Source organism: Pteronotus mesoamericanus, unplaced genomic scaffold (assembly GCF_021234165.1).
Source record: "Pteronotus mesoamericanus isolate MK-2021 breed Mesoamerican mustached bat unplaced genomic scaffold, CSHL_Meso_final contig_192, whole genome shotgun sequence".
NCBI lineage: Eukaryota > Metazoa > Chordata > Mammalia > Chiroptera > Mormoopidae > Pteronotus > Pteronotus mesoamericanus.
Genome location: NW_026555082.1, coordinates 2,052,913 through 2,196,436, shown reverse-complemented (window position 1 = coordinate 2,196,436; position 143,524 = coordinate 2,052,913). Strand labels below are relative to the sequence as shown.

At 51.7% G+C, this 143,524-nt stretch overlaps 1 protein-coding gene and 1 non-coding gene across 2 annotated transcripts; one reads left to right on the top strand and one right to left on the bottom strand.

The window, feature by feature from the left end:
• Positions 1-40,161: 40,161 nt before the first annotated feature.
• On the bottom strand, positions 40,162-132,471 carry RCOR1 (REST corepressor 1). Its single transcript, XM_054567745.1, has 12 exons — positions 132,059-132,471; positions 131,920-131,979; positions 81,103-81,186; positions 60,156-60,208; positions 58,632-58,793; positions 57,801-57,919; positions 55,589-55,667; positions 51,596-51,790; positions 45,773-45,850; positions 45,496-45,553; positions 44,636-44,865; positions 40,162-41,522 (listed from the first exon to the last, which is right to left on the bottom strand). The coding sequence occupies exons 1-12, from the start codon at positions 132,372-132,374 to the stop codon at positions 41,481-41,483; spliced, it is 1,476 nt and encodes a 491-aa protein (XP_054423720.1). The 5' UTR covers positions 132,375-132,471; the 3' UTR covers positions 40,162-41,480.
• On the top strand, positions 118,991-119,120 carry LOC129066255 (small nucleolar RNA SNORA4). The gene has a single exon (XR_008528684.1). It is a non-coding gene; the product is annotated as a small nucleolar RNA SNORA4 (small nucleolar RNA).
• Positions 132,472-143,524: the final 11,053 nt, after the last annotated feature.

Genomic DNA, 143,524 nt, shown 5'->3' with positions numbered 1-143,524 from the left:
GTGCCGCAGACCACGGGCGCGTCAGGCACTCTGACCGCGGACCGCCTGGCAGCTGTGCCTCCGCGGCCCCGCAATCCCTCAGGCAGGACCAGAGCCGGGCGCGGTTCCGAGCTCAGTGCTCTTTGGGTTTTAGAAAGGAAACAGCGTGTGCAGCATCTATCACACGACACCCCCCGGGAGGCCGGGGGCAGCGTGTGCGAGGAGGCAGATGCCCTCACGGGGCACCCCGCAGCGAGGCCAGGGACGGTCACGCCAAGCGGGACAGGGACTGCACACAGCATCGCCTCAGGCCAGCTCTGTGAAAAACCATCGGTTTTCAGAGGCTCCAGGGCTTCCGAATCATGTGAGGAGCTGGGCGCCCGCAGCAGCGTCCCCCGGTTATATGCCCGAAGGTCAAACGACTTGGTCAAGGTCACACAAGCTGAGGAGGAAGAGAGGCCCAAGGCCAGCAAGGGCTCCTCCCGCCTGAGCGCCCCCAAGCCCGACCACCCGCCGAGGGGCACACTGGGAGGCGGGGGCAGGTGGGAGGAGGGCCTGGGGTCCCGCCCCTCGGGCTCCTGGCCCGGGGATGCTGGAGGCGGAGGACACGGGCTCCCCCCGCCGCTGCTCAGGACAACCGGCGCCAGCCTCCCCTCAGGCCTGTCCTGAAGGAGCCAGTGCACCTGACCGGGGGGCCCTCGACTCGCTGCAGGGGCCCCGCTCCTGTGGTTCTTTCTACTAATTCCAACGTGCGGCCAGGACTCAGAATCACTGACGTGAAGCTGTTAAAAGTAAACCGCTAATAAAGCAAAATACTCGGCGAAGGCAGCCTGCGAGCCCCGCCAGGAGCTCCACGTGCACCTCTACGTCCATCGCCAGACTCCGGGAGGCCTCCGGGGATGGCCAGAAGCGTCGTGAGATCCCTTAGGGGTGGACGCCGCAGCCGCCCGGCTCTGTGAGTCGTAAGCACTTCCCCCTCCCTCCTCTGAAGCCTGTGAAATCCTAAAGGCGCCACACGAAAGGCCACGTCCTATCGGACAGTCACCCACAGCCACGAAATCAAGCAGCACCGCGGCTGCGCGCTGACGAAGCGCATGTGGAGCGCGAGCCCGTGAGGAAAGGTGCTCCCACACGCGGGCGGCCGCCACGCTGTGGGTAGGAATTCACGCACTGAGCGGAGTCCGCACTCAGCAGTCAGACTGTGGTTTTGCGTTTCGCTCGCGAATCCTAAGGCTGAAACGGGCGCTGGCGGCCCCTCGGCCAGCTTCACAGGCTGCACAGGGGGCCCTGAGCTGGCCCTGCACACGCCAGCCGGCCCCTGGGGCCACCCGAGCTCTGATTCTGCTTCCAGAACTGCAAGCTGGCCTGCGTCTACCAGCCCCCATGATCTCGCTCTCGGAAAGGCTCGCTTGGTAAAGCCCCCTGTGACCAAGTCCCATGCCGACCAGGCCTGCTAACTTACGCGTCCCGCAATCTGCCCTCGTTTATTTTTGCTGTTGCTCTTCAGGTCACAGAGAGATCGCCAGCTGCCTCTCGGTTACAAGGTGGGGGGCGGGGCAGGGGCGGCCATCACCGAGGCTTCAGCAGGCCAGCGAGCAGCTGCTCAGAGCCCCAGGGAAGGACCAGGGCGTGCCCGCCCTCCGCACGTCCGCAGGTGCCCCCGCAAGGCCCAGGGCGCTCTCCTCCAGCCTCAACCCCCGACAGGATGGGCCTCGCTGAGCGGTGGGCTCGCTCGGGCCACCCCCGCCCCTCCTGCCTCCCTGTGGGGTGGGGCTGACGCCCTGTGCCTACCCCGGCAGCGTGTTTTGGAAGCACAGAACTTGCTGGTTTCCCGGGTTCACGCCTGGAGGAACCGTGTGTCAAGACGAATCAGACCTCGAGTGTCACCAACTTAAGTGACATCAGGCCTTAGAGGTGATCCTGGAGGTGAGGCTTTGGGGCTGCCAGGATGGAGGGGATGTGTTTTGCCGCGAGAAGGACATGAACTTGGGGGGCCCGGGACAGAAGGCTGCCAACTGAATTGCACCTCCTCACAACCCACATATTAACATTCTAACTCCCAATGAGGGGTATTTAGAGAGCGGGGCGTTGGGACGAACAGAGGCCCTGGTGAGACAGGACACCACAGACTTCCTGTCTGTCCCCCACCGTGTGCCTGGGAACCCAGCCGGCCGGCGCCTTCACCTGGGGTTCCCAGCCCCCAGGTCTACGGGGGATAAATCTCTGTTGCCTAAGTCCCAAGTCTGCACTGTTGCCATGGCAACCAAGGGGCTGACACGTGCCTCTCTCAGAGAGCGTAGCATCCCAGGCTGAACTTCCTGAGGAGGGCAGCGCCTCCCTTGGGAACATAAACATACGTGTATAAACACACGTGTGCAAGTAGCAGGACCGGCACCCACGGAGAGCTTCATAAAAGTTTGCTGAGCTTGGCTGAACGGGGTTCACCGACGTGTGGCTTACACTTAGCACAAGCACCACGCGCGACAGCGAGCACCGAAACTCGGCTGACCTGCAGTGAGCGGGCAAACTGTGCTGACGTGGGGGTGTTTGGTGGACAGACGCTCCACCTTCTCTTTTCTAAGCTAAACTATGCAAGGTTCTTCCACCTTAAGTACCACTCTTTGTCTTTCTGATGAATTCGGTGTTTTAAAGTTCATGGTTTTATTTTCGCAACGACTGTGACAGCATTATCTCAATTACCATGGAAGGAGGCGGGGCTTTCAAAAGCTACAGAGTGTGCCGGGGGGCTGCCCTTGGCAGGCCGCCCGCCCACCGCCCCTCCCGCCAGCCGACGGGCGCCCGGGGCTTCCGCCGCGCCGGGGCACGGGGCGGCCACGCTGCGGGCGTACACTGGGAGGCAGGGCGCCGAAGGGTTAAGAGCCCTTGTCTGGGGCGCGCAGAGCCGCGACCTCCGTGAAGATGCCTCACAGACGGTTTTTTCAGGTGAACGACACACACCTCGCTTATTTCGCTCAAGGCACGCGTGACTGACAGCTGACGACGCGGCTCCCAAGAACCCCAAGGCAAAATTAAAAAGCCAGGGTACCTATCTTAATTCGTTTTAACACAAGGAAATACCTCTCTTATGTGAGTCAGAGCACAGGGAGGAGACAGGCAAAAGGCACGTCACCCACGGTGGGAAACGTGCTGCCCGCCCGCCAGCCCCACTGCCCTGCCCCACCCCCGCCAGTCCCCGCATTCCGCGCAGAGGCTCCTGAAGGAAGCAGAGATGGAAAAGGTAAGTAGCATCAGAAGGAGCAGCACCAGCCCCGGCCGGGCAGCTCAGCTGGTCGAGCTTCGTCCCTCTGTGACAAGGCTGCGGCTCGGCCCCCAGGGTCGGGACACGCCCAAGAACCGACCAGTGGATGCGTGGATAAGTGGAACGACAAATCGATGTCCCCCCCCCACCCCTTCCTCACTCTCTCTAAAAACCAGTAATTTTTTTAAAATTGTAAATAAGAGAGGCACTCCCAAAGACGTGCAGAAAGTATTTCCTCCCTGGTGGTATGTCAAAAACCAGCACACTTTTGGAACTCATGACAAAGACAAAATGAGAAACCGGCACCCCTCCTCTGGACCAAAGATGCGCACTGAGCATGGACCACACACAGGTCACTGCCATCCGGGGCCTCCGGCCATCTCGCCGCGGGCCCCTGACCTCAGGCACGACCGGAGGAGTCCAGGACTCCCTGGGACTCCACGGTCAGTCACGCCGACACATCAACCGCTTCACGCGGCCGACTCTTTCTGGACAGGAGGTCAGCCGCGCGGGAGCGGCGGGCATTCAGGAACAAAGGCGGGGTCTGCTTGGGGCACCGGGCGTGGGGCAGCGGGCGCTGTGTCCGGGCAGGTGCGAGCGGGTCGCACGCAGACCAGGTGGCCACAGGGCCCCCTCCACCCTCACCAACCTCCACACCTGACGCCAAAGACACAGGCTTCCTGTTTCCTTATTTACATCCACGGCCTGCTCCCTGCGGCCACGTCCCACTGCTCAGCCTCAGACGGCGTCGCAACCACGCGGAGGAAGGGCTGGGCAGGCAGCGCTCACACAGCACGCGACGTCGCGTCAGAGCTAACGCGTCCACGCGTCCGCATGTGCTGTCAGATCACCTCACGCTCTTCATAATCGACAGCCCTCACTGCGTTCTACCGGGTCTCTACGGTTTCCTAGGACACCCTACGGCCAAGAGAGGAAAACTCAGGATGTGTAGCTTCCTAGTATTTTCTCAATGAAGCTTTGCTGAAAAACAGAGAGAGATACAAGCTGAAACTCTGTATACTCTTCTTTAAAAAAGATTTTAATTATTTTTAGATGGGGGAAGGGAAGGAGAAAGAGAGGGAGAGAAACAGCGATTGGCACACCCAACAGGCACCACACCCGTTAACTCAGGGATGTGCCCTGACTGGGAGTTGAACCTGTGACCTTTTGGTGTGTGGGACGACGCCCAACCCTCTGAGCCACACCAGCCAGGGCTGAAGCAGCCTGTTCTTAACATAGGGTTTTTGGGCTGTTTTATCTGGAATTCTGTGACTTGCATCTTGCTACACAATGCGTGTTTTAATATTGCAAATCTCTCAAAGTCTTTCGGAGCTATGCCGGTCAGGGCTAAACTCCACAACGCACTCTTCAAAATAAAAGTAAAGTTTTCAAATAATTTTTAAAATAAGCTACAGGAAGGGAACTTTTATGGACCCAGAGTCATACTTGAAGGACTCCTGACAAGACGATCAAGGGCATCTGCTAATTAGGTCAATAAAACGCACCTTTGCCCAGGCACTCACCCTTTTATGAGTGGGCGCGTTCCAAGAGCGCACTCGCTCGGGCTCGGCCCCTCACACGGACTGCGCCTCCTCACACACCAGGCAACACACATCAGCCCGTGGCGGCAAGGGCCTCCAGCGTGGGCTGCAGACAGCGCCGTGGCGTCCAGGCCTGCTGGCAGCAGAGGAGTACGCGCCCCTGATCCGCTCTCCCGCAGGCTCTGCGTTCCCTCGGACCCAGGACACTGGGACCCTGGGACCCTGGGACCCTGGGCGGGGCCTCCCCCCACAGCGGGAGCCGCTGGTCAGCCTCCGCCTCCTCCCCCGAGCGGCCGCCCTGGTGCGGCCGCCTTCCCCCGTGCGCCTCAAGAACTTCTAAGGACACACTAATCGGGGCACTGACCTCTTCTCCCTTAGCCTGTCAAATAAGAAAGTGACAGCAGCCAAGACAACAATAGCCGCCCAGTACGAATGATCAAAATCACACCTATTTTATTGTCAGATCACCAAAAATGGAACAGGTTTCTCAGAGCGCCACAGAGTCTCCACAATCGGCCACTGCGCGCCGCGAGATGGGGACGCTTGAACACCGCCGCTCGAGTGGCCGAGCGGCCACGTAAGGGCTCCGCCGGCCCCAACACACGGCCATCCACAGGGACGGGCACTGCGCAGAGGGCGGGCCTCACCACCCGGGCCTGAGCACGGCCGTCTTGGACCCTCCGCCCAGACCCGAGGCTGGAGGAGCACCAGCGAGTGACCCCCGTCTGGCCCGTGGAGGAGAGGAGGGCCGCCCGTGGGCCCCGCCGGCCCCAGAGCTCGCGGCGGACGCCGGGCTCGGGTGCCTAGTGTGGCTCGTGGCCAGCAGCCAGGGCCTGAACCGTCTGCAGCTCCTTCGGGAAGTGGCGGGGGCCCCTCTCTCCTGTCCTGGCATCAGGAACGCGGCGCTGTGCCCCCCGCGGACACTGAACTCAGTGAGGGTATCAGCCAGGGCCTTCCCAGCCGAGCCACTCCCGGGGCGCCTGGCGGTGGGAAGCGGGGAGGTAAGTGGCACAACGACCACCAGGGGGCGCCTTGGAGCCTGCCCGGAGGGGCTGCACGCCCGGGCCTACGGGAGGCAGGGCTCCGACCGCGAGGTGCTGTCCAAACGCAGCTGGCACCCTCATGGCGAGGCCCGACTGCGGCCCCACAGGGAGAGAGAACTAAAGGCCAACGTCCCTTATGAACAGACGCAAAAGTTCTCAAAAACATAAGAGCAAACCAAGTCCAGCAACACATGAAAAGGGTTAAATACCACAGCAAAGTGAGATGTATCCCAGGAAAGCAAGGGCGGTTCAACCTATGAAAATTCCTAAGTGCAACACACAGCATTAGCAGAATGGGGGGGGCAGACAATCTAATGAACAACCAACAAAGTGTCTGACAAACTTCAGCAACCTTTCCTGGTAAAACACAGCAACGCAGGGACGGAAGGGGACTTCCCTACCGTGATAAAGGGCGTTTATTTTTAAAAACCCACACCGGACTTCACAGTCAGCGGAGCGCGTCTGAGACCTTCCCCACGAGCAGGCACAGGCCGAGGCCCCGGCCCCCACGGGCGCAGGCCGGCTGCAGCAGCCCGCAGCACCGAGGCGGGGACAGACGTGGGGGCCCCCGAGCTGGGGGGAGGGCAGGGGTGGCCTCTATTTACAATCAACACGATTCTGTACACAGACAAGCCCACAGAGCCCACAAAAAACTACCACAGGCGATAACTCAGCAAAGTCGCAGTGTATGTGATCAACACACAAAAATCAGCTGTGGCCTTGTAAGCAGGCAATGACCAATCCGAAAACAAAATTAAGGAAATGATTCCACTGCAACAGCATCCAGAAGAATACAATACCCAGGAATAAACTTAACCAACGAGGTGAAGATTTAGTCACTGAAACAACAAAATCTTGCTGGAAGAAGTTAAAGATGTAAATAAATGGAAAGGCATCGCATTCATGGACTGAAAGGCTGAATATTGTTTTTCTTTTTAAAGATTTTATTTATTTTTTTAGAGAGAGGGGAAGGGAGGGGAAAAAGAAAGGAAGAGAAACAATTGGTGGCCTCTCACACATGTGCCAACTGGGGACCAGGCCCGCAACCCACGCCTGTGCCCTGACTGGGAATCAAACCAGCGACGCCGCCCAACACACTGACGCACACCAATCAGGGCGGAGACTGAATATTGTTAAGATGCCAACTCCCCAAAACAGAGTCAAGGCAAATCCTATCAAAATTCCAAACTGTTTTTGCAGAAAGAAAAACTGAATCTCAAATTAGTATGGAGCTGCACGGGGTCCCAAATAGTCAAAGTGTATTAAAAAAAAGAAGCTGGAAGACTCACACTTCTCAAGCTTAATTCAAAATTTTCTAGCCCTGACCGGCGTGGCTCAGTGGATTGGGTGTTGACTCACGAAGTGGAAGGCCACCAGTTTGATTCCCTGTCAGGGCACAGGCCTGGGTTGCAGGTTCGATCCCCAGTCACGGTGTGTGCGACAAGCAACCCATTGATGCTTCTCTCTCACACTGATGTTTCTCTCCTTCCCTTTCTGCCTCCCTCCCCTCTCACAATAAATAAAATCTTTTTAAAAAAACCTCGTATAAGTCTACAATAATAAGAAAAAAACAGTATGCTACTGGCATAAAGACAGACATATAAACCAAGGGAATTAGAGATCCCAGAAAAAAATTCAAACATATATTGTCAGTTGATTTCCACCAAGGATGCCAAGGCCATCGAGTGGGGAAAGAACTGTCTCTTCAGCGTGCAGTGCTGGGACCACCGACCGCACAAGCGCAGGACAGCGTGGAGCCCCTGCCTCACTCCATAGGTGAAAACGAACTCTAAAGGGGTCAAAGAGCTAAGTGTTAAAAGCTGAAACTATAAAACATAACAACAAATCTTCATGACCTCACATTTGGCAATAGATTCTCAGACTGGATACCAAAAACAGTGACAAAAGGAAGAGATAGATAAATTGGACATCATCACAATTAAAAACTTTTAAACATCGAAGGGCATTATCAGGGCTGTGAAAAAACAACCCACAGAAAGAGAGAAAAATATTTGTAAGTCACATATCTAATAAGGGTTTAACATCCGAAATATATAAGGAACTCTTACAACTCAACAACAAAAAGACAAACACAACTAAAACATGGGCAAAGGGCTTGCTTGAATAGACATTGTTCCATGAAAGATATACAATGAAAAGATAAAACACGTTCAATACCACTCACTCTCTGGTCAGTAAGGAAGTACAAAGTCACAATGAGATACCACGTTACATCCCCTAAAATAACTTTAATCAGAAAGACAAACGTTGCCGAAGAAGTGCAGAAATGAGAAGCCCAGCACACTGCCGGCGGCAGGAAGTTAAATGCAGAATTACCAGATGACCCAGCAGTTCCCAAGAGAAATGAAAACACACCTCCACAGAATCGTGTACACGTTATCCGTCACAGCCAAAAGGTGAAACCCACCCCAAGGTCCATCAGTGAGTGAACGGAGAAACAAAATGGTGGTAGAGACGCACAGCAGGCTACCACTGAGCCCCAAGTAAGAACAAAATACTGAGGGAGGCTACAGCTTGGATGCACCCCGACAACTTCATGTTAAATGAAAGAAGGTAGACCAAAAGCTCATCATGGGGCGTGACTCCTTTTGCAAATGAGATGCCCAGCAACAGGCAAAGCCGTGCAGACAGAAAGCAGGTGAGAGAAGGGGGAATAGGCAATGGTTACGTCATGCATGGGCGGGGGCGTTATGGGGTAACGAAAAAGTTTTGGAACTAGAAAGAACTAGAGTTTGCACAACATTGTGAACACACTAAATATCACCAAACCATAAGTTAAAAATAGTTAATTGCATAATAGTTATGTGACTTTTGCCTCAATAAAAGAAAATGCAGTTAGACTATAGTTTATTGATTCACTCACACAAACTCTCAAGTCCCTGGTACGTGGGGGTTAAGGGGATGAACAAAAACTTTCTGCCATGAATTTAAAAAGCAAGGCACGAGACTGGTGAGGGACCACACGGGCTGCTTTGTGCGCACCCAAAACTGTATCCTCGGTACGAGGTTCAGTTCTCTCAGCGTTTCTTTTCTCCTCACCTGAGGACACACTTATTGATTTTTAGAGAGAGGGGAAGGGAGGGAGAGAGAGGGAGAGAAACCGCACTGGTTGCCTCTCGCCGGCCACCGGACCGGGGACCGCACCCACAACCCAAGCACGTGTCCTGACCAGAATCAAAGCAGACGCTCTGGCCCGGTCCCACCGGCCAGGGCCACGTGGGCGGTCTTAACTGGGGTGTCCAGGGAAGGTCTCCAGGAGGAAGGAATCTGTGAACAGACACCCGAACGAACTGAGGAATTCCTTTCTACTAAATAACGAAATAAAATAATGCACTAAAAATATATGTTTATGTTTATCACAAACCAGTATATGCCAACATTGCTTCTCTACAAAGACAGAAGGCTATCTAAATGCCGACGTTCCTTTCGGGCAAATAGACAGTAATGTTCATTCTATTCTTTCCCTCTTTGTTAAATAACATTTCTTCACAGTCTGAGAATGTGCTCTTCCACCCCCACCAGCAGGACCGTCTCGGGCCGGGCTGCACTCCCAAGCGCGCCTGTCGCGCGCCTCCACGAGGCCGGCAGGCAAGGGGAGAGGGAGCGGAATCTGCCCTTGTGAGATGCTAACTCTCATGGCCTCACGTTCAATGCCCACAGCGACCTTTTCACAAAAGCGCGCTCTGACGTCCAGCGCAGGAGCGACCTACTGTCGGTCAGCCAAAGGAAGGTCGGGATTCCAACCGCGCCTGGCTTCGAACCCACGCTCCGCCACACGGGAACGAGCCTCCTCCTTCCTGAGCACACCTCGGGCCTAACTGTGAAAATATGACGAGGTGACCCTGTCCTTAGGAAGCGTGGCAGCACGCCACCCCCCAGGACACCCTGGACACCCCTCCCCCTGGCGGGGGGCAGGCGGGCTCCGACACAGGTCCCTGCTGGCCCACGTCACTGCCTCCACCCAAAAGGGCCACCTTGTGAAGGCACAAAGGACAGTTCGCGGCCCCTGTGGCCTCGGTGTCCAGCTGTGCCCATTCCTTGCAGCCCCTCCGGCAGCGGGCACAGGTGGCTGCGAAACACGTCCCTCCCCGTCGCTACCCCTCCCAGCTCCGTGGGCAGGACGGCACAGTGGGACGTCTTCTCCCAAAGAGCCGACGACACTGTTCCCCCGCTCACTGTGGAGAAGGCTTCTTTGCCTTTAACTTCTATTCCCATAAGCAATCTGCAGTTCTAATTAAATTCCAGATGGATGGGTGGGGATTTCACTGTGCTGGGCTGTGACCAGTATGCTCCCTACAGAGTGACCGGGCCTTGGGGACTTGTTCACCACAAACATGCTGATGTTTATGAAACCCTGTCAAGACACAATCTCTAAACACTGTCATTATCACCAGACTAACAGTTACAATGAAAATTAAGAGACAGAAAGGGGAAAGCCAGCATGTTAGTAAATCAGGTTTGGGACTGCTACCCAGCAAGATGTGAGCAGCGTCTGAAGAATGCTTTAACTGGATTTTTGTTTTAATTGTGTATTTATTGATTTCAGAGAGAGGAAGGCGGGGGAGAGAGAGAAACACTGATTTGTTCTTCCACTCACTGATGCATCATCGGTTGATGCCCGTATGTGCCCTGACCGGGGATCGAACCCGCAACCCCGGCGCATCGGGATGACACTCCAACCGGCTGCACGCCTGGCCAGGGTCTGCCCTGAATGTAAAGGCTAATGACCGAAACGCTGCTGCCGTAGGGAGATGACTCGGAGCAGAGAGGAGGCGCTGGCTGGGGCCTGAAGTCAGGCCTCGCAGACAGACGGGGAAAGGAAAGGCTGCAGGCAAACACATGCTGGGAAAAGACACAATGTCTCTGAAGAGCACCGTACAGCGGCAAAGCTGGAGGCAAAATCTGAAAGTCTGGAGTATGAACAAAACTCCAAAGTCGACCGCAATTCAGCTCGAGCTGACCGCGGAGCCCGGCGCCAAGAGTGCACGCTGAGAGCCCCGCAGGCCCGCTGCTCTGAGCCCTCCCGCCCGTGAGAGAGGTGGGCTCGCCCCCACAGTCAGGCTGGCGCAGAGGCGGCCCCGGCGCCAGCTCCCGCTCCTCAAACGATGGTGGGCCCTGGGAGCCGGGGCGGACGCCCGCCTGCCCGCCCGCCCCACGGCCACAGCCGTGGCTGCGGCGCCTCTGCTCGCCGTCCGGGCGACCACCGTGGCACGCAACCCAAGGGGTCTCCGGCTCGCCCACCTCCCAGCAGCACCCGGGACGGTGCATCGCAGAGCCTCTCACCTGACTCTGTAGCTTTGGCAACCAGCCCTGCTCCTCAGTCTGTTCTCAAACGCGTGTGTTGATTAAATAATTCTCAGCTCCCACAAGTTGCAGCTGGAGGCCAAACGGCTTCCCCGGGGCCAATCCTGGGGCACTGAAGAATGCAGAGGGAAGCTCTGCTCTGGGTGCCTGTCCCTGCTTTGCTGCGATGCGACCCGGGGGAGCTCCTGACCCAAACCCGTGGCCCTGGCCGCCTCCCACATGAAGGCAGGGACTCGCCCACAAGTCTCGATGGGCCCTCCTGAGCCATGACACGTTACGTTCACATCTCAGCACCTCCGTCCTCAGTCCCGACCCTCGGTCCTGTGGAGGCGGGCGTCAGTGGGAGGCACCGCGGCTGGCTCCGCTCCTCATAAGCCTGTGCCGCGTGTGGCGTGTGCCGCGTGCGGCGCTATCAGCCCCACTCTGGGAAGGGACGCTGGCTTCTAGGGGCCCCCAGGCCTGCCCTCGGGTCTGCTGCTGCCACCGCTGCCACCCGGAGACAGCAGTGCGGTTCCCATGTCTACGGGCGCCACAGCGCTCGGGCTGGACCACCCTGGGACACGCGCTGGGGCGCCAGGGGACCCTTGGGGACCCCAGAGAAGCCAAGGATAAACACAGTGCATCTTCTGGAGGATCAAATACACTCAAAATCGGGAAAACAGTGTGTCTGTGGTAGAAAAATCAGACATGTTACTGAGCACAACACAAAATTTGTATTAAATTTTAAGATAAAACTTAAAGGGTCTGAGACAGACTGCGCTAAAGACACACTGTGCCCTTTCTCACACAGGAAAGCCTCCTGAAACCAGAACGTTTCATTTACCCCATAATAACATTTCAAGCATCAGGCTATTATTAATCCACAAGGACAGAATTTAATTTCTGGAATAAAGTTGTGACTTCTGGGCATTGCTGAGCAAGGAAAGACTAAAGAGAGCTGGTTTCCCTGTTCCTTTGTAAGTCGTTAAAAGCACCCAAGAGCCCTGGCTGGTGCGGCTCAGTGGACTGAACGCCGACCTGCAAACCAAAGCGTCGCTGGTCTGATTCCCAGTCGGGGCACGTGCCTGGGTTGCAGGCCAGGTCCCCAGTGGGGGGCACATGAGAGGCCACCACACGCTGATGTTTCTCTCCTGCTCTTTCTCCCTCCCTTCCCCTCTCTCTAAAAATAGATAAAATCTTTTTTTTTTTAAAGCACCCTAGAAAGCCGCAACATCGAATGAAGTCTCCAATCACACAAGCCCCTAATGCAGCCAGCCAGGGTGCCCCCCACTGTCAGAAGGGGGCGGGGGGTGCCGTCCAGGGCGGCAGCCCCCAGGCTCACGGTTCGCCCCACTGCCTGTGCTGAACTCCATGGGGCCACTGAGGGGCAGCTGTCCCGTCCCTCCCCACCCCCGACCTGCAGGGGCTGGACGCCAACACGGGAGGGAGGCTCCACCCCGAGCCGGGCCCAGGGGAGGGCAGGGGCCTGACAGGCACCCCACTCCCGCTCGGGCGCCAGGCCTCCCGCTGGGAGACCTCCCGGCCCCCAAGTGCGCGCGCAGCCTCTGAAAACCGTCCACAGTCGCAGTGACAGGAGGTGCTCCGGGTTTACCGCGCCGGCGCTGCTGCTGCCTGGAAGCAGGTGCACGCGCGCGGCCCGCAGCCCACGTGGCCGCGAGTGAATGAGGCCCATCTCAAAATCACCGATTGGCTTAAAACACTGAGATTTTGTGTGTGATTGTATTGAATGTGCGGCCCAAGGCAACTCTTCTTCCAGTGTGGCCCCCAGATGCCAAAAGGTTGGGCATCCCCATTACAGAATTTATTATGCCACTAGGTTAACCAATTCTGCTTTTCTCTCCACTTACGGAAACCAAGTTTCCAATAAACAAGCGTTTAGGTTTTGCCATAGAATCAGGTGTTTACATTGGAAAGGAAATCAGGATATCAAAACGGTACGCGTGCTTTCCTGACAAAATGGCATCGTGAGAAGTTACTGAAAACCTGCATTAAATACATGTGTGGCGTCAAAAGCAACACAGAGCAAATCCTCCAACAAAGTCGACCGTGGAATGAAAGTACAGGGCCCCTTTTTTATTTCTTGAGAACTGAAGAGGTTTGGGCAATCTCAGCAGGGGACACCTTGGGCAGGGGGCTTTTTACCATTTACCCCCCACACACACACCCCCTTTTGTGAAACAGGGCGCACCCACGTGAAGAAACAGTAGGGCCAGCAATGAGCCCCACCCAGGCCGGGGCCCGCTGCTCCGGTCCCCACCGAAGACCCCCCGCCCCCAGGGGCAGCCGCCTGGCCCACGGGAGCTCCTGGTCCCCAAGGGCCTAGGAAGAGCCAGAGGACCCAAGAGACGGTGGCGCCTGGGAAGACGCTGCGCAGCGGTATCGCCGACCCTGCGCCCCTGGCCGCCAGCAGCAGCAGCAGCAGCAGCAGCAGGGCAGCACGTGTCAGATCCCACCGTAAGGAGCGGAGGGGCCCCGGCAAGGCCAGCCGTTCTCCGGCGCCCTCCCTATGCTGCTTCCTGGAAGCGCCCCAACGGCCCAGGCCAGCGCTCCCCACCCCGAAGGGCCCCCAGCCACCCGTCTCCTACACAATCCGCTGATGAGACCTCCTGACGGCCCGCTCTCCTCCTGGGGGTCTCCCATCTTGCTGAGGGCAGGCTGGTGAACGCTCCCTCTCCCTCGCTCCTCCCACCTCCCCACCGGGTTCTGCACCCCCCGCCCCGGGCACAGGGGCCCCAATTCCCAGACTCGCGCAGACCATGCCTTTCAAGGCCGGCGGCGTCTCTCACTCACGCTGGCACCGCAGCCAGAACATTAGGGGAACTCAAGGCACATTAATTGAACATTAAATTAAATGAGAGAAAGACTCCCAAGTCCCAGCTAACGATCCACTTATCTCGAGGAATGAGACTGCAGGAAGGGATTCCAACCTGGTCCTTGCAGTTGACAGAAGCCAGGAGTCACCTGCAGCTGTGCCATCTTACCACCCGCCAGCCCCGGCCCCAGGTGTCTTCTGCACGAAGGGCCGCAACCATCCGGCCAAGGAAAGGCGCCCACACTGACCCGCGCAAGCTCACCCTCCTCCCAGACCGCCAGCTCCCCACCTCCCACCACGTCCAGGGCGGCGCCGTGAGGAACACAGCCTGTAGCGACTCCCTAACTGGAGAAGGTCGTTTTGTATTTTCTCAGTTAATTATGAATATTAGACGTTACACAAGCACGCATGATGTTTTCTTACATTTCATCCTTTTCTAGTCTAACATGGCATTTCCTTCTGTCTCCATCAGCTCCTCTGCACCCACAGCCTGCGGACTGGCAGGCCGCACCGTCCGCGGCCCCTGTCCGCGGCCCCCCTGCCCGCAGGCGGCGGGCCCTCTGGCGCCCACGCCGGGTCCGGGCACCCTCTCCACCCCCAGGCCTCAGCTGCCGCGCTCCCCTCGCCGTCTAGATCCGCTGGGCTCACCCCTCTCCCATCTCCCCTCCATAGGTCTCTTCCCAGTTTCTGTCTGTATCTCAAGTCAATATTATTACTCTCCTAACCCCCACCCCCCAGATAATTTTTCTCCCTCTGTGAACACTCATAAAGAAGCACCCCAGAGATCCTGATCCCAAGAAACCAATGGCGAGGACCTTGGTCATAAGATGTCTCCTCCACTAAGTTACAGTTCTGAAACTGACCACTGCAAGGAAACTCAGCTATTGCGTAACGTTTGATAGGTTAGATCGCTCGCTGCTGCGAGAGTCTTGCTATAAGAGGAGAACACAGAGATGGACAAATTTAACGCAATTTCCTTTGTTTGCTTGAGCCAGCCCAGACTTGCAACACACGATGACAGTTTTATCTTTCTTGAAGTACAGCTTCAACATCATTTAAAAAAGGACTTCAAAAGAACAAACCATTTTCACCCTTCCGCTCATTAGCATATCTGTCCTGACAACCCCCAGAAAGGTCCCTCTCCACTTGCAGAGTGAAAAATTAAAGGGATTCTGGCAGAGATGTTTACGGAATGAGAATCTCAAACACAGGAAAACAGCCAGAAGCAACTGAGATGCTTCCATTAAACGCAGGACCTTGTTCAAGGCATGAACAGCAGCAGGAACGTTTGGTAGGAATGTTTTTTTAACAGAGGCAGCGGGCCGCTGCTGCCGCCTGCTTCCCGGGGACTGTCTCTACACCCTGCCCATTGAGTGAGACCATCTTATCAATTCCAAAAGGAATGGACAGCGTCCAAGGAAAATAACTGCTCTTCTTTCCCTTCACAGAAAAATTTACATGAGCATCTTAAAAATAAAAGAAAGAAAAGAAAAGAAGTCTGGAATTCTCCCCGACCGGGCCCTCTGCGTGCCTGGCCCCTGCACTGTGACAGCTGGGACAGATGGCGGCTGGGAGAGACACCCCAGGTCGCCGCAGACCCCTCGGGCGGCAGAGGTCTGATGGCAGCGAGGGGAGCGGGTGAGGGACTCCCAGGGCAGCCCGGCCCCTGCCTGTGCCCCTGTCCTGTGGGGCCAGCTCCCGGGAGGGCCCCCTGTCCTGTGGGGCATCTCCAGGCTCCACACTGGGAAGGTTTATTTTGTTTTGGCCAGAGAATTTGTCGCCCCCCCTCCCCCGCCCCCCCACTGATTGTTAACAAGCACCTCATCACAGGCAGGGACCAGGCAGACCCTTGCTCCGCTGGAAGGGCCAGACTCCGGCCCAGGGTGCAGTCTTGTCCCCGGGCCATTTCCAAAGACGTGAGAGGCGTGAGGAGGCTTCAGCACCAACTGCTGGCCCCCGGGCCATTTCCTCACCGGAGGATTTTATAGACACACGGGGAGCAGACAGCACACAGCACGTCCCAACGCTTCGCCCCTGTGTGCTCGCAGCAAATGCTAGAGAAAAAAAATGATGGCTCCTCCTCAGCGGTGTGCTGTGACTGTAAATCAAGAAGCGGCGACAACGCTGCTCAATACGGCCCTTATGACTCCACAGAAATACAGGAGCAGGGCGCACACTCACACACACACAGCCCCGTATCATTCGGAAATCGGATTCACAGCTTCACGCAAAAAACGTGACACAGGGCTGTCTCCTCCAGCGGCCCGGGATCCGAAGGCTTCTTACATTTCAGAGCACGTCCACAGCACCTCCTCCGTTTCCATTTCATGCTACGCGCCCCAGCTCAAGGTAAGGACTCTCCCGCACCCGAGCCTCCCCCAAGGTCTGAACATCAGCGCGCGGTCCCCGTGGGGCGACGGTGGGCAGGCGGCCGGGCGCGCGAGCGGCAGCCCGGCGCCTGCGGGCGGCATTCGCCCCCGGCCGGCGGCGCGGCGCTCGGCCCAGGGCGCCCGTCCTGACCTTCCGCGTCAGCGAAGGTGGAATGCGCGCTTTCTGCCCCAAACGGGGGCCCGGGCCCGCCCGCCGCCAGGCCACTGCAGCTCTGACTATGAATCAGTCGGAGGCTCATCTGCAGAGGAATGACTCAGTATAAACTTTTAAATAATGGCTTAAAAAAAGACCCGCCGCCGGCCCGGGGCGAGCACGCCCGTCCGTGCAGACACCGAGCCAGCCGGCTTCTCCCGGGACGGCCGCCCGCCGCGCAGCAGATGCTGCTTTCTCGCCGCCCCGAGGGGGGTCACGCTCGCGGGAGGCCTGCGCGCCCCGTTTCCTGAAAAGCTGCGGCGCCCCGGCCCCAGGCCCGGCCCCGGGCACAAAGTTTCCCGAAGTTGAGGCGTCCGGACGGCGGGCGGGCCGGCGGGGACCGGGCGAGGCAGCGCCGCACCGGGCACTGGCGGCCGGGCTCCGGGCCTGCGCCGCTCCGGCCCCGCGCCGCCGCCGAGGGCGCGGGATGGAGCCCCGAGATGGACCCGCCGGGCCCGCCCGCCCGCCGCTACCGCCCCTTACCCCGCGGTCCGCCGCCGCTCGCCGGCTCAGGGGCTCCGGGCGCGTCCTCCGCCGCGGTCCGCAGCGTCCTGCTCCCCGGGCAGCCCCATGTCGGGGGGCGGGGAAGGGCCGGCGGCCGCCGCCGCCGCCGCCGGCTGGAAAGTCCCTGCTGGGCTGCAACCCGGCTCGCGCACGCGGCGCCCGGCCGCGCCGCGCTCCCTCGCGCCCTCACGCTCCCTCTCGCAGCACTTCCTCTCGCGCGCTGGAAATCCCCGCCGGCCGCCGGAGCGCGCCCGGAGCGCGCCCGCCCCGCCCCCGCGCCCGCCCCCGTCCCGCCCCGCCCCGCCCGCGCGCGTGGGAGCCGCAGGAGCCGCCGGCGCGGCCGGGCCCACGCGCCCGCGCGCCCGCGCGCGCCCGCGACCCGTTGCTAAGGCCCTCCGCGCCGCGCCCGCCGGCCGGCCTTAGCAACGACGCCGCGGCGGGGGCGGGGGCGCCCGAGGCCGCCCCCCGCCCCCCCCCCGCGGCCCTGCCCGCCACCGCCGCGCGCCCCGCCCCCTAGCTCGGCGCGGCCCCCGCCGCGGTCCTCGCCCGCGGTCCCCGCCCCCGGCTGCCTTGCACCCCGGCGTCCCCCTTTCCGGGTCAAAAAGCCACGCAGGCCGCGTGGGGCCCGAGAGGTGCAGGTTTCCTCACGGTCGGGAGCGATGGCGTCACCCGGTTCACCAGGACAGCCACCCTCCCTCACACTTACACAGCCACACTGGCACACTCAGTCACTCACACACTCACGGACGCGGCCTTCACACGCATTCTCAGGTTCACACTCATGCGCGCGCGCACACACACTCAGACATTCTTACACACTTGTTCACAGACACGGGCACTTGCGCTCACTATCAGGTACACTTGGTTAGACATGCTCATGTGCTCTCATTCATACACCCATTCACATGCTCGCCAGCACGCGCGCACACACTCATAGGTGTACACACTTGGCTCCTGCACACGTGCTCGCTCGCTCTCTCTCACACACACAGGAGGAGGGTGGGGCTGAAGGTGACCTGGGCCTTCTGGGCCACTGCTCTTTTCTCCTGGGAAGGGAAGGGGTCTGTGGGCTCAGCCCCGGTTTGGCTGGAATACCTCTTCTTCTGCCGGGCCCCTCCCACACCCGGGGAGCTGGGCCTCAGTCAACTGTGAACAGGGCACCCAGCGCACCCTGAGCTCCCAAGTTCTCAGCTGGCCTGGGTGCGGCTCTCCTCCAGTGACCCCAGGCCTTCCGGGGTGTGTGCAACCTCCTGGGCCAGGCGTCGCGTTTTTCCAGAAGCCTCAGCCGTCTAGCGCCCCTAACCATCAAGGGTTCCCCAATGTCCGCGAAGTGCACCCAGCTTGGCTGGGCCCCGCCAGACGTGAGCCACGGAAGGCCTGGCTCCGGGAGGCTCTGGGGGACAGCGTGTGAAGCCACCTCCATGCCAATTGGCAGGTCAACACTGAGGAGACAGCGCCGACTTTTCTTTCTCCTCTTCTCAAGACTGATAAAGATTCCCGGATCAAACACACAATGCAGTGTACAGGTGAGGTGTTACAGAGCTGTGCACCTGAAACCTGCTAAGTCTTATTAACCCGTATCTCCCCAGTGGATTCAATAAAAACTTTTTAAAAATAAAAGACTCCTGGAGTATGACAAACTCAAGCCAGTCTTTCTACTTCTCCAGTGACTCTTGTGACCAGGGGTAGGAAGTCCAGGATCTCCTCCTGTGGCTTCCCCACAGAATGTTCCAGAACGATGGACGGTCTGAACAGGCTGATGGAGCTTCCTCAGTCAACCCCGAAGGTGCTCACGTTCCAGCCACAGCCGTGGGCCTTGCTAATCCGACCCGGCCAGGTCCAGCCGCACCCTGTCCTGGGCCGCTAGAAGGGCACAGCGCTTTGGACTCACACTGAAGAGTGCGAGGTGGCTGCCATTCACAAAGCAGCCACGTCGGGGGCAGGCCAGCCCTCTGGCGCCAGGCGGCTCTGAGCTGAACCCGAGTCACCAGACGGGCTCCCCCTTCCTCGCGGCGGGACCCCTTCGAGAGCCTTGGGTGTCCCTTCCCGCCTGTGGGAAGTTGGAGTGACGCTGACCTCCGAGGGTCACGGGCCTGCCTGTGTCCCCTGCCCCAGGGCGCGCGGCCTCTGCGTGTTTGCCCACCTCCTCCCAGGCCCCGGGCCTGGCACGCTGTTGTCCCGGTGCCCTGGCCACCTCACAGGATATCCCAAGGGGCCTGTGTAAGACTTTGCCAAAAATTCCCTAGGCTGAAGTCTTTTTTCTTATTTCACACTAAGCAAATAGGTAGGCCTTTCTCAAAGACTCGCCAGAGGGGCTTTCTGGGGACTCCTGTCCTCCACCGAAGCCATTACCAAGCAACATTCAGTGGGAGCCCGTTCGGATACACAGGTGGCTGGCTGGTGGCCGGGGGCGAACCCTCTGCTGGCGAGGCCCGCGCCTTCCCACCTCTCCCCCTTCCTCCTCCTCCTTGGTCTTCCCCAACTGTCCCAGCAGTTACAGACCCCCTGCGACGGGAGACTGGAGATCCCCAAAGCAAAGTTTGCCCCAAATGGGGCAACCGCTTTGGGGGCGGGCAGTGTGTCCTCTGCACTTACATGCAGCGCCCAAGCAGCAGTGATGGGCAACAAAGAGGACCAATCACGGCTCTCTTCTCCGCATTTCAAAGGCAGAGCTCTCTGTTCCCTATGGCAACGTGGAAAAACATGCTGGCACCGTATCTGGACAAAGAAGTGTCTCGCAGGAATTTATGCAGCATTGCACGTTCTGTTTGCTGCCTTTCTGGGAGAAGCGCACACAGGTACTAGCGCAACTCATTCAAGCGCGAGGGCTCGGAAAGCCAAGCCGGTTCGCTTCCCAGAGGAGAGGAAGGAGCGTTCGCTGCGCGTTCTGCTCGGGGCTGCAGGCCGGCGCAGGGGCTTCCTCAGGCCTCTCCGGGAGTGGAATTGTTTTTGATTCTGTGATCCGGCCCTAAGTGACACCGCCCCACGCAAAGACCAACGCCCCGGGGGTCTAAAGTGGGCTGAGACCTGCTGGCAACCTCTCCCACTGAACCACAGTAAATGCTGCATCAGGAAGGAGCGCGACACATGACAAAATCAAAAAGCTGTACTAACTGCTCAGACAAGCGGATTCCAAACTTCGCCGGGATACCCGGCTCTGCCTCGGTGCTCTCGGCCCAGGCTGGGTCGCGGCACCCAGTGGACTGTGGCCCCGGCAGGCACTTGCAGCGCGTGGACTCCACTCGGATGAAGAAAGTCAGCTGCAGCCGGAATCCCCAAGTCTGGGCATCTTAAGGCCTTTGGAGAAAGCTGAGGCCACTGGTGGGCAAGGGGAGGCAGGAGCCCAGCGCAGCCGCTCCTCCTCCGAGGAGCGGGGTCTATAACGCAGCTCCGGGGCAGCCGCAGGCCTGGGCGTTTCCAATCTGCAGGCGGGGCGGCGTCTGTGAGGCCGGGACTCCCAGGCCGCCTCCTCTCCGGCCTGGGCAGCAAGGAGGGGCAACCAGCAGAGTCAGGAGTTCAGGCGGTCCTCGCGCCTCCAGCTGAGCCGCTGTTCTGAGATGCCATCTCTGAGGGATGTGCAGCGTAGGTGATTTTCCTCAATTAACCAAGTTTGAACTTCCCTCTACTATTTCCCAACATGGGAGCAAACGGTAAGCTCACGTCACTGGGGGCCCTACGGTGCTATGTGCTGATATGAATGGGACAGTTTTGGGGCTTCTTTAAGTACATAGTTACTTTCTTTGTAATTATTATGCTACCTAAGTAACCCTCCGTCAGTCTCATGAGAATTTGTTTATTCAACACAAGTTGTATTGTACTGAAGCTGGGACAAAGGAGCCTTGGGGACATGGCCAAAGGGACTGAGGACCAGAGTGGACGTCCTCCTGGGTGCTCCACGGATCCTGCAGCCCAGGGCCCGGGGTCTCGGGCGCGGTCCTGGGCCTCTCAGGGGCCATGCCGCCCCTGCGCTGGGGAGGAATCACAGGTGCGAGTCGGGCCTGGAGCCAGTCCAGCGGGGCTCCTGTGAGGCCCCGTGGGGCGGGGGGGGGGCGCCAGGGGGGGCGCCCAGGCACAGGGAGCAGGGGCGACTGCCCCCGTGGCTCCAACACAGGAAATGGTCTTTCCTCCCTTGCTGTTTCTTTTTGAGTGTGAGGCAAACTAAAAAATTTCCCCACAGATGGTGAAGGAACCAAAATCGGGCACTCTAAGTTGGGTTTGGGGCTTTTGCTCTTCTGGCGGGGCACTTCATCCTGCAACTCCAAATGCAGGAACTGCCTGCCAGGCCCCCAACAGAGGCTCCTCTGAGTGGCCACTTCCAGGTCCCGGCCCAGAAAGAACATCAGGTCCCCTGGGCCGCCCTCTGGGAAAACAATTGGAACAGGGTCCGGTCTGTCGGTCTGTCCATCTGTCTGAAGTTGCCTGGGAAACCGGGAGATGGGACTTGGATGCTCCTTCCTGCTTTGAGGCAGGTGGAGGGCACATCTCTTGTTTCCCAAAAGAAAATAAAAGGTAAAAGAGGATGAAGAAGTTCCCCATTTTGCCCAGGGCTTTGATTCCATTGTTTTCCTCATTTTTAAGGGTACATAAGATTAATTTTGCCCCAGGATCAGTCAAAAATAACACCCACTTAGGGATCTTTGAAATATTCATCCACCCATTTGTACACCCACAATGTCCACTAAACAGCTGAGGAACCAGGCCTGCTCCAAGCCTGTTCTGCTTGTGAATCCCCCAAAACTGCTTGGGGGGGGTCGCGGCTTACAGCTGCCCTTCCTGTGGACCCTGCTCGTGACTCTTTGAAGGTGACTTCCCGCTCCGCCCTCTCAGCCTCACGGGCCTGAGCTGCAGGACCCCCAGGTGGGCTGTGAAGGCAGGCGGCCACGCGTTCAGCGAGGCTGCCGTCGGAACTGTGTGTTGCAAGGGCCCAGCGGCCACTGGATCCAGGGACCTGAAACCCAGATAGCGCCATGGAAGCTCCAACATTCGCCCATAAAAACAAGACGGCCTAACGTACACCTCCCAATACTTTTTGTAATTAGGCAAAATCCAGTAGCATCATTTAGCGGTATGCGTCCAAGTTAGGATACTTTCAGAAATGCTGGAATTTCTCCCACGCCCCTCCTTGCTACCCTCCACTCCCACCCCTTAGCCCCTGCCCTCCCCCTTCTCTCCCCTTGACACCCGCTCTCTTTCTGCCGTGCCTCACCCTCTCCCTACCACCCCCTGTCCTCCCCACGGCCCCGCGCTGTCCCCACGTGCCGGCCATTCTCTGCCACTCGCCATTCCTCCCGCATCATTCCTCTGCCACCCCGCCCCCTGCACGCACTGTCCTCAGCCTTCTGGGTGACAAAGTGTGTCACTCTCCGACTGTCCACCCCCAGCCCCGGCTGTCATGCAAAGGCTACAGAGCAGGCCGGGCCTGGGACCCGGCACCACCGACCTGCTTCTGGCCCCAGAGCTCCGGCCGTTCCGCACACGCCCAGCCCCGGACAGCCCGGCGCCCCTTGCAGCTGCACGCCCAGGACAGTGACCCGCTCCGGCAGACGGCAGCCTCAGGGGAAGCCCGTGCAAACTTCAGGCACGTGTCCAGAGTTTCCAACAAGGACAGACTGGTAACCGACCCCACCATCCTGTCCTGTGGGAGCCACAGAGGCACCTACCGTCTGGGAAGCTTCTCTCCCGGCTCCTCTAGTGGAAGGGGCTTGGAGGGGCGGACGGGTTTGCTGGACAACCGGGGCCGTCGGTCAGGCTGCAGCCACAGGCGCCTGATGCGCAGGAACTCTCGCTCACATTTGCCAACACTGCTGTGGCCGGGTGCGCTGAGAGGCTCCGGGGGCGGAAAGAGAAATGAAACCAACAGGGCCAGCGGGCAGGCAGACACATAGAGAGAACCTGTGCGTGCAGCGACACCGGAGGACCGGCAGCCCGGACAGTCCCCAGGAAGCCCCTCCGTGTCTGTTCCCCATGGTAACAGGGAGACAGGCGTTGCCTAAAATCAGTTTGCAGTCTATCGCCGCACAACAAACTAGACCAAAGCTGCGTGGCCAGCGTAGACAGTGACATCACTTTGTTATGACCTCTTGAGGCCTCGGTCGGTCAGGGACTGGGGACACGCTAACCAGGCCGGGGCCCCCTAGTGCAGTGGGGCAGTGGTGGAATTGGACCGGCACCGCGGGGCCGGCTGGGGCCGCTCCACGTGGGCAGGCTGGGCTTCCTCACCACGTGGCAGCCTCCCTCAGGGCACGCAGGCAGGTGGCGACTTCAGGAGCAGCCTTCCAGGCACAAGCTGCACCGGCTTTGGTGACCTGCCACTGGAAGTCACACAGGGTCACTTCGGCCCTGTTGGTCCCAAGCAAATCATCGGCCTGCCCAGAGCTGAGAGGAGGGGACAGACCCCACCTCTCAACAGGAGTGTCCAGGGCACACTGGAGAGAGGCATGTGGCCCAGGACACAGCAGTGGGCCATCCTGGGAAAATGCAGCCTCCGAGGCCGGGTCCCTCGGAAGCAGAGCCTGAGGAGAGAGGGTCTGGGGGCATGCCACCTGCTGAGGGTACACTTCCAGTGCAAGCCTGTGAGGTGGGAGGGAGGCTGCCAAGGAAGGGTAGAGCTGAGCCCGCGTGTGGGGACTGGTCAAGTTGGGCCCTGATGGGGCCAGGGGGCTCGGGAGCGCAAGCCCCGCCAGAGTTACCCCTGCCTGGAATAAAGGGGGCCAGCCTTGTGCACCCTCGAGTCAGCCAGCCACTGGCTCCAAGCCACCCCGCGTGCACACGCCGGCAGAGGAAGAGCCCAGGCCCGGGTGCGCGGCTCCCTCACCGGAGAAGGAGGCAGCTGCGAGCCCGCTGCAGCCCACGCTCAGAGCAGCTGGGGAGCGGGCTCCCAGCTCCGCACAGGTGGCCCGGCCGGGGCCAGGGTGGGGGAGGGGGTGCAGAGTGGCCATCAGGTCCTCCGGTCCCTGTGCCCGGGCCCCTCTTCCTCCATCGAGAGGAGCTTAGAGGACTTCGCTTCTATGTGGAGCCTGAAAAACAAAACAAATGAGCAAACAAAACAAAAGCAGACTTATAGATCAGAGAACAAACTGATGGTTGCCGGGGGGGAGCGGTGCTGGAGGACTGGGTGGCAGTTATAAAACCGGTCACGGGACGCACAGTACAGCCCAGGGAACAAGTCGGTAACAGCGTAGTAACTATGTGCGGTGCCAAGGGGTACGAGGGTTATTGGGAGACCACTTCCTACGTTACATCTAATCACTATGGGGTACACCAGAAACTAATATAATATTATATGCCAAATATATTTTAATAAACATTGTATTTTAAAAAGAGAGTGTACTCCCCACTCCTTAAGCCTGGGCTTGGTGGCGTGCCTCGCTTTGGCCAACGGGACATTAGCAAGCATGACGCATGCAGAGGCTTGAGAAATGTGCACCGGAGGGCACACTCTCTTGTGGCACTTGGAACCCCGGGGCCATGGGAGCACGCTCAAGTCAGCCCCTGGAGGGACTGCGTGGAAAACAACCAGGACGTTTCGGCCAAGAGGCTGCATCTGCCAGCAATGTGCATCGGGTGGTCCCAAATTGTCCCGCCGCTGCTGAGCCACGTGAGCGAGCCCACGCAAGGCCAGAAGCAGCACGGGCCAACAAACATGGCTACTTCAAGTCACTACGTTTCTGGGTTGTTTGTTACGCAGCAGAGCGAACTAATACAGGCACCAACAGCGCCCTCTATGGAAACCTAGTGGCCTTACAGGCCTGCTGACCCTCTACAATTGCGTGGAGGGAGAAGGAGAGGAAGCTCCTCCTGCGCCTCGTCCGGGGCCCTCTGACCCTCTGAGCCTGTGGCATGCTGCTCACACTGACCTGCAGAGCCATCCGCTGAGACTGTCCCTTGAACAGCCGGAATCCCCAGGCCACGCATGAGACCTGGGGCTCCGCTGGAAGTTCTGGGGCTCTGTGGGTCCGGAAGGGGCGCCCAGAGTAGCAGCCCACCGCACCTGAGCTCATGCATTCTGCCCTTGGGGCTCTGACCTCTGAGCAACCACCTTTGGGTTTGGATAAAAGTCAGGGTCACCAGGTCATCTCTGCAGTTGCCACATCCTCAAATTAGAGCTAAACAGCTAGGTCAGCAGGTTTGGAAATGCCAAGTTACCCCTTGCAAAGCACTCTTGGGGTCTCTTGGACAATGATTTCAGTATTAAACATTGGGATTTTGCTACAATCAAACTCTTGCTGGTCATGAGGAAAGAGCTGTAACTACATTTCGGTGTAGCATTTGAAGGGATTTAGTGATTTTCCATTAATTTTTTTTTTAAATGTCAAGGGTATATATCTTTGTTCGAGGACTCAGCCTATGGCAAATTTCAGGCTGAAAAAGATCCAGCAATGGGCTTGTGAGACCAAGGAAGGGAGGTGAAAATCTATCATTCAAAAATTATTAAAACTGCTAAGTTTTCAATTGATTAAAAATCATCTCTGGAAAATTTTGTACGCTTTCCATGCATAATCAACAAAGTCTGGGTTGGAATCACAGCAGAAATGAAGCCTGGTAAGAGCTTGCTTTCTGAATAAAATGATCAAGCTCAGATCAAAGGCCCTGTAAGTGATCGGCTCTCATTACAGAAAACCCGAACGAAGGCCCAAGGTCACACTGTAATGAGAAGACAGGCGGTGTCCCTCCTTCCTTCCCTGCCTGCCTGTCTGTCTGTCTCCCCTGCGACCCCCGCCCTGCCTCCCAGCCAAGAAAGCTTGCCGAAGGTGCAGTCTTCAATTTTATGGAGGAACGAGTTCGTTGTAAATATTTATTAGCTATTTAGTAAATACAATTAAATTTCTGACTGAGCTTTGCATGGCTATTTTACTAGAACTAGCTAAGGCCTACTTTCAAGTCTAAGTAGATACCACAGAGAAAAGCGGTGTAGACATTAAAGTGCACATGAAGAATCGGTGCTGATTACAGCGGGCGGGCGGGCCGCCCTGTGTCTGAGGCGGATGGGCCTGGCCGGGGGACCAGCGCCCGCACAGGCCCGTGTCCGCGCCTCTGTGTGTGGGCCCCCCCCACCGCTCCCAGCCCAGCATCAAGAAGCCTTGGGCTCCTCTTCCTGGGGTTGAGACCCCCCCGGGGAGACCTCCGCCAAGGCCCTGTTGTCACCACACAGCACAGCCGCCGCAGTGCTGGGGACACTAGCTCCAGCCGCTGGCCGCCGATGCAGGCGCCTGCTTCCACCTGGTGAGGAGGACCCTCCTCGGGAGATGCCGCTCCTGGGTACCTGCTTCAGAGGTGGGAACACACCTCTGCACACGACGCGGTGTACACGCGCGTTCATAGCAGCCTGCGTCGTCACAGCCCAGAGGTGGAAGCCAGCCGACTCTCCTCTGTCTATCTGACCAATGGAGAAACACGAGGAGGTGCGGCCGACCGGTGCTGGTCATCTGGCAGCGCACGAACCAAGTCCTGACGGGGCTGCGGTGGGACGGACCCGCAGTGGCCTTGCGTGGCAGCAGCCAGGCACGCAGGACTCCGTGGGAAATGTCCGGAACAGGCCAACCCTGAGGCCAGGACGTGGGTTAGTGGCTGCTGGGGCTGGAGGCGGGAAGCAGGGGGTCACCACTAAGGGGTGTGTGGTTTCTCTCCGGGGTGATGAACTTGTTCTAAAATGGGCTGTGGTGACGATTGCACAACTTGGTGAATATACCAACCACCGCTAGATTGTGCGCTTCAAAACGGTGGATCTGTGGTACGTGGTGATACTCAATTTTAAAAAGGCCTTACACCGGCTGGCGCAGGTGACTTCTAAGGCCTGGCCCTGGAGCCCCGCACCGCCCCCCGCCCCCCACCGCCCCACCGGCTGTGGGACCCACGTCGGCCTCCCGGCCCGGCCGGGCTGCGCTGGCTGCGAGCGCGCTGTGGGCCTCGGGCTGCAGGCGAGGCCCGAGGTCCTCCCGCAAGCGCGCCGGCGCGGCCCCATCGTAGGCAGCGCAGGCCGCAGGCCCGCCCCGCCTGCTTGCTCCGGCTCCGGCCTCCCTGGGCCACCACCCGGGACACTCGGCAGCATGAGGTGGCCTTGGGCGACACTCAGAGCATGTCTTTGGTGCAGACGCCTTCTTCCAGTTCCTAGAAAGTTCTAGAAAGTAGCCTTCTCCTCCCACAGGAACCTCAGACCTTGGCAGGGCACTGCGACCCCTGCCGGTTTTGCCACCGGTTAGAAGTGGCGTTTTTTGCCTTCCGCGACCCAGGTGACAAACAGGTGGGGCCCTCCGCCCCTTGCCGGGGCCCTGCCGCCGGAGCCCAGCCCCGGGCCCCCGCCCAGCTTCGCACCGTGCGCTGCACGGGAGGCTGATTGGTGAGGCATGGTCCTCCTAGCCCGTGATTGGCTTAGCTTGGGGCATGTGACCGAGCCGCCGCTGATAAAAGGACAGAGGCAGCCTTCCATCCCTTAAGTGTGCTGATGGGTGGCTGGGCTGCCACACCTGGAATCTTCGCAGGCACCTCACAGCCACACCTGCTGGGGTGAGAGGGTAGAGGTGGTGCCACCGCCGGCGAACTGGTCGCCTGCTTTCCTTACCTTTAGGCCGGTGGTTCAGGGCTCCTAGACGGGGACCCGAACGCATCCGGGACGGCAGTGGGCCGGCTGTGTGGCGTCAGCCGCGGGGGCTGCTGGGCCCGTTTTCCGAGTGGATTTCTAGTCCAGCCGAGGGGTCGCATGTCCCTGGAAACGCCTTCCCCTCCCAGCACCCCCGGCACAGAGCGCGTCTCCCTGTCTGTGAGCCGTGCGCGCGGCTTCCAAGCGGCGCCGCCAGAGGAGAACCAGGCCTCTCCCTCGTGGCAAAGCTTATCCTGACGCCAGCCAGCGAGGAGGCCAGGGTCACCCACAGTGACCGGTCGTGCGGGCTCGGGCCTGTCCTAAGGCCAGGGGGCTGGGCTGGTTCCACCTCGGCCTCAGTTTCTCCAGCGCCGGCGGAGAGGCCCACGGTGGAGAGGACTCCACAGCCCTCGCATCGCAGACACGCCAGCACTCCCCGATGAGGGTGGCAGGAGGGCCACTTCCCTGTCGTCTGGGGAACTCATTCGTTCACTCCTTCCTTCCTTCCTTGAGTCCCTACGGCTCCGCAAAGCGGGCAGCAGCTCAGCTGCGCTCAAGGCCACCGGGGCAGGGGGCAAGAGGGGCGTTTAGGCAGCGCCCCGAGCGGGGTTGGGGCAAAAAAACACCAAGGTGTCACGCACTCAGAGCACGGACGGGCAGCGGGAGCCCTCAGCGGCCGCCGCGGGCCACGGCGGGAAAGCAGAAGCAGGCCTGACCCGCAGGCAGGGGTCGCCGAGGGAGGTGCGGCCGAGCGAGGCCAACCGCACACGGCGAAGGCGAGGCCTGGCAGGGGCCAGAGCTCCAGCCGGCGGGTGAAAGGCTGGGATTGATCCGCCACGGCGCAGGCTCTGTCACCGCAGGACTTAATGACTGACTGGACGTGGAGGAGGGAGGAGGCACAAATGGACGCTGGGGCTCCGAGGGCTCCCGCTTCGGGAGGGCCGTGGGCTGGGAGAGGGGTCTGGGGAGGGCTGCGATGAGCTTGGACATGGGCGGTTTGAGGCCCCTGTGGCGCGTCCTGGGAGGCCCAGGAGCACAGGGGCGGTGACGGTGAAGGGGACGTGAGGACAGGGACGAAGAGGAGGTGAACCCGCGAGGCCCTGGGCCAGGCATCCCTTCCCAGCAGAAAGCAGCGCTGTGGCCAGAGGCTGCTGAGTCCTCGGCCCTCGGCTCCCCTCCATGTCCAGGAGCCTGAGCGCCTCAGAGGAGGAACGAGAGAGTCAGGGGAGCGGAAACAGGGCCCCGGTGATGTGTACACCCAGGACATGCATCGCTTCCTTCGGGGTAATAAAAATAACTCAAACTCAACCTCTCCCCTGAGGGGCTGAAATTCCCCAATTTTCCAGCAGGGTTAACTTTAGCAAGCGCTCAGACAGCTTGGTGGGAGACAGTTTCCAAGTCTCCTCGGGGGGGCCTCATCGATTCTGGCAGCTGGGCCCACCCTGCCTCAGTGTCCCCACATCAGTTGTCACGGTCAGAACTGCTCTCTCCCCCAGTCCTACCTGGGAAGTGGCTGTAGCCCTTGAACTTGAGGCCCCCGCTGGGCAAGTGTGGCCTGGACCGCACTGGGCCGCGCGCTCTGCTCACTCGGGCCCCAAGCGCGCGGTCCTCCGAGCCCAGCCTCCTTGCCAAAGCTTCCCCGGGGGTTTAGAAAGACTTAATAGCTGGGGGCTGTGATGAGAGCGCAGGTTACTAAGGTCTCGTTTCACTTTGAAGACATTGCACAAAGTATTCTCTTCAATAATTAAAACCGAATTCCACCTATCAAAATAAATGGAAAGGTGTGTTTGGCCCTGCGGTGTCCTCAAGTGACCTCTCGGGGCCACCCATTCTTTTCTGTGTTGTCACCAGAGGAACTGGCCTCCAAGTCCTGAGCTTTCAGACTCTGCGTTCTTCTGCCCTCAGGCCCCTGAGGTCCGTAGCAAGCTGGCCAAGTTACAGGCCTTCCCGATTTACTTCCATCCTGAGGATACACAGGCAAAAAAAACCCCGCTGATGTCAGATGTTGACACCAATATGCCAATCCCAAAATAAGGATTGATATGCATTCCGAGAACGCAGTCTTATCTATACTTAGGGTGTGGGATTCGGCCCTCGCCGGGTGGCGGTGAGGTCATCACCTTCAAAAGCCTGAGCTGGGGGCTGGGCTCAGCCGCCGTGTGTCTGCGGGCCGTCCGCCAGCCGCTCGGGATGGGGGGCCCTCCGGGTGGTCCCCGCCTGGCCACTGCTCTTTCGTGACCAGCGTGGAGCTGTCCCGTGGGGTGAGGCTGCTGTGAGGAACAGCAGGAGGGAGGGCAGGCCGAGCGCTGGACTGGCCCCCTGCTCCTGCCACTGACATTCCTGGGCCAGCGGTGTGCTCCCGTCATCCACTCTCGCGGCTCCAAACGTGCCTCACAAGAGCCTCGTTTGCACCCTGCACGGGACGGGGCTCGGCCTGGGTGCCGCTCAGCCGTGTGGACTGATGTCCTACCGCGTGGCAGGCAGGGCATTCTGTGGGCCCCGTGCTGGGTGGTTGGCGAATCTCACTGCCCCAGCATCCGAGCACCCACAGCCGGCAGTTCTGGGCCGAGTCACTCCAGCACCCGTGGCTGTGGGCCGGGCCCTGCCGGCATCTCCACGGCCACACTCTCAGCCCTTCAGAAACCGCCGCTGACACCACTGTGCTCCCGAACACACAGTGGCTCCCGTGGTCAACCACAGCGGGTCCGGTGGCTGGCAGAGCCGAGCAGAGGAGCGGCGCGCTGACCGTGGCCAGGGCTGCGTCTGCCGCCAGGCAGGAGCAGCACGCGGGTGAGTGAGGCGTGGCCCCCCCAAAGGGCTTCTTCACCGGGGCCACAGTGGGGAAACCGCTCGCTTCCACACTGCTGCGCGTGTGCGACCAGCACCCAAGGGCGGTGGGGCCCCATAGGCTGGGCTGGCAGGCTGGGGCTGGGGACAAAGGACGGGGAGCTGGTGATGCTCAGACCAGCGCTGGAGTGGCCAGCTGGCTGGTGGTGCCACCCGCCGAGACGGGGACTCAGGAGGGGAAGCCGAGGACTACGGAAGGGCCAGGCACAAGCAGGTGACGGGAAACAGCCAAGAATCGAGGTCCCAGAAGGAGAGAGCCGTTATTCACTCAGTGATTTCCCTCCCCGGGCCTCCTGGGCACAGGTCCTTGTGGCACATCCAGGCGGGAAACCTCAACTGAACCGTCTCTCAGGCAGGAGACTATGAAACCGCAAACGGGACAGGAGGGCCCAGGGTCCGGCGAGCCGTGAGCAGGGCCGTCCAGGGAAAGCCCGGAGGGAGGCCGGGCCCAGGGCTGTGGCAGGGGATCGGAGGCTGTTTAAGGGGGGACCCAGAGGGCTCCCACCGGGGCGCTGGCGTGGTCCCTATTGCGCTGTTAGCAGGGCAACTGTGCTCTATGCATCTGCGGGAGAGGAGGCTGAGGACGTGGTGTCCCTGCAGGGTGGCCCTCAGCCAGCTGGGGGAACGCCCAGCTGCCCCGCATCCGACCAGCCATCCCGAGGTTCAGGCTGGCCGATTCCCGGTCCCCTGCTTAGGACTGAACCCACAGAGGCGACCGGCTCCCTCACGCCGCCTGCCACGGTCCTGATCCCCCGATCAAGGGCCTGCACCCAGCTTCCTGTGCCCCCTGCGTTCTGGGCACTCGGATGGGCCGTGACCTCTCTGAGCTCCAGCTGCACCTGGAAAGGGGAACAAAAAGCCAGCCGCGGAACGTCCTCAGGAGGCTGAGGACCGACTCGGCAGAGCCCTGGGCCCAGCACACGGGGCGGCTTGGGGAGGGGCGCGTGCGGGCTGACAAACACCCAAACGCTGGGTCGCGCTCCTTTTACTTGTGGCTTCCCTGCGTATGATTACTTGTTGACTTGTGATGTCATTTTTGTTGATTTGCTGATTATTATCTGTTGATTCTAGGCTTGCACAGCCACAGATATTCACGTAGCTCAAACCTCACTCCCTGCTGTTTCCTGGCTAATTCAAGCAAAACCCAGAATGTTCTGCGGGCACGCTCAGTGCCTCGCTGTCGCCGCCACGGGATGATGGACAGGGAGAGGGCCCTGCCCCCACCCGCTCTGGGAAAACAAACAGCGGGAACGCTTCCCGAGGCAGGCGGCACGCAGTGCAGTGCGCAGTGCGGGGAGATGGCAGCTCCAGCCAGGCTGGACGCTCGGAAAACAGAAGCACAGTGACGGGGCGGGGGGTGGCCCTTCACACACGCGCCCGCCGAGGCTTCTGGGACGGGCACGATGGGCAGCCACACACTGAGGTGGCCCTCCTCCCCTGGGATTAGGGCTTGCAAGATGTTCCCGGAGTTGTCTCAATAAACGGTGAAGTGCTAAGGCACCGACTCATTAAGGAACGTACGCAAAGTAGGTGACACCTAGAACTGTCCCCACGCAGGCTCCTCGTGTTCGACTGTAGCTGGGCACCGCGTGGAGCCGTTGCTGGTGGCATTGGTGGCGGCATGGGGACGCACGCGCTGGCTTGCGCACAGGGCCCTTTTTATGGCACTGATTCCGGAGCTAGGGCTCGGCGGCGGGGCAGCCCCTGGGAGTGGCCTGGGACGGACGTGGGCTGGGCCCGGACTTGGACTCGCAGCTCCCGGGAGAAACCCCTGGCTCAGGGAGCTGGGCCGCCGCTGCTGCAGGTGGCGGTTCAGCAGGGGATTTCAGACCCTCCTCCGGGCCTCGCAGGGATGCACGGCAGCCGCGGGCGGTCCCGATGCCGCTAGGCAGGGGAGGTCTCTGGGGCCGAGAGGCTGGCCCACGGCGTTTACGGGAGGCTTGGAGCCGAAGGTGCTGAAAATAGCTCGGGCCTTGGCTCCTGCACCCACTCCACCTGGCCTCCGGCAGGTGGCGCGACAGGAATAGGCCAGCCGACCCCAGCACAGGGGGCTCCACCTCGCGGGGGGTGGGCTGGGGGGGCAAGCTAACCTGAGATCCTAGAGCGGAGCTGCAGGGGGCGTGAGAAAGGGTTGGATCTGGCCATCCGCTGGGACCCCCTGTCCCACTGGGGGGTTGGGAAGCAGGCCCAGCATAACAGGAGACGGGCCCTGCCAGCGTGAGAGCCACCCGCTGTCCCTGCGGTGCCCCGGCCCCCTGCACAGGAGCGGGGGCCCCAGGCTCAGCCCTGGCTGTGACCCCGCAGGGTGCAGCCTCCTCGCTGCTGGGCCTGGCACCCAGTTCATGGGGTCAGCAGAGGGCCTGGTCCCCTGTGGCTGGTGTTTCCACGGTGGAGGCGCGGGGAAGGTGGGCGTGACCCGGGCCACACACTTGGGCGAGTGCGGGTGTGAGCATTTGGAAGGGACGTGTTCTGCAGGCTAAAAAGGTCGGTCACCAAAATACAGCAGCCGGGGCGCCAGGCGTCTGGAGGACTGGGCCTGCACTCTGACATCGAGCTCATGTGTCCGAAATATCACACCTCGTGAGATGTGGCGGCGTGGCCAGGTGGCGCAAGCGTTTTGCGCGTGACTCCTTTCCACACATCGCGGGAGCAGCTGGCTCCCGGGGCCAGCTCCGAGCACCGCGGCACCCGCACCAGGGACCGGGCGCAGCCAGGCGGCCGCGCTGCGGCCGAGGGTGTGGGTTTCGGGGTGGAGAACCCCATGTCCCTGCAGGAGCCGATGAGTCAAGGGCTGGTGTGCGGTGTGGAGGGTGGCCTCAGCCCAGCCCTGTCCCCGAGACTGCTGTTTGCTCTCCCGTGTCAGACGCCTCCGGGCACCCACTGTGGGGGCCGCACGCACCGGGCGCACAGCTGGCCGGCAGGAGGGCCTTGCACCCAACGGCCCACAGCGGCTGTCCCCACACTCAGCCAGCATGTGCAGACACTCCGTGTGCGCTGGAGCCTGGCTGGGTGTGGGGACAGACACGGGTTGGCGGAGGGTGGGGGGGCGGGGGGGAGAGGGAGACGTGGAGAGCGCGGCGCCCGCCCCGGGCCCTCCCCGAACGCCCTGCCCCCCTCGCTCCGGCATCCTGACAGCCCGGCGCGGCCCCTGGCAGCAGGCACGGCTTGGTTCGGGGGCCTGTCGCCCCCATCGCCCCACGGGCCTCTGCGCGGGCCCCGCAGCACTGCCGCGCCCCTTCGCGCGCGGCCGCCTGGCCCAGACCTTCTGAGGGGACCCCGGCCACCCCTGCCCTGCGTGCGGCTTTGGTGCTGTCCTGAAGCGCCTGATGCCTCCTTGCCCAGCGCGAGCAACCGCGGGAGGAAGTCAGCAGCCGGCCCCGCCGTGCGGCCCAGCCAGCCTCCGGGGATCCTTCTCCCTCTGTCTTGCCCAGATTCGCCCTCGGCCACCCCTGCGGCCCGAGGCCACGGGCAGGCACATCGCGGGCTGGCCCCGGGCAGTCTCCAGGGCTTCTACCACCGCAGAACCTTCTGAAGAGCCGCCAGCGACCCATCCTCAGGACATCCTTCAGCGGGATGAGTCCTGAGGCAGGTCCCCAGCTCCACTCCACCTGCCGGCTTCCCAGGAGGGAGCCAGGGGAGGGGGGCACCTGAAGCAGCCCCCAGGCAGCTTCAACCTGCCAGGGCTGGGCGCATGCCCTCTCTACACAGGACACAGGGGACACAGGGCAGAGGGGCAGCTGCAGTGTCACCGGCGGTCCTTCTCACTGTCTGGGATCTGCCAGCACAGCTGACCCCTCGGGAGTGGACGGAGACCCGGGGCAGGGATCTGCTCTCAGACGCGTCCGGGGCCGAGCTGGAGGGCACAGGGATCCCCTCCCTGTGCCTGCCCCTGCGGTGCCCAAGAAGGCTCCTTGGGGACTGTGCTCCCCAGCTTCCAGGAGGCCTGGACACAGTGATGGCCCAGAGGTCACTGGGCTCCTCTCCCCCCTCCCCTATGTGCAGGTGGGCCCTTGATACCTCCGTCACTTCTGGAAGTTTCTGGAGCACAGAGTCTCTGTGGTTTACTTCAGCCAGGGCCCCCCGGAGGGCCGTCCTCATGGTGCTCATGGCGTTCATGGTGCTCACGGCGAGGGCCTTCCGTCACCTCCCCTGAGGCACACCTGAGAGCCATCCCTGGGGTGGGGTGGGCACAGGCGTCTCTTGCCCGCACCCTGATTGGCACCGGGGCCCCCCAGAGCCACCCCCGCCCCGACATGTGGGGGGAAGCTCGACGTCACTCATCATCCCAGAGATGCAAAGAAAACCACAATGAGGCGTCACCTCGCACCTGCCAGAATGGCTGTCATCAAGAAGTCAACCAAGTGCCGGTGAGGATGCGGAGAAACCTCGTGCACTGCGGGCGAGAATGCAGACCGGCGCAGCCGCTGTGGGAAGCAGTGTGGAGGGTCCTCAGAAATTAAAAATGGAACTGCCTTATGATCCCACTGCTGGGTATTTATCCAAAGAAACCCAAAACAGTGATTTGGAAAGGGACACGCACCCCACGTTCATCGCAGCATTGTCTACCATCGCGAAGACGTGGAAGCGACCCAGGCGTCCGTCCGCGGGTGAGTGGGTAAGGGAGATGTGGGACACGTATGCAATGGAGTGTCACTCGGCCATAAAGACAAGTGGAATCTTACCGTCTGTGACAGGACGCGTGGCCCCAGAGGGTGTTATGCTAGTGGAGTCGGAGAGAGACAAGCACCGTACGACTTAAATGCAGAGCCTACTTTAAAGATTTTATTTATTTTTAGAGAGGGAGAATGGAAGGCGGAAAAGAGGGAGAGAAACAGCCATGTGTGGCTGCCTCTCACGTGCCCCGCACCGAGGACCCGGCCCGCAGCCCAGGCCTGCGCCCCGACTGGGATGGGACTGGCGACCTTTTGGTTCGCAGGCCTGCGCTCCACCCACGGAGCCACACCAGCCCGGGCAGTGAAATCTTCTTTTAAATAACAAAATAAACAAACAGAACAGACTCATAAATAGAAACAGGAACCTGAGGGTTGGTGGCCCTGGCCAGACGGCTCCGTCGGTGGGAGCACTGTGGGTTCGACTCCCAGTCAGGGCGCAGGAGTCGGTTGTGGGTTTGGTCCCCAGGCGGGGTGCACGTGGAGGCCGCTGATTAACATCTCTCTCTCTCAAATCAATCCTCAGGTCAGGCTCGAACTGCGGAGGGCCGGACAGGAGGGGCGCTGGGGGCTGCGTAAAAGGCGACTGGACTGACAGGTGCGAATTGGCGGGCACGGAACAGCCGCATAGCCACAGGGTGTAGAGCCAAGCCCGGGGAATGCACAGTCCCGGTGTTGTAACAACTATGGGGGTCCGGTGGGTGCTGGACGCAGCGGAGGGGTTGCTTTGTAAACCACTACGCTGTGCAGCTGAAACTTACATATGATACTATCGAACGTCAAAAATTAAAAACGAACACGCTTTCTCCACGCCACCACCAGCGGTGCCTGCCCTCAGGCTGGGCCTCGGAGACACCGCGCGTCTGGGACTCACTGGCTCACCGCCAGCACAGCCACTGTTCCCGCCCGTGCGCGCCCAGGCGCCACCCGGCCGCCCCTTCACACACTCTCCTGAGCATTTCTCAGAGTGAAGGGCTGTTTGGGACACAGTCTCTCAATTTTTGTTTATAGAGAAAAGTCCGTATTTTGCCTCCATTTTGAAGACTTGCTGGATACAGGGTTCTTGTTGGGAGGTTTTCAACCCAGCACCTTGAGCGGCGTCCAGGTTTCTGTCTTCGGTTGAGCGCGGCTCGGTGGGTCACGCAGGGTCCCCTCTGTGCAGCCGGCTTTGCTCCCTTTGCCCTCAGGGTCCTGTCCTCCCCATTCGCATTCCACAACTGGGCTGTGATATTCCTCTCCTTCTGCTTGAAGCTGGACCATGTGCAAGGTGGCACTAGAGGTGACCTGGACACCCCTGTACACAGGTGTCCCTCCGCCCAGTCTGCAGGACAGGGGGCCTGACCCGCACTCTCCGTGTGCCCTTGACTCGTTCCCCCCCCCCCCCCACTCCCTAACCCTAACCCTAACCCTAACCCTTCCAGTCCAGGCCCTGCGGCCACCTCTTCGGCTGGGCCTTGCCCCTCCCTGCGCTGCTGCGCACCCTCTTGGCTTCCCTCTCCCTCCGTCCATCCCCCCAGCAGGAAAGCACAGGGCTCTGGTCTGGCCACTTCTTCCTTCTTGTCTCCCTCAGTCACATGAAGGAGTCTGAGCTGTTGATGTCAGGCCCTTTCTTCCTCGCAGGCCCTCTGGTGGCACCAGGGACACTTGGCGACGTCGGCGCACCCGTCCAGCCCCCTCTACCAGGCCAGGGACGCTGATAGCGTCACGTTGCCACTGCACACCACGCGGTCACATGCAGAGAGGGACCCCGCCCACACACTTGAAGTGCTGTCAGGTTTTACGGCAGTCACCGAACCAAGCCCACATCCCAGCCGAAAATGGGAGATGCAGAGACAGGCCAGAAGTGAGTGGCACTGTGAGGAGAGCTGTGTCCACTCTCGGCCGACCGAGGCACAGAGGTGGCAGGCTGGCCTCTCTTCACCGCCACGGTCCAAGGCCGACACCCGGGCCTCAGAGCCGAGAGGAGAAAACAGCCCCAGCGGGCCAGCCTTCCTGCCCGGAACACCGTGAGCTGCCGGTCACCACAGACGTGACCAACTCACGCATGCCAACTCGATCCCCACCACGAGATTACCGTGGACCAAAGGGGCACAGCTCAGGGAGCGCGGAAGGCGTCTGCTGTCAAACACAGGTGTCCCTAGTCAGGGGACTGGGGAATTTATGTACCCATGGCCCCAGGGCCCCGCAAAGGCAAGAAAGCAGCCGCCCTGTGCTGGGTAGGGGCGCGCTCTGACAGAGAGGGGGCGCAGAACATTGTTTTGTTTTGTATTTTATTACATCAATGGCTTGAAAATTTTTATTTAACTTCAGCAAATATTGGAAATAGAAAAATGAATTCTGCAGAATTTCACAAATAAATTTTCCAATCTCCACTAACAAATGTTATTATCCAATGGCTAAGCAATTATAATGCTATGAACATTCACCATAATGAATGTACTGAAAATAGAAAACAAGCAAAAAGAGACATTAAAATATTACTTACACAGCATTATTACAACATCTTTTCTTTAAAATCCCAACATGGATTTTATCACTTCAAAAGATATACAGCATTTCCATTATATTTGCAAACTTAACCTTATACATCTTTTAAAATCTTGAAAAATTTTGAAGCAATCTAAAAAGCACTTAGCAAAGTTGATAAGTCTACATAATGGAATACTATCCACTCCAGGATACACCTCAGGTTTAGAAGGCGACTGTAAACACTCGTTATCATACAACATGCATAGACTAGACCGACCGTCCTCCTCTGAGCTGTCACGCTGCTGCAGTTGTGCTTGACTCGACGAGGAAAAGCTGCGGAGACCCGGGGGGCGGGGGGCAGAGGGCGCTTGTTTCCGAGCATTGCACGAGGTCACTCACGTGAGCTGCCTGCCTTGAGGCGACGGAGGCAAAGTCTCACTCGATAGTAAAAGCCTGAGCCCTGGTCAGCGGGTTTGGAAACAGGCGAGAGAGAGACAGCAAGGCGCCCGACGGGCGGGCGCCGCCTTCCCTGCGCGCGCGTGAGCAGGGGTCCAGTTAGTGTGATGCGCTGTTTGGCTTGTTTTTGGCGTGCGGTTAGACCAATAGTACATCTGATACTCAGAAAGACAAAAATAGGGACAGCTGAAATTTAAAGTGACAATGAGCACACTTATGATGGTGTGTGATATCTGAAGAAACTTTATATACACAGAAAACAACTGCTTAATTAGTCCACCATAGTCAAGTTGCAGAACAACTGTTTTTTCATACTCATTTTTTGATTAGAGGTTTGTGACCATCAAAGGGTCTTGGAGGTTAAAAACTATCAAAAACCATTTCACGTCACTGGTGTCTTGGTCACACAAACACACCAAGACGGCACAGCGGGTGTGTCACACTGACCTCTGGCCCCTGGGCCGCTCACCTATTAGCGCAGCGCAGGCCACTTCCTGGTTAGCGGAGCTACGTTACGGAATTGATCACTGTTTCAAACCAGCCAACACAATATTCAAGTAACAAGGTATTTCCATGGATAAGTGAAAAAAAAATTTACCTAACACTTTACACAGCTACATAAAATTAAATAAAACAAACTTTTAATGCATATGCAATACAATTTATATCTTTTAGGATTTCTAAACTAAAACTATCATTTGTTTCAATGGTACTATTATTCTGCACAATAACTTATACTTAGGAGAAATTTCCCACAAAAATATATATATAATTATGACATTCACATTGATAATTTTTAAGAAGACAAAGCTTAAGTGAGCGTTGCATCCGAAGCAGTTGTCACTGTGGACCCTGACGCATCCAAACACGACCTGCTGATGCACCCAAGTCTTGATATGTTTCAAAGGGTCTTCACATAAATAAGACCAGGTCACTTCACTTTTAAAGCAAAGTGATTTCTTGCATTTACAACATCATTGCAAAGACAGTGTAAAGAAACAGTGGAAAACACAGTGCTATCTTATGCGTGAAACCACAGCGAAGGCAGTCAGGCAAAGACGACCATCTTTTCTCCTCCTGGCAAATGCGAACACCACGACGGCCCTTTTCCTTGGAGAGTACGCCTGAACTAGCCGCTGCGATGGCGAGGCGGCCAGCACAGTGCCTCTTTAGGGCTGAAGTGCACTCAGTGCCTGGGAGTGAGCGAGGGCTGGTGCAGGGCAGACAGGCCCAGCGCTGCGGTGTGCCCGCAGGACTGGCACCAGGCGGTCTGGCGCTGCCAGAGGGGCCGTTCCGAAGGAAAACAGCCCGGGCACGGAGGAAGAGAGCTGCTGGCAGAGCGAGCGCCCCTGCAGGAAACTGTCCCTGCCCCTGCGCAGAGGAAGGCGGCTGTGAGAAGGAAGGAAAAACTAAAGCCTCTCCTTGCGCCTGGTGTCCCCCTGGAGCGGTGTGCAAAACGCAGGCCCTCCCCTCCCTGCGCTCCCGCCCTCTGCGTCCCCAGCAGGCTCATCCCGCCAAGGGAACTGGACGCGGGGCTCCGAGCGTTCCTCTGCTTCCCGTCCAGGCCGGACCAGGAGCTGTGGCTGCCCTCTGCCCTCTGCCCTCCCGGCGCTGCTCCCTGTCTGCTCTTACCTGACTCCCAGGCGACTGAGCGCAGGGACAAGATGATGCCTGTTGGGAAAGTCCCCGTTTACTTCCCTCCCTCTGAATGACCTTTGTCCAGATTCCTAAAAAAGCACGTCCAATTCCAAAAAAACCTATGATTCTAGCTGACCCTCTTCCTAAAGAGAAAGCCAGCTGACTTAAAAAAAAAAAAAAAAAAGGCAAGGTGCTTCAGAGTCAAAACACATCAAATTTTAATTGCATATTTTAAATTCTTAGAATTCTGTTTATGCCGCCTTAAAGCATCTGCATTTTTTTCTTTTTGGTATTGAAAGCAGGAAAAGTATTTAAATGATGCAAAAACAAAACAAAAAGCTCCTTCAGCCTGTGTAGTGCAGGCTGAGCTGACTGTAGGCAGGGGACGGGCGACGTTGTATCCCAGATACCAGTGTCACCACCCCCCCCCGCCGGCACCCCCTGCCCACTGCCCCTGGGCAGGTCCACGCCTGCTGAGAGAGAAGTGATCCTGGAAGTCTTGGGGCACTGAGGAGACATTCCCCTTGTTCCCAGTCCAACCAAAAGGCAGCACATGCCATGCTGCAGACCATCCCTTTTCACCTTGCACTCACTAGAACCGACAAAGTGCTCACTCCTCTGGCTCGTACTGTACTGTGAAGAGAGGGCGGTGTTTGTGGTCACATCGGCACACGAAGGACCAAAGGGTTTGTGGAGTGACGAGTAAAAGGCCAGGCATGCAAGAGGATGGGGCCCATGTGTACTTTCATAAAACCCTCACCAGCTAGTCTACTACCTTTTGTCACGTGAACCTGACATTTAAAATCTGCACCGTCAGAATCTGCAGCAAGTTCCCCCATCCCCCGATCTCAGCGATGTCTTTGGCAAGCAGTAAACGTTAAAGAAGAAATAAGACACTGAAACAGAAACAGGATGGATAACGTGGTTGCCAAAAGGAGAAGGCACCAATTCCAATATACAAGCACCAGGTACAGTGGTACGGACCAAATCTCTTGGAGTCGGGTGGCAGAGGCGGGGAGGCGGGGGCGAGGGGCGGCGCCCGTCTGGGGCCACAATGCTGGGAGCAGAAGGCAGAAAGTGTTGAGGTCCACGTTCCTTTTTAGCTGTGTGTCCAAAGAGAGCTGCTGCAAATCAGCTTTCTACCAACTGGGAAGGGAGAAGGGAGAGGTTTAAGCGAACTCGATTTATAAACCATAATTATACCCTACTGTCAGGGAAATGAGAGTTGAATCAGGATGTTTGGCACAATAAAGGTTATAACGCAGTCTGCCAATACACTGTGATTTCCAAAAAAGCATGATCTCATTCAGGTGGACGCCTCAGAAAAGAACAAGGGAAACTTTCTAGGAGGCCAACAGGGCCACAGCCCCTCTGGAAAGGGCGTTATGCACAAGGAGAAACCGCAGGCCATGCAGGGACAGCATCGTGCCTTTTGAGTCGGCTGCCTGTTCTGGAGCTGCCGGCAGGAAGAGCTGCCATCGGTGGGCTCTGGCGCTCCGCCCGGGGCGGCGGTCCCGACTCAGGGCGCGTGCGGGCCATGCGATCCCCCGCACGCACGCAGAGCGAGAGGCGCATGGAGCTCTCTGGGAAGTGGTGCCGACATGGAGGAACGAGCAAAGAATTAAGGCAGATGTAGCGAGGACCGGAAGTGTATGCCTTTTTTGGTAATAGCTGTTGTCCACAGAGATGCGATGCGGACGGCCAGGTGATGCCGTGTAACACCTGATATCCTGGGTGACACAGTGGTCCATACCGAGTGCGGAAGTTGCCTGCGTCCCTCAGGAGGCAGATGCATATCTGACGTCAAGAACGGACGCGGCCTGAGGAAAGGAGGAGAAAAAAGAATCAAAGAGCAGGCAAGAGGGAGGGGGAGGCTGCCCCGCCTGGAGACCGCAGGGCAGCCACCCGTCGGTTTCTAAGCGCTCAAGCGCAGAGGCAGCGTGGCCTCTACAACCCAAGGTCCTGGGCTCGAATCCTGGCTCTGCCACTGTCTAGCTGCGTCCGCTTGCGTGAGCTCTTCTTTTTGAGCCCCACTGTCTGCTTCTGCAGAATGTACCCAATGATGGTGTCTACCACGCAGGATGAACTAGACCCCGCTAAAAAGGGCAGTTGGCACGTGCTCGGCAAGTAGTTATCCTCAGGGACATCAGCACTGGCTGGAGGGGCCGCCATGCAACTACCTCAGCCAACAAACAGCCCCCGACTCAATGGGGACACAGGGTACCCGAGACCCCTGAGATCGCAGGACCCTCTTTAAAAGCTTCCCAGGTATTTAACCCTCCACTTTCATTTTCAAACCCAAGTCCCAGACCCACGCCTAAGGGCTACTTGTGTCTCAGGCTCTAACCACCGGCCGTGTGTGTCCCAGGCGAAGCCGGCTCCCCAAACTGCAGTCAGACCAGGCGATGACTCGCTGCCACTACGTGCGATCCAGCTCCGGTTTTAGCTAAGAGTCTTCTCTCCCATCCGTCAGTGTCAGCGGCGCCCGCACCCATTCTGACCCCCCACCCCACACCCCGACCTTGGCTGCCCCAGAGAACCCCAGGTCTCAGGAGCTCAGGCCCCGTGGCTCCCTTCCCGCCTCAGCCTTGAAGGAAAAGAGCAGGTCTGACGTCCTGTGCCTGTGAGGATGACAAGACGCCCAGGAACTCCTTCCCTCCTGTTTACAAAACTTGCCTGTGGTAAAATGGGCTTTGATTTGAGTCTCTGCAGAGCCCGCCCAGGGTCTGACGCGAGGACGCCCTGTGCTGGGGCTCCTGGTGCCCTGACATCCCCTTCCCGTCCGTGCGGCATAAGCGCGAAACCTGGGGCCGGGGGGCTGGCCGGACCCTGCACACAGCTTTCTCGGGGCTGGACTCTCCAAAGTAAACAAGGACGCAGGGTCCCAAGGCCACCCTGCCAGAGCAGCGAGGAAGCAGGCGTGAGCAGCGTTCGAACAGCTGCCCGCAGGCCCTCGGGGCGCGGCCCCACAGCGGCCCTGACGGGGGACTTCCCCGCAAATGGAGGAGGGGACACCAGGGCGGTGGGGCAGAAGGGCTTCTGCTGTGAGAAGCAGAATAGGAAATGGACTGAAAAAAGGAAATCCAGGTGTGTGAAGCGTGCGTCTTTTTAAAATTTATTAATTAGAGAGAGAAACACCAGTTTGCTGTTCCACTTAGTTACGCATTCACAGGCTGGTTCCTGTATGAGCCCGCAAACTTCGCGTAGTGGGACGACGCTCCAACTGAGCTACCCGCCAGGACTCGCTCCCCGTGCGCGCGTGCGCGCATGTGAGAGAAATGGTGAAAGAGGCGAACCACCTGAAAGGAAACGTGAAGACTACGCACAGGTGAGACCACCCTCCCTGAAGAGCAGACACAGAGAAGACCAGCCGCCGAAGAGAAGCAGAGCCCCGCCGCTGGGCGGGCCCACACCAGAGGCGGAGACCAAGGTGCTGCGCGTGCTGTGCTGTGAAATCAGCCGGGGAAGCGGGCCACTGAGGGCGGGCCTTCTGACTAACCAGGAAGAAAAAGGAATTGACTGATCTAAGTCTGCCCGTAAATGAACCAGAAATAAGGAAAGAAAGCAAAGTAGAGGCACCAGAACCGACCCCCGGAGCTGCCGCCTGACAGCGCCGGCTCGCGGACACCTGCTGAGGGAAGAGCGCCAGCTCCCCAGCCCTTCCCTCCTGGGGCTGACGAAGGAGCGCTTCCTTTCTCGCTAATTCCTACACTCTGTCCACAGGCATCCTCGTCTTTCTATGCTTCCTAGGTTGAGTCCAGGGCTTCAGGAAGTTAACTTGCTGCTAAAGGGGCAATTAGCACCAGGACAAAAACCACTGGCAAAGATAAGAACACCTTCGTTTTGCTGCCATGCTGCTGTGCTCCGGGGCCGCAGGCCGGCTGTTCATAGGGCAACTCGGGGGACACGCGCACTGGCAACACCGATCACAAAAAGACTTCTCTGGAGGAAGGCTCCAGGGCATCCGATGCTAACACAGCGCGTCAGCTTCGGCACTCTCTGGCCAAGGGGCGCCCCCACACGCAGGCCGGACTGGGCCCCTGGGCTGCCCCACAGCCAGGCTCCTCGGAGGGAAGCTCCGACAGGAGAACAGGGCATTCCAAGTTATCCCTGCGTGGTGGCTGGAAGGCTCAGGTGGGAAAGCGACTTTCCTTGTAAAGCTAAATTAAGCCTTAAGTCACTGTGTCAGGGAAAAAACTCAAAACGTGACTGGCAACGATCTCTCCCTGTGCCCAGCCCTCCCACCCCTTCTGTGGGAGTGAGGGGCAGATACACAGCAGGGCAGGTCGGGCGACATGTGAGGAAATGGCCACAGTCCTGTCACAGGAAGCAGGCAGGTGACAGATGGCGCCCTGCAGCCTCAACAATCTTCCTGATCTCTGCTGGCTGGGCTGGCAGATTCGGGGCCACCGTCCTGGAAGTCCCAGCCAACACGACATCCAGAACTGTGCCCATCAACATGTCAGCTCGGAACACATCCGCGGCTGGAAGCGGCGGACAGCAGAGATGGGCCAGGCGCTCCTGGCTGGCTGGCTGCGCCCACACACCAGTGAGCTAGCCGGCTTCACGGTGAGATACCTGCACATTGTACGGGCTGGCTTTGCGGGAGCCGCTCAAGGCACTTCCCGCTGACAGTCCGGTGGCAGAGCTCTGCTGCACCCAAGAAACAGTGGTGATGGAGACCACTCTGTGGCTGGGAAACCAGGATGAAATCGGGAATTTGCCCAGGAATTCAAATGTGAGTGATACACACAGTAACAAAAAATTAATTGAACACATACGTACAGGCAGAAGTGTTTACAGGCAAAAGTCGTTACCGACAGAGCTAAAATCTAAGAACCCTTCCCCTGCTGAACAAGGTCATCTGTGAGCAAACTAAGCAGAAGGGGAACGTGCATCTGGCAGAGGAGAGCGCCCGCAGCTCCGTACTCACCTCATCATCCTCTTCGGAAACCTTGATCGAACTATCCGGACTCCTGGCAGGTTTCTGGTTGCTCGGCCCATTGGTCTCTTCTTTCCCATGCTCGGCCTCCCATTCTTGTAAAACTTCATCTATGTTGAAGCGACGTCGATAATTTACAAAAAAGTTTTTCACTTGTACCACTGATTTGTTCCCAATGACATCTGAGATGGCCTGAAAATCGCGGCCATATTTCCTGATGGCTATGGACATAAGAGAGCATTTTTCAATGCAAGAGAAAACCAGTGAAAAACACATACAACAGAGACTTACTCACATCCAGATAAGAAAACATACAGGCTTTCACGAGCAGGCACTACCTTCGTGTTTTAGACCCGTGGAAAAAGTAGCACTCTAGATACATTCTGTGGGTGGCTCATCAGAGTTCAGTGTGACCCTGTCACCCAGAAATCTGTACCTCGTCATCAGATGACACACGGACCCCGAGGTCCCCCAGCAATCACTCCGTGGTTGGGGACATCCTGCGTTTGTCTTTTCAGGGCCCCCAGGGCTGGAACGCCTCCAAAACCTGATGCTCTGTCTGCTTTTTCGGGGTTTGTGCTTCCTGACTATTCAGTACCCAACCCCACACAGAGCTGTCAAGATGAACTACTCACACCTTTAAAACGGACACCCCCACACACTACTTTTACATCTTGTGAGACCCAGGAAAAGAAAAAGGCAAGCCCAGGGGGAACTCAGGAATGGGGTTAAAATGCTGTCTGCTGCCAGAACTTGATCCTCCAGAATCTGTTCAGCCGGGAGCCGCGTGCCGGGCGCGGTGCGGGGCACGCCTGTCCCTAGAGGCTCCTTCGGAGGAGGCCCCCCCATACCTTGCACGGCGAGAAGCTGCTCCTCTGTGGTCCAGCGCGCGTTACTTTTCTGAATGACCTGGATGTCCAAATGAGCCACATCAGCATGCCGCACGTCCTTACGAGGGCTAATGAAATCTTTTTCTCATATCAGAATTTTAACATCAACTAGGTTTACAAATTTCTGTTTATACTTCTCTTTCTAATAGGTGTATACCAGAGAGATATTACATGGATATTACACTTAAACACATAAAACTGGGCTATGACTTCTGAGATGAGGTTAACATAATCGTACCTCTGGAAGTCGATACGGTTCTATTCCACCGTCAAGTTTTTCTTTGAGAGCACTGTTTGTCTGTTTAATATTCTGAATCTAAGAGAGAAAAGATTTTTGTTTTAAAAGTGGAACAGGCTGAGCACGGTAGGGGCAGTGGGCCGGTGTGCAGGAACACAGGTGGCACCCTCCCGGGAGCACCAGGGCGGGGCCAGAGGCAGGGCTGGGCGCAGGCGGCCGCCCAGCTCTGTGCTCCCTGGGGGCTGCGCACTGGGCACCCACAAGAAGAAGTGACAGGACAGTGATCTGACATCAGGGAAGAACCCAAGGCAGGAGTTAGTGAGGCTGAAGGGAAACCGGATGTCCTTCCTGGCCCCATAAATACCCATGGCTTACGGCAGGGAGAGTGAAACCAGTCACTGACACTGAGAAGTCAGTGCTGATCAGCAGCTTTGAAAGGGGACAGAAAACGAGGACCGGAACTTTTGCTGGACGAGCCTACAGACCATCGGCAACGTCCCAGTGCCAATGCCGCCTGTTGGCTCTCAGATGACCTGAGAGCCCGCGCCCTCCGAACCACCACACACGCCCGGAAGGACCAGCCGGTGAGGGGCACGGCCCGGCTTGGGAAGGGCTGGAGGGCAAAGGGGGCCTCTGGCAGGAGGGGGCGCCCCTGGAAGACACCTCTGCCGGTACGCGCTCCGTCCTGGGCACCTCCATGCCGCACCGACCGCAGCCTGTGCGCGGGGGAGTTCAGGAAAGTCCCTCCAGCCCCTAGATCATGAAAACCTCGTGGCAAAACCCAGGGCAAGGGTATCTTTCTGATCAACAAGCTCTCGCAAATCAGAGTGGTCCCAGGACAGCCGAACGTCTTCGTGTGTATCTCAATCCCCTAAGGATGCCCACATGACCTCTCTCCGTACCAAAACCTGTAACTAGCTGGCACGAAGGTGTTCCACCTGCGTGCGTGAGTCCCAGTGTCCCGCACCACCCTCTGCGCTGCCATGTGGAAGCCAGGACCCGTTGCTTCTGCGCAGTGAACCGTGGCCACAGCGCCAGTGAGCTGTGTGGCAGGTCTGTGTGCTCCCCTGGGCTGCCACTTGGGAACACCGGGGACAGCGACCGCCTCCACGGGGGCAAGCGGCCCGGCCACAACTGTGGCGGTGTCTGCAGAGCACCCGGGCAGGGTGGGGCCAACGAGCTGCTGCACAAGGTGGACCAGACCGCCGGGGGGGTCACCGAGGCCGCAGCGCCGGGGAGGAACAGGCAAGCTCCGCGGGAGTGCCGCGGCTCTGACAGCACCGCGGACAACGGGGTGAAGCCCTGGCCAGCTGAGGTTAAGGTGCCCCCGTCTCTCACCGCCACACCGCCAACGATCACACTTTAAGTGCAACCTTATCAACGACACACCCTCGGCAGCCCGCCCCTAACGGCGCAGCACCAGGCTCTCACTGGAACGAGCCCCCCGGAGAAAGTCCTTGGAAGCTGTGGAGTTCTGTCGACAGAGAGCTGGGGCAGGGTGACGCGGCTGGCTGAGCGCGCGGAGTCCTTCGGGCCGTCCACGGCACCCAAAGGAGGCTGCTTGAGAGACGGGGGAGAACCGGCCTCGCCACCGGACGGGACCCCCGGCGAGGGCAGGGGGACAGCTTGAACCTGCCCCTCACCTGACTCTGGCGTCACTGAAGACCTATTTCAAAATTTCCTTTTTCTAGAGCTTTCTTTCCTTTCCTAAGCCCTGGAAATAAATACAGGCACTTCTTTGGAAGACTAAAACAATGAAAAACTTTTATAAAGGTATGGAAAAAAACAACTAAATAAACTAAAGGAAGTAAGAACACCAAAGCAAACAAGTTCCTAACCTATAAGGTGCCCAGAATTCGAGGTCCCTAACCGTCTCCTTTAAGAGCATCTAACTGGACTCCTGAGTTGACCTGCTTAGAGCAACTAGCAAGGGACAACCCAGAAGAAGGGGACGGTGGCAAAGAGGCTCCTGCGTACACAGCCTTCCCCCCGTATCCAGACAGCGATCTCCCGCACAGAAAACAGGCCCCGCACATAGTGCAGAGCCGAGTGGCTCGGCGACCGAGTGGGCAGGAGAGCCCCGGCTGCCCGGTGGCGCTGCAGGCGTGGCCCCGGAGCCCAGCACTGCCGTCGGGCACCATGGTGACGGCCCTGCACAGACGCCCACATGTCTTCGTGGGAGAAAGAGAAGGCAGTGTGTCTGTTCCCCATAGGCCTAATTTTGATCAAGTGTAATTTCTTCATTTTCTCACAAATTATCTTCCCCACACACCTGCTGGAAGTCACTGTACCTAGGCTTTCACTGCCCTTCCCTCATCAAAAGGCATGGCCAGGACAATCCACGCTTCTCCTGAATTCCGCACGGACTCCTGAACACACAGGGCCGCGGAGGGGCCCCTCCCGCAGCTCCATGGAGCAGGGTGCTGCTGTGCCAAGCACTAGGGGACTCGGTCCCTAGCGCTTTTCATTTTTGAATAAACACATTCATTGTCTCCCTAAAATCAATAAAGAAACACGAAATTAAATAAATGGCTAAACATCCATTTATAAATAAATAAGGCAAAACATCCACAGGTTCTGAACTAAAAGTGAGCTCGCTCTGACCTCATCACCCTACACCTCTGTTCCTGATGCATTTTCCCTAGTAAAGTATCCAGTGTTCACTAATGTAAGAATAAGCGAATGCCAAGTGAAAAGAAAGCCAGAGGGGCAAAAAGCCAGGTAAGAAACAGGATACGAAAGTAATCACTTAAAGGATTAAAAAAAAAAAAAAATCGGCCAACTTGGCCTTGTGCCTTACTTAGACCTCCTGGTTCAACACAACTTCCTTTTTTCCGCTTTACCCTGTGGTCAGTGACTCCCCTCTGCGGTCGGACCGTTCTACTCTGCGCTCAGGAAGACCTACTGCCACAGGCTCCCTTGGCCGGACCACCTAACGTTCCCAGCCCCTCTCACTAGTCCACGCAGCCATACAGCGAAGCTCTAGCGTGGAGAAAAGTCTAGGGGTTTCTGGTACAGCCAAAAGGGCAGGCAGGGCAGCCCCACCTCCGTCTCCTTGCCTCACAGCCCTGCACGCCGCGGAAGGGCTACGAAACGGCTTCCGCAGCGCCCGACGGGGCAGATGCGACACGCCAGGTGAAAGGCCGATCCACGACGGGCGCCGGGTAGAAAGAAGAATCGGGGCCCTGCGAGCACCACTGAGCCGACGACCGCCCGCCAGCCCCAGCGACAGCGGGGTTTCTTGCTATTTGATAAAAATAGACCCGTCATTGTTTAAGCTGATATTAGCCAGGCTTTCTGTCATTTTCAGGCGGAAGGTCCCTCACCTACAACTAAATGGGGCCCTTCAGAATAAAACGTCACGGTGTCACTGACTGTCACCCGAGTCCCGACTGCATCCGTCAGGAGCCCTAAAAGGCTACGGGAAGTAAACGACCTGCCTCCTCCGTCAGCAAGTGGGACTCTAAGCCCTCTCAACAATGTGAGCCGTAAGTAGCTACCTTCAAATAAAAAGCTCCTGCTCTTGACCCTGGCTCTGGAAACCAAAGACGCGCTCTCACTGCTCATACGGCACAGGCAGTAACAGCCCTGTGGAAGAAGCCCTGCAGGCGCACGCAGCGGAGGGGCCTCTCGCAGAGGGAGGTGAGGCTCCTCCCGTGCAGGCGGAGCTCCAGGTGCTCGCACAGCGGCCGGGGCCCCGCCTCGTCCGGGGAGGCCGCGTGGGCCAGGACTAACCTCCCATTGGAAAGGAGGCCCAGGAAGGTAAGTGGTTCTCCTCAGACCAGAAGGCAGCTGTGCCAGCAGCCAAGGCGAGGAGCCAGGGCTCTGGCTCCACGAGGCGCGCCCGGCCCTGCTCTGTGCTGCCTCCTGGCACCGGAGGACAGGCCGGGCCCCTGACCCTCTTCTCATCTCTGAAATGACAGCTGGCCTCCTACTTAACTGTCCAAGGGAACCATCAAGATTAACAAGTCAGAAGAGCAACAACTGAAAGGAAACCATCAATCCACAACTTGCCTTGAATTCCAGGGGGAGTGAGGCGGGGAGAGAGGAGACACATAAAAGGAGATTAGGCTACTCGGCAGAATTTTCGGTTTTAATGTACTATGCAAAATTAAGAGTAAAAGAAGCTATTTTTCATATCAGCCATACACAGTAAAAAATGATTAATTTTTAAAAAAGGATCCTTTACAGTAACATTGAAAAAGTACCAAATATCTAGAGACAACTCTAACAATGGATACACAAGACCTATGCTTAGAAAACACCGAAACAGAAATCAAATAGCTCTATAAGTAGGGGGGACATGTCATTTCATGGATCAGAAGGTGTCAATTCTCTATTTTGATCTATAAATTCAATACAATCCCAATCAAAATTCTAGCAGAATTATTTTTTGGGAAATTGAAAAGGTGACTCTAAACTTTATATGGAACGACAAAGGGCCATGAAGAGCCAAGACAATCATGAAGGACGTATTGTATGAGATAGATTTATAATGTTCCTATAATCAGAGAGTACGTACTGGTGAAGAATGGACAGACAGACCAAAGGAACTGATAAGAAACCCCAAACCCAACCATGCAAAAGACCCCACTTACCTAGACAGCCATATAGAAAAACAATCAAGCAAATACTGACTACATATGTAGCAACACACACAGAAAAACACTGCCAGGAAGATCGAGATCAAAACGGAAAGGCAAAACAGCACCAGGATCACACGGCAGAACACCTCCATGCCTGAAGGGAGCTCCTGAGCAGAACTCAAAGGGCACCAACCATAAAAGACAAGAATGAGACACTAGACTACCTTAAAATTAAGGTTTTCTGTTTGCCAAAAGATACCATTAACAGAGCGAAAAAGACCAGCCTCCGAGTGGGAAATGGAAGCTCTGTGTCCCCCTCCTCCCGGGGTCACGCCCACAATGCTCGGGGACATTCTGCTGGTGGGGGGAGGGCGCTAGTCGCATCTAGTGGGTAAAGGCCAAAGATGCTGCCAAAGATCTCACAACGCACAGGACAACTGCCCACAAAGAATCACAGGAAGCTGACGCAACGCAACAGAACCCGCCCAATCCGACAGGACACTCCAGACGACTGCGCGGTACAGCCTTCAGAGGCGGCACCAGCGTGCTCCCTGATCCGGCAATCCCGCTCTCAGGCACAGACCCCACCAGGACGCACGCACAGTGCACCCAGAGTCCCATGGAAGTGTTCATGTCAGTATTATTTGCAATGGGCAAAGATGGGAAAGAATCCACAAAAGTGCATTTTGTGAGACATTTACACAGCAGGGAGAAAGAACAGGAACGACGGCTCTGTGCTGCGTGGATGGCTCTCACACGCGGAAGGAAAGCCAGACGCGAAAGAAACCGCGTCATATCACTTTTATATGAAGTCCCCAAACAGGCAACAGCAATTTATGGTTTGACAAGTCGGAAAAGCAGCCACAAACTGGAGAAGGTGGGGATGAGCCAGAGGGTATAAGGGTCCCGGCCGCAGAGGAGCCGCGGAGACTGGAGGAGAAGCAGGGGGCTCGGGAGGCACCGCTCCATTTCCTGGTGCAGAAGAGAGGTTAGTGGGGCGTGTTCGCCATGTGAAAATCGGTGAGTGCGCGCACACTGTTTTTATGCACACACACATAACATCGATTTCAAAGTGAATTTAAAGAAAAATCAGTGGCCAGTACTTAAGATCTCCTGTCCACTTCCTTAGAAACTAAAGGCCCTTTTGAGATTTGTGGACAGAGAACATCCACATGTGTGGAAAATAAAACACTTCTCAAGAACTAGCCAGGATGACCCCGGGCTGAGCTCTGAGTACCTGTCGCTTGATTGAGACCAATTCCATGTCCAGCTGTCTCAGCACCGTGGTAGCAGCAGTGGCATTGGCAGACACAGCCTCCACATCTTCTTGAGAAAGAAACATTCCTTTTGGAGGTTTCCTTTTTGCTCTATTTTTAGCTTGAGTACTATGTTTTTCTTTCTTGATCTGAGGAGCCGTCTCAGTAGGGGGCACCTGCACAAGACACGTATTTTGGTAAGTGAGATGCTAGTAGAATTAAAATCCCAAATGGACAATAATAAGCATTATTTCCTTAACATGGCCCCAAACAACCTAAGGCAAATACCAGGCTCTATCACAAGCACCATCTCCAGTTCTAACAGGCAACCAACAGACAGAGCACCGGCTATCAAGACTTGGCCCATCACTCGGCAGTGGGCCCGTCCCTTCCAGCACAGACACGCCCTTCTCCGTGGCCACCCCCGACGGCGCCCATTTGCAGCTCCCGGGAGTGACACAGGGAGAAAAAGAGCTGTGCTCTTCCGCTGAGCTGTGTGTGTACGTACACACACGTATGAACAAGGAGCTATTTTATCTTGACAGTCTCTAGTGATACAGACGGACACATGAACATAGAAAGCACAAATTCAGTACATAAAGATTCATTTCAATTCTTCACATCTTTATGGGAGTTTTAAAAAATGTAAATTCAATATAACACTATATATATGCTGTCATTTTAAATGCACGACTACTGCTCCTTTTTAAAAGTGTTTTCTCTAAATTCAAAACCTCCAGAAATGAACTGCAGTGAAACCAAGGCCAGGAAAGGATACCGTCTTACTGGTGACCACTTTAAGAACAACAAGTTTAGGTGACTGGTCGTAGTCTCATCTTGTTAAGAGTATTGGCAAGGGTGTCAGCAAATGCTGATACAACTGAAAATGGGTCCAGGCTTTCTGCTTCCTACTTTAAAAGGCTAAGGTAAAAAGCCACGCCAACTCTGTTGGCAGCAGCAGGTCCTGCGGCTGCTCCGGGAGAGGGACGGGACAGCGTGGCAGGCAGGGAGCAGGCAGGGAACCAGGCGCTGGAACGGTGGGTGGCTCTTCAGTCCAGAGGGCCTGCGGCCGTGGGACTAGTGTAGGAACGCTTCAGTGTGTAAGCAAACACTTGTTTAACCGTTTTTCTTCTTGAATCAGAAATTGAGCTATACAAATAAGAACTACAGAGATTAACACGAAGTCTACCCTTTTCTCTCATTTAAAATGTTTCATTGAAGAAGTTAATAGAAAAAAGTTACAATAAAAAATAAACTTAAAAAAAAACAACCACCACAAATCGGGGTGGGGGGGGAGGGTGGAGAAAGGACCTAAAGACAATCCATCAAAACAAAGTCACTAAAAACTGCCACTCTAAGTTGGTCTCCCAACCTTAGCGCAGCTAACCCTTGAGATCAGCCTGTTATTTGGACTCTCACACAAGTCACCGGCAGAAGTGCCACGAGGAAGGAATGACGAGGTTCCCACCGGTGATACACTCCATACCAAAAGCACCCTTAAAAACGTACCTAGAACACTCTGACCCAGTACTCAACTTACAGAAAGTAATCCTAGTGGGAAAGAGTAAGTGTACAAACACTACAGTTACGAGAGCAGCATGCCAGCACTGTTTGTAACAGCAAAAAGCAGGGGCAGAGGACTGTACACACCCACAGAAATTAATTCACTCAGCTGTGAAAGGCGTGTATAGTGGAGTAAGGTCCAGCGGTGCATGCAAACATATTTGATGTCAAATACGTTCAAGATAAACTTGAAAGGTTATACAATTTTACATGTACATTAAGATCCCATTTTATAGTGCTCTGAACATAAGTACTTATTCAGAATTAAGGGCACAGACATACACTTTTCACAAAGGATGTGGCCTGGAAAGAGTCACCGAGATGTTCACAGTGACTGTGTGTTTAAAATCATTTCACAGGGGTCTCACACAGGCTTTATTCAGTTTTATGAATGGATACAATAATGAAAAGACTGCCACCCCCATTTCAAAAGGCTAAGACCCTCCCATCGCCCCTGTTCTCAGCAGGCAGTTTACAAGCGTCACCCAGGGCTGCAGGGATCCATGGCCCCTGCGTCCTTGGGCAGCCTGCGCAGTAGTTTCTGAGGGACGGGAGGTGTGCGCTGCAGCCCTCTGGTGTCACCCTCTGGTGTCGCCCGCTGAGCCGGCATGTGCAGAGCCCTAGACCAGCGACAGCTGGGAAGGAGCCACAGGCGGAGAGGAGGAGCCCGCGCTGGCCTGGGCCTCCCAGCCGCGCCTTTCCAACAGCCTGAGATGGCAGCTCAGCAGACGGCGCCGAGGACTCAGCCCCAGACAAACCATACCCCTTCGATGCGGTTTTTTCCTTTAAGACCTCCTAGGACCTCTGCAGCATAAAAAAGGTCCAGTCAGAAACGAAGACTACACTAATTGAAATAAAGAACAACTTAACAGGGAAACAACAGTAGAGTGGATGAGGCTAAGAATCTAATCAATCATTTGGAGCATAAGAAACCAAAAAACAACCAATCAGAACAACAAGAAGAAGAAAAAAATACAAAAAATGAGAATAGTATAGGAAGCCTCTGGGACAGCTTCAAGAGATCCAACATTCTCATCATAGGGGTGCCAGAGGGAGAAGAGAAAGAGCAAGAAATTGGAAATGTACTTGAAAAAATAGTGAAAGAAAACTTCCCTAATTTGGTGAAGGAAACAGACATGCAAGTCCAGGAAGCACAGAGAGTCCCAAACAAGATGGACCCAAAGAGGCCCTCACCAAGACACATCATAATTAAAATGCCAAAGGTTAAAAGAATCTTAAAAGCACCAAGAGAAAAGTGGTTAAGGTTACCTACCGGGGAGTTCCCATAAGACTGTCAGCTGATTTCTTAAAAGAAACTTTGCAGGCAGGGAAGGATTGGCAAAAAAATATTCAAAGTTATGAAAAGCAGGGACCTACAGCCAAGATTGCTCTACCCAGCAAAGCTCTCATTTAGAATCGAAGGGCAGATAAAGAGCTTCCCAGACAAGAAAAAACTAAAGAGTTCATTGTCACTAAACCATTATTTTATGAAGTGTTCAAGGGGCTTATTTAAGAAAAAGAAGATCAAAACTATGAATGATAAAATGACAAAGATACGTATCTATCAACAATTGACTGAAAAACAAACTAAAAGCGAAAAAGAGCAGAGACAGAATCGCAGCGGGGAGAGCGTTATGAGGGTTGCCAGCTTGGGGGGGGGGGGCGTTGGGGGGAAGGGGTAGTAAAGAGGGAGTGGAGGCAGTTCGGCGCCACCCCTGCCACGGCTACCCCAGGCAGGACCCGTCGGAGGGCCAAGGGCTGCGGGTGCTCCTGCCACGCACGGCAGGCGTCCTCCTGTCCACACCGAGGGGCAGCAGTGCCTGCGGGCGGGGGGAGCAGAGACCTCCTGGGATGGCACGTCATACTCAGCACAACAAACCCCAATCTGTTTTAGTATTCATTTCTGATTTCAGCCGAGTAGACTGCGTCTGTTTGTAGTGACAAACTTAACTCACACACAGTAAACGAGACCTGACATATAATGGAAATAAAAGTAAAGAGGGGAGGGGGTTAAGAAGTACAATAGGTGGTTACAGAATAGCCATGGGGATATAAAATACAGCACAGGAAATGGAGTGGCCAGGGAACTTGTACGCATGACCCGTGGACAGGAACAATGGCGGTGGGGGGTGGCGCACGCTGGGTGGAGGTGGGTAAAGGGGGAAAACCAGGACAACTGTAATAGCATAATTAAAAAAATATAATTTTAACAAAAAGACTTCCTTTACTCAGGTTTCTTGGCAAACACAATTCTAAGTTCTATAAAGCCAAGTTATTATTGTTTAAAATGTCATACCATGGTGCCTTGTATGATATAGCACTTAATATAGTAAAGTAGAGTAAGTGAGAAGAACAAAGGTTTTGCTTATGAACTAGTAGTAACATCCATCTACCTGCAGGGAGATAAATACCTCCTTTCTGCTCTCCTTATTCTGATCAATCTCGAGGTCCATGGGGTTATTTCCATTTGCTTCCTCTAATTCATCCTCGCTGAAAGACAAGGAAAAGTTACTGAAAGATTACTTTGTATTAATTTTATTTAATATATAAATATAAGCAATAAACTGATTCAATGATAGGTTTAATATAAAATTAGTATGTTTTCAGACTGCTGAGATAAAAAATTTTACAATTCATATAAAAATACCAATTCTACAGTTCTTTTAGTCTAAATGATTAAGATCAACGATTAACACAGGTTTCTACTTCCCAGACCAGGTCTGTGGACATACTTGAGACACTGTCCAAAAATCAAGTCCCCAGCACCAGGAACGAGCTCCCTGTGAGCAAGATGCCCCATCTGCTCCCCTGTGACCACCCAAGTCTGGGCAGGACAGAGGCTCTGCGGGGGCAGGGACAACTAGGATTCTAAGCTAAGTTCATCTCAAAAAGGACACTCGCACTGACATAGTGCTTTTGCTTATATTCTTCTACGCAGTGCATTTTATTTAAAAAAAAGAAAAGGGACACCAGCCCCGTGGCAGGTAAGAGCGTTGCTCCCAACGGGAGCATGGGCCCCGCAGCACTCGGTTCCAGTGCCCGCATCCCGCCCGGTCTCAGGAGTCCGTCCCAGTGACCGCACACACTGCGCCCTGCGCCTCCCTGTGCCGCCCCGCAGCCCCGCCCCGCGCCTGAGGCAGTCTCTGCTCTGGCTGAGGAAAAGAAAAGAAAGAACCTGGGGTGGAGGCAGTTCGGCGCCACCCCTGCCACGGCTACCCCAGGCAGGACCCGTCGGAGGGCCAAGGGCTCCGGGTGCTCCTGCCACGCACGGCAGGCGTCCTCCTGTCCACACCGAGGGGCAGCAGTGCCTGCGGGCGGGGGAGCAGAGACCTCCTGGGATGGCACGTCATACTCAGCACAACAAACCCCAATCTGTTTTAGTATTCATTTCTGATTTCAGCCGAGTAGACTGCGTCTGTTTGTAGTGACAAACTTAACTCACACACAGTAAACGAGACCTGACATATAATGGAAATAAAAGATTTCAATCAGAAGTTGCTCCAGCGCTAAACTCATTATTAAGCAGGTACGCCACGTTTCTTCGGTGGGCAGAGGAGTACTGATCCACGAACAGGCCCGCTGGCATGTGGGCTGACGACCAAACACAGGCAGCGGCGTCTAGGGCGACGGAGTCACAGACCCTGCCCGCTGGAAAGAGCTCCGGCGGCTCCCTCAGCACCGCTCCCACGGCCTGCTTGGGCCAAGAGGCCTGGGTTCTCCCAACGTGACCCTCAACTCAGTCTGTTCCCACATGTTAATCTCTTTTATTTGAAATTATAAAATACTCCTCTGAGATTGGCCAAATTATTACTAATTTATAAAAATAGTATGTTATAGAAAATGTGGAAAATGTAACTTTAAATAGCCACCTGTACCACACCAGCCTAACAGAAGAACCGTGCGCTGTCTGCCGGCATCTTGGCTGCTGCCATCTCTGCCTGCAGGGCCGAGGAGCTGGTGGGGAGGGCGCACCGGCTGGGGCCTGGGCAGCTGTGCGCAGCGCCTGCCCCGCCGAGCTTGAGCTTCCTCCCAGACGCGGGCCCACGGCTGCCCCGACGCTGTGGCACTCGGCACAGAAGGCTGTGGACGTGCTGACGAAGACGTGTCCTTCAGCTAAGCCGCCCGAAGACTATCGCTTACTAAGAAACCATGACATGCTGCTCGCTCATTCATATACACGAAACAGATGGTCAAAAAGGGAAGGAGACCTCAACTGTACTGGCATCCTGAACGCACCAAACATGACTGTGCTGAATGCCTCTGGACAAGCATACCAAATGAGTGTCAGCCTAGGAAACGAGGTCCCTCCTGTTTGAAGACACCCTTAGGGGCACGAAGGAGCCTGTGGGGAAGTCTGCGCATCCAACCTGGAAGCCTCCTGACTGAAGGAAGAGGGCAAGGAGAGGCGCCTGGGGGCGGGGAGGGGGGCGCGCAGGGCAGTGCCAAGGCCTTCGCACAGCTCCCTGCAAGGGAGCGAAGTGTGTTCGTGAGGTTTGGTTCGGGCAGGGCAGCTGCTGGGAGGGACCCGGCACTGCTCTTCCTTGTCGTGTGTCCCCAGCTCCCAGAACTCTAGTGACTGCAGACGTCCCCAGGTCGGGGGCTGCACCCCCAGGCACCACTGACCTTTCCTCCCGCTCGCGCTTCTGTTTGCGAGCGTGGCGATCCATCACGCTGGTCTTAGTCCGTGTCTTCTTCCACGAGTAGTAAAATTTCACCAGACTTGCTATAGACTTATCAGGAAGCTAAATATAAAAAATGAGTGGCTTTAGATTCAAAGCTAGCATCTCAGAATCAGATGTGCTTAGATACACTTAATTAGGATCACTCTCATGCATTCAGAAACGTCCTAAGTCACGGCTCTTCTCCAATAAGGAAAAAACCATGAAAGGACGCTCATCCATACGTCTTCAAATGCTAAGTGTGACTGTAAGTGAAACGCAGCCAATGAAAGAGTGTAAAGCCAGGTTAAGATGAGCCAGGGTTCTCACACAGCTCCAGCCTCTAACAAAACTTTCGCATTATTTGAAACAATTTCGTTTTAGCACTATTGTAAATGTGAGTAAGCTTTCGCAGTAGGAGCCCATCAAACAGCACCCTAGAGTGTGAGAGATAAGCCGGCCTCCTCCAGGCCGGCAGGGCCCCACATCGCCAGCCCTCCACCCCAAGGCCTGTGCCCTGCACTTGTCTTCTGGAGAGTCCCTTCAGGAGAGCCTGGGCGGGGGCGGGGTCCCTGCCGTGGAGTGGGGAAGGGCCAGGCACGGCTTTACTCCGGTGACTCGTACTGGAGGAGAGGCGGCCCCTCGTCCCCCAGCAGCCAGCCAAGAGTGGCTTTTTCTAGAGGGAGCCGTACTGAACATGGGAATGCCCATGTCCGGGGTGGGGAGCACCCCTATCCCTCAGGTATGCGGCAGAGGAAAGGGGCTGGGGGAAAAGTCAATGGTCTCATCTACTTACCATCTGTTGGATTCTATGAAAAGTCTTCCCATGAAAACTAAAGGCTTGCTCAAACAAGACTTTATCCTCCACAGTCCACTCATCTGGGAAGGGGGTAAAGTTGGGCAAATCAGCCAATGATTTTTCAATATTATGCTTATGCCAAAAGAGCATCCCAAGAGCCTAGAAAAATAGTATCAGTGAAATTTTAGACCGAAGATGTGAACGCAACATTGAAATGGAATGAGGCGGGCAAAAGGAGGGCGCGCGTCTGTCTCCCCACCTGGGCGCATTGCTAAGCGGCGGCCCCAGAGAGATGGCCTCCCGGCGCTGACACCTCATCCCACAGCCCTAGGCGAGCAGGGCCCGGGGCTGCGCGCGGCTTGCTCGTGTGGCAGCGCCGGGAGCGGCTCTAGAACCCGTGCGCTGGCGGGGCACACGCTGATGCCCCTGCAGGTGAGGGGGGGGGGGGGGGGGGCACAGTGCACAACAATGCAAGGGCTTTGTCATTCTTTTGCTCACAAAACACAAATATTCAAAGCTTTTTTCAGCTCAAAGAGAAAAACAAATGAATAAGGAACAAACTAGAAACAAGAGATAACTCAGGAATACTTTCCTGAGAAAAGTCCTAAATTACAACTCTATAGTGAAAACAATCATATTTTTGAAAGTCAAAATTTTAAAAAATTCACAGGAGTATATTTAACAATCAATCATCCAATAATATATATACTTTCTAAATAGAATAAAAAAACTGATCATTTTTCTGGGCAACTTGGTGAAGTTCATGAGCAAGGTTGGAAAAGGAGAAGCATACATTTCTTGCTTTGAGAGACTCTGGAACTACGGACTATCTTATTGTAGTTGGCTTTTTAAACAGTTCTACCATGGTAAAATAATTAAAAATAAGGCTAAGGCTGAAAAGATAGTCTAATTCTATATAATCCTGATTACTTGCACCCTCAGTAATTGAAACTGCCAGGATAAGTGAAAAAATGTTAGTGCCTTATAGGCTGTAAAGTTTAGATCAATGCCAAGGAAAGCAGGACTCCAACTTACTGTGCTTATTTTTAAATAGTAGTTAGAAATGAGGTAGAGATAAGATAACCATCACACTTTTGGAGAAAAATAAATCTCGTGTACTTTCTATTAATAAGCTCCAAACAATTGTCAAAAGAAAGCCTTAGCCAGTTTTTACACTCTGAAAGTGACCCAAACAATTAATGTTAAAATACTACAGGCCTGAGGGGGACAGAACCCTTCAGGAAAAAACCACAGGCCGACAGATCCAGGGCTCCCCCCACCCCGTGCCCCGGGGCGCTCCGCCCAAGGCCTCATAGAGACTGGAGACGAGGCGCCTGCCTGCAGAGGGTCCTCTCCTGCTCGCCTGGGGTGGTGGAAAGGGGCCATAGCCCTGCCTGACCCGTTGGCAGCTCCCGAGGCTGCTGATGGGGAAACACTGCTAATCCCCACACACAGCAAAAAAGGTCAACAGGTCAGCCCTAAAAACCCACCTTTAACAACAAAAGAAAACCATGCCATTACCTGCTCCATGTTGTACCCATGCTTCTCTTTAGCGATGGCGATGTATTCGTCCACTGAAAAACAAGACAGGGGCTGGTGAGCGCACCCAGAGCAGAGCGGCCTCTGAGCGCGGGAGCAGCCGAACCAGCGCTGACCCGCGGGTACAGTCCCGCTGGGAGTCCTACCCGTGCAGATCCCACACACCCCACAGCTGACGGCGCGCGCAAGTGTCCTCGGCGCTTGTCACGGGATGGCAAGATTGTAATTTTTAAAAAAAAACTTGGTACTACTTGTTTTCTATGATAAACAAGTATTTTCTTGATGCGCTGAAAAATATTTAGAAACAAAATATTAAATTGGGGTTTGTTTTTAGTCTTAGCCAAGGCTGAAGAACAGGGAACTTAACTGCTTTATTTAAAAGCCTAAGAGACAGATGATGTGAACCGACGTCTGGTACTTGCTTTCAAGGGCTCAGGAAGCAGCAAGGGAAACCAACTCAGTCCCCAGAAGCTGCTGCCCCCAAATAAGAACCGAGAAAAGTAAGAGGCTACTAATCTTTAGTACTTCTTTATATTCATGTATGACTTTTCTATAAGAATGACAAAAATAACATGAGCTCAGAGACAACCAGCAACACAGAATTGTGCGCAACAAGAGTAAACCAGCCCCCCCCTCGGCCATCTCTCCCCGGGGAGAGGACAACTCGGGGCTGAGAGCAGGCGCCGGGCGCTCCGCCGCCCAGCCCCGCAGGCAGCAGGCTCAGCACCCGGGGCTCGGCGTGCCACTCGACTGTGCCACAGCCATGGCTCCCGACGGCGGCGTGACAGAGAACCCATTCAGAAAAGAGAAGTCGCTTATGAAAAATAATTCAGACTCTTATTAGCATGTATTGTAATGCTGGGGAAAATTTTTCCACTGACAGAGGAAAAAGTCCACTTAAACAGTAACTATTGCAACATGAAGGCATTCATTTTCTCTCTTCTTTTTTTAACATACAAGTACTTACAGACTGACTGCTTACGATGCTGAAAACGTAGCAAAATTCCAGTGTACTTGAGAGTCAGTGGAGGACACACTAAATGACCTTAAAACGAAAGGATTTTAAAAGTGAGGGGGAAAATTACTCCAGAGTGTGTCCTTTGCTTATGACTTCAAAGAGGGTGGATTACGCCAAATAAAAGACACATGTGCTAAGGTTCTGAAAAAGTCTGTGTGAGGGGAGGCTGCGCATCTGGCCAGAGCTCCGCGGAGGAGGGGGCGTGGCGTTTACCGGGACAGCCCCCGGTGCCAGCGGCAGCCTGGACGCAGGGGTGGACGAGGCTATGATGAAAATGAGGCGACGAGACCAGCCGCGTCGCCAATACGGAAGGGCAAGCAAGAAACAACAGACAGAGAGCGGGGGTCAGCGCCGGAGGGTCTGCTCTAGGCGCCGCTTCTCCGAGCGCCGACCTGGCGAGCGCGGCGCACGCGAACCTCAGCTCCTGCCGCGCACGCTCAGCTCCGCGGCGTTCGGACCTCCAGGCACAGCTCCTACCTGGGGGGCGGGGGGCGCGTGCCCTCTGTTACCCTGTTCGTTCATCAAGCCCGTCCCCGCTGCTGTCAACCATATTTAGTTAAAATTTTAGCTGGAAAATTCAGGGAAACAAAAGCATTCTTTGAATGTACTCTATTTTCATCTACTCTTTTGTTTATGAACATAAAAATGGGCTGCTGGTAGGAACAGTAAAACAGACCAAAACGCCGGTTCTGAAGGCCGCCGCGGCGGGGAGCGACGCCTGCCAGGCCGCACACGGCGAGGCGCGAAGCCGGCGCACAAGACCGCACAGCTGGTCGACGTTCCCGGGGACCGCCCGGGGACCCCAGCCGGAAGTGAAGGAAGGGGGACTCCAGCCCACTGCTCAGGCGAAGCCCCCGGGAACGCCGACCAGGACCCCAGAGGGCGACGGAGCGAGTGCACCGCGGGCGGCTGGCACCTTGTGAAAGAGCGAGCATCTGATAAGCACCAGCAGAAACACAACTGTCATCCTCTTCACTGTCCCCAGTGTCCCGCGAAGATTAGCGAAGCATCTGCTGACCGAACACCGGGATGCTGGGATAGGCACAATGGCAATAGTTTAGGTTCGTTTCCAGCAAGTTCAAGGGCGGCACAGGCTAGGGCTGCGGTCGGACAGACCCAGGGCAGACCCCGGCTCTGGCCCCTGACGGCGGAGGCCGTGGCGGCACTGCGGAAGCGCCGTCCTGGAGACCCTGCTCCCATTGGCAGGTCCGCGGCCTTCCCCGGCAGCCGTCTTCCCGGGCTCCCCCGGGCTCCGCAGGCGCGGCCCCCGCTTGGTGTGAAGGCGACGCCCAGCGGACGCCCCTCTGCCTCCTCAGGCAGCGCCCAGGGTCCGAGCACATTCAGACCGAAGACGAGGCTGTGCGGGAGGCTGCGCACAGGCCTCGCCCGCCCTGCGCCGCCCTGAGCGCCCCTTCCCTGCGGTCATGGGGACAGGCCGCGCCTCGCTGTTCCTAGGCGCCCCTGTGCCCGCGACCAGATCCCCAGCTCCTTCACCAAGGATGCCTGTGGCTGCTGGAAAGACAGGAGGGAGGGCAAAGTGAGAATTCTTCAAAACCGCTCATGTGGTTTCCTCAAGCAAAACTAAGCTTTCAACCTAAGAAAATAAAATCCACTCCCAACTGCCCTCATAAAAACAAAGGCTGACGAGATGCTCAGCGTGATGGATGAGAGATGAAACAGGCAGCAAGAGAAAGACAGGCTACCGGAAACAAACCAGTCTGAGACGAAGAACACAGGGCTCCTTCAGGGCTTGACCAGCACCTTCCTGTCTCTGGCAACAGTCTTGATTTTGCCTCTGAAGGATTAAAGGTCGACCAGTGGCCCTCCCAGCGGGGGCGAGGGGCCACTGCCGGCAGAGTCACTGGGAAGATGTGACCGGTGTGATGAGCAAAGTCCACGTGGCTTAAGGAAACGCCAGGCCACTTCCACGGGCCTGGCCCTTTGTGCCCAGCTGCCCTGCCCCAGTGCACAGTGATAGTGCCTGGGAGCCGTCGGGGTGCAAGGGCCAGACCGGCCCTGTGCAGCTTCGCTGACACCTTACACTCTTCATCAGGAGCAGGGGACTCAGAGGTAGTGCAGTCTACTTCAGAAGCAAGCTACCATTGCATAATGCTGCATTTTTTAAAGCTTGAAAATTCCTAGGAAACCACCAAGGAAAACTCTCAACCTTAAGTTACGATGGACTAAGATACACAGCATCCTGGTTCTTTAAAAATACAAAGACCATACACATCATACGCTTTTCTGATGAGAACTTAACACGGAAAGCACAGGTCAGGGAGTGTGCTTTCAGCGCAGCCCCACGTACAGGGAGAGCACGTGTGAGACACATCCAGGAAATTACAATACAGGCAGTAACATCGTAATGACACGGCGTGGCGCCAGTGGGTACCGGAAACACCAGGAGACACTTCGTAAAGTGTATGACTGGCCAACCACTGTGCTGTACCCCTGGCACGAATACAAAATAATACAGAATGTAAACTGTAACTGAAAAATAAAATCAGAGGAAGAAAATTCACAAAATTCCTAAAAGCATAATCAAGCGTTTGGTGAGCTACCCTTACTATAATACACAGAACGCTGTACCAAGTAGCAAGTAACAGACCCAAATACAAAAGGAAGGTGGACTGGTTTCCTTTGGTGGCTTGAAACAAAATATAGGTAACAGAAGAGAACATAAATACATAAAATCACAGTACAGATGTAGGAGAGCAAGGGAATGCAAAATAACCAGTAAACAATGATAATAATGACAATGTTGAATTGAGAAAAGCTTCCTAAAGATTCAGCAGTTGTACTAATTAAGTAATAACAGCAGCTAACACCTGAGAGTTCTATGTGCCAGCCCGTTCTAAGCTCTTCACAAGGATTATCTTTTTAAATCCTCTCCAATAAATCTGTTATCACTCTCATGCACAAATGAAGTAACTGGGACTCAGAGAAATTAGGTGGTTGGGCCAGGACCACACAGAAGTAGGACTTGAATGGACTCAGAGGGCCTGGCGCCGGGATCCGCGGTGTTGAACCTCTGTCTACACGATCTCCTCTCTCTTGATTAAAGGAGGCCGAGGGAGAAGGCCCCTTCGGATAAGAACAGTGTCCTCAGTACAGAGAACTGAGCAAAGCTAATCGACAGAGTCCATCTAGCTTGAACGCAGTTAAGAATACACAACTGTGGAGGACGAAGGAGTGGTGGAAACTGAAGGTAAGAGGGTAACAGCTGCCTTGAGCTAGGCTCCTCATGTTTTAACCCAATGAACTCTATGTCCTTGTATCAATCCTAAGAGTCTCAAGTTCAACTGCAAACAAGGAAGAATGCGGACGAAAGCTGCCGCAGCAACCTTGACTCACCCGGCCCTTGCCCAAGACACTGCAGTCAAACACCTTGCGACCTTGCAGCTCCATGCAGAGCAAGAGGCTGATACCATAAGCGGGGATGAGGATAAAGCTAGAGCTGTAACACAGCTTTTTAAAATGTTTATTATCGTAACATTTGCAGTAGCATTAGGTACCGCAAATAAACATGGAGCCAATTTCTCTCATAACTCAAACTGAGTATGCCCAAATTTCTTCAAAAATATAACAAATATCATGGCATCTTATTAAAATAAGAAATGAGTTATCACTGGAACACAGAATCAAAAGGCGGTTAAATCATTTAAATAAAACAGTTATGCCACCTGGTGGGCACAATGCTTACTACAGTTAACATTTCAAGGACCCCGAGTATCTTCACAAGGGGAACGAGGGCACAAGGAAGATGAGCCACAGAGACCTCTGGAGCATAGTATAGTGAGCTGGTCCTTCCTACTTGGGAATACAGTATACTTTCTTTATGAAAATACTATTTCTTAATGGAGTTTTGTTAAAACTCCACTCTACATTAAAAGCTCTCCCCCTCCTCCAGCACCCAGTAAACACTACACAATCCAGCCCTGTCTTACAGACAGCTGGCTCAAGTGAAAATGAACAACATGAGCACCTTGCCAAGCTCACACACCAGCGCAGCTCCGGCACCTGCCCCTGCCCACTCTGCACCTCTCGGCCACCCTCCGTCCAGTACCAGCGCGTGTGGCTTCGGGCAGGTTCTACCCTGCCTTTGTGCCAGCTTCCTAGTCAATGTTGAGTGGCCTATTACGATCTTAGAAGTGTCCTCCATGGAGAACACTGCATGAGCAATTTTTTTTAATCCTCGCCCAAGGACATGTTTACTGATTTTATTTTTTACAGATTTATTCATTTTTAGAGAGAGGGGAAGGGATGGAGAGAGAAGCAGAGAAAACATCAATATGTGGTTGCCTGGCCCAAAACCCTGGCATGTGCCCTAGCCAGGAACTGAACCAGCGACCCTTTGGTTCGCAGGCCAGCACTCAATCCACTGAGCCGCACCAGCCAGGGCTGCTAACTGATTTTAGAGAGAGGGGAAGGGAGGGAAAGAGAGGAAGAGAGAAACACTGATCGGTTGCCTCTCACATCCACCCCGATGGGGACTGAACCCTAGGTATGTACCCTAGCTAGGGATCAAACCTGTGACCCTTCATTTTACAGGACGACGCTCCAACCAACCTCATGAGCTACACGGGCTATGGCTGTGTAATTTTTAAATCTTTTGTTTTTTATCCTCAAGCAAGGGCATTTTTTCATTGCTTTTAAAGAGAGAAAGGGGAAGGGAGAGAGAAACATTAACTGGATGCCTCCCATACATGCCCTGACCAGGGACTGAACCCTCAAACTAGGTATGTACCCTGACCACAGACCGAACCTGCAACCTTTCGGTTTACGGGAGATGCTTCAACCAACAGAGCCACACCAGCAAGGGCTTTAAAGCTTTTAAATGTTAACTGTAAACATTTTTGTGCTCTGCATTTAAAAGTTTTTCCAGTAAGTCCTGGCCCAGTATCTCAGTTGATTAAAGCATCATCCCGATGCACCAAGGTTACAGGTTTGATCGCTGGTCTGGGCACATATACGACTCAATCAATGAATGCATAAATATGTGGAACAACAAATCCATGTTTTTTCCTCTCTTTCCTTTCCTTCCCTTCCTCTCTCTAAAACCAATAATGAAAAAACTTCAAATTAAAAAAAAGGATTGGAGCATTCCTTTTTTCTGGAACACCTACATTTGCATATCCTCCAGAAAGGCAGATGAGAACTTCCCATATTTTAAACACCGATTGTCACTAGAATGACATCTACTTGTGACTAATGAAAACAGTTAACTACCTGTCTTGCCAGCAATGCCCAAAGCCCACTTTAAAGAATAAAGTCGCGAGTGACACACGATCCCCCTGGATCTCTCACAGCAGGTCACCTTACTCGGTATCTCGGTCCCTAAGCAGGCAGCTGCGCACTCAGAATAACTTCGTTTGCTCTCAGATATGTTTTGTTTTGAACAATATGAGCTCAGAAGGAAACCATGCTGCTCAGAACAAGGTCTGCATCTCCCTTAACTAAAGGCCACCTCTCCGTGATGGCAGGAGGGAGAGAGAAGCCTGGCGCCGTTGATACGGCCCGATCCTCACAGCACACCCTGCAGAGAGCGCCTGGGCCCTGCGACAACCCTTGGTTTCCAGCAGGAGCCAGCAGGCTGAAGCCATCTCCTCACCTGTAAAACAAGAGGAAGATCAGGTATCCTGCTCCAATCCTTTCCAATGTGGCAGAGGAACTGAAACATATATGTGTAAAGTATTATCAAAATTAATTTCCTCAGCCCCTGCTGGTGTGGCTCAGTGGACTGAGTGCCTGCCTGAAGACCACAGGGATGCTGGTTCATTTCCTCGTCAGGGCACAGGCCTGGGTTGCAGGCCGGGTCCCCAGTAGGGGGCGTGCGAGAGGCAACCACACACTGATGTTTCTCTTCCTCTCTCCCTCCCTTCCCCTCTATCGGAAATAAATAAAATGATATCTAAAAAAATAAATTTATTCCTTCATAAACATGTGTGATGTTCAGCTAGAGGAAAGCGGGCTGTTTGGAACCACAGTACTGGTTTAGCCAGAGAACGGCCGAGGGCCCTGGCAGACGGGCCATCGCCTCAGCCACCTCCAGAGCCCAGACCCTGGTCTCTGCCCTGATGTGTGCGCGTGCGCACAGGTGTGTGCACGGGCACACATACGTGTGTGTGCGCGCTGGCTATGTGTAAGTGCACATGGATGTGGACATACACTTGGTGTGTGTAAGGTTCTCATAAAGGACGATGTGCACAGAAAAGCGCACACCGAAGGACACAGCCAAGTGGAAAATAAACACACTTATATCAGGGAAAGAATCGACTGCACTTTGGAAGTTTTTGGTTTGCTTTTATAATGCTTCCAGGGGGTTATGATAGGCCAGTTTTGAGAATCAATGAATGAGAGCAGAATATTAATGTGTAAAGAGCATGGGTTTGATAACTTTCCCTTTTTAAAGTGATAAAAATCATGTCGACAAGCACAACATTTTTAAAGGTTTTCATATTGAAAAGATTATGACAATATCAAAACCACAGCAACAAGAAGAAATGTACTTTGAGGTCTGTGAACATGTGAGCTGTGAATTTCAATCAGGCAAAAAAATTTCCTTTCAGTGACTAAGGACGGTCTTTTTAAAATTACCAATTTCTTTGTTTATTTTTCTTTTTAAATCCTAGAAGAAAACATAGGCAGTAAAATCTCAGACATCTCTCAGCAATATTTTTGCCAGTGTATCTCCTAGGGCAAGGGAAACAAAGGAAAAAATAAACAGGTGGGGCTATATCAAACAAAAAAGCTTTTACATAACAAAAGAAACCATCAACAAAATGAAAAGGGAACTCACTGTATGGGAGAACATATTTGCCAATGATACACTTGATAAAGGGTTAATTTCTAAAACATAAAGAACTTCTACAACTCTAAATCAGGAAAATAAGCAATCCAGTTTTTTTAAAAGATTTTATTTATTTATTTTTAGAGAGAGGGAAAGGGAGGGGGGGAGAGAGAGAGAGAGAAAGAAACATCAATATGCAAGAAATACCAGCAGCCCAGCCATGTGCCCTGTCTGGGAATCGAACCAGCGGCCTTTTGTTGTGCAGGCCAGCACTCAATCCACTGAGCCACACCAGCCAGGGCAGCAATTCAGTTTAAAAATGGGCAAGGGACCTGAGGAGACACTTCTCCAAAGAGGACATACAGACAGTTCATAAACATATGAAAAAATGGTCAACGTCATTAATCCTCAGAGATTCAAATTAAAACTACAATGAGGTATCACCTCACACCTGTCAGAATGGCCACCATCAATGGATCAACAAACAAGTGCTGGCGAGGATGAGGAGGAAAGAGAACACTCGTGTGGGTGGGAATGCAGACGGGGCAGCCCCTGTGGAAACCAGTGAGGAGTTCCTCAAAAATTAAAAATGGAACTGCCTTTTGACCCAGTGATCCCACTTCTGGGAATATATCCTAAGAATCCCAAACACTAATTTGACAAGATTGGGCGCGTTCCGGGTAGTATGGCCTCATTAATTCGAAAGAATACATGTACCTCTCTGTTCACTGCAGCATTACTTGCAACAGCCAAGATCTGGAAACAGCCCAAGTGTCCATCAGCAGATGAGTGGATAAAAAGAGCTGTGGTCACAGACACAATGGAACCCTACGTGGCTGTGAAAAAGAAGGAACTCTTACCTTTGGCGACAGCAGGGACGGGCCTGGCGATGATGCTGAGCAAAACAGGCCCATCAGAGAAAGAGACACACCATTTGATCTCACTTACAGAGGGAATCTAATGAACAAAATAAACTGACGAACGAAACAGAACCAGAGGCATGGGCGTGTGCGACAGACTGACCACCGCTGTCAGAAGGGAGGGGTGAGGGGACTGGATGAAAGGAGGGGAAGGGCTCAGCCAAGGAACGTGTGTGCGTGACCCGCAGACCGGACAACAGTGTGGTGAAGCCTGGGGAGGTCGGGGACAGGGGCTGGCTGGAGGTGGGCAAAGGCGGGGGGTGGGGATGGGGACACCTGTAATTGTGTCAACAATAAAGGCAAAGTTAAATCAATAACCAACCGGCTTCAGGCCTGCGCGCTGCTGCGGCGTCAGGAGGGGTGACCAGAGGATTTGAAAGCCTCAAGTCCCAGTAGCTCCTTAACGCCAGGACCCAAACCCCGCCTCACGGGGCACTGGTCCTTTCGCCCGCCCTCTTCCGCCTGCACAGACAATGGCCCTGCCCCGGCACAATCCACCAGCACACGAGGCTCAAGAAACGGGGGCCTAAAAGAGATGTGAGTGGCCGAGAGAGGCTCAGTTACCGGAAGTGCACGGGGATGCGACAGGATTCTGCCCACCACAAACTTCACACTAGTCACTTCCCCTCTGTGGGCCCACTTGCTCTGCGACCCTGGTGGGCGGCTGGGCGAGAACACAGGGGTGTGTCTGTCCGGAGGCGGCCCCTCCCCACTGCCAGCGCTGCTGTGTTCAACGCTCCCGTCTGGTAGGGGGTGGGGGGGCCTCCATCCAGCAGAGACGCCGAAGCTTTTAAAAAGGGCCGCAGAAGAGCATCGTTTTTTACAACAAACTAACATGCTTCACACTTGGTTTTCTCCACTGACTCAATGAATCTTTCAGCCCTACTGCATGCCCCCTGTTGCTTATACAGCCACGACTAAAACAGACAGTTCCTGCTTTCATAGAACTCAACGTCTGGCTGGCTAATTACACAAATAATTAATTTCAATTGTTGTAAGTGCCAGAGAAAAAGAACTATGGGTGCACTTAACTGGGAAACCTGATCTGCAGAATCAGGGAAGACTTTGGTTTCTAATGGAAAGGACATTATGAATTCCTGCTTACTCATGTGTTACTTACTATAGGAAAAAAATGAAAAAAATACAAATGGTCAAGAATAGGAACATAGCTAAATAAGCTACATGATAGAATATTATTCAGGATCAAAATTCAGTTTAACTTTTAATCAGGAAAATTAAAAGTTGAATAACTAGTATATACAGTATGATCCATACGTGCTTAAAATCAGAGTGCACACAAGCCTAGCAAAAAGACACAAAAACAGAATGTTAACAGCGGTTATACACGCATGCTGAGATGAAGGAATTTTAGGCTATTTTTAATAATACAAACAAGCTTATGTGTGTATGTAATTTCCTTTCTGAACCATTTGAGAGAATCATATATAATAACCTTGTACTCAAATACTCAGCATAGACTAACTTGTATTAAATACTTGGCATTTCTTTTTAAAATTTTTAAAAATATGTTTAGTGACTTTACAGAGACAAGAAGGAACACAGAAAAACACTGATGTGAGAGAGAAACACGGACTGGTTGCCTCCAGTACATGTCCCGACTGGGGATTTAACCTGCAACCTGAGTCTGAGCCCTGACCAGGGACCGAACCCTTGGCCTTTTGGTGTATGGGACGACATTCCAACCAACTGAGCCACCCGGGCAGGGCAATATGCATCTTTCTAAAAATGTCAACGTATTTTTTATAGAACCACAGGCCATTATCATACCCAACAAAAGCAGCAAACATCTTTGGTATGAGAAACAATGTCACACTCGCAGAGCTGTCTGAAATGTACAAGCCCGACAGTCTCAATTACGGAAGAGCGCGTGGAGCACATCAGTTCTGAATTTTACTGGCAGCAGTACAAACCAGCCTGACCCCTTTGGAAAAGAACTTAGCGTTCATCTCTTAGAGCTGTATTCTACATTCTGGATGGGTATCAAGACACAGGTCAATAGGATGTTCCCAACAATGGTAGCTGTAATAGTACAAAACCAAACAAATGTCCATGAGAACAGAAGGATAAGTTATGGTAACAAAATAAAAATTTTTAAGTTTAAAAGATGAAGATAAGACACACTGTTATGATTAAAGGGTAAAATAACCCTTGATTTTAATGGAAGACTTCTGCTACAGTGTGTAAATTTAGCTGTGTCTTTTCTATTAACTAAGGTTTGCATATTTTGGCTAACTCTAGAGCACTTAAAGAGAACAAAAATAATAAAAATAACTTTCACAGGCCAAAAAAACATCATTTTAATCACAAGCTTCAAGCTCTATGATAGCCATTTATTCATAAAAAAACAGAAAACCAAGCTCATGTTAGCTGGCCCTATCCTTAGCCCTGCACGGCTTCCAGTCACAGAACTAGCACATGAGGACTTTAGGTCCGCCTTCTCCCCTGGAGGTGACCTCAGAATCCACCCGGACAGCGTCCCATTAGACCGAGAGCTACTCTGGGCAGGGACCTAGGACTGCTCATTCTTGTTGTTCCCCCGTGCCTGGCCCTTACACAGCCTCTCAAATGTTTACTGAGCAAACGAACAGCCACCACAAGGCGAGTGGCAAGAAGACAGCGCCAGGGATTCCAAACTGCTCAGGGCGCGAAACAAGAGAGCCCGAAAGCCGTGCGCGAGTGTCCGCAGCCCTGCCACCTTCGCCCGCACTGGACAAGCATTCAAGGAACAGCTGCCACATGCCCCCAGAGGAGCGACACGGAATGGCACAAACGGAGCTCCCGCACCACCGGCTGTCAGCAGTGGTGTCTGCTGACCACTGGAGAGGGCCTCTCTGTCGGTGACACACACAGGGGGACTAGGGGAAGGAGCCCGGTGGCCACTGCGGAACAGAGCAGCCAGGCCAAGGCACAGACCAGGCTCCAGGGAGCGCATTCAAGATGAGTTCAGGGAGGCGGAGGTTGGGGCCAACGGTCAGGCCTTTGGCTTTAACTCATACTGGGCTGAAAGGCCGATGGAATGCCTCGGACAGACTCCCGGCATTCACTGCATGCCCATGAAACCCCCACAACACCACAGAACCCTGCAAATGTGCACTGACGTCAAATGTGCTGACACGGAACAACTTCTGTGTCTGCTGCAGGTCAAAGGAGGGTTCTCCTTCCAAGAAAGCTAAACTTATTTAAAAATCTCTAAGTTGACTTTGGTTTTTGACACAGTTTTGAATTCTCCATGTCTAGCATGTTATATGTGTTACTTTTTCTTTACACTCAGTAGTCAGCCAACTTTTTAAAACATCATCCAGTGTGATGGTCGTTGGCACAGCTAATGCGTTCGCTCTTTATTTTAAAGGGGACCAGCACTTACCATTGTACCAGTTTCTCATTTAAAAAAAATAAAAACAGGAAGCAATCACTTAAATAACTGCAAAAGCACCAATTACATATAACCTATAAAATACATAAGGTACAATAAATGAGCAAGACCACCTGTTTCACTAACGTCCAGCAGCCAAAAGCTGTGCTACCATGCGTACGCCCGCCTATGCCCATGGCGGCCACAGGGGGCCTAGGAAATCTGCAGCCGCGGGCGGGCTGCAGCCTGGCCTCCCCTCCGGCCCCTAGTCACCGCTTTCAAACCTTCCCTTGAAAGGAAACAATAAAAGAAAATCACCCTCTCTTTATTCCATTTCCTAACCTATGCTCTCTTCAAAAATTCTCTTCTGAGAGTTCTCCTAGGCCACAGTTTTATATTAGATTTGACCACAATTGCTTCAGTAAACTTTTTTGTTTTTCTTAAAATAGTAAAATGGACCAGGCTGAGAATAAGAGCTGGCCTAACTCTACATACATTTTAAAGAAGGTAAGATTATCTATCTAGTAAAAAACAAACAAACAAAAATAAAACTTTTCAGATTGCTTGCTTTGCTAACCTTCAGCTTCCTCTCCACAAAGCCCAGGCCCTGGGTGGGCACCTGGAGGGGACAGGCAGGGCCAGTGCCCACACTGCGCCCAGCTCAGTGGTGTCCCTGTGGAGAGGAGGCCGAACCAGGCCCTCAGGCGGGGGTGAGCAGAGTGGACTTGTGGGGCGCAGACCATGCAGGATGATGAGGGGACCCGCTCCCGGGCGGGCAGCAGGGGCTGGGGAGCTGGCCAATGCGCCGAAACACGGCGCCTGGCAGGCGGCATCAGTGCGCGCGTGGACAGACTCGATGGCGGTGCAGTGCTGGGGAGCCCAGATAGAAGGCATCGTGCTTAACTGAAAGCCCCCACCTCGCCCCACACCCTTGTGGCCTCTGCTGCTCCTGAGTCGGTTTCGACTCTCCCACCGCTGCGGCCCCAGCCTCCGACCGCCCCAGCCCCTGCAGCGGCGCGGGCCGGGCCAGGGCAGCGGGGCCCCCCGCGGAGCGCCCCTGGCTTGCCATGCTCAGGTAGGTCTGCAGCCCCGCGCCCCACTGCTCTACACCCCAGGCTGTCAAGGGCTTTCTAACGTGAACTGTTCCTGCTAGCCAAAGACACCTCGAATATCCTTTCCAGTGTCGCTGGTTCCCGCCTCCCCAAGGGCACCCCTTGTCCGGGCCAGGCAGGTCTCCGAGGTCAGGCCCGGCACCTCCGCCCTGTGCTGCGGGCCTGCGCAAAGGCAGCACCAGCCTGCTCCCCCCGAGAGCGCTCTCGTGCCCCCTGTCTAGCCAGCACACGCGTGCAGGCCTCAACGCTTCCCTCACACGCCAACTGCTTCCCACGCTCCCCTGGGCTCCACCCAGGACAACAGAGCCCTTCCTGCTGGGCTGGGAGGGGAGCAGGAGAACAGTGCGGACAAAGGAGGTGCCTGGTGCCCACGCAAAGCAAGAGGCAACTGTCCTCTGCTCCAATTAGTGAGTGCTTCTCAGTTTCTCTCCCTGTCCAACTTCATTCACTCCGCTGTCCCCGGAATCTCACGGCATTGTTTAAAGTAATTTTCCACAATCGTTTGTTATACTATTTACATCCTGTTACCCTCATCTGTGCTATTTGAAATTACTTACATCTTCTCTACATGAAATGTCTCTACAGGGCACACTTTCTAGGCATATGCCAAAGGTTGTATCTTAGATACGCGGCACAAAACAACCGCTGCAGTATCAGTATTAATTACAGTTTACTTAATGAAGCAGGGTGTGAAGGCAGAGGTATGTAGCGATGCAGCCTGTAGACTAGAAATCTAGCCAAAACGTGGCTACTAACTAGCTGTGGGACCTTAAGCACTAGACTGAACTCAGTTTTTCACATTTGAAGAGCAAAGCTGGACTAGAGGAAATACAGATAAATGACTTCCTTAAATGTTCGTTTGTTCCCCTCTTTGAATATAAGTTTCCGGAATCCTTCACTCCAGGTACATTAAAAGGCACACAAAGCTACTCAATAAAAATATAAATCAAACCAATTCTCACTAAATAAACTCAAATTCAGTGTAACTCTCTAATCGAGATACATTTGGAGAAAACTAGATGCCATGAGTCTAAGATTCATCTAGAAGAATAAATACATGAGCCAGGAACACAGAGAAAAATAAAATGGTGCTAAATCAGCACGCACCCGATACATTAATGAAACAAAATCCAGAGTCCGAAAGTGGACCAAAGTACAGAGGAGTTTAATACAAGTGAAGGGCACACGAATTCAATACGCCCAGTAGAGCAACGATGCAGACTGGAGGGGAGGGAAAGGAGGGGAGGCCAGAAGAAACATCAGTATGTACGTCTGTAATACCGGGGGGTGGGGGGGTCTCTTACACTTGACAGTGCACTAGAAGCTACAAATAAGATTAATCAATTTAACTAAACATAGTTTTTAAAAAACAAATAAAACAGCCGTGACTGGTGTGGCTCAGTTTGTTGGGCATTGTCCTGCAAGGCAAAAGGTTGCCAGTTCAATTCTCAGTCAGGGCACAGGTCTGGGGTGTGAGTCCAGTCCCCGGTAGGGGCGCCTATGAGAGGCAACGGATTGATGTTTCTCTCCCTCTCTTTCTTCCTTCCTTCCCCTCTCTAGTAAACAAATAAGTAAATAAATAAATGGATTGATTGAATGATTAAATAAAACAAAAATAAAGTTAGATTAGCTGCTACTTACAGAAGAATTTAATAAAAAGTCAAAATCCAAAGATGCTCAACCTCCATAATAATTAATGGAAATCCTTTTCCATCATTTCAGTAAAGTTCAAAAAAATGCATATGCCCACACAATGAGGTACCACCTCACGTTCACTAGGATGGCTACTATCAAAAAACAAAGCAAAACGAAACAGAAAATAGGCGCTGACAAGAACGTGGACCCTGGAACCCTTGTGCCGTGTTGGCAGCAACGTACCATGAAGCAGCGCCGTGGAAGCTGCTATGAAGCAGCGCCGTGGAGGCCCCTCATAACAATAAAACACGGAATTACCAAACCCGGCACCTCCACCCCTGGATGTCACCCCAAAGAACTGAACGCAGGGGCCTTGAAGAGGCACCTGGACACCTGTGTCCACAGCAGCACTGATCACAGCAGCCAAAAGGTGGAAGCAACGCCAACGTCCGTGGACAGATGACAAAGTGTGGCCTATTCCTACAATGGAATTATATTCATAAAAATGCAGGAGACAATTACATGGAGACATGTTACAATGTGACTAAACCCTGAGGGCATTATGTTAAGTGAAATAGTCACAGAAAAACAACAATTGTATGAACGCTTTTCCATGAGACCCTAGAGCGTCCAACTCACCGAGTTACAAAGGGGGGTGGTGGCTGCGGGGGGCGGGGGCAGGGGGAAGGGAATGTTGAGTTGTTACGGGAGCAGAGTTGGTTTTGCAAAATGAACAGAGCTCTGAAAGTTGGCTGCACAACGTGGATGTACCTAATTAACAATGAACAGTACACTTAAAAATGGGTAAGATGGTAAATATCATGTTGCATTTACAATTAAAAATAATTTTAAAAGATTTTAAAAGAAAATATTAATATACCCAGCGTTAAGATTTTGGAAAGTAGACACACTCATATAACTCTTTAGATGAAACATGGAAAAAAACCTATAAAATTGAAATGTATGTTCCATTTGACCTATCAACCCCACTTCAGTGATGTTTTCTGCAGCACTGTTTAGAAATGCTTAAATGATGACACACCCATATTATGTGACTATTAAAAAAAGATATGCTGGCCCTGGCTGGTGAGGCTTAGCGGATTAACCACCGGCCTAAGAACCAGAAGGTCGCTGGTTCAATTCCCAGTCAGAGCACAGGCCTGGGTTGCAGGCCAGGTCCCCAGCTGGAGATGTGTGAGAGGCAACCAACTGATGTTTCTCTCTCATATCAATGTTTCTCTCCCTCTCTTTCTCCCTCCCTTCCCCTCTCTCTTAAAAGAAAGCAGAAATGGAGGGAGGGAGGGAGGGAGGGAGGAGAGGGGAGAGGGGAGGAGAGGGGAGAGGGGAGGGGAGAGAAAAGCTGCACACCTATTAGAGTGGCCAAAATACAAAACATTAACAACAAGTGCTAGTGAAGATGTAGAGCAACAGAAACTCTTGTTTTTGGTAGGAATGCAAAATGGTACAGTCACTTCAGAAGACAGTTCTGCAGTTTCTTACAGAACTGATGCACTCGTACAACACAATCCAGCAATCCTGCTCCTAGGTATTTATCCAAAGGAGTTGAAAACATGTCTACAAAACTTATGTCCACATCAAAACCTGCACACAGATGTTTATAGCAGCTTTATTCATATTTGCCAAAACCTGGAAGCAAACAAGATGATCTTCAGTTAATGAACAGATAAGCAAACTGTGGTAGATCCAGATGGTAGAATACTATTCAGCACTAACAAGAGAATGAAGTATAAAAAGACATGAAAGAACTTCAAATGTACACTATTACTAAGTCAAAGAAGCCAATGTGAAAAAGGCTATATATACTCTATGATTCACACTCTATGACATTCTGGAAAAGGCAACATTATACAGACAGCGAAAAGGTCAGTGGCTACCAAGGGTTAGGGGAGGGCAGGGTCGCAGAGGCAGACCACAAAGGGTTCGCTGTGGACCATGGTGATGGATGCGTATCGTATTACATTCGTCAAACTTGCAGGAGAGCATTTGAGGACTTGCTCCCCAGAATATGCCATTAGTTTGGCTCAAATAAAGTATTATAAAATTTTTTTTAAAAAGCCCTGGATGGGGATGAGCACTGGCCTGCAAACCGAAAGGTCACTGGCTCGATTCCCAGGTCGGGACACAGGCCTGGGTTGCAGGCCAGGTTCCCAGTTGGGGGTGTGCGAGAGGGAATCAATTGATGTTTCTCTCACACATCAATGTCTCTCTCCTTCTTCTCCCCCCCTTCCCTTCTCTCTGAAAAGATAATAAAATCTTTAAAAATAAATAAGTAAAAATATTATGTATAAAAACATAAGAAAAAGAATCTATTGTAAATAGTGACTATAAGAGGGCATTAATCGTCTACATTACATATTCTGTACTGTTTGAAATTACAACAGCATTTACTTTTATAAGCACAAAACAACTTTAACCCTAAGAGGCAGAACTCTAAACAGCTGCTTGAGAAGAAACAAACAAGCACAGGAAAGGCTAAAGACCTAGAAATATCCTTATAAATCAGAGATATTATTTCAAAATCTACACATGCTCCAAATCTACTTCTATGTAGAGTCAGAACCAAACCAACATTAGACAACCAACATGTTCACATTCTTTCAAAATAAGGAAGGTAAGTAGAACAGACTTCTTTTTTGCCTATACACTGGGGAAGTGGCCGATGTCGAACAACGAATTATGTGCGCTTGTTTACATTAACACTATAATTCCATTTTCAGGTTTATGATCAGACTCAAGGAGTGTGATTCCCAAAGCGCCACAAACCGGTACCTACTGAGAGGAACCGCACTCACACTTACGCAGGTAAACAAGTTCCCATCAGTCCACAATGCCATCCCTAGGGATATAACCTAAGCAAATACTGAAAACACAATGAAACAACAACAACAAAAACAAAAAACAAAAAAATGGACAAAAACTCTACGGTGCAGTTTATCACTATAGTCTTCTTTTACAAAAGCCAACAAATGAGAAGCAATCTAAAATTTCAATAGAGGAATGGTTAAATACACTGCTATACTCATATGATAGACTATTACATCGTTATTATAATGTGTACATGAGGTTTTATCAACATGGGAAATGCTTAGGTCAATGTTCAGGAAGACAACACACAGACATATAAAACAGGTCCTCAAATAATATTATTTTGTTACAACGTTGATGGATGTGGGAGAGTGGGCGGGGCAGCAAATAATTCCCATGAGTTGGGGACCGAGTTGGGGCTCCTGCCCACGGATCGTGCGCCGTGCCGTGCGCCGCGGCCCCACGCCTGGGCGGGCTCTCTCCGGAGCTCCGCTTCCTCCCACATCCCAGAGCCCCAGGCCGGCGGTGAGTGGCGTGTCTACACTGCCCGGTGTGTGCGAGGGTGAGTGGCCCCGTGACTGGCGGCCGGGGGGCGGGGGTCCTGTCCAGGGTGATCCCGCCCTGCACCCTGAGCAGGAATCAGCGGGTTAAAAAAATCATTATCTTGTTTTTATTCATCTTTCTCAGAGGTCTGTATAGCTCACATTTATTTCAATGTTTAATATCAGAAATGTTTTGGGTCTTCACTGAAAAGTTTGGTGATATTTTTGATACTGAAAACTGGCTGCAGGAACTTAACTCTTGCTCACATCAATTAGCCTCGGGTAACACTGGTTTCGTTAAATTATGCTGTTTCACTTAAAGTCGCAGTTTCCATGAATCTATCGTCGATGGCAAGTGAGGACTCACTGTACACATATCCATGTACAGAAACACCATCATCTTACTTACACAAATATGCACAAAAAGGGGGGGGTTGGGAAAACATCCCAAAATATTTAACAGTTACCTCTGGAAAATGGAATAATGTGTGCACTGTTTCTTTATACTTTTCTCTGTCTTTTGAACTTTTGACAATATATAAAAATAATACTTGTAGATTGTTTTTTAAAGTTTTAACCATTACATGCAGGATTTTCATTAAAACTGCAAATTTAGGCAATACCATTGTTTAAAAATCTATTAACTTGTCATATTCTGCTCTCTTCTTCTAGGGTTAGCAAAAATAAGACAATACTAAAATTAAATTTTGACTCCAAAGATGCCAACAGGTAATCCAGCAGCAGGAGGCACTGATATAGTCTTGAACTGTAATAACAGGATCATGGCTCAAATGTAGAGGAAACTGACACTCGGTGAGCTCAGCCCTTGAGAGCTGCGTTCCGAACGCCACCCAGGGGAAGGGTCAGCCAGCCTGCACTGGCTCCATCACTCCCTGACTGCTGGTTTCACAGCCCTCTTTGACTAGTGGAATGCCACCTGCAAAATAGGGACAAAACCTCCTCTTGGGTTATTGTGAAGACTAAATAATACAGGAGTGCAGAAAGCATTTTAGTACAATGCTTGGCATAAAGGCTCAACAAATGCTCACTATTCTTAGTATTTCCATTCTGGCCACCATCGCTTGAAATGGGTATTGCAACCCACGGCAACATAACCAGGGGAGCAACCGAGACCAAGAGAGACCCCACATCAAACCAGCGAATAACCCTCAGGCAGGCTTGGCTTGGCCGGGGGCAGCACGGGAGGTGGGACGAGATCATCTCAAAGGCACAGACGGGCAGGCCTAGTTAGCAGAGTTCAGGGAAGAAAGCGTTCCAGGCAGGCAGATTTTCAGCTCTCTGTCAGAAAGAACACGTTTCAAATGGAATAGGTTGCTTCTGTGGCTCACTGCGCATGCTCAGAGAAGGAGAGGGAGTCTTTTAAAGGTCCTCCCCAGCACAGCGAAGGCATCAGAAATGCCAACACACTTCCTTCTGCTGTTCTGTTTCCCATTACGAACTCATCAAGCACCAGTCTGATGGAGGCAAAATCCAGGCACCCCTAAAATCCGATTGTGCTGAGGTTATTATTGCTGAATTTAGCATTGTAAGAGTAGCTGAATTTCCCATGTTCCATGGAGGGTGCTGTACCAAAAAAGGATCCTTCTTGGACAAAATTAAACGTGTTTCTTTACCATATGAGCTCTTTGCATCTTAAAATGCTAACACAGTGCTGAGTATACAAGTGGAGGGTATTTAATACACTTCGTCTTCCTGCTCACTTGGCATAATCTGTTAACACCTATTTTAATACTGCAAAACATTATGTGGGAAATCCTGATCAAAGCCTACAAGTTCCAGCCTCTACTCACAATTCAGTGGTTTTCTGAACAGTTACGACTGGTCACTTTTTAAAATAAAGCCCTGTCACGTTTTTTAGAGCATTGATCTCGTTAACTTTTGGAGCGGGGGAAGGGGAGGATCAAAGACCCATCTGAAAACCCAATGTCCTGTCTCCAGAAAAATGTACATATACCAAAAAACTCTGCATGTGAATTTCCAAGTTCACAAATCCTCATCAATTCCATCCACAGAGCCCCGCTAAAAAATTCTCAAAAGGGGATTTTGTTTTTCTTCTAAGTTATGAAGAAAATAAAAACTGAAAATGGCAAAAACTACGGTAATAAATACAAAATTATTTGAGCATAAGGGGCAAAAAGGTGAAAAAGCAAACTCTAAAAATACAACTAATATTACTAACAGCTTTAGGACTGCCCCCTACCCGCCAACACACATAAATCCAAGCTAGCTCAGAATATTCATCCTAGCAGGATTTTAAATACATGAAACAAAAAGCCAAAAAGTTTTGCTTCTGGCTAGGCTAAAGTCTTGTATTATAATGCACATTCCAGTAACACCCATTTGACTTCTGTACTCTGTCAAATTACAAATCTGTTCAACTTGCCATCTTTACAAATCTCTAAATTCCCAGCTGCATTATATATAATCTTCCTTCCACTCTATGCCTTTCCTCCTAGTTACTTCAGTATTCGCTTGGACGGCATTTTGAAAAAAGCAGATTGTGAAACCGCAGGTTAGAAATCTTTCAAACATGACAGGCCAAAGTAAAGAAATACACACTTTCAAACTCTTACAATTATTTGTATGAAAAATGTAAGAGAACTGTAATATATGTAGGGACTTTAGCTACAAAGTTTATTTAGAACTGTGCATTAAGTAAGAAATTGAAAAATAAAGGTGCTCTAAAACTTACGTTTTGCTTCTGATAGATTCTGATTAGGTGACCAGACCAGCATGCCAAGATTGTCTCGTTCTTGACTGCGTCTTGCTAATTTGGCTTGGTAGAAATAAAAAAGAAAATTCTCATTAGAACGTAGCAGACATATGAGGCAATGATTAACACCACCACTCTGGTCTTTTAGCATCAGAACATAATGCCGTCGCCCACCCTTCACTGAAATCTGCCCCAGTGCTGTCCACCTGCCCCTCTGGGTGACGGTGGGGGTGGAGGAGGCTCCGAGGTCTGCTGAAACATTTCTACTTCGAAGTCTTCTACTTTACCATCACTTACGTAACATACGGGTACGTATGTGGCAGGTACAGTTACTATTCTCATACTGTTACACTGTTAGGTCATTCAGCCTGAAGGAGGCAGTCAGGACTGGACTCAGAATGGCCAGCGCCCTAGGGTGTAAGCGCTACACACCATGACACTCTGCTTTCGGGCATGGGACATCTAAAAGGGAAGCTGCATGTGGCAAGCTGCTTGAAGATTCTTCCAAAATATGAACCTTCATGTGTGCTTAAAATACCTTTACCCTTCTCTGACAGAGCAACTTTTTGGTGACTTGACAGCAGGAATCCAAAGATTTTTTTCAACAACTTTGTTAAAGAATAACCATTACAAAGATTTAATTTGAAAGGAAACTTCTGTAATACATTCGATTTCTTAAAAATCTGTGATACAAAACGGTAGGCCATCAGGTTTACAAGTGCCATAAGAAAGAAGGAAATCTTGCCATTTGCGACAGCATGGATGGACCTAGAGGGTGTTATGTTAAATGAGCAAGACAAATACCATAGGATTTTGTTTATATGTGGAATGTTAAAAAAACAAATGAAACAAAAACAAACTCAGATACAGAGGCCATTTTGCGGACCACAACATGGAAGGGGCTTTGGGGGCCTGGGGGTAAAGGGGAGGGCTTAAGAAGCCCAACTGCCAGTTGTAAAAAGAGCCACAGGGATGTGAAGTCCAGGCGGGGAACACCGTCAACAGCACTGAGGTAGCCATGGTGTCACCTCAGCAGACCTGCCGGGCTGACCACCCGGCGGGCCCCATCAATACCTGACCAGGGCGCAGCACACCTGAAACTGACACACTGCTGCAGAGAAACTGTGACTGAAAAAATAAAAAATGCATTGAAAAACTTTGGATTGCAAATTAAAGCCACACTGAGATATCACAACATACTTATATAAAAGTATAAAATTAAAAAGACTGACAATGCCAAGGTTCGGCAATAACGAGGAGGAACTGGAACTCTCAGGCACTGCTGGTGGGAATGCAAAACAGCACTATCGCTTCAGGGGGAAACTCTGGCAACTTCCTAAAATGTGGTATATAGCCATTCAATGGAGTGAAACTCAGCAATAAAACGGAAGGAACTATTTAAGCATATAACACGAACGAATCTCAGAACAGCCATCCTGAGGGAAAGAGTTGCAAATGCAGACAGGGAGAGGCTAGAGAGAACCCTCTGGTGCTGGAGAGAAGCTGCTGGTAACACTATGATACACGGTTTTCCACAGGAATAGAAACACAGATGTGCGCACATGCATCGGTGCCGCACCTACGCGCACTCGTTTCCCAGCTCTGCCCGCTGAGAGGCTTTGATGCGGTGACAATCCATCAATGCCTGCACACATCTAGCCCCCAGGTCTGGGTTTCTACGTGCCATTCACCAGTACAAGAAGCTAAGTGTCCTTGGAGAAACGGCTCGCTCAGGGCTAGGAGAGGAATGTGTAAGAGGACCCGAAGTATCTTCTTACGCCAGAAGGTAAGAAAGTGTTCAAAGAATTACAGGATCTTTCTCCTATTGACCAGACCTGGGACAATTTGTGCAAGAAAATAAATGACAGTAATAAAATAAAAATCTGAGTCCACACCGATATAAGTAGACAGAAAGATAGATAAAGGGGGGGAATCAAATGGGGCCAGAATAGCCAGGTCAAAACTGGGAGACTCACACCACTCTATTTTAAGGCTTTCTATATATAAAGGCACAGTATTCAAAACCCTGTGGTATTGGCAAAAGGAGAGACACCTAGATCCATGGCACATAGAGGTGCAGATACAGACCGGTGTATATAAACGGTCAACTGACTTGTAACAAATGCACAAAATTAGTTCAATGGAGAGAAAATACTCTTCTCAACGAAGGGTATTTTAACAATTACATCTCCACATGCAAAGACAGTGAACCTCGATCTATATCTCACACCTTATAAAATTAAAACTGAATCTCAGATATAAAAGTAAAATGTTTCTACAAGTATAAAACTTTTAAGAAAAAAACATGAAAAATATCTTTGTGAACTTGAGTTTAGGAAAAGATTTTTTCAACAGGACACTAACAGTATAATCTATAAAAGTTAAAAAATTTGTGAATTGAATTTAATCAAAACTTTAAACCTTTGCTATGCAAAAGACACCGTTAAGAGAAACTACAGACCGAGAAAATATTTCTAAGTCACATATCTGACAATCAACTTGTTTCCAAGAACTTGTTTCAAAGAAAGAGAACTTTGAAACCTTAGTAATAATTTAAAAAAAAAAAACAAACAAGCAAAGATTTAAACAACCACTTCACTAAAGAAGCTCCAGAGATGGCATAAAAGCACGTGAGAAGACCCCCAACACCATCAGCCGGCAGGGAAATGCCAACTAAAGTCATGAGAGACCAATACACAGTGCACCTTAGAACATCTAAAATAAATGAAAAAAAGAAAAGAAATGGATAATACCAAGTACTGACAAATACTAAGAGCAACTAAAACTCTCAGAGAGTGCTGGTATAAATACAAACGATGAAACCACTAAGGAAAAGTTTTGCAGTATTCACAGCCACCAAAAACTGGGGGGAAGAAACAAATGTGGTCTATAGTCAGAGGAAACGAAGTAAAGTACCTGGATGATACGGGTGGACCACATCCAATCACCTGAAGGCCTCAAGGGTAAAGCTTGCCGTTGCCCAGGAGAAGCTGCAAAGCCCCAACTCCCCCTGCAGAACCACCCTGCGGACTTCGCACTTGCTGGGCGCCTGCTGAAGCGCAAACCAACTCCTTTTAAATATCTAAATAAACACACATACACCTCCGTTGGTTCTTTTCTCCGGAAAACACTGCCTGATGTGGACGGCTACCACGGCACTGTTTACCAGGACTAAAATACAGGAAAACCTCAAAAGTCCATCAAGAGAAACTGCTAACCCACAGCATGTGCATTCAAAGGAACTAAACACAAAAAATAAAATGAATTAGATCTACAGATAGCAACAATTTTTAGTACAAAAAGAAAGTTAAAGGAAATGTATGATACCATACTGTAAATAATAAAAATATAAAAAGGAAACTACATGTTATTAAGGGTATATATTTAAAGTATAAAACATGCACAATAAAGAATAAAGAGCCCTGGCTGGTGTGGCTCTGCTGGTTGGAGCATTGCCCCATAAACTGAATGGTGGCAGGTTCAATTCCCAGTCAGGGTACATACCCAGGTTGCAGGTTCAATCTCTGGTAGGGGTGCATGCGAGAAGTCAATCAACTGATGTTTCTCTCTCACACTGATGTTTCTTTCTTTCTCCCTCTCTCTCTCTCCAGGCAATAAAAAAAAAAAGTCCTCAGGTGAGGATTAAAAATTTTTTTTTTAAGAATAAAGATCATCAACTGATGAATGACTTTATAGCATATATGGCACAGCCATATGGTGGAATATTATACTGCCGTAAAAAGAAACGCCGTACTAATCCATGCTCGTTATGGATAAGAACTGAAAACATTATGCTAAGTGAAAGCAGCTAGAGACAGACAGACAGACAGACACACACACACACACACACACACACACACACACACACACACACACACACCCTCCCTCCCCCCCCCCCCCGTTCCTTTTATATGAAATATCCAGAAGAGGCAACTTGGTTCGCACAGACTGCCTGAGGGTGTGTGGTGTTTTGGAGAAGTGGGCAGTGACAGCTAATATGTACAGGGCTTCTTTTCTCTTTTTTAAATTCTCACCCGAGGATACTTGTATTGATTTGAGAGAGAGAGAAAAACACTGACCTGAGAAACATCCATTGGTTGCTTCCCGCACTCACCCGAAACCAGGGGTCAAACCAGAACCCAGGTCATGTGCCCAGACTGGGGACCAAACCTGCCCCCTTCTGGTGTACGGGATGACATGCCCGCCGACCGGGCCCCGGCCAGGACAGGCACAGGGTCCCTTATGGGACAACAAGGACAGTCTACGATCGCCTGCGGTGACGGCTGCGGTGGCAGTGGTGGGGGCGGCGCTTCGCCTCTGTGGTCTCCCTCCACAAACCCTTGTCCCAACTGAGGGACGTTGCCACAGAAAGCCAGACCAGTGCTCCTCACAACTGCCGAGGTCGCCACAAACAAGCCAAGTGTTAAGACACTGTCAGAGCCGAGAGTTGCCAGATGAGATGTGGCAACTAAATGTAATGTGTATCTTGGATAGGACCCTGGAACAAAAAAAGGACATTAAGTAAAAATTAAGGAAGCTGGAATGAATGAGGGCTTCAGTGGCAACACTGAGTCAGCACTGGTTCGCCAGCCGCAGCAAACGCACCGCACTCATGTGAACCGTTAGTGGCAGGGAAACGGTGTGGGGGACACGGGATTCTCTGCGCTGTCTTTGGAACTTCTAAGTCTAAAACGACCCTAAAGAAAAAGGTCTGCTTTGAAAAAAAGAGCCCTCCACAGCTTCCCCATTGTCTTCGGCATAAAACCCACGGCATCCCAAGGCCCACACAACCGTCAAACCCTGCTGGACACTTAGAGCCCGTGCGCTTTATGTCAATCACTTCTTTTTAAAAGACCTGTAGAGTGAAGGTTGATATAAATTTTAAAAGCCTGAGAGAAAAATATCAACCTCCAAATAAATAACAAACTGACAGTACAATTCCTAATAGCAACAAAAGCCGAAGATAGTGAAATACTATTTTTTCTCTTTTTTTAATCCTCACCCAAGGATATGTTCATTGCTTAGAGAGAGGAAGACAGAGAGAGAGAGATGAATGGGGGTGGGGGGAGAGAGAGAAACCAACTGGTGGCCTCCCGTGTGCATCCTGAGCGGCGATCGAACCCACGCCCTAGGTGTGTGGCCGGACCAGGTATCAAACCCGCATACGCTCACCTTTCGGTGCTCGGGATGACGGCCCAACCAACTGAGCCACCCGGCCAGGGCTAGTGGAATACCATCTTTAAAGGGCTGAGAGGAAACCTTAAGATGTATCCTGCAAAACTCTCAGAAACAAGGGAGTTTTGTCTAATCTTATGCGCATTCCCAGGATGCCTGCACCCCCCACATGGCAACCGCGCCTTCTCCCTCCCCCATCTCGCCTTCCTCCTCCCTGCTCCCTGCAGCTACTCACCCTACCCTTCCCCACCCCCTAACTCCTTTCCCCCGCCAGCCCAAGGGTCCCCATCTTTGGAAAGTTGCTCTTACTCTTCCAGCCCCTGGTGGCAATCCGCCCCACCCCAAACTCCTGCAAGGCTGAGGACCACCTGCCATCACAGCGCAGGCGCAGCAGCATCCGGGGTGTGCATAAAAGCACCTGCTGTAGCGGGAGGACCCAGGCCTTGGTAGGTAAGACTCAGTCATTACTGGCAGTGCTGCAGCGCCCCCTTGTTCACAGGGGGCACACGCCAAGACCTCCGTGGATGCCTGACACTGCAGATGGCACTGAACCCTCTATATGCTACATTTTTCCTGTGCACACATGCCAATGACAAAGTTTAATTTATAAATTAGGGACAGTAAGAAATTAACAATAAAATAAAACTAACAATATACTGTAATATAAGTTATGTGGGCCTGGCTGGTGTGGCTCAGTGGACTGAATAGACGGCCTGTGAACCAAAGGGTCACTGGTTCGATTCCCAGTCAGGGCACATGCCCAGGCTGTGGGCCAGGCCCCCAGTTGGAGCATGTTAAAGAGGCAACCAATGGATGTTTCTCTCCCTTTATCCCTCCCTTGCCCTCTGCTGAAAAATAAAATAAAATCTTTAAAAAAATAAAAAGTTATATGAGTGTGTGTGTGTGTGTGTGTGTGTGAGAAAGATAATCAATCAGAGGTCACTGAGATGGCTACTAAGCGACTAACAGGTGGGGAGCATGTACAGCACAGACACACCACACAAAGGGAGGAGTCACGTCCTGACAGAGTGAGACATCCTCAGAACGGTACGCAATTCAAACTTACAATTTTCTGTAAAGAAAAATACACAGGGAACCAACAGTGAAGGGAAGGAAACTGGGACTCAAATCAACAATTTAGAGCAGAAGGAAGAGGTAAACATTTAAACAGAACAGAATGAAGAAACAAGAATTCAAAAAACTGAGGAGAGGCTTAGGAACCTCCGGGACAACTTTAAACGCTCCAACATCCAAATCATAGGGGAGCCAGAAGGAGAAGAGGAAGAGCAAGAAATTGAAAGCTTATTTGAAAAAATAATGAAGGAAAAGTTCCCCAGTCTGGCAAAGGAGATAGACTCCCAGGAGACCCAAGAAGCTCAGAGAGTCGCAAAGAAGCTGGACCCAAGAAAGCACACCCCAAGGCACATCATAATTATATCACCCAAGATTAAAGATAAGGAGAGAATCTTAAAAGCAGCAAGAGAAAGGAGACCGTTACCTACAAGGGAGCTCCCATAAGACTGTCAGCCGATTTCGCAAAGGAAACCTTGCAGGCAAGACGTATTCAAAGTGATGAAAAGCAAGGACCTACAACTAAGGTTACTCTATCCAGCAAAGCTATCATTTAGAATGGAAAAGCAGATAAAGTGCTTCCCAGATAAGGTAAAGTTAAAGGAATGTTATAGGGACTTATCTAAGAAAAAGAAGATCAAAAACAATGAACAGTAAAATGACAACAAATTCACAACTATCAACAACTGAACCTAGCCCTGGCTGGTGTGGCCCAGTGGACTGAGCACCGGCCTGCAAACCAAAGGGTCACTGGTTCAATTCTCAGTCGGGGCATATGCCTGGGCTTCAGGCCAGGTCCCTAGTAGAGGGCGCGTGAAAGGCAACCACACATTGATGTTTCTCCCCGTCTTTCTCCCTCCCTTCCCCTCTCTACAAATTAATAAAATCTTAAAAACACAATTGAACCTAAAAAAGAAACTAATCAAACAACTAAAACAGGAACAGAATCACAGAAATGGAGATCACATGGAGGGTTATCAGCTGGCAGTGGGGCGGTGGGAAAGAATGCAGGAAAAGGTACAGGGGGAATAAAAACCACAATTGCGGGTACAAACCAGACCAGGGGAGGTTAAGAATAGTATAGGAAATGGAGAAGCCAAAGAACTTGTATGTACAATACATGGACATGAACTAAGGGGGAGAATGCTGGAGGGAGGGGGAATGTAGGGCAGAGGGGGATAAAAGGGAGGAAAAAAAAAATGGGACCGCTGTAATTAGCATAATCAATAAAATATACTTAAAAATAAATAAAACTTGTGAATTTCTGGAACTTTCCATTTAATGTTTTTGGATCACTGTTGAGGGTGGATAACTGAAACTGTGGTGAGTGAACTGTGGATAAGGGGGATCTACTGTAATTATTATTATTAGTGGCTTTGGGATCAGTAACATTTAACTGTAACACACAAAACACCCCTATGAGATAAGAACTGTTCTGAAAGGACGGTGTACGTGACTTGCACTACAGCAGAACACAGCCCAGGGCCTGAGCTCCTGTCTGAGACTAACCCCGTGCCGGTCTGAATCCCGTCTCAGCCATTCTGTCACTGAGCGATGATGAAATTAGCTTCATCAGACCCTGCTGAAAAATCGGGAGGACAATGCTACTTCTGTGCACAGGTTCTTGTGAGAGAAAAGGTACATATTAGCACCTGGCACATAATAATAATACTTAACAGCTACTATTCTCTTCTGTCTCTTGTTAGGCTGAGGTTCTTGAGACCTCTGTATCTTTACTGTCTGGCACATTATAGGTGCTTCATAAAAGCTGACTGAATTAATATGCACAAAGTAACAAGTTAGGTGCCCAATTAATGGAAAGTTCTAGAAAAGGAGCAGCACACTGTTCTATCTCCTCTCTTTCGCCGCGGCTGTCCGGACTGACACGCATGAGACCGGAGCAGGCCCGGCGGCGGCTCCTGCGGTGCGGACCCGCGGGGCGCGCCCCGCCCCCGCACCACTCTGCATGGTGGCGCCCACCTCTCTGGGCAGAGACGGTCCTGGGGCAGGCCAGCCCGGACGCGCTGTGCTTCACAGCAGGCCACGCTGACAGCGCTGGGCGGACCCTTCCCTCCGAGCTGGCTGCATCGCCGCCCAGCCACCGAGGTCCGGCCAGTGCCCGGTCGAGGTCCCTTCCCTACTCTCCAAGAAGGGAGTTGTCCTTCAACCCAATGCCACGAAGGAAACTCTGTCCACACTGGGAACTGGAGTTGTGTGCCCTGCTTCTTTCCAACTAAAAACATCTTATTCTCTCATTCTCCCTGACCTACAGGTGTCTTGGACTCAGAATCAGTCTTCTCCAGAGGAGACAAACACTTCCCTTCTGTGTTACAAATTTAACAAACTCATCATTGAACACCAATGCATATCACACACAGAGCCCTTAAACTGCAACAGAGGGACAAAGCACGTCAGAGACCAATTACCCTCGGAGTGGGATCTTTTACGCTCTGGGTCCCCCTCTTTTTCTGAACGCTGCTTTCCCAGGCGCGCAACGATCCGATGGACCAGACCACGTGGGCAGACCTCAGAGACACTGTGGTCTGGTCCAGACCACTGCTGCAAACCAACACTGCCGGCCAGCAAGCCACACGGCTTCTGTGTTTCCCAGTGCACACGAAAGCTATGTTTATTCTATACTGTAGTCCATTAAGTATGCAATAGCATTATGTCTAAAACAATGTATATACCTTTATTAAACTATATTGCTAAAAAATTGCTAAGCATCAGCTGAGCCTTCAGCAAGTTATAATTTTTTGCTGGTAGAAGATTCTACCCTCAATGTATAAAAAACTCAGTGTCTGCGAAGTGCAATAAAGCGAAGCTTAGTACCGCAAGGTCCGCATGCACTGGTGTTTCATCACCAAGTGCTCCAAGGGAAAACCCCCAAGCCACAGGCTGATGGTGACGCACCACCATGAGAAATACAGGGGGCAGGCCTGACCGGTGTGGCGCAGAGGGTTGGGCATCCTCCCAAAAAGCTCAAGGCTGCTGGTTTGATTCCTGGCCAGGGCATGTGCGTGGTTGCAGGTTCAGCCCCTGGGCGGGGTATGCTCAAGAGGCAACCAATCGATGTTTCTCTCTCTCATAGATGTTTCTCTCCCTCTCTTTCTCCCTGCCTTTCCCTTTCTCTAAAAATAAATAAATAAAATACTTTTTAAAAAGAAAAAACAGATACAGGGGACCTGGTTCATTCTGTAACATAATATTCCCAGTACCATCACCCCTTCTCCATGGCCCAGTGAACACTTCAATTACAGAACATTAGCTGAGAACATAGCTTTAAAATCATTCCATGATGTAAGTTTCCCTACAAGCATTGAGTTAGGAAAAAGAGAACATGGAATTCTTCCAAAAGTTTGGCAGAAGAACGGGTTGTTAAAAAGGGCTACAGAAAAAGTGGCCCACAAAAAGGCTGACAGCAGTGTACTGTAAATTAGTTTAGGCTTTCTGAAGGGCAGTGTGGCAATGTTTACCAAAGCCTCTAGCAATTTATCCTAAAACAAAATAATCAGAGAGCTTTGCAAAAACTCACCTGCAAAGTTGTCCATCAAGTCCTCCTGAAATGACATTAAATTGAGAACAACTCAAATGTCCAAGAAGAGATTTAAAAAGTCTGGCACAACTCTACAGTGGAACCTACGCACACATGAAAAGAAGCTGCAGAAATCCATCCCATGCCATGGGGAACGATGGCTGCATCCCGCACAGCAGAGCTGGCGCCGACCCCGTGACTGAGCGAGTCCGTGACAGCCCTGCTCAGCGAGCTCCTCCAGGCTCCCACCTATGACCTCTGTTGCGCGGTCAATCCAGCGTGTTATTCGGTCCTCCAAACACATAAAGTGAAACCAAGCAGACTACAGCCAGCGCCTGCATGCTACAGAATCATCCGCAGTAGCAACTCGGTTAAAACCGTTTCCACAAGCGTAACTATGAGACCAAATGAAAGCCCAACGGAGCCAGTTTCCGGGCCCTTCCCCCGCAGACTTGCCTCTCTGCTCTGGTGCCCCTCGGCCAAGAGCGCATGCTGCCCGGTGCTCTTCCCAAAGATTAACACTGAAAAAAGTGATGAAGTTGCTGACTAAGCGTTTCTGAATAAGAAACGACTTTCTTCCCTCTGAACCCTTACGAGATTAGGGGATGCTCAGAGTATAAAGCCACTGGCACGGTTTAATGGAGGAAGAAGAAGTGAATACTCATTCTTTAGGTGGAATAAAAAATAGCACTATGGGTCGGATTTTTAATTTTTTCATTCTACATTTTTTAAGTTTTTCTTTATTGATTTTAGAGAGAGAGCAAGGAAGGGAGAGAGAGAGAGAGAAACATCAATTTGCTTTCCACTTATTTATACACTCATTGGTTGATTCTTGTATGTGCCCTAACCAAGGATCAAACTCGAAACCTCGGCGTACAGGGACGATGCTCTAACCAACTAAGCTACCCTGCCAGGGCCTATGGGTCAGATTTTTTTAAACCTACACGATTATTACTGACTTTTCCTTTAACTAATCCAGATTTGTGAGGATTTCATCATTAGATTCCTACCTCCACAATCTCTCTGTTTTATGAAGTGCTTTATCCCTTTGAAAATTTTTGGACATTCCTGGTCCCACACAGAGTCTAAAAGAACCCTTTCAGAAGCATGATCAGTGCAGAGTGCGCGCTCATTCCTGACTGCAATGCCGTCAGCCTGATGAGACCCACCAGCCCTGTGGAAGCACTTGGCACCCGAAAGGTTAAACACCTATACTTACAACTAGCTTGTTTTAAACTTAGCTTAGTTCCAGAAAGCATAGAACCAAATGCAAGTAAGACTTCCTACTGTAATTTAAAACAGAAATTAGGGGATTCCTCTCTCTTTGCTATAAAACGATATGCAAACAATTTCATAACAGGCTCCCGGTGCCTGTTTCATCCCTGCAAGCAGCGAGCTTCCAATGCGCACACAGCCTGAAGCTACACCGTCCCTGCTCTCATTCAAACAGGAACCCCTACACAAAAATAAGCCCCATTACAGTCTGGAACAGCTGGGCGATATCACCATACAGTTTTACTGGTTGTTTTCTTCTAAAAACAAATCTGAACCAATTTACACAAGTCCCACACACTAAGGAAATGCCTCTCTTTACTGTTACACGTGAGGCTGAAACGGCCACCCGTCCTCTCGCTGGCACTACCCTGACGCCACCACACTGTACAACGGTGGAAACCACACGCGCCAGCGTCTTAGTACAGTTCCCAGAAGACTCCTCGCTTCTTCTTTTTAATCTTAGAACAGACTGAAAAGTTGATTTTATGATACAAGACTTAAAAAGAAACTTATTTTTACCCCTAAAGTAACCTATACAAAGCATCTGGTCAAATTTTCGTATCTTTAAGGAAATCAAAACAAGTATCACATTGTACATCAAATTCATAGTACTATTTCACTAAAAATCAGCAAAATGTTAACATTCACCACACAAATCATACTAACTTTCACATCCTCAGAGAACTCACTGAAATGAACCGCTGAAATAGACTCAGAACTCAAAATTATCAAAGTTAGCATTCTAGGTCTGCCAACCGCAAAGTTTAAGACACTGGAAACATTCCTTAGAAGGAAGATTGTTTTCTCATCTGCAAAAACATGGTTAAAAAGGATCTCCACCTCATAGTGAAAGAATGAGAGAAAATATATGTTACTTAGCTAAATGCCTTGGCACCATGAACACTACTCACCAAATAACTCATTTCTCTTACTAGGAAAGTCAGTGTATGGAGTAAGACAAGCCCCACCTCTGCTGGGGCGGGGGGACACCTCTAAAAATAACTAAACATAACTTCACACTTCTTGGCCAGGACTCTCTCCTCTAACATTTGCAAACATTATTGATCTGGGCCTTATTCAGGCTTCAACAGCATCCTTATCAAACCTTCTGCCTCATCTTCTTGCCTCCAAATTCAACTCCATTACAGAAAGGGCAGCAAGAAACATCTCCCCTGCGCTGTCCGTGTGATGCCACCTTGCATTGCCTTGGAAGGCCTTCTCCAAAATTCATGCAAGCCAGTAAGTGACTCCGAAGGCTAGATCTACACAGAACTCCACAGGTACAGTTTGCTTAGTTTACTCTGGACACAGGAAGTACCTTGCCCAAAGTGGGAAGGGCCGAGGCTAACTCTAATGCAGGGTCCTATCCCAATTCCAGCCCAAAGTCCGCTTGACCACACTTGGTCCCATTCAGCTCAAACGTTTCTGGTTTAAGAAATAAGCATGATTCTGCCCTGGCTGGTGTGGCTTGCGTGCCAGCCTGTGAACCAAAGGGTCGTCACTTCTATTCCTGGTCAGGGCACAGGCCTGGGTTGCAGGCCCGGTCCCTGGATGGTGGCGCACAAGAGGCAACCACACATTGATGCTTCTCTCTGTTTTTTCCCCTTTCTCTAAAAATGAATAAATAAAATCTTAAAAAGAAAGAAAGAAGCACAATTCCTTGTCCTGGTTTTCTGTGGCTCATCACAGAATTTCCTGGTAAAGCAGGGTGATTTTGTTGTTGTTGTTGTTAATACAATGTTACCTGTCACCAGGACAGTCAAAAAAACTAAAATGGAAGACTTTGGGGCCCCAGTGATTCTGGTACCTAGATATTTATAAATGCTGATGAGATGAAGATATATTTGGTGTTTTTTGTTTTAGATTTTATTTATTTGTTTTTAGACAGAGGGGAAGAGAGGGAGAAAGAGAGGGAGAAAAACATCCATGTGTGGCTGCCTCTTACGCGTCTGCTACTGTGGACCTGGCCCGCAACCCGGGCCTGTGCCCTGCCTGGGAATCGAAGCGGCGACCCTTTGTTTCACAGGCTGGTGCTCCATCCATGGAGCCACACCAGCCAGGGCTGAAGATACATTTATTTTGATAGTAAAGATCTCATAACTTTCTATCAACAAAACAAACCTATGTAAACAGTTAAGTTCAGTAATTCATCCAAATATTTATGGAGACCCTATGCAAAGAGCTTCTTTTTAAAATCAAATAAAAAGCCCAATAAGCCAACAGAAAAAAAAAAATGAAAGAAGATATTTCCTAGACACAATAGCTTCCCCCACCCCAGCTTCAAATAATTTATGTAAATACTCTCTTCCTCTTGGAGGTGAAGCTTACTCCCCGCCCCCTTAAATGTGGGCTGAACCTTAGTCATTTGATTCCAAAGAGCACAGCATGAAAGGGGGCACGGTGACTTTACAGTAAAGACACCTGGTGAACATTACCCCGGCCAGGTAATCAAGGTTAACATCACCAGTGCTAAGTCAGGATTATAGCATATACCCCCCACTCCAATATGGTAAGATGTGAAGGGCTCTTTGCCGCTGTAGATTTTCCCCACACCCATAATCCCACAAGCCAAAGGGTGGAAAAACTGAAGAATATTCTACAGAACATATGACTAGGATTTCCCAAAACTCTGAAGATCGTGAATAACAAAGACTGAGAAACTGCCATAGCCCAGAGGAGACGAGGAGGCAGGGCAATTAAATGCAATGTACCCAGGACTGGATTCTGAAAAAGCAGAGCACGCTGACGGGCAAACGGGTGGCACGTGCACGAAGCCCGCAGCGGAGCAGCAGTGACGTATGGATGCCGGCTTCTCGATCCGACGCTGCGACGGAGCGGAGCGCGCCGGTCGGACGGGGACGCTCCGGGAGACCGGGCGCCGGCTCCGCGCGCTGGGGCGTGCAGGAGGGGCGCGCCGAGAGCCACTGCTTCTGAGACGCGACACTAAAAAGTCCCCGAAGTAGAGCCATAACCCTAAGGAAAACACAACTACAGTTTGTGGCTCATTTTTTAATTTTTCAAAAAGATTCCATTTATTTATTTTTAGAGAAAGGGAAAGAAGAGAGGGAGAGAAACATTGATGTGTGAGAGGAACATCGGCTGCCTCTTGCGTGCCTCCAATGCCCTCAGCGAGAGGCCTGACCCCCAACCCAGGCATGTGCCCTGACCGGGAATCGAACTGGCAACCTTCAGGTTTGCAGGACGATGCCCAACCCACTGAGCCCACCAGTCAAGGCAGTGGCTCATTTTTTTTTTTTTTTTTTTTAAAGAAAGATCACGCAAGGAGCATTTGAGACCTTGCTCCTGGGCCTATGTCGTCAGTGGCTCAAATGGACTCTTAAAAATAAATAGGTAAAAGATCACTCATCAGAAGGAAGGAAATCCCTGCACCATTTCAAGAAAGCAATTCAACGGGAAACTGCCTAGTGTAAATTTTATCCTTAATTATCGGATCTTATAAGCAAACATGTAATGTTTAAAATCCCGCTAAATAAATAAGCCAAAATTTCTAGTATCAAAAAGGATGGATAAGACTGTTTTATACTCCAGATAGTTTTCCAGGGTGATGATAGACAGTTTAATTACATACCAATTATGAAGTTCTTTTCATCTTCAAAGCCATTAACTAATAAATCCTCACAACATCTCTGCATTATAGCAATCTTCTCCTGAAGTGGAGACGACCTTACTAGAAAGGTTATATAAATTAGCTCTAAGGGGAGGTAAATCAGCCTTAGACGAGGGCAAAATACTTGAGTTTTAAGGGTCCTAACAAAAAGCCACCATGCCTGTGTGCCTTCAGCACGAGCGTATAAAGCCATCTCCGAGGACGCCGCAGGCACACGACCTAGGACAGAAGGCCCGCACCCGGGCCTCGGCGCACATCCGCATCCCCACTGTGAGGCGCTGCCTTCGGGAGCCTTCTCCCCACGTCTCTGCCCTGTAGGTGGCTGGGTGTGCGCAGGCAGCCCCGTTAAACTACACAAGGAAGAGAAACCAAGACTAGCTTTGTGGAATGTTTGTTGTTTTTTTAAAACATCTGAGCAAAGTGAATTCAAAAAATGAAAATAACTTATTCCTACTCAAATGGATGGGGTCACTAAGAAACATTACAATTCACACAAGCTTATGTTTGGAATACACTGCATTTGCCTGGTTCACAATTTTTTTTCCATCTTTATTTTATACATACTACTAATGGGAGGGAGAGAGGGGGACAAGATAAAAGGAAATGTTTATTTATCAATTATGTGCCAGGCACTTTCACAAACATTAGCTTGTAATCATACTTTCATAAAAACGGAAAGACCATAAAAACATTTTAAAATGTTGCGATAAAGCGAAAAGCAAATTACAACACACCACCAGAAAGACAACAAGAAGAAGGAATGCCAATGAGCGTCAAGGAAAAGAAACATCTGAAGGTGAGCTACTCAGCCGCCTGCCATTCTGAAGTACAACAGGTGAGATGCTCCTTTGCCAGGTGAGACACGGCCAGAGTCAAAACACATACAGGAAAAAAATAGTAAAAATGTTGTCTCCAGTGAGGGGCAACACAGGACATGTCTCTTTCTCACTTTGGATCTTTTAACTTTTTACTTCATACCTGTGTTACCTATCCAAACATTCAATAACATTTTATTTAAAGAAAAAAAGTCAACCACGGGGAAAGAGCTACAGCGCAGACTGCCGATTCTCAGTCGCGCGGCTTAGTCCCGATGGCGGCCGCCGGCAGGCAGCGCTGGGGTCTGCACACACACCTCCGCCGGCCGCCGCGCCGCAGCAGGGCCGCGCGGTCCGAAGCCCGCAGCCGGACGCAGCAGCATCCGATGGCTCTCCGGAATCGGAACGCAACCTCGTCTTCTTCACCTGCCCTTCAGCTCACCCAAGTGCCCAACACAAAACGCAGTCCCCAGTAACAGCACAGTACACACGTGTAACGTGAGCCTTTGAAGAAGAAACATCGTCATGAAACGTGGAGAGCTTCCCTTCCACGCTCCCCTGAAACCCTGCCGTCCCGCCGCCTTCCCGCTTCACCTGTCGCGGCACACCCTAGGTTCGTGCATCACTCATCAACAGCGATGCTGTCTGTCGCTGGAAGACAGGGCGCGTGAAATGAACTGGTTTTACTGCAATGCCGCTCTTCTCCAAAGTTCACTTCTCACCACTTGTGACAGACCGACAGCAGCACGTGTTCTCGCTGCCTGGAAAAACGCGGAGGGGCCGCAGGCGCAGGGCGCCGGGTGAGAGGCAGGAGACGCATAGGCTGGCCTGGCCGCACCCTTCCAGCTCCTCACGAGCGGCTTCCAAGGAACAGCCCCCTTTCAAACAGTGAGGGAAACCTGTATCCATCAACAAAATCTCAGCTGGGGCTAGGTATTGGTGAAAAAAACAGTATGCAAGAAGTAATACAGTTTGGAGAATTGTCACCCAAGTTAGGGTCTCAGTGAAAGGACACAAGGAAATGCTTACATGCACGTGTGGGTGGAGAGTACAGTGCCTGCCGGAACCGCTCAGAGGAACAAGCAGATGGGCAAGCTCAATGCGAGGAGAGCAGAAATACCATAAACACACTAAGTTTGAGGACACAAGAATTAGACAAAGGTCTGAGAAATCTGATCGCTGCCAAAAAAGACAGAGTAGGGGAGAGGCTGCCCGCGAGTCACTTCTCGCACTCCCTCTGCTGTCCAGGCGAGCGCGCACCCAGGACTCCGGGCCTTCCCTGTCGGTCCAGCCGTCAGGGCAGCAAACCTCCAGAGGGGAGCGGACAGTCGCGGAAGGGAGCCCCGCTCTCCCAGACTGAGGAAGAGTTATGCATCTCTCTTGATCTGTTCCTGTTCTATAAAAATGGAGGAAGCTATTCCCTTCCTCATAGAGATTAAATAGAATAGCATTTCAAACAAGTAGCCAAGGGCCCTGGCTGGGTGACTTAGTTGGTTGGAGCTTTGTTCCACGCACCAAAAAGGTTATGGGTTCGATTCCCAGTCAGGGTGCATATGGGAAGCAACCAACTGATGTTTCTCTCTCACAATAACGTCTCTCTCTCAAAATTCAATGACTATATCCTCGGTGTTAATTTAAAAAACAAACAAAGGTTCTGTGCCACAGTAGGAGCTTAAAATAATCAATCCAGACACCAGGACTAGATTCAATCACAACAATGTTTTTAAGAGAATTGCTTACAATGCTCTCCTCTAAAGCAGACCTAGCAATTCCTACTTATTCCACCAGTTTTGCATAAAGATCCTCTAGTCCAAGTTCCCTTTAATTTCAAAGTCTATTGATAGTAAACTCAGGCAACCCTCAGTCACAAGGAATCAGATACACACAGCTATCCCAGCAGGGAAAACACATTCATTTTGCAAGTACACTTCCTCATACCAACCACTTCTGTTCCAGTCTCTTAAACTGTTTTTTAATTCTATATCCCTCATTAGCAGCAACACTCAAATTATTCTAACAAGTCATAGTCAACAATTTCCTGTGCAACATTTACAATTCCATCAGCTGCTAGTAAATTAGGAGTTACCTTTAAAAATGGGAACATTCCTGCCCGGCCTGGTGAGCTCAGTGTGTTGAGTGCCGTCTTGCAAACTGAAAGGTCACTAGTTCAATTCCTGGTCAGAGCACATGCCTAGGTTGCAGGCCACATCCCCAGCTGGGGGTGTATGAGAGGCAACTGATCAATGTTTCTCACATCGATGGTTCTCTCCCTCTCTCCTCCTCCCTTCCCTTCTCTCTGAAAATAAATAAACTTTTTTTAAAAAAATGAGAATATTCCCATTAAGATATCTGGATTCTATTATCAGGTAAAGTCGTGTTACCTAATACAGCAATTATCAGTGAGAAGATAATGAAGCTATTCAGTATAAGAGCAAATCATCCGACATTTAACAACTAAAATTAAGAATTCAAAACTTCAGAGTTCCATATTGTTCAAATACCTCAGGAAGTCAGTTCCCAACTCAGCTTAAAAATGGTACCAATGAGCAGAAATAAAGCCCAATAAGCCCAGGGTTTATTCCTTTGTACACAACAAATGCAAACTAACCAATCTCTTGCAAAACTATACAAATTTTACATTGCATCTGGCGTGCACCCTGCTGGGGACCTGGCCCGCAACCCAGGCCTGTGCCCTACACGGGGAATCCAACCAGCGACCCTTTGGTTCACAGGCCGGTGCACAATCCACTGCGCCCCACTAGCCAGGGCATAAACCCCATCCACTTTTAAGTGTAACCCCCGCTTTTCCACTATCCAAGAGCACCCTGTTGGTCTCTACTGAGTGGGTGTGGTGAGGCTGTCAAACCCGTGTGCTGCTTTCACTCACTTCCCAGGAACCTGATCACTGACTGCGCAACAGACTGACCCTGGTCACTAAACGCTGCTGATGGTCCTCTGAGTGCGCTCTCCTTTCACATACAAGCAGGCCATCAAACCCGCCCATTTTCTTAGAGATCACTAACTCCGAGAGCCTGTTTCTCCATCACTTAGGCTTCTTACTGTAAACAGAGCCCAGCCTCACCAGTGTAAGCAACTAAGTGGCTCACACAGTCTCCAGGAGGATCAGAGAATCGGGCCAAGCGACCACGCAACGACACGGCCCCGTAGCAGAGCTGAGGGAGACCCTGCCACCAGCCCGGCCTGCCTCACATCGCTTGCTGTCCCGGCTGCCTTGCCCTGGTTCATGGAACCAAAGTCCTGTGTCCACAGCCAGCTACAGGAAGGGTGGGAAAGCACATTCGCTTTAGGGCTAATAAGGCGGGAAATCCTCAAAGATTTCAAAAGCTGCTGGTGAACAAAGAGCGCCACAAGCAGTGACAAATGACACCACCCTGGCCACTCCCCTGTCAACTTTTCCTTCAGCAGCTTGGAGGTCACAGCTCTCATACCCCTTCCCCCCCTTCCCGCACAGTGGGGTCCCTTCCAACACGATGCGCTGTTGCAAGTATTTCTAAACACCACGCTCACGCTGCTGTTGAAATTTTCTCCTGGTTTCAATACTACCTGCTCACTACCTTACACAGAAGAGGAGGACCTGGCTTCCTTAAACAACTTCTCCCTTCCTCCACTTATCCCACAACACGTTCTGCAGACTGTGATTAAGTCAATGTATTTATCGTTTATAGCTATAAAAATGCTATTCACAGATGAATCGTGGTGCGTACTATTATCGCAGGCCCATTTTTGTGTACTGTTTTTTCTGGAACTAATAATTGTCTGTTTTTCCTCACCTGGTTTTTTGCATACCTAATACTAATTTACTCCCCAAACTCCCACTAAAAGTATAAATCTCAACAGGCCATCTATCAGCGGCTTTTGTCAGGAACACCCCCGTGGAGCCCTGCCTTCGCTCGCCAAGGGGGGCCCGTTGACGCCCGCACGGCTGTTACCCCACGGCTTCCCTTCACCTGCGCTCCAGGGACCCCCTCCCCTCAGCCCTGCGTGGAATTCCCTGGACCTGGGCCCTGTGTCCAAGCTAAGCTTCCAAGGTTAAGCAAATAGGTCAATATATGGAGGATAATGAGAACCAGGACTGTGGCTGTCAAAGAGGAAAGCACCGCGACAGGAAAGGCGGGCCCGACCAAACCCTGCGGTGCCGGAGGTCTGGATGCACCGGGTGCGGAGCAGGTGACAGCTGTGGAGGCGCAGGCGCGCAGGCCTGCCTCCCCGCTCCGCCCAGGCCTGGGAGCAGCGGCGCCCTGGCCACCGTGAGCACGCTGAGCCCCTGGACCCGGCGTCCACAGCAGCGCTCTCCCACCGGAGGGGCCAGGCGCCCTTCAGGAGAGAGGCGACTCCGGCCGGGGCAGGGAAAACAGGAGATGAACTTGGAACGTCCTGACATGCCAGCAAACCAATACGGCTCAAAGCATGGTGGAGATTTGTCAAAAGGACACCGGAGTCAGCTCACAGGGGCTCCCGCTGGTCAAATTTGGAATAATCTGAGCATTAAATAAATGATGATAGTAATGAATTGTAACTCTTTGAGTAAGACGGAAAACCATGAGTCCACACTGATAAAAACGAAGGAGTAAATACATGGCAGAGAATTTAGAAGCCACAAACTACTTCTTTACAAATGTTTATTATATGTTAATACTTCTTAAATGATTTTACAGTAGAGAATCGTGGCAGACAAATAGGGAACAAAAAGAATATTATGTCTGCAACTGAAGCTCAGGTGGTCCCAATAAAACCTTACGTGTCTGAAAACGGTCTGTCTTCACATCTCACACGTGCAGTCTGCCACAGGCTCCTGGAGCCTGGGGGCACTGCTCCACTGTCACCTACGTTCCAGCGTGACACAGATTTAGTCCGCTGTTGCGACTTGATTTGCTCCCTCTGGAAAGTTTCAGGATGCCTTCCAGTCTCAGTTCCTGAAATACTGCGATATACGGATTTATTTTTTTCTTCCAGTTATTGTGCTGGGCCCTGGGTGGATCTGTTCCCTCTGAAAATTCATGTCCTTCATTTCTGGGAAATTTTTAAAATGTCAATTTAATCACTGTTCCCTCTCAATTTTCCTCCTCCTCTCTCTCTTAAGGATACCTAGTAATTCAGATGTTGGATCTCCTGAACTGATCCATCCCCTCTCATGTGGTCCTTTCTGTTTTGTTTTTACGTTACACCATAATTGCTTTAATTACCTCTCCCCCCTCTCTCCACACACACCCACAAAACCATCTGAAAAACACACATGTGATAATACTGAAGTCCTTCCGCATGCACCTCCTGGGAATGAGGACATTCTCCTGCATAACCACAATGCCGCTACTACCTGTAATTAAATAACATTAGTTCATCACATTTACTACGCAGTCCAGAGTCACATTTCCACATTTCCTCTTCCCACTGCAAACACTATTTTTCAATCAAGGATCCAATCAAGGCTCAGGCACTGTCATTCTCTTTTTCACTATCTTTTTGCCTCCTGCTTTCTGGAAGATTTCCTGTTTTCTAATGAAAATTTTCCCTGCAACCCTATTTTTAAGACTTCTTTCTTGTCCTCAAATGGTTCCCCATTTTATACCACCCTATTTTCTTTAAGCCTTTTGTTTTTGAAGTTTAACTTTCCTTCTGCAACTTGCTTGCATTTCCTGTTTCTTCATTTGGTTTCTTTTATCTGTTTGTGTCAGGCTGTTAGAGGCTTTCTTCATGTTTATGATGGTCCTGACTGTTCAGTCATAGTTAAGAAGGAAGTGCTAACTAAAAAGCAAGTCTTCATGGGCACAGACGGGTTTATTAAAAAAAGTAGCAACGCCTGCCTGCAGGGCGGCCAGACAGGGGTCTGCTTCACAAGCCTGTCGTTTCCGCAGCCAACCTGTCACTTTTCACAGTGCGACCAACTGCAGCTCTTGCCTTCAAGAGGGGAGGTTCACGTTCCCTCCCCCTTGAGCCTGAGCAGGTTTGTGACTACAGCAGAAATGAGGTGATATGACTTCTAAGACAAGTCACACAGAGATGAAACAGGTTCTGCCTGATTCTCAGGGACGCGGCTTCCAGGCAGGGAGCCTCCGTGGAAGCGCCCTGAGGGCCAGAGGAGCAGCGCTGACCGGCGCACACACAGAGGCCGCGTGCAACGCCGAGGCCCCGCCGCCTCCGCGCCGGCCCTGCGCCCACTGCTTTTCCGGCTCCACCAACTGACTGCAACCACAGAAGTGGCCCGAGTCAGAATCGCCGCACCAAGCTCTCCCCCCAAGTTCTGGACCCGTAGACACCATGAACTACATTAAGCCCTTTAATTCTGGAGGCCATTTTTAGGCAGGAAGAATGAGTGGGGCTGAGTTTGGCACCTGTAAAGGAGACGCTGCCACAACAAAAGCCAGAGCTTGCGGGACTGGCTTTGGACCAGGTGGCAGATGGGATGCGGAAGGCCCGGAGGCAGCCTGCAAGCCTGAAGGACCCCTACACGGGGGCTCTCGGTGCGGACTTAGCGGCAGTAAGAGAACTGCTACTGTGCCCTGGAGAAAAGGGACCCTGCGACGCAGCGGTGGCAGTGTGGCTGCAGTGGAACGGGAGCCAGGAGACACCCAGCACACTGCCCCCTGCCGAGGCAGGCTTCCAGGCAGAGGACTGAAAGCGCCACCCAGCACCTTCTCGCCACCTGGGGAAGAGGGTGAGGAAAGAGAGCGAGGAGCTGGGGACACAGCATGTTAAAAAACGAAGGGGTCAAGCCTTGCTGGGTTCAAAAAGAAAGCATTTCTCATCCCCAGCCTCTCCTGAGGGCAAAATGATTCTCAAAATAGGAAACGGCTATAGGGGGAAAGAGCCAATTCAGAAAGATCAAGAAAGTTTCAAACTGGCATTCAAACAGGCCCAGGCCTGGCCCAGAGCTTCAGGGCTGCCTCTGGGGGCCCTCTCTGTTACACAGTGCTTCTGAGACTTCCCAGGGGGTGTCCCGGAGCAGACTCACAAGGAGGCAGAGGCCTTACCGCAAAGAGATCCTAAGTATGGCTTCTGTGTAATGGACTGGATTACAAACTGGCACAGAGGACCTACAGATTTTTAAAGAATTTGTACTGAAAGATAAACAGTACAAAATGAAAACCTTTGTTCCTCCCAAAATATTAGGAGTGTGAAACAGGCTGAGAAAACTAAGTTATATAAAGCAGCCATTTCTTGGAGGAAATATATGTCATAGATCTGATATGGGATTAATATCCATAATATATTGGAAACTCCAAAAACACAACAACAAAAAACCAAACAATCCAATTCAAAGATGGGCAAAGACCTTCAAGAGACATTTCCCCCCAAAAAGATACAAGCATTCCTAGTTTAATTGTGCTTTGCTGTAGTATTGTGCTTCAAATGTTGCTTTTTTTTTTTTTTAAACAAATTGAAGTCATGACCCTCCCCACCAGCAGAAAGATCACAACTTGTTTTAATGCAGTGCCACTGTGCCTGCGCGGTCTGGGATTGAACCCGTGAGCCCCCCGAGGCGTGCCTACACACAAATGGCTAAGGAGCCCAGAAAAGCAGCTCGATTCCACTGGTCATCAGGGAGACACAAACCAAAACTACAGTGAGACATTACTTCACACCCATTAGGACAGGTACTGTACTATTTAAGGAAAAAAGAGAAAAACCCCAGAAAATAACAAGCATTGTGGAGGACGTGTTGGAGCCCCTGTGCATTGCTGTTGCGAATGTAAAACGGTGCTGCCACCATGGGAAACAGTATGGCAATTCCTAAAAAAACCCTTCAAGTTACCACATGATCCAGCAATCACACTTCCGGGTACAGGCCCAAAAGAACTGAAAGCAGGGTCTCAAGGAAATACGTGTACATCTATGTTCAGAGCAGCATTATTCACTATAGTTCACACGTGGAAGCAACCCAGTGCCCTCCCACAGAAGAGCCCATAAGCAAAATGCAGTGCATGTCCGTATAATGGAATGTTATTCAGCCATAAAAAGGAAGGAAATTTTGACACAGGCTATGATATGGGTGAATCTTGAGGACATTCTTCTAAAGCACAATAAGCCAATCATAGAAACACAAATACTGTATGATTCCACCTAAATGAGGTATTTAGGCCCTGGCCAGGTAGCTCAGTTGGCTGGAGCATCAACTGATTCGCCCAGGTTGTGGGTTCAACTTCCGGTGAGGTCACATACGGAAGGCAACCAATGAACACATCAGTAAGTGGAACAACAAATCGATGTTTCTCTCTCCGTCTCCCCATCCCCAAAGTCAATAAATTTTTAAAAATTTTTTAAATAAAAATAAATAAGTGGGGTATTTAGAGTAGTCAAAATCATAGAGATAGAAAGTAGAGTCCTGGCTGGTATGTCTCAGTGGACTGAGTGCCAGCCTGTGAACTGAGGGGTCGCAACCAGTTTGGTTCTTTGTTGGGGCACACGCCTAGGTTGCGGGCCAGGTCCCCATCTGGGGGCACGTGAGAGGGCAACCAACCAATACATCAATGTTTCTCTCCTTCTCTTTCTCCCCCTCTCTCTAAAAATAAACAAAATCTTTTAAAAAAGAACAAGAAAGTAGAATGGAGGTTACCATTCTACTGGCCCAGAGGTAAAGGTCTGTATAGATTCTAATACAGTGGACTTTTGGTCAGCGCCATCCACACCGCAACCTCTCCAGAGGCTGAAGAGGGGGAAATGGGGAGTTTGTGTTTAATGGGTACAGAGTTTCAGTTCCGCATGATGAAGAGTTCTGGAGGTAAACTTTTGTTGAGGATTGCATAACATTATGAATATGTTTAACACCATGGAACTCTACACTTAAGAGTGGTTAAGATGGAAAATTTTGTGCTATGTGTATTTTGACACCACTGAAAAAAACACACAAACCCAACCATTACTTATGGAAAAGGATAACTCAGAGGTAAAACAAAACTCTCAAAGAGTAGAGCCAAACACCTTGGAGAATCATTCCCAAGCAACATAAACAAGTCCTAATCAATGAGCCACCACCGTGTGCCTGGTGAGATTTCAGAGAAGCTGTGGGCCAGTGACTGCTGCACCTCGTTCCCCGCTTCTGGGTGTCTGTGTCCACAGCCGTCAGTCTAAGTCTGACCCCCTGTTTTCCGCTGGAAGGAGTGTCGGCCTCCTTGTCTCTCGAGCCCACGTGTTCAGATCGAGAACCACAGCTGAAGAGCCCGCCTCTGGTCCCAGCGGGGCCCGGCTGAGATGACGGGGTCCAGAACGTGGAGCGGGGTCGTGCCGGGATGAGGGCGGGAGTGCTGGGGGAAGGCCGGAATAGAATTCGCTGTAGTAGGAATGCATTACCCCCAAAGGGTAAATTGTGGTTAATCATGTTTCCCAAAGACGGCCATAACATCATCCTCCGTGTTCTCCTCACAACCTGACTTTGATTCAACTCTTACCAAGAGAAGGGACCTATGCTGCCTCCCTGGAAGCTGAACAGCCTTGTGACCACGGCAGAAATGACACCGTGTGACTCCTGAGGTTAGGTCATAAAAGGTGATACAACTTACACTTCGTTCTCCTGGTATTGCCCCTGCGGAGACCACATGATTGAGGATGCTTGGCCAGTGCCAGCTAGTTCTGTGTCGCTACTGTTTTGGCTCCAGCCACCATGTGACTACAACCTAAAGAGAAACTACTCCCCAACAACAACAACAACAACAACAAAGGGAAAGGAAAAAAACAAAATAAAAAGGAAAAACCCAAGCCAGCCAGAACTGTCCAGCTGAACCCTTCCTAAATCCTAACCACCAGAAACTGTGAGAGATAAAATAATACTTGGTGCTACTTTAAGGCAAGAGTAACGTGACAATAACTGGAATACAGAGTGATAAACGTCAGAAGCTATACAGACCTTTACCTCTGGGCCAGTTTTATTTTAAATAAAAATAAATAAGTGGGGTATTTAGAGTAGTCAAAATACCCACAGAAATCTCCTAATCTGCTGCCTAGAGAGTATAAGCCAGGCTGCACGAATCCTGAGATGCTCTGAGATCCTCCCCATTCAATGTGCAAGCTTCCGCGTAAGCTATGCGCCCTCCCATCCTCTCACGCGCAGTCCCATACATCCCTCCCTCTTCGAATCTAGTGTTTTCTGGGGTTCAAACTCTACAAAGAAAAAAACTTGTTCTCTGATAGAACAGGGAAGGGACAATTACTAGGCTGCTGGAAGTAAAGCCAAAATCTAAAGATCTAAGGATTTCTGGTGGACTCTTGGTTAGCGCCGTCCATACCGCACCTAAGCCTTTGGAGATTCCTGGTATTTCCAGTTCCTAGTCTTTTCTGAGGTTCTGCAGCAGCAACCTGCTTGCTTGTACTGGTATTACTATGTCCTGTGGTTTCAGCTTTCTCAGTTCCTCCATGGTCATTACTACTTTACCTTAACCTATTTTTTTCAGTTTCCAAAACATTAGTGACATCTTCAGGCTGCTCTACTGTTTATAGTATCCCATTACTCAAGGCATTAAAACCCAATCTTTTGCCCTGGCTGGTGCTCCTCAGTGGACTGAGCGCCAGCCTGTGAACCAAAGGGTCGCTGATTCAATTCTCGGTCAGGGCACAGGCCTGGGCTGCAGGCCAGGTCCCCACTTGAGGGAGCACGAGAGGCAACCACACATTGATGTTTCTCTCCCTCCCTTCCCCTTTCTCTAAAAATAAATAATTTATTAAAAAAAAAACAACAATCTTTTTACCTTGCTTGCTATATGTGGTTTGTTTCTATCCTCTCAAATCTACTCTCCCATTTCTAATGTTTAGTTCAGCCTTCATGCTCAAATTTGGAATACTAGAAAATCTTTTTTTTAATCCTCACCCAAGGATATGTTCACTGATTTTAGAGAGGGCAGAGAGGGAGAAAGAAAAGAACAAGAGAGAGAGAAGCATCGACTGGCCGCCTGTCACACACGCACCCCGACTGTGTGTGAGGGGTGGGACCGCAACCCAGGCCCTGACCAGGGGTCGGCCCCGCACACTTCTGGTCGCCGGGACCACACGCAAGCAGTCGATTCGTCTCGCTCACGCTGGTGTCTCGTTCCTTCTCGCTCTCCTGCCACCTGCTTCTTCCCTCTCTAAAATCAGTAAGCATATCCTAGGGTGAGGGTTTAAAAAAAAAAATTAACCACAACAAAATAAAAAGTGTAGTAGCCTCTGGGAAACTGTGTGACTTGAAGGACACAGGTAAGAGACCCATTCACTCTCTATCTTTTTGAAATTTAGTTGTTTCATGCCAATGACACCTTACCTACTAAACATTTTTAATTTAAAGTCAAAATTTTGCCCTGATCCATGTGGCTCAGTGGGTTGGCGTCACCCCTCCAAGCAAAAGGCCAACGGTCTGGTTTCCAGCTGGGGCACGTGCCTGGGTTACGGGTTTGGTCCCTGGTCAGGGCACATACTGGATGCAACCGACCGGTGTTTCTCTCCCTCTTTCTCCCTCCCTTCCCCTCTCTCTAAAAATAAATAAATAACATCTTTTTTAAAATGATACATAAAAATAAAAAGTGAAAATCTCAAACGAAATGAAAGACGTCTCAACCCCTGCGAGGCTGCCTTGGTTGGGGACCCATTCGGAACCGTCTGAGGGGCCGCCTGCAGCGGCTGCTTCGGGCTGATTTGTGCTCCAGGATGGATTAGGTGCTCGCATCTAGTCCATACACACTTGAATACTGACCTTTCAAGCCTAAGAGGCCAAGCTTACAGCATGCAATCATTTATCTCCACTGACCGTCGTCTATTTTAAACATTCTATTTATTAAAAACATGGCTAATTGATTCCACTACAAAAGGTTCACACAATTTCTTGTTTAGCTACCTTCCCCCACAAAAGGTAAAACGGCCAAACACTTTTTAATGAGAAAATTTTATTACATTCCATGCTAGATCTGCCTAGCAACAAGTTATAAAGTCGTGTCATCCTACTTATGTTCCCATGGATACAGTCATGAACAGTACAGTGGCAGCTGTACAAATCAAGAAAAGAATCCCAAGAAAATCACATTTAAAACTTGGGTAGAGCTCTGGCTAGTGTGGCTCAGTGGACTGAGCTCCAGTCTGAGAACCAAAAGGCCACTTCGATTCCCAGTCAGGGCACGTGCCCAGGTTGCAGCCCAGGTCCCCAGTCGGGGGCATGTGAAAGACAACCGACTGATATATCTCTCACACACTCATGTTTCTCTCCTTCTCTTTCTCCCTCCTTTCCCCTCGCTCTAAAAATGAACAAATAATCTTAATAAAACTTGGATAGAAAACACTACTATAAGGGTAGTAACCCTTCCCATTAAATCCATCTCTTCCTATAAGTCTCAAAGAGCTTTCCATTAGAATCTCCCCTCTGAGCCCTGCCCAGGTAGCTCAGTTGGGCGGAGCATCTTCCTGATACACCGAGGTTGAGGGTTCGATCCCCAATCACAGCACATACAAGCAGCAATCAATGAAGGCATCAATAAGTGGGAACAAATCGATGTTTCTCTCCCTTCCTTTCTCTCTCCCTAAAATAAATGAAAAAGGAGTGTATAAAAGAAAAAAAAAAAGAAAGAAAGAAAGAATCTCCCCCCCTTACACCTATCCCCACTCAGAATTCTTAACAGTTATTAATAAGGCTTGAGCAATCTCGGCATTAGAGCTGATGATGCCCTTGGGCTACTTGTATGTGTGCTATTCCCAAAACTGATCCACAGTTCTTTCTGATGTAGCAAATCTGTCAAACTGGCTTGAACACAAGGCAGAAACCCATTCGACATTTTAAATCAGTAGAATTTGGGTAAAGTTAAATGTTTTTATTGGTTTTCTAAACCAGTATTTTTAAACACTGACATCAAAGTAAAAGAAGTACATGATCCAAGCTGTAGAATAGGCAGTTATTTTAAATGTGGATATTTATTTCCAATGTTTAAACACTACAAGGACTATTTGTTAAAACCTAAATTAGGACGCACTGTGACTAGAGAAGCGAGTGGGGCACTCCCTCACTGCGGCTGACGGGCTTTCCTCCTCTGGGCGGTCGGCTTTCTTCAGGCTCGTACAACCTCTAACAGCACAAGACAAGGGCAAAAACTCAAGGTGAACAATCCCAGAAGGCATAAATAAAATGATAAATCTGTCTACATAAAATTCTAAACTTTTTAAGAGCTAAATGACCCATACATCATGAAAATAAAAACACATAATTTGTATCAAAGACCTAGTTTCTCTAATACAAAAAGAGTTGTTATAAATCAATGAAAGTAAAAGAGGTGAGGGTGACAAATAGGCAGTATACAAAAAGAAAAAACAAATGGTTCATAAATAAATGAAAAGGCGCTTAAGTTCATTGGTTGAAAGGACTGACTTCTCTCTCTTCCTCAGGGACACCTGGGCGGCCACACTGCAGCTGCCTGCATTTCCAGGAACGGCGCTTCGGATGGGAGGGAACTCCGGCTGGGCACAGCCTGGGGTCAGCGGGCCTGGCAGAAGGGGGCAGGTTTATTCTCTGTGGCTGAAGCCTGCATTTTTCCAGAATTGTGTAGCTTTTGTATTTTATGTTATTTTAGTTTGTAAACTAACCCTACAGAAACAAGTAAAAACTAACAGGGGGAAATGATAGGAGAACTGAGGTGTTAAAGAGTTTAGCCTCAATTGACAGGCTTAAGTGATCAAAGTTGTAAAGTGACTAATGTATGTGGAAAGCTGTTATCCCAAAATTGTGTAGCTTTTGAATAAAGACTCCTTGCCTTTATCCCTTACACGTGTGCGTGCATGCACACCCTGGCTGGTGTGGCTCAGTGGATTAAGCACTAGCCTGCAAACTTGAAGTGTCTCCAGTTCGATTCCTGGTTGGGGCACAGGCCTGGGCTGCAGGCCAGGTCCCCAGCTGGGGGCAGGCGAGAGGCAACAGATAGATGTATGTCTCCCACATTGATGTTTTTCTCTCTCCTTCTTCCTCCTCTCCCCTCTCTCTGACAGTTTAAAAAAAGAAAAAGAAAAGAAAGAAAAGGACTGACAATTACGCATAAAATAAGGACACTTTCAAAATCCACATGGAATGAAAAACAGCCTTTGCAAAAAGCAATTTGGTAGTTTTTATCTAAATTTTTATCCAATTGCTCCACTGCTAGGAATCTTCAGAAAAATGAATCCAAGTGAGCAGAGATTATATGTAGAAAGACAGTCGTGCAGAATTAGTTGTACGACTATCAAAAACAAGAAAATGTCCATTAACAGGGTCAAAGTATTGTTAAATCCTTACAAACACCATACACAATCATTATGAAGAAATATAACTGTCTTTAGCTCATTTCTGTATGTGTAAAGTACAATCTAATAAATCCATATTGCTTCAGTATTTTCTTATATCCAGAGATGTTAGAAATATATATAGATGTAAACTTTTAAGCATGCATGTGAAAAACTAGGAGGGCTGAGACAGCGAAGGAGGACTTAGAAATTAGAAACAATACCAGCACATGCAAAAGAAACCAGAGATTTGACTACAAAAAATTGTAACTAAATACTAAAAGACAAGCAACCTTGAAAACACATATATGCAACAGATGACCACGTCTTAATACCTGAAACTGATAAAACCATAAAAACCAATTCAATGGGAAAAGGACATAAAGACAATTCATCACACAGTACGCAAAACATGTTCCCCCTTTAAGTAAACTGGAAAAATACTCATTAAAACAAGGCACTCTTTTGCTTTTTAAATTTATCTATTTGTCAAGTGCAAGCAAGAGTATACAGCAAAACAGTTTGCAGTAATGTCCTGCTGGTATAACCTGTAACATGCCTACCGCAAAGTAATCTGGCAATATGTAAGGCCCAGTAATTTCACTTTGGGGAATCTATGGAAATAATCCAGAATACAGAAAATACATGGAGATTCATTTCAAATTATTTATTTTAAAAAACTGTTAAACCAACGTTGCCAACAATAAGAAGCTGGCATGTCCATAATCTATCTCACAGACAACTATCCAACTGAAGTGCTGAAGCCCTGAGCAGTGTGGCTCAGGGGGTTGGGCGTCATCCCGCAAACCAAAAGGTGGCCAGTCAGGGCACATGCCTGGTCTGCAGGCCAGGACCGCACCCCGGTGGGGGCGTGTGAGAGGCATCATCTCTCGCACATCCATCAATGTTTCTCTCCCTCTCTTTGTCCCTCCCTTCCCCCTCCTCTAGAAATAAATAAGATCATGCATATATAAAAAGATTAATATAGTATAAGAAGATTAATATAACAATACTAATAGTGAACTTCTTGTCAGAGACTGTTTGCTAAGTATCTTATGCATATTGATTCACTTAATAATACTGTTGGAAAAATATCAATGGAACAAAGCAATGGTTCTTGAGATTGGTTTTTCTTGTGAGTAAGAAACCACTGAGAATGTTATGAAAGCTATGGATCCTGACATTTTCTACAAAAATCCACGTACGACATTTTGCACAAAACTTCAGAGGGCTCCTAAGTCCTAAGTTAAAAAACCCGCCATTCAGTATATTAAGAAACAGGCATATGAAAAACACAAAGACCATGCACCCAGGTGAGATTTCCCCAGAGAGGCTGGATCTCTATTGAGCAGAAGATGGAGAATGTACGGCGGCCATGGCTGCTGTGGCTCAGCAGGCTGAGCTCCGGCCTGCAAACCAAAAGGTGGACAGGTCGCTGGTTCCATGGGCTGCAGGCCAGGTTCCCAGATGGGAGCATGAGAGAGGCAGCTGATCATTGTTTCTCTCCCTCTCTTTCCTCCTCCCTTCTCCCTCTCTAAAAATAAATAAATTAAATCTTCAGAAAGAAGAACACAAGGTGTAGTTTCATGGTGTACTTGGGAAGAACTTTTGTAGAAGTTACCAGAAGTGGGAGGGCGGGGGTGGGGGGGCAGTACGAGGAGAATTTTAAAGTCAACAAACCTGAGAGCCAATCCAAGCTTTGGCAATTACTGGCTACGTCACATATAATACTGGGCAAGTCAGTCTTAGTTCCGTGGTGTGTAAAATGCCAATGTTTCCCTCAGGTGTAAAAATACCAATATTCTGCCTGGCCAGGCACTTCAGTTGGTTGGAACAACATCCCATGCACTAAAAAGTTGCAGGTTTGATTCCTGGTCAGAGCACATTCCTAGGCTGCAGGTCTGACCCCCCGCTGGGGCACATACAGGAGGCAAACAACGGATGCTGCACTCTCACATTGACCTCCACCCCCCCTTAAAAAAAAACACATCCTCGGTTGAAGGCAATGTTCTTCACAAGACCGCTGTAATGAGTGCATACAAAGGGTGATCTATATATGAGAAGCCTCTCCCTATGTGATTATTTAATAATTTTAAAAATTAACAATGTCTATGCTAAAGTCATCTTAAAAGTAAACTTGCCCCTGGCTGGTGTGGCTCAGTGGATTTGGATGCCGGCCTGCAAACTGAAAGGCTGCTGGTTCGATTCCCAGTCAGGGCACATGCGTGGCTTGTGGGCCAGGTGCCCAGTGGGGTGTGTGCGAGAGGCAACCAGTCAATGTATCCCTCACACATGAATGTTTCTCTCCCTCTCTTTTACCCTCCCTTCCCCCTTTCTAAAAATAAATAAGTGAAAGTAAACAAACTTGCTAACATTTTCCGTGAATCTGAATACGTATGATTCTGTTCAACAAATGCAAAGAAAAGTCCAATAGTCATCCTCATTTACAAACCTACCTCCTCCTCTTCCCTAGAAGTAGATAAACAGCCATACATGAAAGTAGCCTTCCTCACTACAAAAGTAATTAGTGTTAGAGCTGTTGCGTCATTGAAAATGTAATAGGCTACCCCTGCGGAGATGTCCCAGCTACGTGGAATATTTATTTGGTATGTACCACCTGAAATCAGAGTTACAGGAACCTCGGCCCCCAGACAACAGAAAGCACAGAGCTTCATCAGACTACAGTCACATGAGCCATTTGTTCAGCCAAAGAGATCTTGCACCGATTCGAATCTCCAAAAAACTTGGTGCGGAGAGGTCAGCTCTGCTTTTACTATAGTCAGGGGATTAATGAGGAGGTTATCACCCTGCGTTCAAGCCAAGAGTTTTCACCGACACCACCGCTCACCAACTGGGCAAGACAGAGAACTGCATCGAGCAGCGGCACCCCACAGCTACGCTGCATCCCTGCCCACCTCGGAAAACTTCCAGAAAGACCACAGACCTCCCCTGCCCCACCCCCCGCATGCCTGAAGCACAGTCATGTGCGGGCGCACAAGCACACAGGTGGGAGACATTCCGCAAGCACCTCACATCAAAGTGGGGTCTCAAAGGTCAGGTCTCAGAAACCTACTTTCCATTATATAGATAAGCAGGACATTTAATTTCAGAATTTCCTTTTACAGTCAACTTTTCAAAACTTAATATTCTACTGCCAACAAATTCCACTTTGGATTACAAACTAACTTTCCTTCAAAGTATAGAATAAAAAGAACTTTACCCCATAAAGTTTTCTGGAACCCACTTGGCAGGTCACATTTGAACTGTGAAAGCCCCATTACAGCTCTTCAACTGGCTTCTGTGAAGCTGTGACAACTTCCTGTAAGGCTGGGCGAGGCCTCCAGGGCTGGAGGAGACCTCCAAGACCACCTGATTAACTGCAGAATGGCGCTGCATCTTAGGAGATTAGGGTCCAAGTTACCATGTAAGGTGGGAATGGCGCAGAGTCGAAATCAACCTACAACTTCCTGCTGGAGACCAACAGGCGAAACCACCTCAGCAAGCCCAGAGCCAGTTTTCTCCCCCACTGTTCAAGTAAGTAGCGCCTCCCCTTGTCGCTGAGCACTCCAGGCTGCTGAGTTGTGTTTGGAAGTCATGTTCACTTTCAGACAAGAGACCCATACCCTTATCCAGTCATATTTTCACACTAGCAGAATCACAAGGAAAGATTTGAGATAACACCTCTCTCTTGCTTCCTCCAGGGCACAAATATGAGTGTGATAACCAAAGGTCCAGGTTAGTCCTGGGGAGTTCCAGTTTACACCTGCCAGCATGGCACAACTTTTACGAGCCCCTGTTCACTCTCAAAAGTGGTCTGGACCAGCCCACTAGCAAGGAACTTACCCGCACACCCTGTGTGATCAACGCTCACACAGACCTGGGCTGGGCTGTGACTCATGCTGCCCAAGGAAATGTGTCAGAGGTGGTGATGTGCCAGATCGGGGCCTGCACTTTAAAAGGACTAGCAATTTCTGCTCCCTCCGTCTCGGAAGGCTTGCTTTGGGGAGCCCTGAGACACCGTGTAAAAACTCTCACTACCCACTGGAGACTGTTCCCACTGAAAAAACAGGCCCTGAGACTACATGGAGGAGAAAACAGGCCCAGCTGTCGCAGCATCTCAGTGCGGCCCCCGGACAGCAGCCACAGGACACTCCGAGTCAGCCCGGCAGAACGGCTATCGAGCTGAACAAGAAATATGAAATAACAGTTATTTAAGCCACGAAATCTGAGAGGTTTGTTACACTTTCCTCTGTGAGACAAGGGAACGCCTGTAATTCTTCATGGAAGACTCCAAAGGTCGGTGGAGCTGACCGGTAAGGAGCCAAACAGGGCAAGACCCTTTGCGGCGGTCATCCGCGCTACCCTCCTGGACCAGGCGGGGCTCGGGCCCGGGGACCTGCAGGAGTTCTCACCCCAGGACGGCCTGTGAAGGCTGAAGCTGAGCAACGCTTGTGGTTTAGTTGTTTTTGCACTGATCTTAGACGGGATTCCTAAGTTTGAGCGCTTGCTCTGTACCAAGTACATGCTAAGCAGACGCTTTAAATATTTAATACCACTAAGGGGTTAAACAGCCTGCCCAAGAGCCCTACATTCCTACAGGGCGCAAAACAAGATGGCATCTCTCTATCTAGGAGGTGGCATGTAATGTAAAAACAGTGGAGAATATAAGATCTAGATCAAGTTCCCCAAGCTGGGTTCTGCCACTTACCAACTGAGGCCTCAGGCAAGTTGTCTAAGCTCTCTAAATCTCAGTTTCATTGTCCATTACAAGGGGATGATACCACCCCTGTTGTAGGATTGTTATGAGGATTAGAGAAGATCTTTGTAAAGCTCTAGGCAGGGAACTGGTTCCTGAACAAATGCAGGGAGCTAAAGGGAAGGAGGTGAGAAGGCTGGCAAGATGCCTTCAGGGTTACATCAGCTCACCCATACAGAGCAGGCACAGCTATTAAAGGCATGTAAAAGGCATCTTAAGCCAATAAAGGTACTCACTGCTAAGAAATGCAGGCTAGACACCTATATTTTTTTAAATGTCCTGGGGAGAGTTTCTGTCCATTTATAAAGAATCAGAAAGTTGTGACTGAGACAAACTGTCACCAGCACTCAGTCTAGAAGCCGGGGTATAAAAACAATGAGATTAAAAAGTCCTCACCTCACAGAGCTTACCTCCCAGTTGGAGGAGTCAGACAATAAACAAGATAAATAAGGAAGTATGTTGGATGATGATAAGAGTAAATGAGAAGAAAATAAAGCAAGGAAGGGGAACAGGAAACACCAGAGATGCAGCTGAAATTGTTAGATTGACCAGAAAAATCCTCGCTGAAAATGTGACATTTCAACACAGAGGGGAAGAAATTAAGGCCCTGAGCCACAGCGTAAGGGGAGTGGCAGGGGAGCCCAGAAAACACACCACAGCTAGGAAACAGCGCGTTACAGAGACCCTCAGACAGCAGCACAGGTCACAAGGGTCAAGAAACAGCAAGCACCCCGGTGACTGGAGCAGAGCGAAAAGGAGCACAGCCAGAACGGAGGCCAGGGCGACAGAGACCAGATCTGGTAGGGACTAGACCGGCATGTTGTTCACGATGTCACGGGAAGAAAGGGTTCTGTAACGGTTCGTTTTACGTGTGAACCTGGCCAGGCCCCAAAGCACCCAGACGTTGCTCAAATACTACTGACGGTCTGTGAGGATGTTTTTGGATGAGATCAACATTTGAACTGGTAGACTGGGTAAAGCGGGTGGCCCTCATCCAATCGGCTGAAGGGAGAAAACCCTGGGGCTGAGCAGCGCGTCTCGTTCTTCTCAGGCCTTTGGACTTGGACTAGGACTCATACCCCCACCTCTCCTGCACCTCCAGCACAGCAACCGCAGACCTTGGAATGTCTCACCCGCTAGTTACATAAGCCCATTCTCCTTATAATATGTATACATGTGTGTATATGTGGTGTATGTTAGGTATGTATCCCATTGGTTCTGTTTTTCTGGGGAACCCTGACTCATCAGGTTGCAAAGAGGGGCGATCTACTGGGTCTCACGGGGTAAATAGGTCAAATAAGGTAAGGACTGCAAGCTGACCACTGCACTGAGCAATATGGAGATCTCTAGTGATGTTATACAAAATTATGGAGGAGCTGTTGAGAATACAACAGAAGAAAAATTCGGTGACGCAAAGAAAGGATGAATGGGTGACAGACAGAGTCCTTGAGCAGACAGGCAGCAGCAGTGTCTCACCCACGTGCAGAGACACTGGCCTCGACTGGGAGCGGGCACAGGTGAGGCGGAGCGCTATGCCCAGATGCGGGGAGGTGGCCGCGTGGCAGCGGGAGCCTGTGGAAGCTTTCTTCCGGCTGCTTCCCTTTTTCCCAGTGAACTAAAGGAAGGAGGTAGAAAGAAGCACGGAAGGCTCAGGTGAGATATTTAAGTGCTGATTAGGTGAGTAAACTGCAGCCGTGAAACAGGACATTATGGAGTGGGCCTGCCGAATGTTGGTGACTGTGACTTTACAGCGAGACCAGTTAGTACGGTTTCCCGAGGCACACTCAGCTGCACAGGTACAGGCAAAGGGCAAGCAAGAGGGCGGGCCCAACAAGCCGCAACCGGTGCCGTCCGCGCGCCTCCCCACACGCCCTCGCACTCGCCCACTGCTCTGCTGCGCCGCCAGGCGAGCCCGCGAGGGCCGGCAAAGGTTCACGTGCTTTGCATGACCATAAAGCCCCGGCCCATGACATGTGTCTCCTGGCCTAATACCACCAGCTGTCTCTGCCTCCCCCGGGGGTAAGGGCTCAGCTTTGGTGGCTGACACTGTGCCCACAGTGGCAAGAGCCACAGCAGCTCCAACGCCCAGACTCAGCTGCCTCTCCAGCTGCCTGGAGAGCTGGTGACAGACCCAACAGCACACACAAATGACGACCCCGTGGGGGGGCCCTGACTGTGGCAAGACAGGAGATGGGAAGGAGCCAGCAAATCACCTTCTCAGCTGTCCTCCCTGTACACCTGCCCCCGGGAGTGTCCCAAAATTCTTACACATGACAGTAGGAATGTAAAATATGGACAAGTTTTCAGATTCTTTTCAAAAAGGTTTTACTTATTTATTTTAGAGAGGGAGGAAAAGAGGGAGGAGGAACATCCATGTGTGGTTGCCTCTTGTGCACCCACCCACGGGGGACCTGGCCTCCAACCCAGACACATGCCCTGGACTGGGAATTGAACCAGCAACCCTTTGGTTCACAGGCCAGTGCTCAATCCACTGAGCCATACCAGCCAGGGCAGTTTTTAGCTTCTTAAAAAATTAAGCATACAACTACTATATGATTTCACTCCTGAATATTTCCCTAAGAGAAAATACATGTTCATGTGAAGATTGTACAGGGATATTCAGGGTAGCTTTATTTGCCATAGCCAGACAATGGAAATAACCCAAATGTCACCCTGGCTGGTGTGGTTCAGTGAGTTGAACCAAAGGGTCTGTGAACCAAATGGTCACTGGTTCAATTCCCCAATCAGGGCACAACACTGGGATGCAGACCAGGTCCCTGGCTGGGGGTGTACAAGAGGCAACTAATCAATGTTTCTCTCACATGGATGTTTCTCTCCCTCTCTTTATCCCTCCTTTCCCCCTCTCTAAAAAATAAATAAAATATTTTAAAAAAAACAGGAATAACCCAAATGTCCTCAAGAGGTAAATGAATAAAAAACTTCTGGTGTATTCATACAATGTAGTACCACTCAGCAACAAAAAGGAATCATCAATTGATACATGCAACCATGTAAATGAGTCTCAAAATAATTACACAAAATGAAAGAAGCCAGAAAAATAGTACATAATTTAAGATTCCATTTATATAAAACTCTAGACAATGCAAACTAATCGATAGTGAGAAGCAGCAGATCAGCAGTTGCTTGGGGAGGGGGGGCAGGTAGAAGGAATTACAAAAGGGCACAAGGAAGGTTTGGGGGTGATGGATATATTCAGTATCTTGTGAGGATAATTTCACAGGTGTATCCATGTCAAAGCTAATCAAACTGTAAACTTTAATTATGACAGTTTATCGAATGTCAATTATACCTCAACAAAGCTTTTTTTTTAATGCAACACATGGATCATGTTTGAATCCTGATCTAAACAGACCAACTTTTAAAAGTAGTTGACTGGACAATCGAAAGTTTTTTTTAGGGGGAGGTTTTTTAATAACCTTGGGCTATCTGGGAGAATAAAGAAGACCACACTCCACAGTGGGCTATATCCCTAAACATATAACTCACTACTGTTTTGTGGCCTATATTACACAGGTAAAAAAAAAAAAAAAAGTAAAATAAAAAAATAAAAGTAGTTGACTGGGGATTTAATTATACTAGGAAATAAGTATTAATTTTATTTAATTGTGATATTTGTGGTTAGGTTTTTTTGTTAATTTTGTTTTTTATATTTAAAGACTTTTTTTTTCTTTAGAGCAATTTGGGTTAACAGCAAAATCAAGGAAGGCAAAGAGATTTCCCATATATCCCCTGCCCCCTGTCCTCCTGTTCCCTGTCCCCTGTCCCCCATCCCCCGGACAGGAACAGCCTCCCACATTACCAACAACCATAACCAGGAGGAACATTTGTAGCACACGATGAACCTACATTGATACATTATAATCACAAAACACACAGCACACCACAGGATTCACTTTTGGTGCTCCACATTCTATAGGTTTTGACAAACACCTAATGACACATGTCCATCATTACGGGATGGTAGAGAGGAGTCTCACCGCCCTGCGATCCCTCTGTGCGCCACCAACCCATCCCTCCCCGACTCTGGCTCCAGGCAACCACGGACCTGTTCACTGTCCGCACAGGCTTGCCTTTTCCAGACATTCAGCACGTCGCTGCACTGTAAGTCATATTTTAGAGGTAATATACTTATAGATGGAGAGGGACATAGGTCAAGGTGGGCCTCACTGAGAAGGTAACATTTGAGCAAAGATTTGAAAGAAGTGAAGGAGGTAAAGTCAGAGAAGTAATGCAAGACCAGACTGAGCGGGTCTTTTAAGACCATTTATAAGGCCACTGTGAGGTATTTTGCTTTCAGACCTGAGTGAAATGCGGCCAGTAGTGAGGTTGTGCACAGCAGAGAAACGTACTGACTTATATCTTAATACACAAGCAGGACTTATCAGAAGCTGCTGCAGTGATCGGACTTATGGATGATGATTGCTCGTAGGGTAGTAGCAGTGGAGGCAATGAAGTAATTCCGTTTTCCAAGCCACTACAGTCTGTAGACAAGGACACAAAAATTATACAGGCAGTTCCCACCCTCGACAGGCAGAGGAGAAGACATAAAAGCTAATAATTACTTAAAAAGAGAGAAGTGCTACCCTGACCAGGCAGCTCAGCTGGCTGGAGCACCGTCCTGTGCACCGAAAGGCTGCAGGTTCGATCCCCAGTGGGGACGTGTGTGGGGTGGGCAGGAACCAATCTGTTTCTCAAATTGATCTCTCGCTCTCTTCCCCCCCCCCCGCCCCCTTCCTCTCCCTCTATAATCGATAAACATGTCCTGGGGTGAGGATTAAAAAAAAATAGGTAGGTCCTATAATAGCGGCAAGCAATAAGGCCCAACAGGAAAACCGATGAGGCGAACCCGACGCAGAGGAGAAATGAGAGGGTGCTGCCTGAGTCGTCAGGTGCAGGCATCTTGACCTCGGAACCCCTATTTCGGTGAATGGCTCCATCGACCACCAGCCACCTGAGCCAGGAATCCAGCAGGTGCGAGAGCTTTCTGTGCCCCGCCTCCGATCTGCCATTCAAGTCTGTCCATCTGACAACTTCAGAGCTTCCCGACCCGTCCTCCTCACCGCCGCCCAGGCCCCCAGCTCCCAGGGCAGAGCCCGGGCACCTGTCGCCCGGCGCCTGCCGTACCCAACCCGGCATCTCACGCCGAGGAAAAGAGTTCGGCATCCGAAAAGCAACACGTCTCACCCCTAAGACCTACACAAGTTTATGTGCCATGATGTTCCAATGCCACTTGAAAGCAAATTTATTAAACTTCAACCCCCAAAAGTGCTTTTTGACTGGCAAATATAGCAGAACTCTTACAATTATTGAATCTGGCTGTTGGACATACAGGGTTCATGAATATTCTGTTGTTTCCTATACGTTCAAATTTTCCACAAATGTACTAACGACGAGGAAAACTGCGCCCGCGTAGCGCCCTACAGCAGACACGGCTGCGGGCCCGGGCCACCGCGTCCTCCCGCGCGCAATCCCAAAGCTCAGCGCGAAAGCAGGCACCTGGCGTGCCCTGAGGGGAGCTACGTTCCTGAAAAGCTAAAAACTGAAAAACACTTAATCAAATCTCATCCTGCTTTTCCGGAGTGTAACCCCAATCTCGTCCATATTCTTAAACAGCTTTTTTCCCTTCACAATTAAACGACCAACGCTGCGTCTCGCAGGGACGAAGGAGGCCGGCTTTGAGAATGCCGTCCTCACCAGCCTTCTCTCACCTGCAGTCCAGTCTGGAGAATCTGTACTTCAAACCACTGCGATCAACGCTTTCGCTTTCCTATTGCGATCTGCTTGTCGTAAGGCAGAAAGTGTCATTTTTAAACTTTTGACAGCAATAAAACTCTTCCTTAAAAAATTATCCAGAAACTTAATATGCAAAAACTAAGTGGAAGCTCAGCCACTCTAGGCCATACTCTGCCTCAGCCGGGCGAGGGGCCGGTGCCCCCACGGCCCGGCCGCTCGGCTCTGCCAGCCCCCCTGCGCAAACGCGCCAGGCCATGGAAGCCGACCTGCCGCCGAGCAGGCAGGACGCCCGGCCAGGCTCAAACCCAGAGTTCACGAGCTGACACACAGGACCCTGGTTCGGTTCAGAGAACCAATGTACGGCGTGTGAAGAGCACCAGATGCTTAAAAATCAAAAGGGCATCGAGCTGAAAGGGACTTGAAAGCAACAGAAATTTCTGTAAGGAGTGCTTCAAAAGGAACACACACACACACGCATTTTACTACATCCCAGCAAGATGGAGGTCCAGGACAGGCCAAGAATGAGATATTTCTAAATGAGACTCCTCAGAAGTAAGTTAATCAAATAATAATTTTTAATAATTTATGTCTTAAAGAATAGTTAACTTTTTAAAAACCTACCCTCCTTTAGAAAATTCTGGGACAGAATTAGCAAATTTCAACAAGCAGAGTAAATCAGACAGTACTTTATCACAAATATTGAAATAACCGGTGGCTATATAAAAAATTTATATTCTAGTTTCAAAAAGCATTACTATTCTACTTATAGAAAGTTTCCATGAATATAAAAACCCAATTTTTAAAAAATTTTAATTATTTACTTTCAGAGAGAGGGGAAGGGAGAGAGAAAGGGAGAAAAACATCGACCGCCTCTCCTACGCGTCCTGACCGCAGCCTGAGCCCGCAACCCAGGCCTGTGCCCTGACAGGGAATCAAACCGGCGACCTGTCAGTTCACAGGATGACACTCAACCCAGTTTATGAGGGCTGACATAAATTACTTCTAAACACTCAACCGTCTAGAACAAAGCTCGAGCATATTTATAGAGATACAGAAATATCCAGCATACATCAAAGTAAAATTCATAAATGTCTGGCATCTAAACAAAAATTACCAGACAAGCAAAGAAGCAGGAAAATACAACCCATAATGAGAAAAATCAATCAATTGAAACCAACTCAGAAATGACTCAGGTAACAGAATTAGTGGACAAGGACATTAAAACAATTATAACAGGATTTCAGTGTGTTCAAGAAGTTAGAGGAAAAACTGAGCATGCTACCCAGAGTCATGAAATGAATTTTAAAAAAAGACTCAAATCAAACTTCTAGATAGGAAACCTATGTCTGAGATTTTAAAATACACTGCATAGGATTATGGCAGATTAGATAGTGCAAAAGAAAAGATGAGTAGCCCTGACTGGTGTGGCTCAGTGGGTTGCGTGCCGGCCTATGAACCAAGGAATCGCTGGTTCGATTCCCAGTCAGGGCACAGGCCTGGGTTGCAGGCCAGGTCCCCAGTGGGGGCACACAAGAGGCAACTACAGGTGGATGTTTTTTTCCCTCTCTTTCTCCCTCCCTGCCCCTCTCTCTACCAATAAATAAATAAAATCTTTTTTTATTAAGTTAAATAATTTTTAAAAATGTGAGTGAACTTAAAGCTATAGCAATAGAAACTATACAAAATGAAACAAAAAAAGGAAGAACAAACATCAGTTAATTAATGGGACTTCAAATAGCCTAATACAGGGTGGGACAAAAGTAGGTTTACGGTTGTTCGTATGGAAAATAATACAATAATAAATCATAATACAAGAATAAACTCTTTCATGCACTCACAACTGTAAACCTACTTTTGCTCCACCCTGTGTATGTGTAATTATATACTTCGAATATGTACAGTTTATTTTATGTCAATTATACCTCAATAAGGCTGTTTCTAAAAACCTAATCTTCCAAGACATATTGTTGATTGTTTAAGTCCTACATTTATCCTCGGTATGGCCAAACATCTCTATCACCTTTTTGGTTTAAGTAGGTACTAAATACCCACCTCAAAAAATAAAGCTTTCCTAAGCTTTCCACTTCCCAAGAAGCTTTCTACTTGCTTTCTCAAGAAGCCTTATTTTGAATACCTCAGTAACAGTATTTTAACAAATGCTTCACTGGGGGAACTCAGTACACAGCTGTCATGTTTATCAGCTGTACCAATATCACACCTCACCATGAACCCTGATTTAAAGAAGCAAAACTTTGAATTAATTACAAAAGTTAAAAACAAGGGAGCTTCCAATTCATCAGAACCTCTCCATCAGCGCTGGCTACCGAACTTCCTGGAGAGGGAAACTGTTCTGTTCTGTGCTCTCCAACACAGCAGCCAGTAGGACTGCTGGGCACTGGAACCATGGCTAGTGTGACAGAGCTGCATTTGTGCATTTTCATTTAATTTTAATAAATTTAAATAGTTACATATAACTAGTGGCTACATTATTGGACAGCAGAGCTCTAGATAATTTAAAAAATCTAGATTAAAATTTTTAAGAATGGTTTGAATTTTCAAAGTAATTTTTAAAACTATAGTTTACATATTATATAATATTAATTTTTAACTTAATAAACACCATAAAATCATAAACAATGAAAAACTCTGACTTTTTAAGACTTAGCGGGAAGGACTGTTTCACCTGAGATGTCTTCCTGGTCGTCTCAATCCCCTCCCCACCACAGGCAGGGCGCAGGTGCCCGCCGCGGGCCGAGCCTCACCGGACCCTCTGTGAGCCGCCCTCCGCAGCGCAGAGCGTCCGGGGACAACAGAATGCGGAGTAGGAAGGAACCGCCTCATGGTCATGGGACCCTCTTCTGGGGTGATGCAACCGCTCTGCAGCTAGACCAGGCGGTGCCCGCACAACACTGTGGATATCCTAAACACCACGAACTGTTTCCTTTAAGATGTTTATTTTGTTACATAAATTTCACCTTGATTTTTAAAATTTTTTTTTAAGAATACACCTAAGCAAGCCTTGACTGTTGGGGCTCAGTGGGTTGAGCGCCAACCCGTGAACTGAAAGGCCGCCGGTCTGACTCCCAGGCAGTGCACAGGCCTAGATTGTGGGCCAGGTCCCCAGCTGGGCACGTCTGGAGGCAACTGATCGTTGTTCCTCTCCCTTTCTCCCTCCCTTCTCCTCTCTCTAAAAATGAAGAAGAAAGAAGAAACCTGAGCAAGCCCTGGCTAGTGGGGTTCAATTAGCTGGACTGTCACCCCATACACAGCAAGGTGGTAGGTTCTGGGTTCAAGCCCCAGTCAGGGCGTGTAAGGGGAGGCTGATCAATGTTTCTCTCTCACATCAACTTAACTCTTCTCCTCCGCGCGCGCTCTCTCTCTCTCTCTCTCTCTCTCACCTCTTTCTAAAAGGAATGAAAGTCCCATCTGGTGTAGTGGTTCAGTGGATGGGGTATCATCCTACAAAGCGAAAGGTTGCAGGTTCAATTCCAAGTCAGGGCACTGCCCCTGGTTTGGAGGCGCGCGAGAGGCAACCCACCGATGTTTGTCTCTCTTTCTCTCCCTCCCTCCCTCCCTTCCCTTCTCTAAATATAAATAAGTAAAATCTGTCAAAATAAATAAATAAAAGCAATGAAAAACTGTCCTCAGGTGAGGATTTTTTTTTTAAAAGAAAAAAGAATATACCTAGGCAAGATATGCATTTCTCATTTATACAGATTCCTCACAAGAAAGACACAGAAAAGAAGGAAAATCAGCTTTTAGCTACAAGTTAAAAGCTCGTCTTCCTTTCTTAAATAACTGAACTTGGTGATTAATTATCAAATGTCCATTACGAAGTGTCTATTCAAGGAAAGTCCGTCACACCAAGCATATGTTCTTATTAAACTCAGAACCACACTCGGCTATGACAAGTCCCCAGAAGGTAAACCCAAACTGGCAGCCCAAACACCTATGGACCGTCCTCGAGGGGAGCACAAGTACAGGAGACGGTCAGCGGCCACAAGGCTTTATGGTGCAGAGCAGTGGGAACGCACTTGTTTGCAAAGTATCAAAGCATACAAATAATCTGTGCAAATTACCTATATGCAACATTAGTTCCTTTTAGGAAAGGACTGACAAACACAACACGTACTGTTCATCACAGACAACTAGTACTGAAGACCAAGGGCGCGCCTGGGAATTCTGAGGGCCTGGAGAGGGTGCCATTCAGACCCCCCTTCACAGGGAGAGGTCTGGGCAGCGTGTAATTAGCCAGCAGGCCAGCGGCCAGCAGGCCGGCACCTTTGGGATCCACTGCAGCATGAATACCAAGGCCAGGCCAATGACTGGACGCAGCAGGGCCGCCCCTGCCCAGTGGACGCCTCCCACAAACAGTCTCCGCTAGGGGGGAGGTCCCCTCCAGCTGTGCTGCAGCCTCGGGGGACCTCAGGGGCCCCCAGACCCAGCACCAGTCTGACTGTGAGCCTCCCTCTTCTGTTTCCCTTCATAGGTCACCCCTACATCCAGTGTGAAGCCTTCGACCACCTTGCCTCCTTTCTCTCCTCTACCCTTCACAGGCATTTACACCTATGAATCTCTTGCACATATAATTCTACCTCCACATCTGCTTCTCAGAGGATGCAAACGAACTATCACAGGAATAAATCAGTCAACTTCCAAGTAGTGAAGGAGGGAGTGGAGGAATTAGCCTGAGCGGGAACTGAAGCAAGCCCGGCTGCAGATCAAGCGTTCAATCACAGCGGTACGTACCTACCAGTACTGCGTGTTTTCTAGTCTATCTGAACATTTTTTTAACAAATCTATTTTTACAACTCTATCCTACTTTATGGTAACTTGCAAACACATTCAAATATGCACAATAACTACCTAGTCACTTCAGTTTTTTAAAGTGTAACTTTTATCTAGCTCTAAAATTATGAACACGTATCACTGTTCCCAACTACTGCACCCAGTAACAAGGCTCTGGCACCTCTAAAACAATGACAGTTTGAAGTCTGGCCTCATTAGGCCTTGAGTCTACCTCAAGATGCTTTTAATAATTAGGCCTTGACAGACAGACATACTAGTCACTTTATCTCCCTAGGTCTCACTTTCTTCGTCTAGAACACAAGGAGGTTAGATTATAGAGACATTACAACTTTCTCTCATTACTTTGAGGGAGCGAAAATCCAGAAATTTCAAAGAATTAGGTCGAGGATGCAAGTTTTACTAAGATCCACATCTTAAAGAATTTGACTACTTTGAAAAAAAATAGGAGTTTTAGGGCTGTTAACATTTCATTTAAATGACACTTTGTTATTTTAAAATGTGTTTCTCTCAAACATTTTAGCAAAAACACTTTTGCCACCTCGCATCAACTTGAAAATATTGCATTTTAAAAAATCAACAGAAACTATAAAAATCAACCAGAGGCTGGATATATGTGTTATTAAAACTTTCAATACACAAAACAGAAAAAATTGTTATGTTGCAAATTACACGCCTCCCTATCATTTCTAGGATCACAACAGTTTCCACAACTGCTATTTAATGTGGTAGGAATTATTAACGCAGTCCAGATCGTGAAGTCAGCATTCCATCCCCAACTCCGCCCTTTCTCAGACCTTTACTGTGCTGTTACAGCGTCACTCTCACCAGAAAGTGACTTCAGGTTCTCTGTTGTGCGTATTTATAACATACTCCCTAGCAAAGGCTGCTGTTGTCCCTTAGAGTAAGGGGGCAAAATAGAAGCCTTATTACTTACTTTTAAATTATGCATGGAATAACTTCTGAAGAAAGGCTAAGCAAGTGAGGGCTAACCTGTTAAGTCAATTACAACAATCTCTGTAGCAAGAAGAAAATATACAAAGTTTGATAAACGGCAAAGAATACAGTAACTTCGATGTAACTTTGATGTTTCATCTCCAAAGACCTTTTTAAACTTAACTGCCCACAGAACTTAATAATGCCAAGGAAAATGGATAAGAGTAAGCCTAAACTAAACTTCTTCAGCACAAATGACCTTTCACAATGCTCTTAAAACAACTCTGCTATGGCCAGCCTCAACCAGCTAACCTTTAGCCACAGCCATCGCCCGTGGAAGGGAAGACCGTGACAGAGCCTGCTCAGAAGTGTTAACTCTCAAAGACACGTTTAAAGCAAAACCCCCCTAGTCAGAACCTACTTAATGTGCCTGGCCCACGGTGGATTCAAGGTTTCTTTTGTACATCTAGAATCTTGATCTGAATGTGTTTACCTATTCTCTCTGGAAACTCGGTGTTCTTTTCTGCTACATGAATGTTTTTGAACTAGTTCTCCCTCTTCCAGGAATTTACCAAAATTACAGCAGGTACATGTAACTTAAAAGCAATCACCTTCGAACATCTTGGTGTATGATTTACATTCAAAATGGCTTCGTTATAATCCTGTCTTGCCTATGCAGCCAAGCAGGCAGTGTGGGGACCACTACTCGGCCACTGAAGTCACACGCACCGTAAAGAGAGCAGAAAATGTTTCCATAGCACTCACTACGCGCCGGGCACTGTGCTGGGCGTTGGATGAGTATTAGCTCCGTTAATCCCTTCCCTTGAGGAAGTTCCATGGTCTGCTTTACAGTCGAGGGCAAAAACGAAGTAGCTTGCCCAGGATCAACACACAGCTGGCAAGAGGCCCTGCCAGGATCTGAGCTCGGCTTTCACAGTTCCCACAGCCCAAGGTCCCGGAGTCTAGTCCATACTGATTCTGAAATAAGCATGACACGTAGAAGACAACTACAAGTGACATAATCACAGGCCAGTGATGAAAGGACTGAGGAAACGAGGCTCCTGGATAGGAAATGACCAGCTCTCCCTTCTGTCACCTTCTCAGTCCTGGAGGGGGACGCGCAGCCTCCTGACAACCCGCTCAAGGGGCCTCCCTACCACACGACCTAATGAAAGTGATCGCTCGTCACCCCGACCCCTCACTGAACATGAACAGCGCCTCAAAGTCTGTTTGAATCACAAACCATTCACTGGAACTTAAATTTTAGGGTATCTATAAAGCTGATTTTTACAATGAAACTAAAGCACAGAAAATAATGTGTTCAAAGAGGTACATAGAACCACCAGTAAAAAGAAATGAAAAGCAGATCAAGACACCCTGTTCAGTACAATTACTCCACATTAAAGTGTAACACATGTGTTAATACCAGTCAACTCTGAAATGGTATTTGAGCCAATGACAACCACAATCTTCAAATCTGATTAAACCTATTGGATTTGACATCCCAAATGTGGGTTGCATGTTTAAAGGCCCATTACCACAGAAATATTTACCACTAACATTTTGTCTTCTGTAAGAGTTTTAATTTTACTATGAGTGAACTGTGATACTGAAAACCACCTCAGGAAAGAAGTTTACAATAACACGCGCTTCAGAAAACAAAGAACTTGGGTCAACCTTAAAATCCTGCCCCTGCGCTCTTCTAGCAAAGAGACAACAAAGAAAAAGACTCCCAAACAAACAATGAAAGAAATACACAGGCTACACAGCTTCTTCCTCTGCATGCCTATTGGGAACATTCGTTTTTGTACAGAAAATACTACTCATTTCAAAACAAATCATCCTTTGCAAGTGCAGAAAATAACCACGCAGAGGAGGACAGAACGAGCAAGGCTGCCTTGGTCAACCCTGCGATTCCTAAGTTCTGCGGGGAACCCGTGACAACGCGGCACACGCTGAGGCACCAAGGTGGAAAGGGGGCTCACCACGCGACGCCAGAGCCTACGCTGACCTGCAGAGCTGCGAGCCGGTCTTTGTTTTCCAATCTAACTGATAAAACTTTTTCTCTGTATCGTTGTTAAACAGAGATGGCATTTTAATTACCAAGTTATGCCAGAGTCCACTGACAGACTGGGAGGAATGACAGGCGGAAGGGACTCTCCCTCAGGCTATTAGAGAATATTGGGCGGTCCTAGTTTCAACCAACTGCTTTTAAAGCTAACGAGGGTCAGGATGGGACATGGTGCATAAATAAAATCTGGCTTAAAAAACTTAAGATCGACTTCTTCCCCTCACACATCTTTACCACAGGGGCAAGAAAGCTTTCTGATGAGTTTCACACTCACTACCTGTTCAAAGTCTGGTAGAGACAGAGAAAGAGAGATGCATTCAAAAGTCAGGCAGGTAGAAAGGAAAATAAAAAATAAACTCAAGCAGGGAGAAAGGAAAAGCAGTAACAAGCACAATCTTATTAATCCATAGTATTCCTAACTTGTACTCAGAGAAAGAATCTCAAACCTAAAGACTTAAAAAAAATTTTTGTCCCATGAAGAGAACATGGTGACCATTTCTATTCCAAAAAATGGAAGTTGTCTCTCCCCTTAGATGTTAACATATTTGAGAACACACCTAAAAAAAAGAAAACTCACTAGGAAACAGTCAAGTCCCACAATTTCCAGCCATACCTAGGAACGTGTCCCTCTGATCAGACTGGCAAAACAGGGTTTGAAATTGTTTCATCCCAGCTAGATGCCTTTCTAGATTAAAACTAACACAAAATAGGAAGTTTGGAAATGTCAATATCAAGACCCAATGAACTGGCAGTAAAACTATGCAGCAGAACACTTACAATGTTTTACTTTTTGAATGGCAGGTCTCTGGCAAATTTATGGTTGTACCTATCCCATCAAAAATGCAAGGACAGCTTAAAATATGATCCTGCTGTTCTCTGTTTCAAAGAGAACAACTCTAGGCCCTGCCTGGGTGGCTCAGTTGGTTACAGCGCCATCCCCAGACACCAACATTGTGGGGTTTGAGCCCTGGCCAGGCCACACACAAGAACCAACCAATGAATGTATAAAGAAGCAGAACAACAAATCAACAAATCGATGTTTCTCTCCTCTTGCTCTCTCTAAAATCAGTTAATAATTAAATTTTTAAAAAGAAGAGAACAACTCTAATGACTTTACTAACAACGCAAAGCTAGACATCAATACTTAGAAGAATGGTTATGTCAGAAACCTAATTCCTGTCGTTGCCATCAAACATGCTCTTTTCCTTAGTCACGTCCAACATATTTAAAGAAAGCTTTCAAAACTAATACATACAACTAAAAGATACCAAAAAACAACCAACGTACTAAAAGTAAACATTTGTGCCAGCTGATTCTCAAAACTTGGGGGCGGGGACTGGGTGGCAAGCTTTGCTTTATGTGCTGTGCATTAAAACAAAGATGGACTTGACCTACAAAATGAAGATAGGGTCAACTGTAACCAAAAAACAGTCTGCTTCCCCTGGCGGCCACCCGAGGAATGGGGAAGGCATCCCGGCAGCAGGCGCGCCGTCCCGGCCGGGCGGCCTGTCACGCCGGGAAGCAGAAGTGACTGCCGAAAAAGGAAGGGCGGGCAGGGGAAACTATCGAAAACACTGTCCGGAGTTCAAGCGGAATTCAGACCTGGCCGCCGGCCTCCGCAAACCTGAGACTTGAGTCCACGTACCGAAACGGAGATGGCACAGAGGGGGAAGGTCATTTATTTCCGGGGAGCCCATGAGCTCCCCCCAGGGATCCCCGGGCGTTTTCACCTCGAAGAACACCCAGGGCTGAGCGCCTCACTAACAGCTGAAGAGCAATCGCCTCGGTCGGGGGCTAGATCCGTGCGATTTTCTGCAGCCTTGTTTCCCAAGAAAAGCATTTATGCATTTATTTTCTCCAAGAAACTAGCAAGCTAACCTACATAGAGAACCTCCGGCTCGAAAGCCCTCCAACCGGGAGGTCTGTTAACTCCAGTTCAACACGATTCTCTTTTGAATTTTATTCTGAAAAAATAAAATAACACCCTGTCCTTTGAAACATGTTCTGTGCCAACAACCTTTAAAGACAGCCACACACGGAGACGGGCTGGAATCTCCTGCATTAAAACCTGGCGAATTCCTTTGTCTGACGGGGTTTTTCTGGTACCACTTTAAATCTGCTTCCCCGCAGAGCAGCAGTGAGGGAAGTGAGGGCCCCGGTCTGGGGTGCGGGGAGCGCTGGGGGTGGCGGTCCGCGGTGAGGCTCGGGCTTCGGCAGGTTCTATTCTTCCACGAGCCCTTCCTTCCAAAGCCAGGGGGCGGGGGGCGGCACGCACCTTTGCAGCCTAGGGCTGCGGCACGCGGCTCCCCGAGAAGCGGATCTGGGAGGTCGGGGCGCCCCTCGCCCTCGGGCTCAGGCGGGCGTGGGGGCGATCGGAGCCCCGGGGCCCGAGGGGAGGCCCCGGGCGGCACTCGCTAGTGGAGCACGGGGTCCGAGGCCGCCCCGGGTCCGAGCTCGGGGGATGCTAACTCTCCGGCGCGGCCACCCTCCCCTGGCCGAGGCGCAGCTCGTCCGGCCCCGGCCCCGCCGGGACCCCCGGCCACGGTGGCCGCCCGAGGCGGCCTCGGGTCCCGGGGGCGGGGGAGGCGGCCAGCCCTCCCGGCGGGCAGAGGCGACGGCACCCCACGCCGGGTGTGCTTCCCTCCCGGTCGCGCCTGCTGTTCCCCCCGCGGACGGCAGGGCGAACACACAAAAAGAAAGTTGTCCAAGGGCTCCCGCCCCCTCGAGCCCCGGCCGAGCGGTAGGACGGGAGCTACTCACCGGGGTCGAAGTCGGGCACCGCCGCCTGGTACTGGGGTCCCACCCGCATGCCGCCGCCACCTGCGGGGAAGCAGAGCACAGCGGTCAGCGGGCGCGGGCGCGGGCGCGGCGCGGGTGGCGAGGGGCGGCTGCCACCTACCGTGCTCCTCGTCGCTGGACGAGCCCGAGCTGCCTTCCTCCCAGGAGTTGCTGCTGCTGTTGCCATTGGGCGCCGCCGCCGCCAAACTTTTATTCTGCCCATTACTGGGGGCGGCGGCGGCTGCGGCGGCCGAGGCGGTGGAGGAGGCGGCGGCGGCCGAGGCGGCCGAGGCGGTGGCTGAGGCGGCCGAGGCGGAGGCGGCCGAGGCGGCGGCGGCGGCGGCCGAGGCGGCGGACGAAGCGGCCGCGCTGGCCGCGTTGTTCCTCCCTCTGCGCTTCCCTGACACCTCGGGGCCCTTCTCCACCATGGCCGGCATCGGCGGGGACCGGGGCCGTGCGAAAGTGACGGGGACCCCCGGCTCCTGAGGAGGGGGCGCCGGGACAGGGGGAGGGGTTTGCGGGCGGGCGCGGGGGCCTGGCGGGCGCGGCGGGCGCGAGCTGGAGCTGGGGGGCGGCCCTGGCGGGCGGAGCGCGGGGCCGCTTCAAGCCCCCAGCGCCGAGCCGAGCGCAACTTTCGCTCTCATCGCGGCCGCACTTCACTGGCACCAACTACTCCGGGATCAGCGGGCGGGAGGGTGGGGCGGGGCCTGGGAAGCCGCGCGCAGCCCAACCTTTGGATTGGCTCCGCCCTCGCGCGCTCCCATTGGCTATTGTGGGATTTTGACGGTGAGCGGCAGCCTGGTTGGCTCGCTACACCGGTCTATCCGAGGGATGGGGCGGGAGAGAGGTGAGGGGGCTCGGGCTTCCGTTGGTCAGGTTCGGTTGACGCGTATCGCCCGCTGTACGTGGTTTGAGCTTTGCAATCTCTCTACGCCCCATGATCCATTTCTCTAGGCAATAGCGAGGAGTTAGCTGCCCTCCCCGCCCCCTCCCTCTGCCTCGGCTCCCACACCCTCACCTGCGCGCAACCTCAGCGGCTTCGGGCCCCCATTCCCCCAAGGGCCCCACGGAGGGTCCCATCGGCTTCAAAAAGTAAAATAGGCGCGACACGAGAACAGAAATTGAATGCAAGGTCGGGACTACTTTCCCCCTCGCGCGGAGGATTACATATCACAGTTTGAATGGGTATATACAAAGAAGGGAAACTAATTGAAAGAAACTAATTGCACCCCCCACTTTCCCCAAGGGACTTGGGGGTGTAGCGGGGCCGAGGGAGCCCTGGTACAGAGGACAGGGTTCCCAGGTGACAGTCTTTCCCTGGAGGGAATGGAAGCACTGTGGGAGCTGGCGGCGTGGTGGAGCTTTCTGCTAATTGGGTGGGGGGAGGTTGGAAGTCACCGTAATTGCCCGAGTTGCAGGGCGCGCCGCGCCTGCCGAGATCGAACCGGAGGGTCCCTGTCATCCTGATGGGCGTTTAGAGATCGGCGAAGGGGCCGAATTGTCCCGGGGGGAGGGGAGCACGTGCAGAAATGGGGAGGAGGACTTAGAGAAATGGGCTGGGGGCCCGGATGGGTAAAGAGGAAGAAGCTATTTTCATCCCAGGCCTTGGTAGGGGAGGAGGGTCAACTTCCTCCAAGACAAGAGCCACTTTTCCGGATCTGCTGCCTGTCTTGTCTCCCCCCCCCCCCCCCACTGCACCCTGGGCACCCGGCGAGGGAGAGCACGACGCAGCCCGAGACACCCCAGCCCTGGAGACTAACCACCGGCCGCCCTAAGGGCGATTTTATAGCTAGATGCGGGGAACGGGGGAGTGTGTGACCTCTCCGGAGGTCCGTATCTGCCCCACCCCCACCTCAGCCACACGCTGTTCGTCCACAATTAGCAGGCGAGAGAAGGTCTATAAATGAATTTTTTTTTTTTTTTTAATGCAGCGATGGCTATTTTTCTTTTAAGTTACTTCAGACCTGAGCTTAATATGGGGACAGTTTACACCAGCTCAGGTTATAAATAGCTACAGGGAGAAATCTGGAGTTTTATGGTTTTAAAGCCCGAATAAATAAGTAGGGTGTTCGCTTCCACGTTTTCTGCAGCGCGAACCATTATTATTAACTTCCATAAAGTGACCATGTTCATTTCTGCTTAAATGGCTTTTGAGAAAAGGGCCGGGGCCCTCCCTTCTCATGGAGGAGCCCTGCCCCCACCCAGGTTAGAGTCCACGCTCCTGGACTCCCCTTAAAGGTAAAGCCCTCTCTTTGGAGAGCCCAAGGCAGTGCAGGCGGCTGCCCCTGGCAAGCTCCCTGCCAGCTGGCCTGGGTAGGGTGTAGGCAGCGAAGCCAAGGGTTAAGTACCAGAGATGCCATTCCCCCTGGGGCTGGTCCACCTGGCTAAGGGCTCTGACTATTTGGAGGTGAGAAATGAGGTTAAGAGCAGGATGCCCTGCTCGCTAGGTGTCTATGAAGTTCCACCACTAGGCTCTGGAACACGTAGCCTGTAAGAGCACAAAGGTAACGTTGAGTCCCGTATCAGGGCAGCAGACATGGCGCAGCACACAGTCACCAGCCCCACCGACCTGTTCCAGAGTGAGGGCTGCTTCCTGTCTTGATTAGACTGTGGGTGCACCGCTGGCTGTTCCAACCATCCACGGTTTTCAACGAATATCTATTAACACCTGACGTGTAACCAGGCCCTGTAACCAAGACCACGTGGATGCCCCCGTGGCCTCGAACCTCTCAGCTTCCTCGTCGGTAGAACAGATAATAATAGTATGTACCTCCTGGCCTGGTGGGTTTTTAGGGTTCGTCTTCCCTGCTCCTCACTCCTGCAAAGGAAGCCCTCGGACCTGAGGGGAAGCCCCTCGTCCTGCTCCTGCCTAGGGCTCTGCGGAGGGAGGGGCCTGAGGTCCACCCGCACCCCCTCTGACTGGGAATTGATCTCAGACTTCAGACTGGCGCTCTGCAGAGTCAGCAGCCCCACCACGTTTTCAGTGATACTCTCCCACTCTCTCAGGCTAAGATGTCACCTTCTCGCGCTCCCTCCGCCTGCCACAGCCCCTCCTGCCCGCACTCCCAGCCCCGGAATCGCCTCCCTCTGCAGCGTGGAACACTGAAGCCGTCAGATAGGATCCCTCTCATCTTCCAGGCCCCAAACTGACCCATCTCCCTGCCTGGCACCGACCTGCCCCTCCGGCCTCCCACCCTGACCTTGACCGCAAGTCCCCTCCTTCCGCTGGCCCCTTATGCTCTCCTGGGCCGTCAGCCTCTGTACCCTTGGACAGCATTTTCACAAAAAGGAGAGGGGGAACGCTCCCTTGCTCCTACATGTCCTTCTGCCTCCTCCCCGTTTCTCTACACGCCCCCCCCCCCCCCCCCGCCAACAGAAAACAAAGATGGGTCCGTACCTGTCTCCTCCACTCCCTCCCTTCCGGGCCTCTCCTCACCCCGCCCCGGCTGGGCTGTGTTCCCACTCTCAGGTCTTGCTAAGGTCACCCACAACCTCCCTGCTGCCCAGTCCATTTGTCACTTCTTGGTCTCACCTGAGTCCACCACTCCCGGAAACTCCCTCACTTCTGGGGACCTCGCTCTCCTACCTCACAAAGCACTCCCCCTCGGTCCTCTCCTTCCAACCTGTGAGTGTTGGGCTCCTCCCCGACCCCTGCTCTGTGCCTAGCGCATGTTAACTTTTTGTGGAGAAATGAATGGTAGGGAATTCAGGCTGCTATGGATTCAGCAGCCATTCCCAGTGAGGGGCGGGTTCCTGGAATAATGGAGGCCTAACCAAGACGGAAAATAGGCCCCACTTTGGGGGGTTGGGGTTGCCAGCCCAGCATCTCCCCAGAAGAAGCTCCTCCTCAACATCCTCATCCAGGTGGTAGGCTTGAGGCTTCCCATCCCATCCCGACCAGCACATGCCCCAGGCCTGGCCAATCAGAGCGCCCCAGCCCTCTGGCTGCAGCGATTGGCTCCGATGTGGCACATGACCTAGCCAGACCAATCATGGCCCTTTTAGGAACTTTTTTTTTTTTTTCTGGAGCTTTCAAGGAAGTGCTTCTGAGGACCTAAGCCTCCTATGAGAAACCTAGATCCTCCAGGGCAGGGCCAGGGCGGGCAGGCGAGCCAGGTGCTGGCAGCCGGAGAAGGTGCCTGCACCCAGGCTCTGGCATGCTGCACAAGCACCTGAGAGACGGCCTCGCTTGCCCACCCCAGTCCGGGCCCTGCTCCAGGGCGCCCGGCCTAGCCTGCCCGTCTGTGGAGAGAGGAGGGTTGAGTCCTTGAGAGGGTCTTTGAACTCTCCCCAGGACGCCCACCCTGTAAGCCAGGCCTGAATTCCTGGCCTTTTAAATTGAGCGATTTGAGTTTCTGTTACAACTCAGAGAATCCAGAATGATGCAAATAGTTAGATATTGACCTGGTGCAGAACAAGGAAATTCTAGGCAGGCAAAGGAAATATCACCTTCCCTGTCCTGCGGAAGGCTTAGCAACAGCTAATACCTTCAGGGCGTGCCTGTGCCTGGTTCTGCTCTTGGCTAGGGCTCTTCTAATCTGCCTGATAATCCCACCAGGTGGACGGTTAGGACCGGCTCCTCCAAGCCTCGCAGAAAGGAAACTGAGGCTGCTAGAGAAGTAATCTGCCTAAGCCCAGCAGCTGGTACATAGGGGAGGCAGCATCTCAGCCACCTGGGTGTGCAGCCAGGGGCCTCCCCGGAGACCTCGGAGGCTGGGAGGGCACGGAGGGAGGTGTGCACCGGTGCCCTGGCTATTTTTTAATTTTAATGTTAGCACTGTTAGATGGCTTCTTAGAAGTTCTAGCCAAGGAAAGCTTCCCCGCGGCTGGAGCCAGGCGGAGGGCAGTGAGGGCGGCTGGGGGTGCCAGGAGGACAGCCCTGAAGCCAGTGTTGGAAGGTTCAAACCCCCACAACGCAATTCAGGCATGGAGTTCCTAACCCGAAGTCGTGGGTAGCATTCCAAGGCACTGTGAACCTGGGAAGGAGACTATTGCTTTGTTTAAATGAACCTGTAACTGAAATCTAGCATTTGCTTCAACTGTGAATGTAGGTGGTATTAGCAATGGCTGTCACTACCTCCTTTCTGCCTAGAGGTCGTGATACTGTCGCATCGCATCACAGTTGGAGAGACCTCTGGGCAGTGCATTCACTTCTCTCCAAAATCATAGGAGATGTTAGATCTTGTTACTTACAGTGTTAATAACTCATGAAATAATTTGAAATGGATCATAACCTAACTTTAAGCGCTAAAAACTATAAAACTCCTAGGAAAGCCCTGACTGGTGGGGCTCAGTGGGTTGGGCATCGTTCCGCAAATGGAAAGGCCATGGTTGGAGTCCAGGTCAGAGCACGTGCCCCTGTTGGCGGCCAGGTCGACGGTTAACTCTTAGAAGGAAACACGAGAGTAAATCTTCGCGACCTTGCGTGAGGCAAAGTCGTCTTAAACACAATTCCAAAAGCATAAGGAACAACAACAAGAAAAAGAGATAAATTGGACTCCATCGAAATTAACAACTTTTATGTTGCAAACGATCCATCAAAAAAGTAAAAACAAGGGAGAGAGGGCAGGGCAATTCCTTGTGAAAGGCAGCAGAATAATAAAAGTATATGGAGCATTTTTTTAAAAAAAAAGCATAAACAGTCCACACAATGGGAAACAATACTGGCAAATCACCCCTGGTAAGGGACTTTATCTAGAATATATAAAGGACTCTCACTGTTTAGTAATAAAAAGATGAACAACCCAATTTTAAAATGGGTGAAGTATCTGAATAGACATTTCTCCCCCTGAAAAATGCAAGTGGCCAATCAGCCTGTGAAAAGGTTGCAGCACCTGCCGTCAGGGAGATGAAATCAACACCGCAGTGGGGCAGCACTCTGAGCCCGCCGGACGGCAAGGATGAAAGGGAGAGGCGCTGTCAAGCGCTGGAGGGGAAGTGGGGGAATGGGCCCTCGTGCACTGCGGGAGTGTGGAAGGGGGCAGCTGCTGCGAGAAGCCGCCTGGCGGGCCCTCAGAGCGTCAGACTTGGAGCCACCACACCACCCACCACCAGTTCCACTCTTAGGTATCTGACCAAAAGCTCTGAAAACATATATCCACCCAAAAACGTGTACACAGATGTTCATAGCAACGGTAAGCACAATAACCAAAAAGAAGCAACAACTTAATGTCCATCCCCCGATGAATAGATGAACAAAATGTAGCCTACAGAAGACAAATATACAAAACAAAAATGGAAAATTAAAAGATTAAAAGGAAAAAAGCAAAAAAAAAAAATTTAATATAAGATATGGTCTACAGCCCTGGCTGGATCGTTCAGCTGGATGGAGCATCCCACCAACAGGCCGAAGTTGCAGGTTGGATCCCCAGTCACGGCACAGGCAAGAAGCAGGCAATGATGCGTAAGCAGGTGGAACAACAAATGGATGTCTCTCTCTCTCTCTTTCTCTCTCTCCCCCCCCTCTGAAATCAATCAATAATTTTTTAAAAAATAAAATGTAATATTATTCAGCCATAAAAAGGCATGAAGTACCGTCACATGCTACAACATGGATGAATCCTGAAAAAATTATGTTAAATGGAAGAAGCCACTCACAGAAGGCTACGTATTATACAATTGCATTTCTATGACATGTCTGGGACAGGAAAATGTGTAGGGACAGAAAGTAGGCTGCGGGTCGCCAGGGGCCAGAGGAGGAACAGCGACTGCTGACAGGCATGGGGTTTCTCCCTGAAGCGAGAAAATCAATCGTCTAAAACGGAGTGTAGGGCTGATGGCTCAGCACTGTGGTGGCACTGGAAACCACTGCACTGCCCAGCTTACACAGCCACTCTGTACAGATGGGAGGAGGGGGCCGGCGGGGGTCTGCCATCGGGGTAGGACTGTGGAGGGGAGCTCCCGGCCCGGCCTTTCCTGCCCGCTTCGCCCACTTGTCATCTAAATACCATCAGGAACGCTTTACTCTTCGCCCGAGATGCCTCCTCGGCGGGAATGGGCACTGGCTGCGGGCCTGGGGGAACTGCGGGGCTTCCCAGAGTGACCCCTCCAGGGGCCGCAGGCGCGTGGGATGATAACGGAGACAGATCCCAGCCCTGAGGGATGGCTGAGAGGAGGAAGTGCCCACGGAGAAGACCAGCAGCCCTCCAGCCCCAGGTCTGTCTCAAGATTCCCCCGTCTGGGGACCTTCTCCCTTCCTGGGGGGCGGCTCCGGGCAGGCTGCTCTCCACCGCCCCGCAGGGCTTGAGTGGTGCCCACACGCCCTTCCCGCCCTTCACGTCTCCGCTCACAGCTCAGCTCCTCCAGGGAGCCCCTCTGACTTCCCTGGCCACTGAGGCCCCTGCCCCAGCCCAGGGCCCTGCGATCCTCCTTTCTGGAGCCAGTCACAGGTGTAAGGACCTATGAGGCGCTCTGTCTCTTCCTCCTGCTGCAAAGGAAGCTGCAGGAGGCCCGCCTCTGGCCCGCGTGACTGGGGTCCCCGGGCCAGCACGGGCCTCCCTCCCGCCAGGGGCTCACCAACACCCCCCGCCCCCCGCTCCCCGCTGACTGGCCGAGGGGCCACGCTGGGCCTGTTCGGCACCTAGAGGCAGCGCAGGCACACGCCTCGGGAACAGGCACTGGCTGGGCTCTGGCTTCGCAGGCGCAGCAGCTTCCAGGCCGGCCCCCGCCACCCCCGGACGGTTAGCCCCTTAAGGGGAGCACACCCCTTCTCGCCCGGACACGCCATCCAGCATGCGGTTTCCTGCCTGAGGACCCACTCACCTGCACCCACAAGATTCGCGGGAGCGGCCACCCCGTCCCTCCGCACACGGGACCTGGGTCAGAAACAGATGGGCCGCTAAACTCCCCCTGAGAAGGGCAGCGAGGCTGCTGGTCTGGCGGTGGGGGTGCGGGGGTGAGAGGCCTGTTATCGGTCAGTCCTGGGGACAGACCACCCGCAGGTGCCAGCCTCAGGAGAGCCGGGAGGGGCCTTCCCCGGGCGCAGCAGCCTCCTGGGTGTTCCTGGCCCCTCCCAAGCCCCAGGGATCTTAGAACCGGGACTGGATCTGGTCCTTGCAGCCTAAAACCCCAGGGGCTCCCTGCTGAGCCCCTTGGCGCACTCCACCCCGCCCCCCGCAGGCCCACCTCCCTCCTCGGGCGGGCTGGCCTCTTCCTCCCCTCCTGGGGACTTCGCATGGGCAGTTCCTCAGCACAAACACCTTTCCCCATCTTACAAGCTGCCTCCTCCTCATTCCAGAGCCTCTACCGCCCACCCCCGCAGCCGACCCCACGGGGCCTCCGCCCTGCCCTGCCCCCCAACCCCGCCTTCTCTCAGGACAGCCCAGGCACCCTTGTTCTCCTCGCGGCCCCGCCCTGGACTCCGCCCTGGCACAGCCAGCTGCCTCTGTCCTGTGACCCCGCCCCGCCCCCACTGCCCAGAGGAGACTCCCGCTCTGTGTTCCTCGTGGAGACCCCAGAGGGGATGGCAGTGGGGCGCTGCAGGGGAAGGCGGGCCTGGTGAAGACCGCGGTGGCCGCCTGGAAGGAACCCTGTGGCCCCAGGCCCTCCGCTGTCCCACTGGCCTCCCTCCCTTGCCGCACTAGCATCTGCCTTGCTGGCACCTGCCCCCACGCGGGCCTAGCACACAGTGGGCCTCAGGAAGGATTTGGGGCTCTGGACGGGTGGACCACGAGGGAGGCTTCCTTTGAGGTGTGGGGATGACGCAAATAACATCAGGCCCTTTACCAAATGCCCAACATTTCGAGCCAGTGGGGGAAGTGGGCTGACCCCGGCCAGCGGACGGGTCCCTCGGGTGTGGATGCCGCCCACTCAGGCCCACTGCCCCTGCTCCCCTCCCAGGAGGGGCTGACGCCTGTCCCAAAAGGCAGCTTCAGAGACGGCAGGGACTCTTCGAGGGAGGCCCATTCACTGGCCTTCGGGCCTGCCCGGAGCCCCATCAGATGGAAGCATGGGGACAACGACACCGGAAGGACAGAAGGACAGGCAGCAGCAACGCAGTCTTGGACACGGAAATCAGATGGCTCCGCGGTCGCTGACCTGGCCGGCCAGGCAGAGCCGGTTCTCACTCCGCCGGGAGGACGGCCGACTTGCAGACCCCCAGATACTCCTCACCCTCCCTGCCCCCTTGGCCCAGTGACAAGGGGACTCACTACTTCTAGGTGTATTGAAGTGTCCTCATGACAACCTCACGAAATAGGATGGGGGACTCGGCCACTCAGCGTCACAGAGTTGTGCAAAAGCAGGGGACCTGAACCCCGGAAAGGAGTGAACTGTGTAGAGACAGGGGTTACAGCAGGGAGGAAGCGTGAAAACCTTCTGTTAAAGTAGCCCCAAAGGTCACGTAGTGTCTGGTTCCATTGACACAAAGTGCACACGAAGGGCCCTGGCCACACAGCTCGGTTGGTTGGAGCGTCCTCCGTATACCAAGAAGCTGCAGGTTTGATCCCGGGTCAGGGCAGGTACGAGAGGCAACTGATCGATGTTTCTCCCTCACAGCGACGTGTGTCTCCCCCGTCTCTCTCTCTCCCTTCCTCTCTCTCTCAAATCAATAAACGCACCCTCAGGTAAATTTTTTTTTTTACACGTGCAGAACAGGCAAATCCATAGACAGAGGGTTGACAGGCAGCTGTTGGGCCCTGCGGGGCGGAGGGAACAGGAGTGGCTATTGAACGGGCGCGGGACTTCCTGGCTGGGTGACGGGAGGTGCTGCCACTAGGGAGTCCGGACAGCGGTGTGACACTGTGCGCGCGCTCACGGCCCCTGAACCGTGCGCCTCAAATGGTTAGAATGATCAATTTGACGTTATGGGTGTTTGAACACACATACACACGCAAGGAATAGAGGAACTAAAGTGGAGCCCGGCCTTCAGATTCAACATCAGGGCCCGCCGACAGGACCCGAGGGGACAGCGAACGGGAGGCGGGCTGCTCGGGGCGACTCTGCGTCTAGACACGGCCACGTGCCCTGCGCCCTGTCCCTGGGCCTTCCCACCCCAGCTCTTGTCCAGATGACAAGCCCTGGATTCTGGGCCTATGACCCAAGGGCCCGAGGAGGAGATGGCCTCTCACCGAGAGGCCTGAGCACAAGCCGTGACTGTTCGACTAACAGTGGAAAAACCGCCAGCAGGTGCAGCCCAGTGGCCAGAGCCCGCGGCTGCCCTGAGCCGCAGCCAGGTCGGCTGCTCGTGTTGTCCAGCCCGGCCTCTCCGCCCACCGGCCCCTCGGGATCCCCAGGGAGGCTCGTGGCTTGACGGGCACATCTGCTCCCCTGACCCCCAAGTCTATGTCTCCAGCCGAGACTCATCCCTCAACTCCAGCCCCCTACCCCGGTCTGCCCAGGGTTACCCAACGGGTACCGAAGGTCGCAGCGCTGAGCCCTCCTCTCACCCTGCATGGGGACGTGTCACCCCTTCTCCCCTGTGCGCACATCAAACCTCAGAGGCATCCTGACTCCTTTTCTGCTCAGACGCCACACCCAGCAACCACTCTGCCTCCGGGCACATCTGGAAACCAGTCCCCTGTGCTCCCCCCGCACTGTCCCCACCCTGGTGAGGCCCCATCACCTCTCCTGCATCATCGCCACAGGCCACTCTGCTTCTGCCACAGACCTGGGACCTTCAGGGCCCAGAGGAACGCAGTGGGGACAGAAACCAGGCCACGTCTAACCCTGCTCTCAATCCTCCATGGTTCCTGCCTCGCTCAGAATGGAAACAGAGGCTTTCAGGGGGCATACAAAGCCCTACCCAGTGCGCCCCCAGAGACCTCAGACCCTGCTGGTTCATCCTGTCTTCTCTGAGTCACCTTTGCCTTTAGCCCCATGGCCTTCCTGCTGGTCCTTGAACAAAGCAAGCCCAGCCGTCAGAGCCTGGCACCTGCTGCTCCCTGTGCCAGGACGGCTCTTCCCTGGAAACCCCCTGGGCTCACTACTCACGTCCCTCAGACCCCGACTCGGCTCTGACTTCTCACCCAGCCGTCCCGGGCCGCCCTCCTGAAGAAGACGCACCTGCGCGTGCCTGCGTGTGCATTTTATTTTCTCCCTTGCACGTGCCCCCAGCCAGCAACCTTACTGACCTGTGCTGTCTGGCTCCCCCTTGGGATGGCAGCCCCTTGTGGGCAGGCCCTCCCGTCTGTCTTATTCGCTGCTGTTTCCCCCGGGCTCAGAGCAGCACGTGGCACACAATGGGCTTCGCTGCCCAGCCGACACGTGGACAGGCCGCTTTCGGGCAGGACTTGGAGGCCCTGGGGGGACGGGGGATGTCACCTCGGCCGGCGGCGCCGGGGTTTTCTCCGGGCCTCTCCCCCAGGCTCCAGATCCTTCCCGCACCCGGTGCCTGTTGTTTTTGTTAGTATCCACCCGTATGGGAGACAGAGTGTTCTCACAGCATCTTCTTGCTGAGAAGGCAAATATTCAAAAATACTTTGACAATGACATCTTGCAGTTCCCCGAGGCTGTGTGAGATGCCAAAGATGAAGTGACTCATTAGCGGCATGACTCCTGCACATCCCGGCATCCGTGTCTCCCTGGGGGGGAGGGGGGGACGCACATTCTGCGACCCAGCCACTGTAGGGCGTGTCCGGGTGGGACCCCA

What these genes read in the sequence shown, in the direction of transcription:
- RCOR1 (XM_054567745.1), bottom strand. Translation starts at nt 132,374, where the DNA reads ATGCCGGCCATGGTGGAGAAGGGCCCCGAGGTGTCAGGGAAGCGCAGA. An exon ending in TGGTCTCAATCAAGCGACAG is followed by an intron (nt 45,851 to 51,595) that starts GTACTCAGAGCT and finishes TTTCTCTCTTAG; the next exon opens with ATTCAGAATATTAAACAGAC. An exon ending in AACCGTATCGACTTCCAGAG is followed by an intron (nt 45,554 to 45,772) that starts GTACGATTATGT and finishes TTGGACATCCAG; the next exon opens with GTCATTCAGAAAAGTAACGC.